This window comes from Accipiter gentilis, chromosome Z (assembly GCF_929443795.1).
Source record: "Accipiter gentilis chromosome Z, bAccGen1.1, whole genome shotgun sequence".
Taxonomy (NCBI): domain Eukaryota; kingdom Metazoa; phylum Chordata; class Aves; order Accipitriformes; family Accipitridae; genus Astur; species Astur gentilis.
In genome coordinates this window covers 13,173,317-13,317,495 of record NC_064919.1, presented here as the reverse complement: position 1 = coordinate 13,317,495, position 144,179 = coordinate 13,173,317, and the positions used below count along the sequence as shown (strand labels likewise).

At 42.8% G+C, this 144,179-nt stretch overlaps 1 protein-coding gene across 1 annotated transcript; it reads left to right on the top strand.

The window, feature by feature from the left end:
* Positions 1-67,382: 67,382 nt before the first annotated feature.
* On the top strand, positions 67,383-143,174 carry LPAR1 (lysophosphatidic acid receptor 1). Its single transcript, XM_049794917.1, has 4 exons — positions 67,383-67,446; positions 91,677-91,845; positions 103,728-104,475; positions 139,455-143,174. The coding sequence occupies exons 2-4, from the start codon at positions 91,786-91,788 to the stop codon at positions 139,754-139,756; spliced, it is 1,110 nt and encodes a 369-aa protein (XP_049650874.1). The 5' UTR covers positions 67,383-67,446; positions 91,677-91,785; the 3' UTR covers positions 139,757-143,174.
* The last annotated feature ends 1,005 nt before the right edge of the window (positions 143,175-144,179 follow it).

Genomic DNA, 144,179 nt, shown 5'->3' with positions numbered 1-144,179 from the left:
CATCTCCTCCCATCCCTTAGTCCAAGAGCCATGAGAGTTTAAGCCCCTGCCTGCAGACCACTGGCAAGGGCATCATTTGGGACCTGAGCCTGAGCCTGAGCCCGAGCACACACCCTCTTCTCATTCGAAGAACAGGGATTTTGCTTCACCAGAGCATCAGAACACACCACTTTCATCATATCTTCAAAAATTTCTTTAATATCTCTTCTTATTTTCTTATGTGTACTTGTGAAGTCTCCACCTGACAGCTTGCCAGAGACAGCCTGCTCTCCACTGCATTTTTGCAGGAGTCACTGCTACCTGGGAAGACCCACAAGACATCTAAGTCCTGACTGAATAAAAGCCACATTTAAAGTCAGAAGTGGCAAGGTACTCATGCATAGGTTTTATGCTAGCTCTTTAGGAATGTGTTTCTTCTCCCCAGGAAGGAAAAAAAAACAGCTTTGAGAATGAGGCAGGGTTTGCCAAGAAAGCAAGATTGATGGGGAATTATTCTGTACTTAAAATGAGCATTTTGAGAGCTCATTGGAACAACGGTCAGAAAGCTGATGGTGGTGTGTTTGTATGGCCTGTATAATAAATGGCAAAATTGACAAAAAGCAGATTAAAGGTCATGAATGCCAAAACACCAGTTCCAGTCCTCCCCCTCTGCTGCTTTGGGTCCAAAAGATTGTGTTTAGGGAAATAAGTAGCTGGTCCTCATGTTGCAAGACTAGCATCCAGGAAGCATCCCTCACCAAGCAGTGCCACCTCATCAGATGGGATTGCTTGGACATAGCCTCCAAATGGAGCAGCACATCTATTTCCAGCTGGATGGAATCTTTCCCCATGTTGAAAAACACTTACTTGTATTATAACAGCATTTTGTAATATATTATAGAAATATTTGGAGTCTCAGCCAACATAAGATCTTCACCGCATTGTTTGCATGGGTGGGAAGAGACTACCCTGTGGTGTTTAAAGCCTGCATACAAACAAGACAAAATGCATTGGTCAGAGATGAGCAATCTCTTCTCATAATACACTGATAGCAATGGTTTCACCTGATATTTTGGGCAGAATTATAAGGTGTAATAGCAATATGGATTCCTAATCCACATCATTAGTTTTCTGAATATTATCATCCACCAACACCGCAAGCTGACTGCAAACTTCTGATAAATTTCCTTGAGAAAAAACAACTGTAGAATGAAATGGAATTCTTTCTGGTTTTGTTTCTAAAAAAAACCAAAACCGCTTAAGTTTTGTTGCAAAACTGAAGTGCCCAAATCAAAAACTCTACTGGTTTACACTGTCAGGCATTTATTTCATTTTTGTCTTGTTTATGAAAGCAGAGGAGGAAGTCATTGCACAAAATTTTTACAAAAGTAAGAATTTTTTGAAAAGTTTTGGCTCTGTTCAGATTGTCTCTGTTAATTTTCAGAAAATACCCATCTGCAAGTAATGTATTCCCTAGCGGCACCTATGGCCTTTCCGTAGGGAAGAGACGGTGCAAACAGGAGCGATACGAGCAGACATACCCTCCTCCACCGCTCGGCCCTGTGTTTGCAGTCCTAGCACGCAGCACTCAGCCCTGCCGTCCTCAAACCTTGCCACGCGCTGGAGCACAGCTTCCAGACAGCCTCACAAAGGGCCCGCCGCAGCGTGTCCCCATCTGCTGTCGATTACTGCATGAGATGTGCCAGCCTCATGCTGTCAGGGGCCAGCACCCTGGTGCTTCTTCTGTTCAACAATAATACCGGCTGATCTCCAAAGCTGGCAGGCATCCAGCCTCCAAGAGGGCTGGGAGGCGTATTTCCTCTTTGAAGATACCCTAAATCTGATGATGGATCCTTGAGAATGGCACTGGAAAACTTGTTGGTTTCTGACGGGGAGTCATTACCCAGTGGAAGATCCCAGACTTTATGACGTTGTCAAACCATGTCACAACATTAGAAGAATGAAGATAAAAGGAGAGTTGGCCCCCATACCTGAAGTCTACCTAGAGCTTGGCAATGTATTTTGAAGAGCCCACGTACACCATGTGCAAGCCATTTAACATCGGCTGGACTGATTTGGCAGCAAGGAATGGAAGGAAGAGAAAAGGAATATTTCCAGCTTCAGAAAAATTACCTCTAATTACATGTTTTGAGCCAAGTGATCAAGGATAGGAAACATTAATATGGGGGAAAAAGTCTTAGAGAGTTGCTTAAACAGTTACATTTAATTGATGGGGGCTGGCAGTCATTCAAGGTTTGAGAAAATGTGTAGTAGTGGCTGATTCTGTTATCAGTTGAAAGAGAACCTGGAGCATGACTGATAATGGGCTCAACCTTTCTAATTTAAAAAACAGTCCATCTTGTTTGGGACACTGACCTGCCTGTGCCTCTCAGTCTTGTTTTTGTAGTTGATGAATTGCAAACAATGACTGACTTTGCATAAAGCAACTGGAAATTGCACGGAGCCAGATACAAGCAGATTACATTGACTTTGCTCCTTGAATTCCTGGCTCCCTGCAGTGACCACGGTAGCGCTTGTCAGCAGCACAGTTCTGAGGTTCTCCCTAGCTCTGTGGAGCTGCGACAAAATTAATACTGGAGAGGTCAGGTTACAATAACAAACGAACATTCAAATTCTGTTAAATAGAAGAAGCCAGATCATTAAGAAAGACAGGCTGCTGTATTTAATCCGAGGATGACAAAATTAGTCAGTGCAGCATCTCATCTGTTAAACGCTGCCTTCATTTACACTTATGCTACAATTTCCTTTTTTCACAGTAGGTATTGTAGTTTTGGTAGCATTACTGTTGGCAGAGGTCTGTCAAATTTAAATACAAAAGCTTCTGGTCACCCTAATTATTAGAGTTGCCACAGTCCAGCTGTTTATATATCATAAAGCAAGATGGGGACATCTCAAATGGAAATTGTCAATAGCCAAATTTTCAAGCCTTGGCCCTTGGAAGAATTTGACACTCTACTATATCAGCAGAGAGCTTCAAAATAAGAACAATTTCAAAACCTTGAGTACTGTAAGGGAAAGCCCAGCTGGTGAAGAAGCACACTTTTTGTGGTGTGATCTCCAGCAACTCATGCTGACCTAATTTTTAATATTTGTGTTTCCAGTCATGTACAACTTGTCTTAAGTTTTAACCTTCTGCTGTTACCAGGTGCAGAATCTACATTCTGAGGCAATGTGAAGCAAGTAGCTCATAAGCACTGGAGCTAATCTCTAGTAGCCTCCCTTTAAGGTGATTACTGTTTTGCACGTTTTGACTTTTTGCCTAAATCCTGTCAGAACTACTGTGCAGCTCATGCTGTATGAAATACTAACATCTACAATGAAGACAGGAATTTTGCGTGACTTGTCTGCAGGGAAGCCTAAATCTAAGCGTAAGCCTTGTTAGACACACAAGACTCCAGGTGACAGAGAACCCTTGACAAATACAATGTGACCTCTGCTTAGTTTTTCTGGGCATGTGGGTGCTCAGAACTACTGTTCACTGATGACTCCCCTCTGTCCAAGGGGTGGGGGAAGGGGGCAAACTGGGTTGCTCCTTTTCCTTTAAAAAGGGAATGAATAGAGGTTTTTTGCTTCTACATGCTGCATCTTTTCATCAAACCTGCAGGAATGGAAACACATCCTATATTTAACTCAGCTGAGGACGGATGACAGGCTTTAAAGCTGCTGGTGGAGAGAAGCGGTCATCTAGCTTCGCCCATCATGCACAGAGGGAAAGTACGCAATTGCATACACTCAAACAAACAGGATACTGTTTGTTGAGAATGCCTTTTACTTGTGCCAGGGTTTAAATCTTTGAAAACGGAATTGGGGTCCCCTCTGCCAGTGAGACCTGTACACTATGGAAACAGTATTGTTCCTGCCCACTTTTTAATAGAAATTAAGTGCACACAGGGAAACATTTCCTATTATACTTAATAGTACAACACTTAGCTCTTGGCCCCCATTATTCATGCCTGACATTGTGGTTTTCGGCAGCAGTAAGAGCTGAGGAGACAGTATAACAATGGTTCCTGAAACATTCAGAGCTTTAAACAAATTCGCTTTGACTGTCTCCAGCTCCCCATTGTATTAGTAAATATTTTAAGCCCAAATTTGGCAAAGGACTGAGGGACAAGCCTCAAGCAAAGAGTGTGTTTACTTCCTAGTATCCTCAGTGCTTTTTAAACCTAACATGTTTACCATTAAGTATAGGCATGAACTCTCCATGAACGAGGGGCTTAGAACTTGCTCCAAAGCCTTGTGGAGTCAACAGAAAGAGTTATGTTGACATACTTGGTTTCAAACCAGACCATTAAAGAGCAAGCCTTGCTACTTTAGTGTGGAAATTTGCCAGAAGGAGACTTCAAACTGCATAACAAGCAAATTGCAAGTGTCAAACAAATATTTTACTATGAGTGATTTGCCTGGGTCTAATCAGGGGTATGTTTCAATGAGCATAGTGGACCGATCCTCATCTGTTTTTTATCAGACGGACTCCATGAACTTGAGAGGAGCTATTCATAACCAGGATAGCCAAAGAACTAGATTACTATGTGTAATATTTCTGCTAGAATGAAGTATACTCCTAAGCCTCCTTAGCTGACTAATCAATGGAAAACTGTCTTTTTGTGTGTAAATATGGACAGCTATCTACACCTAATCCATCCCCTATGCACAGCCTAGGACACTAGAACAACCAAAATCTCTAAGGTTCTCTGGAGAACCTGGGGTTGGGGGTAGGGGTAAGACTTTATAAAGTACTTGTCTGCTTCACTTGGCTGTCCTCACAGTGCTGAAGAGGTGGAGCTAGACCAGAGCCCAGCATTTCTGGAAATCCAGTCTTTGTAGTGCATAAATCAATAAATAGATTACACTTTCCTATAGAGACAATCCACTAGAGTGCAGGCTTTATCCGCAACTAGAAGAAAAGAAACAATCAGGACCTATTCCTGCTCCTCTGTTGCATGTAGAGCAGCCAATAATTACTGAATGACCCTACCTCCACAGCAGAGAGGAGAGGACAGAGGTGCAGTGCACTTCTAGTTTCAGGGAGATGCTGCTGCTGGCAGGTCGGGCGGCTGCGCATATGGCTGCATGCCAGAGAAACAGACCTAGTACCCAGCCCACAGATCGGTATCCTTCTCCCACAGTGTCCTTTCTGATTCAAGCATGTAGTTGCATATTGTGCAATAGGGAGCAGTTTTTGCAAGGAGTCTGTCTCTGAGTCCAGCTCATTCATAATTCCCCTGCTCTTGTCCCCCTTGCCACAGCTCACATGGGAGAGACTGTTAGCTGTAGGTGTTGAAAGTTTGAATTACTATTAAAGCTTATGAATACTTCTTGTCCGAAAGCATCTTTGAGAAAAGCAGCTTTGCCAAAACTCTTTGTTTTATGAAAGCAATTCAAATTCAGGAAAACAGTCCTTTTTCCCATTTTAGAAAAAGACAATGTAACCTTTCATTTCTCTTAAAAAAAAAAAAAAAAGAAAGAAAGAAAAAAAGAAAAATCTGCTTTTCATCTTTGTTCTTGTTTTCCTTCCCCTTTTTTAATATAACCTTCTCAGAAATTGAGGAAAGAGCATTGAAAACCAAGAAGGAGAGGGACAGGGGTGAACAGAGAAAACCTCCCCCTCTCTCTTTTTACTTTCCTCTCCCCCTCGTTTTCCTGTGACCTCCATCCTCTCATGGGAAAAGTGGCACAGCCTCCTACATGTTTTTAATTTGAGTCGGCTTCAAAGAAGTGAGCGCAGGGCCCTCCACATCTCCCCTCCCAGATGCGCAGGAGCGGGCAGCGCAGCTGTGCAGCCCCCCTGCCAAACCCCTCCACCCGCCCTGGAGCAGGGACCTGGGAGTGCCAACACCCCCTACACCCCATGTACCTCCCAGGCACATCAGGATGTCACTTCCCCAAACTGGTCCTCAGCCACAGCTTGTTTGCTGCCCTGTTCTCACTCTTCCTCATCCGGGCAGAGGAAGGCTCCTGAAGTGAGCCCATCAAGCTTTATGTAATCCCATCAGGCACATATATAGGGTAACCTACTTGTGCTCTGAGAAAAGGATGAGTGGTTCTGAATTGTATGCTCATGAGAAGGACTTGCAGATCTGCTGGACTCTTGTGTCTGGCCATTAGTAACCCCAGAAAGAATATAATGTTCTGTGGAGCAAAATACCATGTTTCACCCACAATAGTTTCCTGCCATGGTAAAGTTCAAGGTGACCAGGGAGTCTGATTTAATGGAAGTCCCCAAGCTCATGTCAATGGAATCTCATTTCTCATACGACAATGAACTACGTACAAACAAACGTGGGTGAAGTACTTGCGCAGGGCACAGTGATATGACAAAGTTAACTCTATGCTTATGAAAGCAATAGATAACAGACTATCCTTATGGGCAGTTTATGAGCCTGTTATGTAATTACAAAGTGATTTCATTTGATAGCTATTTCTGAGAGCACAAAGGAAATTGAAAAAAAAAGGGATATGATCATCAGATCCAATTGGCAAAGATGTTGGTGACATGAAATCCTAGCCCCAAAAAGAGATGGTCTGTGAGAAGCCTATATCCACCCATTTGTGGGGTTTTTCTCCTTTATTTTCATGTACAGAATGTACACATCTGTTAACCATCAGTTAAGTTCTTGGATTTTCTGTATTTCCCTTTGTTTCTTTACATCCTAAGTGTTTGCAGACCTTTAAGTATCTGCAAGTGTCCTTGGAGCTCTGGATCCAAGAGGCCACACTGGTGAAGAAGGGGTTACTTTTCAAGAGGGAGACATGTGGTTGCAGATAGAGGGTTAATAAATTACTTGTGTCTACCTTGTTTGTATCATTAATTTCTCAACCCTTTTCCTGCTGCAACACTTTAGTGGATGCAGATGGTACCACTTACACCTCAGCCCACTGACCCATGTGAGTTTGAAGCTCAGTGGATGGTAGGGTAGCACTTAGACATGTAGCAGGCGGATTTGTGGGTGTGGAGCTGGCAGCTAGATGTAAAGTGCTACCATTTGGCAGTCATCTCATGGAAACCCCGTTATTAACAAGCATGAGTGCACATCTGTTGTGTTAGGAACCATTCTTGGAGCACTTTGCTAATTTCACACCTTGATTCTTTGAAATGATCAAGGTGGCATTCACATTTTGTAAAGTGCATTCTCTGTTTGGTGGTGCCACTGCTCATTTCAGTCCTGGTAGATAGATTTAAATAACTTCTTGGAAATGTGCCATTATTTTCAGTTTTGACAAAATCCATTCCCTCCACTAACATTCATTGACCACACCTGCTTGGTTTATTTCTCAATTTCCTCCTAGATTTCTGTCATCTGGTTTTCAAGACCATAGCTTTATGTTTGACTGTCAGTGATTCTTTTTTGTTTTCCTTCCACACAATTACTGGACTCACACAGCTCTTCTTTGCAGTAGTGGTCTAAACTGAAAACAAGAGTGTTTCTGTTTGGACTGACGACAGTGCTTGGCAACATTTTTTCTGAGGCTTACTTTGGGCTTGACTTCTCTGCTCAAATCTTCTTGCTTTGCAACTCCTTGATACCAGGCAGGGAGAAAAGCTTCTGCTGCTGATGGAAAGAGTGTCATAGGAGTGCACTTCGTCAAAATTTAATGATTTTCTGTTAGTCTCTGATATTTAAACTTCTGAGTACGAACAAATGTGACTTAAAGCTGTCTTCGGGCTGTTCTAAATAGCCCTGTGTCTGGTTTGGACCTCAGGTTCCCATAGTGTTAGAAAGAGACTATACTGAAAATTGCCTTTGAACACCTCTAACTTCACTTAGTGTTCTGGGATAGCTGAAGACCTGCAAAAAAAAGTATCTTAAAATTTACCTCAGACTCAAAGCCTACTGAAAATGACAATATTTTTGCCTGCTGTTTCTAGGGAAGTTCCCATGGTTACAATATGCATGAAGGTATTTCTTTGTATGTCTTTGTTCTCCATTTGGTCATGGGAAAAATATTTTAAAAGAATGAGCTATAAAGACTACACATTACTTCATTTTTTTCTTTTTTTTTTAACTGAAATTGCATTTCTGTTAAAGTCAATCTGTCTAGCAACCATTTAAACCAGGTATTTTTACTGTACCCTGTAACAAGGATTCCATACGATGCCTAGTAGTTGCTTCTTAAATTTGGACTTCCAGTGCCATTTTCTGTACTCCTGCTGTGCAGCTTTTTACTGGGGGTTCAGAAAAACTAGCGGTTTCATGTTTGCTGTGAACACAAAGTGGATAGATGGCTCTCCAGACCACCCTAGCTGAGTGCGGGTGACCGAGCAGAGAAGATGCCACCATCGAGGGACTTGCACTAGGCTGTGCTTGGATGTGTGGCTGCAACATGAGTCTGGATGGGAGCAAAGAGGCTGCCTGTCTCTCCCTGCCCCTCCTCACTGCCTGTCCCACCAAAAGTGCTGAGGGGTCTGGTGGTGGCACGTGCCAGCCAAGTCCAGCAGCCACGGCCAGAGCCCTCCCGCCTGCCAAACCTGCGGCAAATGCTGTGCACACACCTGCACTGGGCTGCAAAGAGCTGCAGCACCAGCAGAGACAGTCTTTGAGAGAAAAGGAAAAAATTGCAGGTTGTGGGAAGGGTGACAGAGAGGGTTGAGGAACAGAGGGAAAAGGCAGAGCAGGAAAGCAGCTGGATGCCTTTTTATTTTACTTTTTCAAATGGAGGACGTTTGTTCTGTGCTCCCTCCTGCAACATAAGAGGGGCTGCTGAGGTCCTGAAAGGAAAGAGGGAGGTATAAATAGAAAGGTGAAAGGGGCATTTGAAAAAGAAAATGCAGACCAAGGAGGGAAAACCTGGAACTGTTTCAAAGCAAACCTCCCCCTAACTATGAGGAGCAGTCCTGTGAGCCTAAACATGCTCTGTAATTTGCTGTAGCTCATATCCTCTAATTTAGCCACTAGGTGTGTTCATACAGAAATACAGAACTAAAAGCAACTCAGAGCATGTCAGGAAGTGAAGCTGAGTGCGTGTTTCTTGGGATTCTTTGTCCGGTTGAAGTACACTTAACTACCTGTTTGGGAATACAGGTTTGGCAAACAGCATAGCCCGAAAAAGGAAAAAAATATTATTTTTTCTTCAGAGCTCCTCAGTCATTAGCAAACTGTGCTGGAAGTGTTAATATATTGCTATTTCAGAAGTTGGTTCAGAAGCTGCCACCACAATGCAGCAATGGAACTGCTTGAAAAGCCACTTCTAAATTTAGGAATAGTCACAGGAGTATTGAAATATATATGTAGCTGCAAAATCTGTGTTTGTTTTATGATTTGCATTAATTCGCCTGGCTTTTATTTTTTTTTGCTTTTAAGCAGTAATTCATAGACATCCTCATTGATCCTAGTGTTTATGGTGGGGAGAGCATCCAGAGACCAGTGAGGCTAAAGGCCTGATTACCCTGCATCTCCTTCTGCAATTCAGAAAGAAACCATTGCAGAGGTGTGTGTTGGCATGAGCGCCAAGGGGTCCTGTGGCCTGACGCTGATTTTTTTAGGGCTTGGCAGCACTTTCAGTCAGCAGAGGTGTCAGTCTTCTGCAGACTTCTATATAAAGCCAGTGCCCCAGAGTCTCTTTCATGGGCTAGATCCACACTGTGTGCCATACTGGATGAAGCACATAGTAAAAATCAAGGTCAAGAGGTAAAAATGAAAGTAAGAGATAAGAAGCCACAAATGGGCACAACCAGGGAAAGACTGTGAAACAGCAAGACTGCATAAGCCAGGATAATAAGCTGTGCTTTTGGCACCCATGACCGAACTCCCTCTCAGTCCCCCAGTTTTACCCCTCTCAGTGCCATTTCCTCAAGAGGTCAAACTTTTCCACCTAAAACACCTCCTTCCCATGACACTTCACCCACAGGTGTTGCTGGTGCTTTCCACCTGGAAATGAGCATGCTGAGCCTTTAAAATAAGGTCACCCACACTAGTCATCGGAGGTGTGAATTACCAGGCGCTGTCAATGTGCTAAATGCACTCCATTAGAGCCCACACCTGGTTTAAAGAGATTACACCTGTATCAGATACAAACTTTGAATTGGCTTATTATTTGGGGGACAGTTTGTGCAGGAGTGCTGCAGAGGCTTTTCATGTATCTATGTACACAGGCATAGGATTTTTAATTTATAATAGCTGCAGGGGGTTGTTTTGTTATCTGTTCAGTGTATCAGATTAGACAGAAATCAATATATAATAGATAATTTTTAATATTGTTAATATATTAGTCTGAAGTTAATTGTTAATGTATTTTTCATAGACTGTAGTCTATACTTGGTGTGGTTGATATATTAGTCTATAGTTAATAAATTACTGTCATGGTTACAGTATCTGTTAATACCACAAGAACATCTGCAAATAATAAAGCAATTTATACAGTGTTTGTAAAAACTTTCATTTCCTTAATGTCTGGACCAAACATAGTCACGAGTCACCTAATGGTCTGGAATGGGGATATCCGTTGTACATCCAAACACACAAGCTTGTGAAGAGGACAGGTGAATAGAAAAATGATGTAGTTCCCCAAGAAACCCATTTCTGCCTGTTGTGTCTAATTGACAAAACCTCTCAACATGCTGAAAGGCAATTAGCTGCCATTAGCTGTCCTGAAAATCTGTTGCAACCTCCTGGCCATCAAAGCCACTAATTCATATTTAAGAGCATGGGATCACTGCTGGGGTCACTTCCCTGGGCTTTTGACAAGGTTTGTGGGTGGAGTGGAGATTGCTGCAATGTGATGGATGAACGTGGGCTCCCACAGTAGGGACAAACTCCGCAAACATTACAGTCAGGGTCTTATGGTCTGAGTGTGGTCATTAAAATGTAAAGTTATAAGTACTTGCATGCCAGCAGCAGAGACTAATAGCAAAAAATGTGACACTCTTAGCTTTGTTTCTGCCTCTGTGAAGGATGTGGAGTCACAAAGGGGAGAAAAAGGATTTATGCCCTGCTGAAGGCATAATCAGCACTAGTGCATCCAAGCAAACAGAAGTGAACAGCAGAATTACTGCTTTGGTTGTCATCTCCACACTTGTAAACAAGCTTCAGAGGGTCTGTTTGCTGAAGATCTCCTAATGACAAGATGATATTGTTACAGTAACAAGCACATATCCCAGCCTAAACCTGCACACCGATGGGAAACAGAGCGCTGTGTCTCCCATGCAATATGTGGAATACAGCCTGGGAGAAACAAATGGTCTCCCCCTCTGGTTAACTGCATGTCAGATGATCTGAGTAAGTACAGCTTCCCCACCAATGCTTTCTTTTTGTCATGTTGGTCTGAGACACTATTTTCTGGAAGGCTCCAGATCCCACACTCTGTTTTGCTTCACTGAGATTAGGGGACTTCGTGTTCTTCTATGAAACCAAGCTCCCTAAATGATCATGAGTTTTCTCAATTTAGGTCCCATCCTCATTAGAGGGAATGTTCTGATTTCCCTCCATTCTGGCTGAATTTCCCCTCTAACCTGTAGGCTTACAAAAGCAAGATGGTATGAAGTATTTATGAAGCAATTAGTCCTGGCTGACATGGAGCTAAGGTGTCTAGCCCATCTTTCAGTGTGTTTGGTGTTCGTCTTCACCTTCTCTGTATTCAATATTTGGAGGTGTGTACTCACACACTTGCTTCCCTGAAACTTGTCTCATCCAGCCAGCCCCTTTTCCTTCTCACATTTCACATCCCATGGGAAGTGAGATTCTGGCCAGTTCACACTAGGTCAACATGCCAAATAGCTGCTTGTTGCAGTTTTTCAAGGTAAACATGCTCCTGCTCTATGCACAATTCTTCAATGAAACACCTGCAGCCTGGGCAAGAACATCCTGGTACTCGGTTCAACCACCACGCTACTCTGGCTGTTAAAGGTCATTTAGAATAATGGTGGCTATGTCTAAGGCTTGATCTGGCAGACGATGGGAAGGAGCTGTCAACCTCAGCACTTCTGTCATCCCAGGGAAGACCACCTCACTAGGCGTGGTGAGGGGATAATTTTTGGCAAGTGTTAAAGTTAATTTGGATACATTCATGAGGAGGGTTCATAAGGGTGGCTAAGCTAGGGCTGGAGTTAGTCTGCCATTTCTGTTGAGAAAATGAAGTTCCCATTCCCAAGATACATCAGTCTTCTCAAAGCCCAGTTTTGGTGTCTCAGCTTTCCTTCAGGACTCCTGGCTCAAATACTGAAAGTTAAATCATACTGAGACCCTCTTATCAACATCATATCCACCCACCCAGAGCTGCAAAGGCCATTTCTCTATGCGTCCTGGTCTAGCAGCCGCTCTTCCCAAGGAGCCCACAAGGAACTTCCCACTGTTGGCACCTTCCCCATGTTTCCTGGGGTTGAAAGGGGACTTGATTTACATTGAGTTTCAAACTAAGCACATGGACATCAAAGCAACGGAAATCAGGCCCCAGTAAGTGGTTTATAAATGCAGCTGAAGTGTTTTGAATCAAAATAGTTCTTTCAGTAAAGTTGGAGGAGTACGTCTGTCGTCCTTATCATTGTTAGTTTCTGTTTCGAAAACACTGAAAAGTCACTGACATCGAATCCACTCTGGGGATCACTAGAAAAAAGTTTCCATTCCTGAATGAAAACCCTACCGGTAGGTTTTTCCCATTCTTTTTTGCATTATATTACTTGGAGAGGATAGTAATCTAAACGAGAGAGGTATGTATGAATTATCTCAGAGAAACCTCCTGTGGGTTGTGTTGTACGATGTCAGGGATAGGAACTTCAGCTTGTGCATGCTTTTCTCATCCCAGATGGAGAAGACAAGGCTTGCTCTGCACAGTCTTTACAAACAGCCTTGGGACCGTTTCGGCCCACTGAACAAAGAGCTTATGCAGAGGCATCCAGTGAGGACCAGATGTCTGACTCATAAAGTACTTAACTGAAATGACAAAGATATATGAGTTTGGTGGATGTTTCTTTTAGCAAATGTGCTCATATCTCCAAGCTGGCAGTGACTACATTTCCTTTCAAATCTGGAAGAACAGCGTCTTTTTGTAGTACTGGCGCATCTATTGGCTACATCAGATAGCATAAAACAAACACAATGTTAGAAGGAAGGAGGAAGGAAAATCCAATGGCTTTTGAAATAAGCCTTTTGTGTTACCAGGCACCTGAACTTCTTGGAGTGCATGTGTATAAACACAGCACAGAAAAAGAGAAATAAGGCTTGAATAAATATTTGGTATTACAATTCACCCAAACAGCAGAATTATTTACAACCCAGTCTTTATCCAGGTTTGACTTTTACAAATGGATCTTGGATATCTGATCAGCTGAACTAAAACCAGCACTGCTATAACACAGGTGCTGGCACACTGAGGTGTACAAGGGAAGCAATCTTATCTTCTGTCTTCATCTGCCTGAAATGGCTGTGTAGGTTCAGTGATGTCACCCTGTTGATGTGACCAGGAACAGTAGTAAAAAAATTCCCAAAGGAAAAGCTTAGACTCGTATAAACTGAGATAAAGAAAAAACTCCAAAACCATGGAGGTGCTTCTGCCTCTGTCTCCCCCTAAAACCCTTAGGAGCTGGACATCAAGGTTTGCTTGATGGATATGAGCCTAAATGCAGAAGGTCGTGCTTGCAGCAGTCACACTCCCAACCTAGAGGGAAGATGTCTGCTGAATATGTGCAACAAGGTGCTTCTTCCAGGGCTGCACAGAAACCAGACTGTCCATTTCACAGAAAGATGTGGGACAGCAATTGTCTTTATTTTACAGTCTTAACCAGAATAGAGACAGATTTTCCCACATGTTATGCCAACAGGACAAGACTCTTCCATTGAAGGACATTATTTTCATACCAAGCAGAAAGATGAGATCTACTCTTCCCCACGTTAATGAATGAGATGAGGGAAGTTTTGTTTCACTCTACCAAACAAGCTTATGTAGAGACTCACAACAGGAAATCTTTAGTTCTGATCCAAAATTAAATTTCCTATGTATCTGTTCTCAAAACTATACACTTGGTAAATTCTCCTATTCAGATTCAGCTTATCTTTTAAAAATGTAAAATTCAAACAGGCCTTTTTCCTTGAACTTGATTTACAAGAGAGCCTCCAAATGGAATAGAATTAAAGACTCAGTCATCATTGAAAATTTTCCTTTGAGCAATGTTGCTATAAAGAACCCACATTTTTTCAACAGCTCTAGGCAATACCACCACCTTTTCATAGTGGTTAAAAACAGTCAGTAAACTGTACCTCACTGATGAAGAAAGTGAAACTGTATAAATATTCTGTAAATTACTCTACACAATGAGACATCTGTCTAAGCAAAAGCTTATGTTATTGTCCAGACAATATAGAGAATTTTCTAGCACTGACCTTAGAGAAGACATATTGCATAGCCCAAATCCAAACATGAGCATGCTAAGTGTAGTAAATGCAAGTAAACCAGGGGTGCTTTCCTTTCATTAGACTTTCTCCCTGACCTCTGGATGACAAGGGCATAGGAAAAGGAAGCAATTTTTCTTCTGTCCTGGGGGAAGGAACATTTGAAAGAGATTTCCTGTGGCTGGACTACATCATCTCTCTGGTGCCTGATCTGAATATCTGGAAGACCACCTTTTCTTAGCATCCACCACAAATGCTTATATGCTTTTTCCCTATGAAGTAACTTGTGTCAAATTCACAAAAGCTTTAGGTAAGTATTGGATGTAGCTGGATGGGATCGGTCAAAATATTTCAGCATTTCAGAGAAATGAAACAGCTTACTGGATCAATTTTTCCAAAGTCAATCCTTCTGATCTCCTTAAGTTTTAAACTATTTCCCATCTTTCCCTTCCCAAGTACTGTAAAGGTCACTTACTACAGTTCAATACCATATCCTTCTTCAAGCATTTGGTTGAAAATTTGAGAAGAGGATGCCTTTTCTATTCTATGACAAATTTTAAAATATATTTAATACCTCAGTTTGTGTCACTTTGTCATATGCATCACAGAAATAACACTTCCTGTGTACTTCCAATCCTTTTGAGTTGTGGCCTGTTTATTTATGTTAAGGCCATACGTCAAACCCTTTGTTTTAAGAGTCACAGGCTCCAAGGGGGCAGTTGGCTATGGCCAGCAAGCCAGAAATCGGTGCTGGACCTTTCCAGACCTCTCTCTGTGGTGGTACCCGCCTAAAGGGCAATTTATATTTCCACATTTCTTACCAGAAGGCCTTCCTGATGTGCAGCAGAGATTTTCTTTTGTTCTACCTGGATGAATAGGATGCCTCAGCCTTCTTTCTTTGCCTTTCAATTTTGTGCAAGCACCTGTACTGTAAGGAAGCAACCACCAAGAGTATCACAGTTTACATAAATGGTTTTACACTGGTAACATAAACATTATCATGTTATGTAGAGGCCCCGCTGCATGAAAAGTGAGGCATTGAATGAGAATTGAAGGTACAAGTGTGAGAGAGCAATTGACTGCTGCACTAAGCAATTAACAAAAAACCCATTGCTGATCTCTTTTATATTTGGGGGTCTCAGATATTTTGAGATTTATTCTAAGGCTGGGGTTGAGAACCTGGTTAGTCATCCTTCTCAGAGAAAGAGACATGTCTTTCTTACATTTATAGGTGATGCTGGACTATGACTAGTATCAGGGTAGAATCTGGGACCAGCATTAGGATTTCAGAGGCAAACCAGTGAAGAAATAAAAGGTCATACGTTCACAGGGGTACTAATTTTTTTCCTTTGTGCAAACTGGGAATGTTAAGCCAAAAGTTTCACAGGGATCAGAGACCTAGCATTAAGACTAAAACTTGGACAGGGGTTGTAGCTCTGGTGAGGGATCAGTCTGCGAAATATGGATAGGATATATGGGAAGGAAGGACCTGAGGCCAGATTGAATTTGGGGCTGTTGCTTGAATGTGTCCAAAGAGAGTGTTACAATTTTGAGGTTTCATATTGTCACAAGTCCCTGGAGCTACTTTTAGCAGTTAGGGAGATGGGGAAAAACTAGCGGTATGGAGAAATGGGGAGTTCAGGAAGGATCAGCTGTGCTGTGCTGAGAGCTGGCATCAGCCTGGGTCCACATTTTCTTGTTCAGAATATCACTGGTGTTACAGGACAATGACCAAGCATCTGAATGTTCAGGACAAGTTTCCAAATGGAGCTGAGAGGAAATACACATCAGTTACAGGGATGGGTTTAGGTCTTCCACTTTTAGTGCTCCATAAGCTAATTCTGGGGGTTATAATTAGGATTCAGGCTTTGAGAAATTGAAGAACTGGGGTGACAGAGGTGTTTAGAGTAAACCCCCAGTTACTTTTTTGCCTTTCATGTATATACTGCTATCAGGGTAGAGAAAAACCACTAAAAAGTTAAAGCAAAAAGGGGTTTAAAATTGACAAATAATCTTGTTTTAGGACTGGTAGCAGTAACACTTGGTCCCACAATTACGTTTAAATCTGGGTTTCATGTCTATTCTATGACTTAGATTGAGAACAGTGTTAGGTGTTGGATCAGGTAAGTAATTGGATAGAGGAAGAAGTTCAAAAGAGGTCACCAGATACTTTGAAAGTTAGTATTATAATTATTCCCAAGCTATTTTGACCTGAGGTTCATAGGTATCAATGGCCTAGCAGTCAGATTTAGAGTATTGCTAGTGTTGGAATTAGCAGTATCATGGTACTTGAAGGAAGAAACCAGGGAGGAAGAGTTAGGTTCTGCTTTAATGTCATTGAACTAGAGTTTCAGTTTCTAAAAATCCTCAACACAGCATGGTGTTGAGGTTTGGGTTTCACAGAGGTCGCCAGACCACATCTAAAACTGTAGCTAGAACAAGGGCTGTGATTAAGGTTGAAATTCAGTCTGGGAGAAAAAAACCGGGGGGGGGGGGATGGGGGGAGGGGGGGAGGCTGAGAAAAGCCTAGTAGCCTAAGTTAGGACCTTGTGTGGCTTGCTGCATATTTTTAAATCTTCTTAAGTTTGTGGGGTGGGTGAGGCTGTGTCCTAGGTTATTGGTGATACTCTGTTCGGAAGAGGAAAGGGAGAAAGGGAAGGGCGACAAAAGCCAAAATCAGAAAACACAAAGAGACAAGGTCAAGTAGCTTGTCAATAGTGCTTAAACTTGGCCTGATGGGTTTTATTGCTGCATTCTCCTACTCTGAAGCCTAAGCCTGAGTACCCACCACCCTCCAAGTGGGCCTATGGCTCTTCCCAACTCCTTGCTGGTGCTAGTGGTGCAGGCAGGGATGGCCTTGCGCTCTGCTGAGGAGCAGGCACAGGGAAGCCAGGGAAGGGGAACTGGACTGGAGTCAGATGCCCTCCCAAGAGCAGGGATGAGTCTGGGTTCACGGTCAACATCAGCTCAAAGCATGCCTTGAGATGGGCCTCTGCTGTCCTAAAGTTGCTCTGACAGTACTGGCTCCTCCAGAGTTTCAGCTTACCCCAGTCCAAATCCTAGCCAGATTTCTAACTCCAGTTTCAGTAACAGCCATTGACTCCAATGACTAAAAGCAAGCTGGTGGTGTATGCTGGGACCAGCTGTGCTTTTAGGCTGTCTCTCTGTCCTGAATGTATTATTTACTAGTGCACTCCACAAGTCTGGACCTTGCTTCAAGCCCTGGGTCTTAAACATAACCAAGTTATCCCTACAAGCATCTGGCCTAAAAGCAATACATAAACCCACATTAGAAGTTAACCACAAGGTAGGATGGCATCCGTGCTGAACCTGCCTATAAACATAGCTTATAGTCTCTCTTGGCCCTGACTAATCCTCGGTTTAGCTCTGTCCTGCTGTGCCTGGAGACCCTCAGGAAGCCAGAGAGCTCGTCTTGCACCACAGCCTCATGTAGGTAGCAGGCTGCAGTGTATGTACTTTGTGATTCTCTTCACTCTTTTCCATAACCATATGGCCTTAACTGTAACCCAAATGCTAAATGAGCCTCTTGATCCCAAAATATTTGTGGACTGAAAGTAGTAAGGGGACTAGCTCTTGCACTACCCCTTGATTCAGCCTAATAGTGTATTTTCCGATTCTAACTCCAGCTCAATATTTTACTTTGATTATTGACCCTAGCTGTAAATTAGTTAGCCCAGCATTAATTTAAAGATATGTAAAAATACCCAAAGACAAGTGCTGAAGGAGCTTTTAATTTAATTAAATAGCCTTTAGGTGTGATACTGATGACACTTAGGATTTTTGTTCATCACGGTCTTAAAGCAACACATAACTCTCATACTACCCCTAGATACAACTTTAGTCTCAAGACAGCTGGGAATCTCAAGTCTAAAAATACAACAAAGAGCCATTTGGACTTCAGTCCTCAAATTCTCATTGTAGACCACTTACCACCTTTCATTGCCAGAGACTTTTAATAAGCAAAACAACATTCTGAACTCCAGAGTTAATTTAACATAAACAAAGAATTCAATATGTAAAAAGGGTTTAAAACGAATGGTGGGAAAAGCACGCCACTGTGCATGGTGGCACATTTCTCCTTATCAGAAACACACTTGAAACTGAAGGCTAGTTAGGGATTCAGGCTTTGCCAAATGAATGACAAATTTAAAACTGAGACCCATGTTGTGATTAGTCACAAACTTCCCTCTTTAACATCTTCATGCTTTATGGAAACATTAGCCCCTATCTGAGTCTCATAACATAAGAAAACAGAAGGTTAAAGTACTGCAAGCGCTCTTGTTGGAAACAGGTCCCAGGATATTATTAGTATTTCTTTGCAGTATAACAAATTCTGAAAAAACAGAACCCTAACCTAAGGCTTTTATAATTTCTTCCACATTCTAATGATATCTAGAAACTCTAAGTTTAAAAATTAATGCATACACCTGTTTTGCAAACAGTCACTAATTTTTTTATATGGCAGGTGTTGTACTACACAGGTAACATAATTTGGGGATTTCTAGTAAGGAGGACCTATTTCTCAGCCTGCATTTTGACATGAAACCTGAGACCTTGAAAATACTAAATATGTACCAAAGTCCATGCATGTGCAAGATCCTAAATTAATCTTTTTTATCCAACACTTACCAGAATTCAAATTTCCCATAGACTGAACCCCAACTTTAATATGAAGTTTAGCCTCCATAACACCAAACATCTAAAATCTTTTTTAAAAGAGAGAAAAAAGATTGGAGCCCATACTAAGATGACTCCTAAGCCTCAGCGTACTGCACTGGCAACACCAGCCAACATGGTAGACCCACCTAGTACAGTAGTAACATAACCACCTTACCAAAAATCAGGGGGCCAATGTGCCTGGCTGTAGTCAAAGAGCCACCATTTCTACCAGGACAGGGGCATGTTAAATGTCACCCTCACTTCTACCACAGCTGCTTAAGATGTCCAACATGGACAGAGAGTGAAAGGTGAGGAAAAGGGATATAGGATTGCTGTGGCCATGCTAAATTACAGACCATTTTTGTGACAATAGTCACAAAGTTGCTGGGCAACTAGGAGCAACAAGTCTGTATTAGAAAATAGTAAAGTAGAAAAATAGTAATTTTCAAGACACATGGGATAAGGCTTCAAGAAAGGTTAGCCCTCAGTCCTCAGTCTGGGACAGCACCCATGACCCACAGACAACTGCTGGTGACCGGAGAAAGGCTCCTCCACGTCCTGGAGAGCTCTGAGCTTCTGCAGGAATCGTGCAGGTCCTGCAGAAAAACAGGGTGGCTGAGAGCAGCTCCAAGGCATGGCTGGGTTTGGCAGCAAAAGAGGTCAGGGCACATGCCCCTTGGTGAGTTATCCGATGCTGTGTCCTCACAGCAGAAAACTAGTCAGTGTCTTTGGTGACAGCGAATAATAACACTATCTGGCCTTAACTTCTAAGAGGTTCACTCTAAAAACACATTGAAATATCTGTCTTTACTCATGTCCTCTGTGTGGCACTCAAAAAAGCTTGTACTAATGGACCACTACTGCCAAGATATTGCAGAGTAGTTTTGGGGTATTCTCGGTTATTCTCTTCCTGTAATGCTGCATTTCTGCAATCACCACATCTCTTCTTTGGTTTGGGTTTGTCTGCTTCTTAGAAGAGTGTAGTCCAAGCTACGCTGTCATTGAAATGACAGGCTGGATGCCAGTACCAAGCCTATCCAGGATAAAGTGCTTGTACAGTTGTAGAAAGCAAGAGAGGCAAGGCTGGGACTTGCAACATGACAGAAGTCTTCCCCGAGTGCAGAAAGGCTGTCCAGAGTGAGATTTGTTTTCATAACCAGTGGTACAAGGGGAGAATCACGGCTGATTGTGGATACCTGAGAACGGGGATGGGTAAGATGCCATTCTCGCTTCAATAAGCTTTGAAGGAAGCTTCTAAGCCCTGCGGCGTGGGGGGGAAGCACCTTGAAAAGCTGAGCCCACAAGGTGCCTCCCAGAAAGAGGTGCAGGAGATGAGGGGAAGGAGCAGGGCCTGGCAGTAGGCGGTCATTCGACCCCTGTGCTCCTTGCTGCCTTTCCCCTCCAACACAAACCAGTGTGTCTGCCCCAGGGACACAGCGTGACAGCCAGCTCACGTCCCCCCTCGGGAGGGGAGTCCCGAGCTGTTGGCTGCCACCATGGGTGATGCAGGCTGCGAACAGGCACTCTCTGCATCCCTGTAACAAACCGCATTCCCGGCTGGATTACTCATACTCCACTGGCTGCTGTTTTTCTTCATGTGCACTCATTTGCAAGCTGTTAAACAAGAGACACAAAGCTGTCTGTAAAATTAGGTCACGTGTGCTGCCCTGTCAAGCCATTGGGCTTGCCAAAACCAGGATTTTCCTACCATCACAATGGAGTTTTTAAAGCTCCATCCATGACAAAATAAAAAAAAATAAAAAAAAAAAAAAAAAAAAAAGAAAGAAAAAAATCAGAAAAGAGAAAAAGGGGAAAAAAGGAAAAAAATCAAAAAAAAGGAAATAAGGAAAACCTAAAAAAATTTAACCCACCTCCCCCACTCCAAAACTTGTGTTACCAAGTAATAAAGATGAAGTTAGTATCCTGTGACACTTCTGTGAAATACTGAAGTACTGTCCTTCAATGTGACATTTAATTTCCAACACAAGCAGATGTTTCTTACCATGCTTAACTTCCCTCTCTTCCAGCTAAGCTGCATGTGGAAGGACAACTCCATTTTATACAGAATATTGTTTTTGTCCAGCGGCGTCTCTCCCTTTCATCTTCTCGGCCAAACATGAACTGAACCCTGGGATCAGAGAGCAGATAAGTGTTGACTTAAAACAGATGCCAAACTGGCCAGCTGCTGACGTTCACCCAGGACTTCAGACTCAGGACATCCAGCACCTCTGCTTTTCCATGAACTGCGCATCCTTCCTGAGCTCAGGATTCTGTCTGCCTTTTGGAAAAAACATTTCAGGTTCAGCAGGGTGAGAAAGGGTGTGGAGTGAGGTATTCCCCAAGGCATGCTAATCTTAAAGGGAAGCCAGGGCATGCAAGCTTGCAAAAGGGTGTTGTTGGACTATTTCTGTTAAAAAGTGAAAGTTTACACCATGACAATCCCCTGATAACAGGGCAAAGCCAGGCGTTTAGTTTGTATGGTTGATGGTTGGACTTGATGATCTTGACTCAATGATCTTGGAGGACTTTTCCAAACTAACTAATTCTATGATTCTGTGATTCTATGATTTTGGCTGTTAGCACTGGTGGGAGAGTAGGGAAGTGCCTCACAGGGGGCAGAACAGGAGAAGTGGGGCCAGTCAGAGGTTGTCCTGAGCCACAGCCTGGGAGATTCCACTTTGGGTTGGAGGACCAACCTCAAGACAGGGGCAGTCCCACCATGCCTGTGTACAGATCTAGATTTCACTAGATTTTGTGAAGAAATCATATGTTAACCAAATAGAAGAGCTTAAAAAAAATAGAAAAGCTTTTGCTTTCCACTGTGGGTTGCTGTCATCCTGCACCAGGAGACTGTGAGACCAGCGGAGTGGTGGGAGCATTGGGTCAGGGCAGCAGGACCAGTGCTGGTTTTCCTGCCTAAGCCACGGTGAGGGCAGGCAGTGAAACTTCCAGTCTGCTTTCCTCTGCATTGTTATCTACAGCGTCTGTACTGACTGCGAATAACATACAAAATTACTTTTAAGGGCAGCAGTCCACAGCCTGTGTGACGTCAGATGTGTGCCTGTTGCATAACACTGAAGCCTCTCTTTTCTGCCTGGGTCTCATCTCTTCTGCAGCACAACTGGAACTGGAATACCAGCTAGAAACAGGCAAGGTCATGAGTGATTTATTCTTCCTTTCTGTGGCACTGCCACCTTAGCTGCTGGAACCAGCAACAGAGCACGCTGACAAGGTCTCCGCTCTGAGCAAGTTCTGGAGAGCTAGAGCTGGCTGTTTCACATGAACCTGGCCAGAGCACAACCACAGGTAGAATTCATCTGAAATTTGAGAGGATGTTTGCACGATTTCGATGGGAGATTCAGCTGCAGGAAAACTGAAGGTTTAGCTTGGATCCAAAGTGTGCATGTGAAAACGTTCATTGGCATTCTCCAATAACCAGACAAAAACTGCACCATCGGCTTAGTTTCACTCCTGCCAGAGGAGTGTGGGCTGGTGCTCCTTCGGTGAAGTTGCCATTGAGCAGGCATTTCAGCCTGAGCAGTGGAGTAATAGTCTGCTTTGAATGTCATTTTAATTAGCATTAATGTTTCTGGTCTTCACTCTATCTATCAGGTTTATTTGTTCTTTTATAAGGTAAGGACAGGAGTTCCAACTGCAAGATCCATGCAGTGCAACACTCTGTACACCTTATTAGCTCTGGGTTTTGGATATAATAAGTTAGTTTCAGCTACTGCAGCTCTGCCTCCATTGGTTGTGGTGAAGTTACACCAGGAATGAACTTGAATCAGTGTTTTTAGTAATATCTCTAATATTCCTGTATTATTTGGATGGCTGGTGCTGGAGAGATAATACTAGATGTTTCATTTGCTCATTGATAATTATTACATAGCTTTCCTTTTTGCTAGGCAGAAGTCTGCGGGTAAAGCCTGCAACAGGGCTGGCATACTCCCCGTTCTATCTCTCCGTGAGGAATTTTGGAGGGAGGAGCAAGCAGCTAGGCGATGCCACTGCGTGCCTGCAGTATCCCTGCTATTGTCCTGGTTCATCAGGCAGACCGTTTCTGTGGCTCTGCTGCAGATGTGTGCAAACTTGGGAGAATCATGCACTCCTTGCTGTTGCTACATAATTCCTGTTTTGCAAAACTGGGCTTTGGATAGCCTTGATGTTCATTACTAAAAGAGTTTAAAGATTCCTCTTGTTGGACGGACTGTCCCACAGCTACTCTTTCTCCCAAGATAAGTTTTTCCTTATCTCCAGTACTTATGACAGGGGTCATCTTCTCCTGCTGCCAAATAATAGACAACAATAACTTGTTTTCTAAGAACAGAGGAGCCTGGAGGAAGTGCTTGTGTATTTCTTAGAAATCTGATAATGGGATTACCTTCTGAGCCTGAAAATACATATGACCTTAAATATCATTGTGGAATATCTCACAGATATTATGCACAACTGCTGACCCCAGTGTGTAGGTATTCAAAGGGTTACATATGGAGCATGACCTTTCTTGGGAGCAGTTGTGCAGGTTGCCTTGTGGTTCCTGTGTTGCTTATTGAAAGTCTGGATGTGTAACAAAAATATAGCCATAGATTCTTGGAGAAAAGACTGTATTACCTTATATGAGACTAAAACAGCCTCATGAACATCACTAAAATACCTTGGCAAGGCAGAAGACCTGTGCCTGAATGTCTTACCATCATATACATCTTTTTTTTTGTTCAGAGCAAAAGCCTGACTACATGCATGCACACACACATACAGACATACAAACATTTAATGCTATTTTATCTTCAAATAATAGCAAATATGCTATTGATATCAATGGGAAGATGATCAAACCTGCTGTTAGGAAGAAGAAATGCCTTTTAAGTAGAAAATGTAAAATGTACTTCTCATTTTGGTTGTTTGTGAATATGATGTCTGAGGTAATGAGCTCTGTGCCACTGTAGAAGTGTCTATCACTTCAACTTAGAGATAAGTCCTGTAAGTCCAGGTGTATCTGAAATACGCAAATTTCCAGGCAGATTTTGCTGTCACAGAAAGCAGTAGTGAAACATCTTTTAAGAGGAACAGGAGCAGGATCAGACAGTGATGTCTTAGTATTTTGTGATTTACAATGTACAGGGTCTGAAAGAAAATAACTCTTCATTACCACTGTGAATCTGGACATCATGCAGGCAACGGGGGCTCAAAACTGCAGCCATCCTCTTGTGTTCAAACACTGGACAGCCACTGCAGACAAAATGCAGCCTTTTTAGGAGAAGATTGGAGAAAAATGGGTTTGTCTGAAGTTTGTCCTTTGGTGCCCAGAGGATGATTCTGAGAATGGTTATGAGCTTTAGGGTCTTCTTCCAAAACTGGTCCGGAAAAAGGCTGATCATCAGTTGTTTGGATCTGATAGCATTTGTCTGACATTGCGTAAATTCTTGGGAAGCTGACAAAATGCCATGGCTCAAAATAGAAATCAAATGGTCCGACGAGATGGTCTGTTCCCCATAACTTCTTTTACAGGGCAGTCAGTAGTAACCCCCAAGAAACCCAGTGAAACCAATTCATTGAACCACGTACCTCTCCTAGAGCCAGTTTATATTTAGGACTCTGCCCCATGTCTAGATTACACTTCTCTTAGTCAGACGGTTTACTTACAAAAAAACAGAAAAACTGTGTTTAGGGAGATTCAACGTGACTTTCCAAGCCAGGTTTCCTGAAGCTGCAGAATAATGATGATGCATAAAATATGCCTGTCCATTATTAAGCTCGTATGTGATCTCTGATCTCCCGCTCAGGTCTCTTATAAGGGAGAGCTGGATGTGGGTGTGCTTGCAGAGCTCAGACACTTGAGCCTGACCGATCCATGCCCTGGGGAGGCTGTCAGGAGCCTCCCAAGGCATCTGGAGCTTCCAGGGGGGAAAATACCAAAGTTTTGTAAAAACAGAAGAAAGGATTGTTATTTCTCAGCTGTTCTTTAGCTTATTTACCATCTGCAAGGGCAGAAAACTTCCTTTTTTTTCTTGTTTTTCTTAGCTTGCAAATTCTCCTGCTATTTTTTCCTCCTGTGTTACTTTTTCACTGTTAGACTCAGCAGGTTTTATGCCTGTGGACAATTAAAATTGGTGTGTACACTTCTGTTCTGAAAACTGCCTATTTCAAACATCAGAAATAATACAGGAAAAATGAACATGTAGACATAAAATACCCATTACATTTTTCCATTTTGAAAACAATGCTTAAGGGAACTTTTTAACTCATTCAGTTTTAAAAAAAGATTCTCCCATCCTCTACTGACTGTCCCTCTCCAAAGCCAAATTCAAGCTAGCCATCCGTAAAGTCTGTATCTTGTGTCTGAAAGATGTTCATTTTCATATGTGAGACAAAAGAAAATTAACATTCTTCCTTTTGACTATTCAGTACATTCCCATATATATTAAACATATGTGTGGCATGTCCCACCGGTCAGCTCTCTTTCACAAAATCATGTGTGTTGGGATCCACTGCTGTTATGTATCTGTTACCTCAGTGCATTTTGCTGATAATTAACAAAGCAAGGTTTACTGGGAGGGATGTTACCTTTTATTAGACAAACTGATCCAGTACTGACCAAAAACCAGACGAGGTGACAAGCACACAAGCCTTTCTGTATGTCTGAAACAGGAACAACAGACTGGAAGCTAAATGCATGTGGAAATGCATTTAATCATCCCATTTCTATAGTTATAGACATTTTGTGTCTGTGGCACAGGGCAATGTCAACAAGGTTATAGGACTCTGAACACCTGGGAGTGGACACAGAGGGAATTAGCTTTTGTCTCTAGACAGTAATTTCTGAAGTGGGGAAGACTGTATTTTGTCGATAATTTTAATAGAGCTTTAAGAAGAAAAATAGTGTAACACACATTCTCCCTGGGTCAGTCCAGTGGCTTCTGTGCTCTAAAACACATTTGTTTTAAAAGGGAAGCTGAAAAAACAGTCAATCAGATGTCTCCAGATAGATCATGTAGGTAGGAAATGGATCATTAGTCATCATTATTCAATGATCTTTGCAGGATACTCCTTTCCCTTCTTCATGCAGGCTGCAGGTTTCATACGGCATGTTCGCTTCTGCACTAGCCTGGGGACAGCATTCCTGCAGGCTGATCGGAACCAGCTGCTGCCTGCAAAAAAGGACAGCAGGAAGAGGTCATGAAAGTTACATTTTTGCAGTCAGAGGAGATAGCCCTTTAAAGATGGGGATGGCTTTGTGAGTGATATTTAACTCCCAAATAACGAGTGATATTTACCTTGTCAATAAAAATACTGCCTTTTCCCCCCCCCCCCCCCCCCCAGTGCAGCTACAAGGTCTAGTGGCCCTATTTCTGTGAAGAGTGAGTGCATTTAAGCCCTTTTTGGCAAACAGCAGTGGCTTTTTTCCCTTCCAGAAAAGCAAGCCCGTTAAACTGCACGGTCAGAGGCCTGCTTTTATGCCAGCATTTTTGGAAGAGTTTGAAGGAGGTGTTCATAATGAGAGAAGACACTTCAAACTAAACAGATTCAGTGGGGGGACACATCCCTCAAATTTCCTACCTGGAGCTCAGGAGGCCTTGCAGGAATGTGCATTGGCCTCTTCACTTTATGAAAGATGAAGCCGAACAAGAGCCACAAGATAATTAGAAAGTATTACCTCGGTTCTCCCGACTAGGGGTGCTTAGTTTAGAGAAGAGAATGTAGAATGGCACGTAAACCTTCAAACAGGTTACAAATAGTACAATGATCAGTCGTTTTGTGCATGTGGTAAGGTGTGAGATGGGAGGAAATAATTTTCATTTTCATCCAAAAACTCAAGATACAAAGCCCGCCCCAGGAGGTGGAGCGGGGTATCTAACATGGAGGGACTCTCGGAGGCAGTAGGAAGGAAACTGTGGTTTCACGGCTTTTCAGGAAAGGAGCTGCGGTGCTGCTGTGGTATCTTCCTGCACTGATGTCTTGGGGCTTGCAGAGGGTGGTACAAAGGGCCAGGGCTTTTAGAGCAAGTGAAGGTGCAGTTGCTTGGGCTGAAAACCCACAGCTCGGAATGGTGGGGAGAGACCCAGGGTCTGAGGGGAGTGGGGAGAAATGCCCAAGGGTGGAGGCAGCTTGAGCTGCAGCTGGGAAGCAGGAGGAGGGAGAGGTGGCCAAGATTGCCTTGCCTGTACAGACGAGCACAGTGAGCCTCAAGCAGCTTTTGAACACCAGGTTGGGTCCCTGCTGGTCAGGACTGGGCTAGGAACCTGTAGACTGTCTCAGAGCTGGAGAGTGAGTGCTTGTCTGCCTCTGCAGCTAGAGAGTTGTGGTTAGCATCATGAAACGCTTGCATCTGCCCGCGGTATAGACCGTGAGGTTTTCCAGAGTTGGGCTGTTGCTGGGTTGCATCCTGCCAGGCACTCTGTGAAGGTGACTGGTCACTTCAATCAGTAGCTCACTATGGTGGCCTCCTTGGGTTTTTAGCTGCTTACCTTGTCTCCTTACAAGCAGTTCTGGGTGTTAATGAAGAAGCATCACTAGCGTGCAGATTTCTTTAAAACTATACTGTATTATCAGAGTCCTTGATGTTACATTCAGAAATCTCAGGAAACTCCTAGATAAAACTTTCAGTGATGTGGAATTATAACTGAATTGAACGTTGCTAATAGCTTCAAAAACCTCTATTGTTGGCATTTTCAGCAAGTTGTAATCAGCGATTACTTCAGCCTTATGTCTTATGACTCCTACCTGGCCAGGGTTCCTATGAGTTTCACCTCAAATTCAGCTTTAGACAAGCACAAAATCCCACGGGAAAGCTTTTTAAACATCAAACCACACCTTTTTTTTTTTTTTTTTAATCTCAGCAATGCTATAAAAAGAGCATGAACTACATCCCTGACAACAGGCCTGAGTTTGACCCAAGTCAGATGCCGCTTCTAAACTTCAGCAAAAGTATTCATCAATTTTAGATTCCATGGCAGCTCAAAGTCAGGATATTTTTGTACTGTCTCTAGTTTTCCCTTAGACTTTTCTTACTTACCTAAATTGCACAGTTTTATATCACTCCGTAAATGAACTGTATAACATTTTAGAACTTCTGTGTTGCCTTTGTGTGTTTCACATGTAGGATGGGGGGTGGTTAGCAGAGATGAAAACTGTGCATGTCTTGGATATAATAATTTCCTACCTATTAAAAAGGCAAAAGGTGATTTAGGTATAGAAAGGCAGAGACCTGTAAATATTATCTGCAATCTAAGCAAGGAGTGAATCAAATCAATGATGGCCCAAATATCTTTTCAATATCATTGGGGTCTGTCCGTAGTTTCCCTGCAACAAATCATGAAACCACAGACAATGATATCAAACTGGAGTATAGGGGTTTGCAAAGTCCTTACAGCCAGAAGTGGGTTATGGGAAACAGTGGTCAAAGAGCCAGGAGATGCTGACATCGGCCTTACACATTATTACTGAATTAATGATATTGCCAAGAAATGGGAGACTGGACATGAGTAATGCCCAATGAAATCATTGAAAGTGTCTGCCAGGCTGACTGACTTAGGCTATATAGGTATACTGTCTGTGCCTTGCAGCATGTCTCTTCCTTTGAAGAAATTATGGAGACTGCTATCTTTGCTGACCTAAAATATCTATGTCACCAGCATTTTGATGCTGAATACGTGTGTTAGTGAGAGAAAATGGTCTCACCTCTGTGACATGTCCTATCATAGGAGATCCCTTGGGTACATTTTGATGTTGCAGGTGTGCTCCACCACAATGGCAGAATGATCATGATAACATGCAGTCCTCCCCTGAGAGACACAAATAAGTCTTATCTGCACTAACCTCAAACTTGAAAAGTCTGCCTGATAGCTCTCGAGGAAGGAAACAATGAAGGAAATAGAGCAAAATATTCAAGAGGGAAAGCACTAGACAGGAATTTCAGAACTGACTCAAATCATGTTCCAACTACAATGGAAGTTTTAGAAAGAAGTGAATTAAAATTACTGCTCTAGCATTCTTTAGAGAGTCTGCATTATTTGAGGTAGGATGCATTGAAGCTATTTATTTTAATTAAAAATAATAAGATTCCAGGGAAAGAAAACCAAAACTTATAGCATCAGCAAAAAATGGAAAAATATAGCCAGGAAGCAGTAAGCCCAGCTTAAGTTTAACATACAGCATAGCCTAGGGCTTGATAGCATTCATGGAAGACTGAACATAAGATAATATAAAGTGTGTAATAACTGTTCAAGGGTTTCATAAAATAGTGGGTTTAGAATAAAAAATAATGTAAGTGTAGAAGTACAATAAAAACTTGGACATCACTTATCTATGTGCTTGAACTGCTGAATGCAATTAATTCTTTTTCAAATTTGGGCCCCACTGTACCTAAAGTGCCCAGAAGTATTTGCTGTATTTTATTCCTTATTACCAGTTTAATCCCTGCTTATGCCTTGTGCTTTTGTGTCCCTCAGATGTTTGAACTGTTGCTGCTGATTTCCTTCTGACCAGCAGGGAGGTGACACTTCCAGATTCACATGTGACAGTTCCCACTCATCCTGCTCCATACCATTTTGGATGCATCATTTCATAAACGGATAATGGGGTGATGGTCATCTCAGGGCTGGCTCATGAGTTTTCTGAAGCCAACAGATGTTATACCACTTACCTGGATAGGAGGGATGTGAGTTTGGGCTGTGTCTGTTCAGTTAAAACATCTGCCAGTGTTTTTTACAAGGGTATTGGTAAATCCAGTGGAACGGAGAGAGACTTTTTTTTCTCCACCTCACACAGAAGCGTTTGGAGTGTCTGAGGTTACTGTTTATCTTTCTAGTGAGGAATAGTCCCAGTCATGGGATCAGACCCTCCTGTGCTCGATGGTAATTTCCCACTCAAACAAAGGCATTTTTGGCACTGTGACCAAAGGAAAATCCCAGCCCGAGAGTACCTGCAACTTGAGGCAGACATGGAACAAGCGCTTGGCAAAGTATGTTGCTCATCGTGATGCAGAACCCAGGGCGGGGAGGTGTAAAAAATTGCAATTAAGATTTGCAACAAATTCACAGAAGCTGGTGCCTCATGACTGGAGCCCAGTGCTGGATGATGGGGTTGTCATTACATACCTTTTCCCGCAAAAGCCGCTGGCTGCCAACAAGGCGTGCTACCTCTCCTGGTGGCAGCGTGGTCTCAGCCTCACCCTTCCCTCTCCTTTTCTCTCATTAATGCTCAAGTGACATGGGGTAAATTGTGCAACAGGCTGCTCCCTTGGCAGGGAGCCCGCACCTCACGTCACTTAACGGAGGCTTTTGTAGGCGGGTACCTTTCTGGCCATTTCTGCACTGAAAAGGAGAGGAGCCAACTCTTACCTCACACCAGGAGTCTGGAAAACATCTCTTCCCTCCTCCCCATTAGTTACTTGGAAGGAGACGTGCTGCAGCTAATAGCTTGAGGTAATTTGCCTAATTCACAGCTGGCCTGGAGGCATTGTGATTGTGGGGGCTGGAAGATCTGTGTTTGAACCCAAAAGAAGTAAAGGAATCTTTAATGGCATGATTTATGTAGAAGGCTGCATTGATACTTTATGGTGCAGAATGACCCCAGATCATGACATCAGTAACCCCTCAAAATTGAAGGAAGAAATCCAGGCTTCAGGCTGGGTGACCCAAATTAAAGCATCTTTGCAGACTGACCCTACTAAATGCATATTGTGCAGAGTGAGCCATGTAGGAATGTGCTGTAGCCTCATGGAAAGGATCCTCTTAACTGTGAGTGACTACAGGCAGGGACAGTAGAAGGCAGGTAAAACAGGTATCAGCTGATGTGTTCCTTTGGTCTCCCCAGATTTTTCAGGTGTCACTCCATCTGACTTGCTGCAGTAGTCATCATTCCAAAACACCCCAAAATTCTGAGTGCCTCAGGATGGCTGGATTCAGCTTAGGAGAAAACACCCTGAACAACTTTTGGTACTATGTAGTGACTTCCCTTGTCTGTATTTTACTGTTACTAACCCTGTAGCAATCACTTTATTTGCATTTTTAAGCTTTTTTGCACCACTGTGAACAGTAGAAACTCTGGAAAAATGCATTTCCTGGAGCTTCATTCATGTTCATTCATTCAGTGTAGCCTCAAGCAAACAGCTGAATGAAACACAGGATGAGCAAGAGAAATAAAACTATTTGATGGAAAAAAAAAATACAGAAAAAAACCCAACATTAATGTCAAATTGATATTTCTCTTTCCACTTTTCCATTTTCAATCTAAATTTCGGAGAAAATTTATTAACCACCTTTGCCCGCCACTACATGTCATTATGAAGGCTACGATGGCAGTAGCAATACATGGTCTTGTGCTACAGCTGTCTGTGGAGTTCAAGAAACAACTTATGAGCAGAGAGGAATTGACAGTTGAGTGTCGTGCTCCACAAAGTTGGCAAACTTGCCTTTTGTGATGATGGGCAGTCAGCTCAGGGTCATAGTGCCACAGTGTACTTCTGGTGAAATTATATCAATTTAACCAAATCCATTTCTTATTGTGTTAAAACAGGTATAACACCTTTGTGAGATATTTAACTTTTCTTAAGAGTGGTTCAAATGCATTTGGATCTGAAATAATCCCTAAAAAGGATGTAGTCTTTGCTGGGATTCTTTTTTAGGATGTGATCTGGGAACAGCTGAATTTTCTGAAAAGACTTCTTACTGACTGTCTTGAGTTTTGAACAAATAGTTGCAGGACTGGCATGAAACTGATGTCTCCTGATTTTGGGGGCCCCTATTAGTTGTATTCAGCATGAGATAGGCTATGAAATTGATGAAGTGCTCTAGTTGCACATGCAAAATTAAAGAACACTTTTTGGAATGTTGAATTTGGTGGTAAATTCCTCTGAAAGCTTTGGCTTACACAAGGACTATCATGATTATTTTATTACTCAATGCCAGGTTTGCTATTCCCTTAGCCCATTTGATCTTAATGAGATCCACATTGCAAAAACCCCATGCCGTCTGTAGGGAATATATACAACCTTGCATGTTTATTTAATGTTGCTTACTTCAAGACCACTTAGGATGAGGAGAGAGAAGGCGGCTTGGTTCCTGCATGTGCAAAAGTAAAGGCAGATACAAGCTGTGTCAGGAAATTAGGGGCACACTTGGAATTAATTAGTTTCTGTATTGCTTTGAGAATATTATATGCTGGGCTTGAGGAGTGCTGCTGATGTCATCTGCCGTGAAAGCACAGCTGGAGCGCAGCGTGAAGGCAGCAAATCCCTGAGACAGACTCACACTCTTGGTATTTCAGCCACAGCCACGTGCAGTTTTCTGGGAGCTGATGCTGCCTCACAGACAAGGAAGTCAGTCTGGAAGCAAAGACATAGATCCATCCCCATAGGCAGGAGGAATTCCTGTCCAAAGGCAGGGTGGCCTTCAGGGCCGGTGTGACGTGGCCATCCACTAGCTCCTGCACACTTGGCCAAGCTGTGGTCATTTGGGTTTGCCTGCACTTGCACACTGACCTCTGCATAAAAAATGATGAATGCTTCTTGCATCAGGGTTAGGGAGATGTCTCTGTACCTGAGCAGTCCAGAGATCCCTACAAAGCACCTGGAACAATAGGATGAGATTGGCAAAAGGCAAGAAGGTGAGGAATGACAGTCCCAGTTTAGGGACAGAAAGGGAAGGCTTTGACGGAAATGTTATCACTCCAAGTCCTGCAGATTGCCTTTAACCACAGACTGGGAACTGAGCTCCAAGTGGTGGTCAAATCCCCGCTCAGCATGTAATTCCTGAGCCAAGCACCCTCTCTTTTAGGGTAGATCCTAATCAAGGAGTAGAGAGAAAGGCCTGGTTGAAATGAAGGCTGGCTCTACTCTGATTTTCCTGATGCTGTCATAGTTTAAAACTTGGAAAAAGAGAAAAAGGGACCGGTTTTATGTCAGGCAGATCTCAGTATAAAACAGAATTAAATAGGCTCTACATTCGTCCAGGGCAAAATTACAACTGTAAGTGCTGATCAGTTTTCCCCAGTGTGCCTCACATCTTGTTGATGAACAGCATACACCTCTCCACTATCTTCCTTCTGTTGTGAGACTGCTGTTTGCTGTGTCGGTGTCATGTGAATCCCATCTGTGTAAGACTGGATTTCTTCTAACCCCAATGCAAACAAGAAGCTCTTGCCCAGGATTCTACCCAGAATGAATTGTTCTTTGCAGAAGTGGGGGCAATTTTGTGCTGCTTCAGCCCCTTCATCTTCTGGATCTTGGGCTAAGCATTCTCCGTACTAAAATGCAAAATGCTGTTAAATTCATTATATTGCAGCTGTCTTTACTCATATGGACAAAGTTAAGCTTTCCCTTTCCTCATTCCTTAGTAAAAGAGCAGCATTTCATTTGCATTTACAGCTTAGTAATGCAATGTCATCTTTCAGTTGAAATTTGGCTGCACTGTGAATTGTTTTCCTCTTTTTTGTTCCCTGCACAGCTGGAAATGAGTCCCTCCCAGCCCTTTTTTGGATGGGGTGAAGAGGGGAGAAAGAGAAAAAAAAAATCTGGCAAGGAAAATTTTTGTTCCAGATAAAGTGAAAAAAAGTTGAACAAGGAAGTGTCATCTCTTCAGGGATAAGCTGACACTTGCGTCAACACTGGACTGGTGGAGCAGCAGCTAAAGTGGCAGGAGCACAAGCTAGATGTGTTCAGCAGTTTGGGGACAAGGGGAGCAACTGCTGACCAATGGTTTGGGCACAGGTCTGTGAAACTCGCACATGCTCTCAGTGCCCTAAAGTGGGGCGACAGAGAGAAAGTGCCTTGGTGTTTCACACATACTATGGAGGACCCCTTGTTTGCATCCATTAGAGGTGGTGAAGCTGTGTCTGGGTGTAGTAGTGCAGTCACTTTCTTCCCTCCCTGGGAACAGGGAAAAAATTACAGCTCTTACAAGGCATTTGACACAACTGCAAATGATGAGAGCACACCACTTGAAGTGAAGCTGTGCTGCCCAAGGCTCCTCCTGAACCACAGCTTGATACTGCCAACAACTCAGAGCGTGACTCAGACCCATGTCTCCTCCCCATCACCACCATTAGGGCTGCAGGACAGCTCTGCAGGCAGTGGTAGACAGAGGCACCTTCTCCCCTGCACTTCATGGTGCTTGCAGAGGAAGAAAGGTCAGAATGTGAAGACAGTGAGGTTTTGCTGGGGTTTTGCTTTTGGAAAGTATGCTGTGGGTTTCTGTCGGGCTTGAAGTTTTTACACAAGTCATCTCAACAGCCTGCCTGCTGCCTGTTTCCACCAGGCTAATCGTTGCAGACATCAGCTTGAACACTTATTCTGCTACCAGCTCAGGAAACCTAAAGCTTCCTACAAATATTTTAAACCTACAAGCAGCAGAAGTCAAACCAGAAAGCCAGAAGCACTGGCCTAATTATGCTGAAGCTGTTTTAGAGTAATGCTAAGTGACACCAGTTGTGAAGCTTCATGAAGATTAACCACACACCTCCTAATTGCTTTGAAATTCTCCCTGCAAGAGAATTCACCTCTGCAAGGGCTGATAGAAAGAAGGGTGAGGGGTGAGGAGCCACAAAAAAGGAAAGGAAGGCTGAGTAAAGTTTATTTTTAAAGAAGAAAACGGGGAAAACCTGTAGTTTGTGCAAGACATGATACAGTAATGAAGAGGAAATCCCTAAGGCTCTAGAGACCCCAAAGAATAAAAACTCAGACTTTTAGGTACAAAACCATGCTATTTTCTCCCGTTAGGCAGCATACTACATTCTTATCAGGACAAACAGTATCATATGTGTAAATAGACATAAGTTGATTTGAAGCTAAATAGGAAAGTATATTACAGCTGTTTGCTCATACAGCAGCTCTTTAGACTGGGACAGTTTTCCTTGCAGTGAATACTTGCTCCTGGATCATATACTCTTGCTCTGAGTGTATGATGCTCCCTAAGCCTCTTGGGGGGCAATGGCACAATAAGAAAAGAAAAGCAAAAGAGCAGAGTATGAGCAAGAGTCAAACACAAAAGCTCAGTCTAGAAGTGCTGAGTTTTGCCCTCTCTCTCCTGTTGCAGCCATTCCAAGCAGTGAAGGAAGAATTAGAAAGTTTATAAGTCAGAGGCTCTCCATCCTTCTTATTTAGACATTCACAAAGGATGTAAATTGATTTAACACTGTTTACTTAAAAATGCCCACCAGGCAATACTGGCACAGCTCTCTATGTGGACCAGTAAGACCTATAAAAGGAGGGGGGAAGAACATAAGTTGTAAATATTAGTCCTTAATTAGATTTCCCACAATACAAAATCCTTTAATGATCAAAGAGGAGGGGGAATCAGGGAGATCATGAAGGGGACTGAGATTCTCACTTCAGTTGACTAGGCTACCAGGATGTATCTCACCACAGAATACTTTCTTGTCTTTTGTCAGACAATATGCCTCACTCTATCCCATTGTACTTTTTAATATCCCCAAATGAGCCATCTACCACTGTCATAGCATTTTAGTAGCTTACCTCACCTGCTTCAAAACTCCTGTGCCCAATTCTGCCTGCGCACCTTGACGTGAGTGGAGTGAGAAAACCCTCACAAATAGGACAAGGCAAGGGAGAGAGTTGCAGACAGATCCCAACACTTTGCATCTATAGATGATCTCTTCACCCTGGGGTGGTGGTGCTCCCGAAAGACTTTGCTAGAAGTTTCTTCTCTTTGCAACATCCTCATTCACTCATGTTGTCTAACTTTATAGTGTCATTCATAATTTCATCTACATTCTCACAGTTAATTTTTCCTGAACAGATTTACTTCCATTTTTCCCAGAGGTTTAAAACAAACCACTGTCTCCCATTCACAAGCAGACTGATGTACCCACAAGCCGGTATAGTCATATAATGATAATCATAACTTAGAAGAAATCTGGCAGTCACTGGCAAGCCTGTGATAGCCGTCTCCCGAATGTCACCCCAGTAGGAAAGGATAGGTACTTGCTTCAATGACCCATGTGCGACTGCCACACCTCTTACGTAGGTCCAGAAGAAACAAATGTACACTGCACTGCAGAATTTTAAAATGGCACTGTGTGATTTATTTTTTTTTTTTTAATTCTTTCCCCATGGTCTTAAAATCCTCACTGTATTTGCAAGAGTGCTTCAAACTTACAATTTCACAGACTATTTCATTTCCTGTATTGTCACCCAAAACAGTGGTTTTACAGGTGAAACTGTTCAGCAGTCACAAAAACAGAAAATAAGTGGTGTCACCTATGTGTGTTTGCAAGGAAATATTTTTCTGGCAGCAACTGCATTTCCAGTTTGCTGTCACTGTATGAGTGCCACCAGCTTCGTTTCCAGTAGAGGGCAGAAATCAACACGAAGTTCACCAAGCGCAAATTTGATGTACTTGGGATTTGCCAGAGCTGCTCAACAGAGATGGACCCAGACCAAGATTTTGCATCCAAAGGAGATTTAAAGAGAGTTCAGTACTGTATATGCAGCTAAATTCAGAGTTCGCTGCAGTAGCAATGCTTTAATGGAAAATTCTGCATCCAAACACTACCACTCTTTGGGGTTATTGCAGTCTCAGTTTGAACTTGACCCCGTCATTCAAGCCCCTCTCAGCTGTACAGTTTCTTGTTTTCAGAGATGTGAAAAGCCATTATTTTTTAAAAGCACATTTCTCATTATGCTTAACATACTTCTAATTTATTAGACTTAATGCCATTATGTGGTCTTCATAGCATACTGTTCAATGCCAGCTTTGAGAGCTACGGTACTGGTAGTATGGCAAGACTCAGGAAATGAAGATGGAATTATATTTTGGAAAATAACATCTGCGCAAAGCAAGTGATACGGGGGCACAAGCATTTTTCATGCAAACAACACCTCGCAGAACATGAAGTTAGAAAACACAGGAGAAACTCCAGTCTGGGAATAAGCTGTATTTTGAAACCTCTCTTTTTCCTTTCCTTTCCCCATGGGATCTTTTTCCCATGTATCTTTGCTACCATCTCCTGCCTACTGGTGGTGACCTCCACCACTGGTGGTGGTCTTGCACCAGAAGGATAAAAAAAACACTGAAGATGCTATTCCTACCTCCCAGGACTAGGTGATGCCTCAGAGAGGCCCAAGATCCTCATAAAGTAGCTAATTCTGTCACCCTGTTCTCTGAAGAACATTTCTGTTATAGTGTGGTTGAAAAATACGTGCAAAGGGGAACATGTAACTTGTAAATACTACCTCAAGAAGCATGATTCCATAAGTCATTTATATTCCTAAACATTATCATAATTTTCTAAAAGTTTGTTTGTTGTTCTTAATATTGTGTATAATCTAGAGTTCCTGTGGCCCTTGGTTTTACCTTCCCTGTGACCTCAGCCTTGCAGGCTTTCTTTCAGAAGAGCACTTTCTTGTTTAGGCTTGGCAAAACATGGGATGAAAGACTAACCAATGCATTTTCTTTGCAACTTAAATTTGGTGAAAGTCTTAACTGCATCCATTTAGCTGTGTTAATGGTGGCTAATGAGAAAATCATTAGCTGAATACTTTTAGCAGCTGAGGCAAGAAAATGCCTTCAGCCAGGAAGAAGACAAAACCCCTAAAATGTAGATTAGTGGAAAGGAAAATTTTTCTGTTCCAGAATACACACTGGATTCCTTGGGGAAAATGAGGAGGAAGCGTCACACCCGCCAATAAAAATTCTTATTTCTTTATATTTATAATAGCTTTTTGTTACTTGCACACACACAACTACTTACTGAGTATCAATAGCAGACATTACCCTCACATATAAAAAGGGGAACCGTGGTTCAACAAGACACGTCAGAAGGAAGACTGGGCCAGAGATTGTCCTTCAGTTGTGTTTCTACAGGCAAAAGCTTATTACTGACAAGCTTGATTGGCAGTGTGGTGCAGGCTGAGGACTGCCTCTTCTGAAATATTTTGCAGACCTGTGGCACTGGGGACAGCTGCCTTTTGGAGAGGGCCATGCATGGAGGGGCAGGGAAGGCACAACTCCCTCACACCACACACCCTCCATCCTTACCCACAGCTTATAGCTCTCAGCGACTGCAGCCTGCAGCTTTACCAGCCAAACTGCTTCCCTTCCCACCAGGTCAAGCAGTCAGGAGTGAGTGGGGAGGAACACTTTGCCCACATTGTCTAACCTTTTTTATTCTACTGGTCCACACGGTTGAGAGCAATGGTTCAAGGTTGCAGCTGCAAGTGTGCCTACCCTGAGAGGAGAGACCGCAGAAGCAAAACTGATACAGGAACCAATAACTAACGGGACCTGAACCCTTGAGGGCTCAGAGGCACAAAGCTGCCTTGTGTGGTGCAAAGTCTCACGCTGCAGCACAGCTCTGTGTGTGGGAACGCCACAGTAGCCTTGCAATAACCATAAGCAATTGCTTGGTCATACCTCATTTTGCAAATGAAAGCCATTTTTGTTCTCTGGTGTTAGTAATCAAATGAGATGCCAGGTAATTTACCAAATGATGATAGCACACTTGGAAAATTGAAATAGCTTATAGAGTCTGAAAAAAATGTACAACATTCACGGGATGTGCCTAAAGGAGAGAGTTGCATGACATTATGTATCTCTATCTACTGGACTTAAAGCCTTACTTCCTTCCTCTTGTGGAAGGTTATATACGCTTAATATCTTATGCATACTTACTTCTGTGGTTCACATCGTGTGCCGAACTTGTCTGTCCACAATTCGTACTTGAGTTCTGCTGCCTTCTCTCCTTGCTTCTCTGTCCTTGCTGATGTATTTCATTCATCCTCTGGGCTTTCTCCTGAACACGGGTCTGAGTCCATGGCAGCCTGCACTCAAGCAGGGAGTCCACCGGGGTTTGCTCCTATGCCCATGGGCTGTGTACCTGGCTCTAGGAGTCTGCCAGCACAGGTTATTTACAGGAGAGCAGCCTGTTGTTTCAGGCTTGCAGGAGCAAGAGAGAGTGCTTGCTTTTGTTGTGACTGCCCACCTCCTAGGACAACTGGTACTGCAGTAATGACAATTGTAAGGGTGAGCTTCTTACAGCGCTGGAGTGACCCTAAGTAGGGACAGGCTTGATGACAGCAGCCTCAAGATGTCTGAAATACCACTCTAATGGGATTCAGGAATGCCTTTATCCTCATTTACTGGCTACAACTGGAAAGACATATGATTTTAATTTGAGCTAGCTCTCCATGATTTCAGAGAGATATTTACAAGAGTATAAACTGACAGAACTGTTCTGCAGAACAACAGCTCATTGAAGTACCCACAGCACAAAAAAACCCAAATGGCACAATGTAGGACCTACCAAATAACACCTGATGGAATAGGCAAAAACAACCACAGAATGGTTTCGTGCTTAATACATGTGCTTTTGTGTATTTTTTTCTGGCTAAGTGGATTTGTCCCTCTCCAGCAAACAGCCAGTGCAAGATAACTGCTGGCCTAGGCATCTCCAAATCTCTATTTAAAAAAAACACATCAACTGCTTTTCCTCTGATCATTTTGTTGTATCCTATAACAGATTTTTAAAATTTATTTATTTATTTATTTATTTATTCATTTATTTATTATTAGCTTTCCTTTTCTTTTTCTGTTTTAACAGGTGTTTTTGTAGGGTTGCCATGGGATTTGAGCAGCATTTGTTATATTGAAGGAGACAGATTAAATAATATTCACGTTTCATGTGGCCAAAGAAATGATAGGATATATGGAAGAAAGTGGCCCTACTACTGCAAAACTAAAGGTGCTGAGTACAGTAATGACAAGAAGAGAAGTAGAAAGTAAATTAGTAGGATTAAGAGGAGGAACAAATTAGGCTTATTGCATTAGCAGAACAACTATGGTGATGTGTCAGGAGGCCTAGAGAAACACCCAGGGACAGTTTGGCATTGGAATATCTCAGTGTCCAGAGCAGCAAGGATACCAAATGCTTTGTGAGTTAGTCCTGTTAGACAGGAGTAAGGCATGGAAGGGGAAGAGCCTAAGCCCCATTAGACATTTTGCAGATTTTATTTAATTTTATTTTTTTAACTGGATGTGTTTTTTCTATGTAGCCAAAAGCTACAAAGCCAACAAAGACTGTTTTTAAATAACGTGTTGAAAGCACCGATCAGGTCCCTTGCTGTAAGGGTTTCCAGCCTTTCAGTCATGGCTGTTGCATCTGACTGTGTAAATATGGTATGGCTTACTTGTTAGGGGCTAAGCTCTCTTGTTTTTTAAATAAACTCTGGATGCTCCAAACCTGACACTGGAGGAACCCAGAGCTTAAGGAATAAGAGGAGGCTCAGTCTGAAAGCTCTCACTGGAGCTGGACAATAAGGGACTTTGCCTCTGTCTACTATCTTGTTGTTTGGAAAGACATTTAGCTGTCCTTAAGCATTTTATTGTGAAGAATATCTAGAAACTGTGATGGGAGAAAAAGAACATAGCAGGAGGAAACTTGGTTCATGCATCCTTTCAGTAGCCTAGTGTTTTGTAAAAAACAAGAAAGCAAACGGGGATAAGGGGTCTTGAATTGCAAAGCGCTCCTCTTCTGTTGCCAAAGCCAGCCTTGCCAGCACACAGTTCTTCCTTACCTCATGCACATACCTGAAAAGACGAGAAAAAGAAGTATCTATCAACCCTTTGACACTTTTTCAACAAAGTACAACCCCATCCCATCCCAGGTTTGGCCACTGCAGCAAAACCTGAGCTGATGCATGCTCAGTCGCTGCATGCTGTTGCAGTGATCCTGAGTCTCAATGCAGTACCTGGAGAATATGACATGTGGGTTGTACATGGACAAGGTGCTTGCGTACATTGTGGACTTCTCAGGCACAGATTTTATCCCCCAGCACTCCCCCTCTTGCCTGTGTGAGAGGGGCAGTGGTACTGCTCCGATGCATGAGGGGTTGTGAGATGAGTGACATTACAGGCATAAAAGCACTCAACCCCTGTGGAGAGAGAGTTCACTGTGCTTCAGATGGGTCAGCTGAGCTGAAAATCTTAAGGGAGATCTTGCCTCGTAGAGACTGATATAGATAAATACATGAACAGCTGCAATTTACATAGGTATGTGGAGTACCTAAAGTCTCATCCCTACCTAAAAAGCAGGGGACAAAGCAAAAAAATGCGATGTGTGACATCATTTCTTAGCTCAGAGTTGCAACTCTGCAGAAGGTTCACTGTGTGAGCATTGGTTATGCTTTTGTTTTGTTTGAATGTGGAAGTTGTGAATGTCCTGCCTTGTGCACACAGGTACATATATGTGCATTCAGTAATACACTTGTGTTCCTAGAAACACTGTGACTTGTCCAGCAGGGCTGGGGGGGTCCCAGCCCATTCCCAGTAACGCCGTTCAGCAGGGAGCACGCAAGTATAGCAGTGATAATCGAAGATTTGCTTCCTGGAAGTACTGAGTTACTTTCACTTCACATTTAGGCAAATTTGTCTTCCCAAAGTGCTACTGGAAAAGTCAACAGAGATGTCAGGGGTTGTGTTAGCTTATGCTCTTTCAAAGCATTATTTGGCGCAGCACAGCACTGAGCAAGACAGTTGCCTCCCTGAGCCCTATAGTACTGAATGTCAAACAGGAAAAGATAACTGAGGTTGACTGCATACAGTTTTCTATTTGCCATATTGGTAATGCTTCAGTCAAGATAATGCTCTATCTCAGCAGTTAAATTGCTGTGTTAATTGAACACTAACCACTGCTAAAAAACCCAAAGACAAATTCACTTAGAGCTTTCACCACTCAAAAGTGTTGATTTTAGCCATAGCAATCTGGTACCAAGTGAGACCATCAAATGAAAGCATAATCATCAGCAGCTCCAGACATATCTTGGCAGTGCTCATGATAACGGTTCACTGGGTGCAGGACCTGACTGCAGAACAGGCTCCTGCAGCAGTCAATGGGTAGATGCCAACAGAGAGCATGGGGTAAAGAGCAACAAATTTACATGGAGAAGTTGCTCCTTTAGGGTCCTTCCTCCCTGCCTGGTCACAAACCTGCAGGGCACAGTACTAGCAGCGTCCCTTCTGATGGCTGTCCCTCAAAGTCACTCAAAGGATTTCATTTGTTCAAGACAGGAGGCACCTAGATCTAGAAGATAAGAAACAATTACTTGTGCTGGCACAGATTTCCTTTGTAACACAGGAAAGTGACTCAAGTCTCAGTGCAGCAGTGTAGGATCTCATAAAAGTGTAGGAGAATAAATCCACTAGATGCTCAGGTGCTGCAGCAGTGGAAATGCAAAGAAGTACAAGTCACAACAGGAATGATCATCACCCATGAGAACAACGCCAGCAAAGTATGGCAGGTCTGGATCAAAGTAAGGGGGCAGCTGGAAAGCAAATCCCATTGTAGTTTGAGGCATAGTAGTCCCTGGAGATGTTGACAAAAAATTTAGAAAACCTGTTCCATATGTTACCTTCACAAGAGCAGTCTTTATTGATAAAGCAATATGTTTACAGCTTAGTAAAGTAGAAGCTCTACAGTGAGAATTAGACTGCAATTGGACAATGGACCTCAGGTGTACTGAGGACTGTATCCATGAGGTTTCTCGGGGAGAAAATGAGGATTATTGTTCCACAGGTTATGTAGATAGCACCCAGCAGGCTGAGTCTTGGAGACAGAAGAACAAGAATAGCTGCCCAGCTACAACTGACCACAGAACAAAATGACATTGGTGAAGATAAGCACAAAACACAAAAATTGGGGTAAACATAGATCCATCCTTCCTAGGAAAAAAAAGAGTAACAAATTAAGTACAGCCACTTGTGATAACACAAAACAATAATAGTGATTAGACAATGAAAAACCTCTTCTCATCTGGAAAAAAAGTTCTTCTGTCCTCAGGCTCACTGTATGCTGAGCTTCTCACCAACAGGTACACTGAGACCCCTGTTTCCTTTCAGCAAAAGGGAAAGATACAGCTGTAGAAGGACTAGTGATCTTTCTTAATATTTAAAACCTTCTGGGAATTTAATTACTAAGCTTATTTTCCTTCTGTATATAAAAATATATTTCCTGGTTATTTTTTCATTAAATATCAGTATTCAGTAACTGTATTCATTCTGTTGAGTTGCCCAATTATTTTTGTCAGTAAAGATCTGTCAAAATCAATTCTTTAGAAGCAAATCACAGAGTATTTTGGGGACAAGCAACATTAGGTTTCTCAGCTAAAGAGTGAGAGTGTCCTTACTTAGCGTATGGCTGGAATTAACATTAGTTCGTAGCTTGCGAACGTCAGGGCTGTAGAGCAACAATAACTGTGCCACTGCAAAGCAGATCCACATTAAGTTTATGAAAGCAGCCACTAGATTTTGCAATGAAAAAATTACAATTTTTTTTCCATACTGTATCTCTGGCTCTAGAAGAAGCATAAATTTAGGAAGAGAGTTCAGGAAGCAGCAATCAGCATGCCAGTCAGAAGACTGCACAGGATGAGCTCAGGAGGGTAACTTTTAGGTCTTACAATAACAAGATCAGGAACTACAGTAGGAACTCCATTTGAGAGTTTCAGCATTAAGTTTAAAGTTATAGCAGAAGAGAGTGTGCCAAATAAGTGTAGTGTGAAACTGCTCAATTTCAAGAAAGCAGCTGCAGAAAATGAAGCAAACTGTAAAGCAAATGAAAACATCTAAGACAGAAAAAAAAAAAAAAGAAGCCTACAAGCAGCCAGGCAGCATTTAAGAAAGACTGTGTTAGAATCCAAAGTAAATTGTGTGCCACAACTCAAAAAGAAAACAAAGCAAACCAAGCCCTTCATAGTTCACAGTCTATAGAAGTTAAGGAGCTTTCAAAAGGAAAACATAGACATTTAAAAAATTGGAAAGTTCCTTAAATGAGAAAAACAGGAAATTTTCAAAAAGGGATTGGGGCAAATTCACAGATGACAGGTCTGTCAGTGGGCTCTGTAAGGCATAGGAAGTGCTCTCGAACATCCCTGACACAAGTGGATATGCTGGGGGAGTAGTACAAGGGGAACAAGCTGCAAGGTGGGGCCAGGCTTGCATGCTTTCCTCAGTTACGCCACTCTTCAACACCTAACTGGGTTAGGTGAACCACTGGCCTAAGCTGGTAGCATATTCCTCAAATGCTTATCTTAACCCTAGTTTAGGTTTAAGTTTTCACTGTATTAAAACCTACTGAATGTAACTGAAAAACCAATGGCAAATAAGTAGAGATATTTTTCCATGGTGGAAATGGGTCCCTAGGAATAATGCTAAGTCTCACTCTAGTAACTAGTAAGGTTGGGGTGAGAAAACTTGTTACTTAAAGAAGTTAAAGATAAATAGTAACAATGGCACTTTGAGATGCCCCCAAGCCCAACCCCCAAAAATTTAGGACAGTAGATTTCTTTTCTAGAGTTTCTGAGTAACTTCTCATAGTTTTTTGTCTGTGAATAGGGACAAGCATTAAGATAAGGGTTATTCAGTGAAGCTGAAGCAAGGGGGTGTATTCACTGTGGCATTTGTGCTGCCCTGAGTAAATTTAGGTCAACAGCTGTTTGCTTTGTCGGTGATAAAATTGGGAATGTCATTTTATGGGTGTCACTGAGGCAAGTCTGAGGCTAAACAAAGTGATGGGGTTTGAGTTCAAGTTTGAGAAATGTTTGCCAGGGGAAAGCAGGCTCCAGATTAATTTAGGAAAGGGACAATAGCCACAGGACTTCTCACTGGCAAAATTAGGAAAGCCTTTCCCACAAAGTTCCTAAATCTACTCTTGAGGATAGGGTTGGAGTGAGAGTGCAGTAAAACGGAAGTCTAAACTCTACAGGTAAATTATGCATTTGCAAGAGTAGCATTTGCAAGTGTAGGCCACAGTAAACATAGACCTCTGACCTAAAGGTCCTTCATGTGGGACAGTTAGAAACTTCATCCTGCAGGGTACCACTTCAATCCGTGCAATGCTGAGCTTGGGATTAATATTTTTTATCTAGTACAGTGGGATCTAAAGAGCTTGTGGCAGCAATGAGGAGCAAGCAGTGAATTCGGGACAGTAGGTTTTAGCTTCCAAGAGACAGACATACAAATTCCACTGGGTATCACTGAGCTAAGTCTAAGTCTAGGGTTAGTTCAGGTACATTAAAGGAGAAGCAGAACAACAACAGTAAGGATGTCATGGGAAGGCAAACCCCTAGGTTAAGGGTTTGGGATGAGAGATAAAAGTAATCTATAGAGAAGAAATTACTCTGCCAAACTCATTTTGTTGACTAGTCCTCAAGCTACATTTAGAGTAAGTTGTTTCTTGGTATCGTAGGTTTGAATTTGAATTATAAAAAATTAAAGAATGTGTTCTAAGAAGGCGACAAGGTTAAGCTGTGGCAGCTTCCAGAATGATGTTTTTATGTCTGAGAATGAGCTATTTGCCATGAGGGCTCCAGGAAAGTGAAAAATCACAAAGTGGCAAAATTTTCTTTTTACAAACATGTCTGGGACACATGGATAGGTGTGGAGCACCCCATGGACACACTATGTACTCCCCATGAAGAACTGCCCACATGGTTTCTTTAGGACTTGAAGCAGTACTTTTAAACTGCAGTCAGAGGAATAGCAGAGCCTAACTCCACAAGGACAAAACTTGCCTTTAGTGAAGTACATCCTCAAGAGTGGAAAATGCTACACAGCTTCCTAATGGAAAAAAAATGGCAAAATTCCCAAAAGACCTGGCTCTAGTATTTGCTTTATGTTTTCTAAAGCTGTCCTCCCGCTCCAAAGCAAACATGATTAAGATGGTTATGAAGTGTCTGGATGCAATTTGCGGAGCAAAATGCTTTCAGTTACTTCTTTGCCAAACTGTGACTGCAAAACGCTACCTTACTTTTACATTTAGCTAAGACACGGAAGCTCTGTTGCACGTCTCTGAAAGTCAACCTTCTTATTTTTATAAGTGAAATGAAAGGAAAACTGAAATATCTGTAATATTCAGTATAGATGTAGGTATACTAGAGGACAGCAATGCTTAGAGATTCACCATTTACCTTTATGGTTTGTGTGAGTGGAGATTACTGGTATGTTCCTCTTTAAATAGAGGGAAGCCTGGACAGGCAACAGATTCCACCATGCCATCTTTCATGCAGCCTTCTATTTTGACCCAAAAGTTTTGGTGTAGGCTTTGCATTTCTTCTGTACTTGTTTCTCAACCTGTTCATTGTAATGTGATTGTAACAACTTAGTGAGATCCTTCTTGAAAGCACTGGTATCAATCATGTAAAGACCTTAACTTTCTACTGGATTTACATACTCTAAACAACTCCGCAAGCAATTACGTTCTTTACCATGTGACACAGCAGGTTAAAACCCCGGATTTTTTCAATCCCTGAGGCCCTTGTTTTCTCTCATTGTTTCACTCCAGCAAAAAGTGGAAGTTTTAACCCCTTATCAACATCAGCATCATGAAACTGACCCATTCTCTTTAACTAATGCCTTTATTTGGCACAATTCAATTTTTTTTGTTGAAAATTATTCTCCTCTTGACTGCATGGAGAATGTGAATTGGATCTTCAGAGTAATTTTTTCTTGGTATTGAGGGAACACTTCCATCTACAGATTAGGATAGAGGGGCCATATCTCCAATTTAAGGAAGAGTTTCCCTGACAGTTTGCGCCCAGTATCCACTTGAGTCCAGACTAGTCCAAAGAGGGGTTGATTTTGTAGAAGCTGTTTCTATTGAAAAGGTTTGTGCCATACACACAGGGCAAGAGAATTTGAATGGAACAGATTGTTATTCTCTAAAAGAAACCTCCTGGGTTTTGCAAGGGTTTTAGCAAAAGCTTCTGATGTGATTAGAACTCTGGCTATAAACTTTTAGGGCTAAATGGGGAGCAAAGAAAGATTCTAGAGTATACTAGTCATGAAGCTGCTCAGTTGCAGATTGGGAGTGGGTATATTGGTGAGGTTGTTATTTTCATACTAACAGTTTTCTCAGCTCGCTCTCTGAAGAATTTCTTATATAGAGGCTGCAATTACATGCTTCTAGCAAGCTCAGGCTCTGCAAGACTTTAAATTAATTTTGGAGGAAGAGGATCCAGGGAAGTAAAGAGGGAATTGGACTTCTAATAGGACAAAGAAACTAAATGTACTCAAAGGAGAGACCTCCCATTGGAGGAAATCTGGAATTCTCCCAGGGCTTTCTGAATCTTTTGAGCAACTTCAAGATGAGGATATGAAGACAGAGATGGGAGTTGTTTTCATTAGACAGGAGCAATTTGTTCTTCCAGCCAAATTAGCCGTATAGAAAAGCCTGACAAGGAAGGATTTGTATGCATCATCCCTAACCCAATTCCTCAGACTTAAAGGATCCATTAAGCATCTGGATGCCTTAGTGCTTTTTCAAATACAACTCAAATGTGTTGAGGCTGCCGATTACTCCAGGCCATACATAAATCTGTGCTGAAGTCAGAGGAAAACCTGCTATATTCACCTGTTGTGCAATTGCTCCATGTCCTCAGTGAACTACGCAGCAGTGGGACGTTAAATGGCATGAAAAGCATTTGTAGAACTGTGATTTGTTACACTTGTTACCTCTGACCTGCTGGTAATTCAGTGCTGAAGGCATACTGCTCACTCTTACTCATGACCCTCCCGGGTGTCACAAGTCTTCCCTGCTCTGTTTTACTTGCATGCATCTCTGATTTTCCCAGTACTTGAGAAGTGTTGTTGACCAGCTGCAAAATACCAGAATATCACAGTTCCTACAAGACATCTCACCTCCCACCCAGGAATCAGATTCTGAAGTCTATCCTATGCTTGCTTTTCTTCGAGTGTGGCTTTACCCTGAACATGAAAAGTGTGTCACCCCCATTCCTCCCTGTTCTGTGCCTGGTCTAAACTTAATGTCTTCATGCTTTAGCAACAAAATTACTATTTTTTGCTGGCTTTCATTCTAGCCAGAACTCAAGAGTCACCCCGGGGTAAATAAGAAGGAGCCATCTTCAATTATTTTCTCTACTTTGCTGCACAATAGAAGTAGTGTACATTAGCCAACATTTTGTTACTTTGCTCATGAAAGCCATCAGATTCATACCAAAGTGACTGCATCATTGAGGCAAACAATATCCAGAGAAACAGACTTATAACTTTTTTGTGCATGAAAAAATTTGGCCTTGTTTTCCTCTTCTCACTTCTGAGAATACTGAGACAATTTTGGCTAACGCACATGCGTTTTAAAATACTATCCTTCTTAGCTGATGAAAGGAAGAAAAAGAGATGGCTTCTTTGCTGGAGGAAAATGACACATGTCATAAAGAAGGACGTGCAGCACTCTGCTGGGTACAACAGTTCTTCATGATAACAACTGGTAGCCTCTTCCTAAGCTTCCCCGTTTTTGACTGAGTATAGAAAATATTGCTAAGGCACTTGCACAGTTTTCACATTTTCCTGGTGTCTTGGAATCCTGTTTAAATTCAGCCATGGCACGAAGTTTCCTGTGAAACTGTGTTGTGCAGAAGCAGCTCGGCTCATGTGAGTACGTAAGAAATAGTTCTGTATGCATGCAATAGGCAAAGCTTTGCTCCTTGAGCTGAAGATTAAGGAAGAAAGAAAGGAACAGCTTGCTTCTTCAAGCACGGGATGAGCCAGAGACATAAAATAATTCTGGGTACACATTATGTTCAGTGCAGAGTCACGAATGGCAAAGTGTGGACTCCTGTGGTGTTGTTTGCAGGAAGGACAAGCAGAAGGGATCTTTACATGACTTCTGCTGACAAACTGGAAGGAGTTTTTCCTTTAAGACCCTGGGTATCGGAAGATACAAGGAGACGCTGAGCAATTCAGAGCATACTCTGTTCTAAACAAGAGTTTTCTTCTGCTACTGACTGATTAAATACAATGGTTAAATATGGCAACCCAACTCCTTGGGGTTCTAAGGATTGCAAGGATTTAATTAACTTTGGGATAATCAGTTATACAACTGCAATGTGTAAGTGATAATTAGCCCTTGGCAAAAAACAGTGAAGCAAAGCAGGGGGACTTCCTTTTGTTTCTCCCTCTGCTGCATAAGCTTCCACAAAGTGACAAAACTCAAGGCCAAGGAAATGTTCATTGGAAAACTTGCTTACCTTTCCTTGTGATACCATGTTTGTGCTACTAAAGCCAATCTGTGGCTTATAGCTGTTGGCAATGCAAATGGTTGCAATGGCATCTTTGCCTGTTGCTTCAGTGCAATTGGAGCTTACACTCCTAGGCAAGGCTCCACTATTCCCTCGGGGTCTGCTGCCTGTATCACAACAAGCTGACGGAGGAAAAATATCCATCACAGCAGAACCACCCTCCACCCAAGTCCACACATTCACCACATGTTTTCCTGTCTCACCCTTTGAAGACCCTGCTGGGAGCAGCTGTAAATATTTCCTGTCCATATTGCAGAAGGCAATGGAGTCTCACATCCCTGAGTCAAGCTCTGCAAGAATCTCAACCTGCTGCTAACTTAGACCTCCAGTGGTAACCAGCACCAGCAGAAGGGTTGAGATAATCTTTCCCCAAAACTATGGACCTTGTTACAAATGCCAGTGTGTTGGTAAGAAGTTAACTACCCTGGTGCACTGGAGTGCAATATAAATATGAAAAGCTGAGCATCACATCCCAAATCTGCTATGGGGAATTACCAAAAAGACAGAATACCACCTTGAAGAATGGATGGGAAAAGGAGTGGGATGGATGCAAAAGGAGTGCATCCATGTCAATAGTGCTCTGTAGCCTAGCAAGCTGAGAGGCAGTGAAGGCGAGGCTGAAGACCCACCATGAAGGTATGGCAGCTCACCTGTCAGTTGCTTGCGGTAAGGAAATCAGGGAGGTGTGCTTATGAGAGTGTTCTCCAGGAGAAGCAGCTGACTCCCATTGCTCCTGATGGAGCAAAGCAGACAACACAATCAACTAACAATAGCTGCAATTTAAGTCTCATTTGGATCTGGTAATACTTTATAACAAGACAGTGAGTCTGCTATGTGAATAAGGAGGAGTTACAGTACTCCCTGCAAAGGTAGCAATGTGGAGTGTGCTGCTGCCACAAGATAAATACATCTAGCCTGCTGTCAGGTGCACAGAGAAAAAGAGGACAGCAAGGACTAACTTGCATTTGTTATTCTGGTGGTGGTCTGCCCCCAGCTTTTACCAGAGGACTTTCAAAACATTCAGGAATTTAGTTCCACACATGTGTGGTGCAGTGAACTTGAGGTTGTATAGTGGCTTACACCCTTCAGGGAACTACTAGATGTGTTGAGCAAACAAAACGGGTGTGATCACAGGTCACAGACATGGTATAACACTGTGTCCCCCCACCTTGCCAGGAAGGCTGGAAATTTTAGTGTGGTTATTTTTACATCTTCCAAAGAACAGTCTATCTAGGGTGCTTGTAGTCTAAGCAGCCATGCAAACACCTAGCTTTTTTTCCTTTTCTCAGAACTCCTGAGAACTTGGACACCATGACATGTTGTGGCAATGAGCTGTGTGCCTAGGGACATTTGTGCTGTCAAAAGTGGAGAGGCAGTGTCCCCTCGTAAATGACGTTGCTGCTGAATGTGGAAACTTGTCTCTTGAGCTTTGCTTTCTCCTTAACCACTGACTCTGTCTCCTCTTGAAGATGAGGTCAGATACCTGTCCTCCCTCGGAAAAATTCTTCTTAAAGGTTTCTCCTACACACCTTCCCTTCCTTGTGCCTCTGGGAGACTGCTATGTTAAGCTGAGTGAATACTGCAGATATCTTTCTGTTCTTAATTTCATATCTTTCTTGTGGTTTCTGTTAGCTGCTACTGTACTACTCAGGTAAAATTTTTATCTTCTTGATGTTGTCTTCTGAGAAACCAGTATTTAAGGAGAATCTCTTTGGCATAATTGAATCTGAGCTTGGCTTGACCTGTTTTTAATTTTCCAGGCGTTCTGCTTTTATTCATCACTCCTTGGAGGTGTTGATCAGTAGCATGTCAGCAATGAAGTCTCGGTCATCTCAGCACCTATTGCCAATCCACACTTAGTAGGATTTGTATTGTCAGCCCACATGCTCATGGTCCATCCATGGCCAAGTCCTAATATCAATGGAAGGGAAATGCAGACATGTTTTGTAGGAGTGTTCATGCCAAATCACGGTTTACTCTTTCTCCAATACAGCACTTCACTCTTGTCTTCCCTAGTGTTATTAATAACAGCAGGGGAGCTTCTCTAGGATCAAAAGACACTCTATAGCAAAGATTTCTTCAAGTTATTGTGGGAGCTTTGAAAGCCAGCGATTTGTTTTGCATACATCTACAGTGGTCCTGTACCTGGTCTATACAGGGCTAAGCCTATATCCAGACTGCTCCCCAAACTTTCCATCCACTGCTCCTTTTACCCCATGGGGTGCAGCACTTGCTGAAAACTTTTCAGATTAAATACAGCTCATAACTCGTTTCTAGACATCATGGTTCCTGCAATCCCATTTTTGGGCATTTTGACAACAGTTTTGTGTTTCTAGTGTGCTAGAGGGATCTCTCTTCTTTCTCAGGCATTGCTGTCTTGGTCTGCCTCGGTTTCTTTTAAGTGGTGGATGTCACATATCCTCAGCATTACTGCTAGGATTTTTTTGACAGCTGCTCTATTGTTTTTCATCTTCTCAACTGCAACTTGTATCTCTAACATTTTTATGGGAGTGATATTAACAATATTTTGGCTAAGTTCCCATATTTCATCAGATGGTGTATTAAGGTGGAACTAACTCTGTTTGGAAATCCTGTGCCTTTAACTTTTTTTTATGTTTTCTGTGATGTTCTACCCAAATCTGAGGATGTTTTCCATCTTTGCTTTCGATTGGACCATTTCTTCTTTTGCAGATTGTCACTTGGCAGAAGGCTCTGCATTTTCCCACTTTACTGCAGTTTCTGCTTCAATCATTAGGTCTTCACTTTCCTTTTTTTGCATTGTTTTTCCCTGCTCTGACTGCTTCCTTTGACACTTCCCCCCCACCTCCAGTTTTCAGTGAGTTTTGCTGGAGTTTTCATTGCGGTTCTTTTCTTTCCTGAGAAGTTTTCCACATCTCTCAGCTTCTCCAGTTCTTGCTCACTGGATAGATATCCAGTTGTTCCGCATGCAGCTTCAATTGTGTTGTCTCTGGATAATATCAACTATTCTTCCAGTGTGCCTTTTCTCCTTCCTCTCAAATCCATTCCTCAGAAAAGTAGGAGCTTCTCTCAGCACTGTCTTTCTTTTTCAGTACATGCTCTGCCTTATGTTACTGTATCTACTCTGCATTTTCCATGGTGTTTTCCCCTCATCTCTAAAGGTTTAGATCCTGTTTCAGAAGAAAAGTTGGGGTCATAAAGGTGTGTCCCTACATTCAGTCTAAGAAGGTGGTTAGCATGGCACAGATCTCCTAGAACCTGCTTTGTCATTGTACCAAGCAGGTTAAGTTAGTGCCCTTTATATTGTAGGAACAAGAAGGTGTAACTTAGAATAAATCTGAATGTTGATGCTTGAAGCATCTGATCAAGCATTTTCCATGGCTACGTCCTGTGGAGACATTTTTGGAGGTTAATTTCAGAGTGACCTGTGCAGGTGCAAACCTCATGCAGTCATGTCTGGCTGGTGTGCTACTCCCAGCCCCCTCCAACTGTATTTTTAAGGGCCAAAATAGGCAAGAGGATCTGACTCTCAAGGTTTTTTTCTAATTTTTCTTTGCAGGACCCTAGCTGCAATATTAGCTCAGCTCTCTCTACCATGCAAAACTGCTTAAAATAAAATCACATATTTCTGAGAACTGACTGTTCCTCTTATTGTGACTGTAGGAACAACAGTGCAACATGATCTTCTTTGTCACAGAAATTATAATGCCTTCTGGCTGAAGGACAGGAGTTCTGTTTCTGCTTAACAGCTCCTCCTGCCAACTTTACTTGTGCTGAGTAGTGTCTTGCTCGGCAGATTCTGGTCTTGAAATCAAAAGAGGAACCTCAGAATGAGGAAGGGCAAAAGGATTGGTCCCACTGTTATATATTTAGTCCTAAAGCTTTTGCTCAAAGTGCTGGACAATCTGTGCAAACCTTAAAAAAAAAAGACAAACCAACCACACCAGAAACCAGAAACCAGAGCATTAAGAATCTGTTCCATTAGGAACTCAGCAGGAAGGTGAAAAGTTTAAACAACTGAAAAACAGAGTAATAGACAACAGTTGGAGATTGTGGTGCAGATGCATATGTACAAAAATATTAATGGCGTACATTGTCAAAGACATAGTACCTCTAGTTCAGCCCTATGTAAACAGGCACAGCTCCAGGGGAATAACCCACACTTCACCCACTTAAAATCTGAATTCATCTTCATGTGTCTGTACACAGAATCTGGGTTTCAGAAAGGAGGGATTTTACTTGTGCATGTTTTGATACATATCAAACTTAAAACCTTTGGTTTTCTTTTTTAAGGTATATTTTTATATCCTTTAACCAGAGCTGAGCAAATTTTGCACAAGCCCAGTTCCTTCATTCTGGCACTTGGGAGCTCCAGAGTCCTGTTTTCAATTCTTAGCTCTGACAGCAATTACATGCACAACTTTGAGCAAATCACTAAATCTCTCATTTCTTAATGGGGAATATAACTCCTCCTTCCCTCCTGCTCTCTGCAGGTCTTGCTTATTTAGATTGCAAGCTATAGACACTATGAATTTCTGTTCTAGCATATACATATCTGAAACAACACAGTCCTGATCCCCGAGGGTGGAGCCTGGGAGGCAGGAGAGAGAATAGGAGGTGCTGCTGCAGTAGAAATAATTTCCAGATCCACCAGTAAAGGACTAGGATGCAGTGAAGGGTAAGCAAGCAGGTGAGCAAGAGGCAAGCACTTGAGTAGCCAGGAGCCACAAGAGCTTTCATACAACTTATTGCTCACTTCAGTACAAGGCAAGTGCTACACACTTTAAGATTAAACAAAAGAGCAGAGATGCGTTTTTTCAACCTAGACACAAACCCTGTAACACTGCTATGACTTGTTTTTATTTATGTATTTATTTGTTATAAAGGAATAACGGCTTTCCCACTGTCCTGATGATGCTCAATTCTGGCAAGGTGAGTAGTAGTTGCTTCTGTCCTGTGCACATCTCTCAAAGCCACAAGAAGTTGGTGATGTCTGTAAACCACCCTGAAGAACTTACTACAGGCAATATTCAGGATGAGAGAGATGTTCATCAGACTTAGCTTAGAAATCTTTTACACAGCCTAAACTGACTGGCATTTTTAAGTAGACACAGATAAAGAGACAAAGGACATCAGTGACTATATGTACTTTGAAAAGAAGAGACCCAAATGAGGAGGAGGAATGTGTGTCCTTGTGTGAGTACATTACTGCTTCAAGCAGTCACCTCAACCTTTGAATGCCAGCCTGCCTTTTTTTCACTGAAATGCTCAGATACGCTAGTAATGTGTTGATCACATCTTAACATGAAATCTAAAATCAGTAATGGCCATAGGGCAAAACATGTCTTCTAATGCTGGCAGGAGAGATGGAGGGTTCTTTTCCAAATTTATTACATCACTCATAACTCTAGTCTTCACAAAAAATGAAAGAGAACTATGCTTGCTTTTAAAACATTCATCTTAGGGGAGGTTTCCAGGTACAGGGAAAACTTTTTTTTTAATAAATACAACTCATCTGTGCTGCCCCCTTATTCCTGTAGCATATAGATGACTGTAAGATGGAGACAGCCACAGTCCTTTGACTAAACGGAAATTTTGTCTGTTCTCCAGATAATGTTGTTTGCAAGAGGAAACAATGAAACCCATGGGATGATATTGCAGACAAAAGGGGGTTTATTATTCATGCTACTTTTTTTTTTTTTTTTTCAAAATCCAGTTTTCTTCCTGTCTTTTTATCAATTTCTGCTTTATAATCTCAAAAAAATTATACAGCCTTCCAAGATTTCTGGTCTATGCCCAGACTTTTCACTCTCTGTAATTCAATCAAGTGCATCGCCTTAGCACAGTTTTTCTGAATGGCGGCAGCCAAACTAACAATGGTGGAGTTAGAAAAGGGTTTGATAACCATGTCTGCATCTTTGGTGTTCCTAGTCACCAGTCCCAAGCTATCGATATCTCACGTGCTTTGTGGACAAGAGGAGGAGGGATGTTTAAAGTTAGACTGTTTTCAGATTTGCTGCAGGGTAGAAGGGGGACTTTATGGGTTACAGCTGTGCTTATTTGATGGTTTCCTGGCTTTTTACAGTTCTGCCACCCACAAGCCGTCAAGTCTGCCATTGCACAGCGGTGGGTGGAGCTTTTACAGAGTGGTTCCAAGCTGTGACATGATTGTTTTAAAATGCCGGCATGGGCTTCGTTTTGTTGTTGGAGATTGGCCTCCTTTTGTCCCAGAGGCCCCTATTTCACCCCCTTGTTCTGTGCCCCTGCACTGCATGTACTGTCTTCTGCATCACTGAAAGTCAAGCATGACATTTCCACTGCCAGTTAGCAAAGCTAGGTGAGTCTCGTGGCTATGATGTCATCAAGGAGCTCTAATTCATGTCTGTGACATTTTGGCAGTGAAATGCAAGTTTACATAGAGCTTAAGTGAAACCGGGACAATGTCTGCATCAATAAGAGTTGGTGGCAAGATATGTGGTTAGTGGTAGTGATACTCGATGCCAATGTACTTTTTATGTCATTTGAAACTCAAACCCAGGAGTCACATGCTTCCAACAGCCCAAGATGTATGGGGTGGCAGTGTATCAACTGCATTTTGAGTTGGTTTTTTTAACTGCAACACTGGTGGGTTCTACTCAAAACGGATGTTTCACTCTGCTAGAGACTGTCAAAACCCAGCCTCTGCCCCAAAGAGTTTACAGTCCCTGCTGTTGCTTTCACCAAGTTCTGCACTGATGCTTTTAAATGGAGCATTTGAAATGAGAGTAAAAGGCATTATATCTTTTTTTTGACTGCAGAGATTAATTTCAGAGCTAATTTTCAAAGCTCCCCACTGCACCCTATACCCTGAGGGACTCTGTTCTCAGTTTTACCCTCCTTGAAACCTCTGACCCTGAGCTCCTCCAGAAATCCTGGGAGCTGGTCTGCATTCCAGCAGGTGCCCAGCTCACTGACGGACTACAGAGCTGCACGTGCCACTCTCCTCCCCCACTTCTCCCCGCTCCAGCCTTATGTCCATCACTCCTAGTTGATAGGAGTTTCTAAGGATGGTGGTATTTTAGAAGACAGATGCTTTTTTTACAGGTGACCCCTCATTATCTGCCTGAAGATAACCCTCCTCCAGACGAAATCTATGTGTGGGTAGAAGAGAAGCAGATTTATTGTTCAGGCAGAGTGGAAACTAGAACGGGATGGGAGACAGAGAGGCATATTCTCATCACGCCAAGGATGCTCAAAAGGAGTTCTTCCTGCTCTGTACAGGGAGCATCCTTACTCCAAGAGAAGATCTGCTATTTCTTGTACCCAGAGTCTTCTTGTACTTCCAGCAACGTAAAGCCAATAAATCTTTAGCGTAACAAAGCCCAAGCTCCTGACTCAGTAAGAAGCAGAACGGGGAAATCCTGCTGCCTTTTATTCTTAAACTTCATTCCAGGGAGCACGGGTATTTGTTCTGCTGAATGAGCAGCGTGAGGAGGGTTGCAATTTGAAGAGCAGCACTGCGCGCAATCCCTGCTTGACTGACTGACCAAAAGAGTACCTGGAAACCACCCGCTCCAAGTCACAAGGAGTGCATTGCTCTGGGCTTCCCGGGAACGTGCTAAAATACGAGGGTGTATTCCCATTCTGAAGATGAGGGATTTTGTTGTGTTGCACTCCTTTCAAGTGCTAATGAGAGTCACAGGCCAAGCTACCTAGGCATGCATACAGTGGTGTGGACCACTTCAGCTAAAGCTGCTTCACTTATGTCAGCCCTTTCCTGACACTGAGAACTTGATTTTGACCTCAACCTTCAACTCATCATTGTCCACATGACCTGTATATTTTGGGGCAGTAACTGATTTCTGGAGTTCATAGAAGTTATGTGTGTTACTATTTGAATTACTTTATCAACGTCTTCTTGTTAGGTATTAGGCCTCCGCAAAATGTAATCTTTCACTTACTGCAGTAAATAAAAGCTTGGCTGAATCGCACGAGGGACAAAGAATGGGTCACAGTTCAAAAGGCAAAAGAGAATAATAGGGTCCAGAAGTGTTTGGCTGAGAATATATTCTTTAATGCAACAAATTTAAAAGCTATCCCAGCAAAGTTCATGAAGGTGTAATAAATCACGGTATTTGAAAAGCTTACTTAGTACATTATACAGATTGTTATTTAAAATGTAGAGACTATACATGGCACTAGTCTTCTCATAAATAGGTTTTTTAAGCATTTTGCCTCAGGATTTTTCAGATTTCTCACACCATAGGTAACTTACCTTACTCAGTGCTTACAGGACCATGTAAATTCACCTTGCCTGAATTGCAGGAATATTTGCTGCCATGCACCTGTGTTTACCCTAGCCTGGAAGGACCCAGGGTGAGGAGTGGATTTCACTTGGCTCATCCACCTGTTCATAATCCTCAAATGTGCCTTGAAGAAGAAAGATTGATTCTTGGCTTTCACATAAAGGGAATCCTTCTTACTTGTCCTTACAATCTGGTATTTTCAAACACCTATATTTTTTACTGTGTGTCAGAAAGTAAGATACACTGCTGGGATGACAGATCTGTGACCATAAAGCAAGTGCCCCAAAATGGTACCCGTAAGAATTTTTCTGAAAAGGAGGTGAATTTCTGGTCTTTTTCAGGCTATGAACCTTGTCCTGTAGACACCAGCTGAATGGAAAGAGGCACAGTGACACTTCTGTTTCCAGTGATTCAAGCATTATGCCACCTGAGTCAGGAGTCATTTCTATGACGAAGAGGTTCTGTCAAACTCCTGGCTTAAGAAGTTCTTCCTGACTAGCAACAACGCCATGGGCTTCAGCAGAAAACGGTCCAGACAGGCCAGATTATTAAAGCCTCTACTTTAAGTAGCTTAAGAACATAGCAGCAAGCGTGTGCAATTTAGCAGTAAGGCTCCCAGTATATAAAGTTGAACAGCATTGCACCCTGACGTACTTCTTCCTGCTCAACCTTAATGTTTTACAACTTTTCATGACAGTTTTTGCTGAGAAAGAAAAAAAACCAAATAATTTCAATGGATCCATGTAGGCTGTAGGTGCTAAAGACCAAACTTCTGGTCCAGTATTTTAATAATGTGTTTCTTCTATCTCCACCTTCCTGTAGGGCAAATGCTTCTGCACTTCCCCTTAACCTTCACAGGGTGTATGGACCTACCTCAAAGAAAGAAAAAGTCTTTGTTTTCAGCCTTCATGCACAGCTCATGAGATGGATACTGAATTTTGGCTCAAGGTCTCTGTGAATATGTTCCAGGACAATTCCAATAGATCGGTCTCAGGCGGTACACTTATAGTTTTCCTATTGCCTCTTATTGCTGCATCCACCTAATGGTATATTTGAATCATGTATGTTCCTCTTCATTACCTATACTATCAAATAATTTTAAAAATCACATTTTTAAAAAATTACCATTATTCAACTGATTTTAAATTCACACACTCAATTGCAGGTCTGTCTCCTAACTCCTGTGGGGAAAAAATAAGTGCCTATTTTAATCACTCACTGTAAAATTTCCAGTTGTTAATTCAGTCCCCAAACTAGTGGGTACCTTCCTCTATTCTACTGTCTTGAATAGTAGTAGTAGGCAAAGCCATACAGCATGGTCTGTTTCTAATTACACTATCCTGTTTCCTCCTAATGAACAAAAAATCTCCATTTTGTGCATTGCCTGTTAACCTCTGGAAAGGTCAGTGCTTTGCTCCTGTAAAGCAGCACACTTTTTTTCCCTTCCATTTAACACAGTTATTGCTTTCTGGAAGGCAGGATGTTTCTTGCCCAGGCTAATGCAGAATCAGGCTGGCCCTTTTCATTCAACTTACACATCTGAAGGCTCAGGGAAAAGTAATTAAGTCTGACCTTAAGTGTAATAGCTGCCACAGACATTGCCTTGGCTACTCTGTGTGCAAAATTGATGACTGATAAAGCATGTTTTCTATAAAAACATCTACATATTCTTGGCTTGAAGATCTTAAGCCATGGTAGAGCAAGGACTTGAACTCAGGTATAGCTAGTCCTGCAAAACCTGACATCCACTATTTCCTTCAACAAAACTACAGGAATCAGCAACCCATGTCTTTCTGCCTACCAGACAGCTTCTTTCTGTCCCGGGCCAAAACCCCCAGTTTTGTGTCAGGAAATTTCAACCAGTTTAATTTATTGCCAATTAACAAGCTTCCAGTGACTGTTTCTGGTACTGAGCAATAAAAACAAGTAAACAAACACTTAGAGAAACATCTCAGCTTTGCTCCTGACACCTATCCTCCTCCTTTTTTACTCTCTTTGCTGCACTCAGCCCCTTCGGTGATGTGGCAGGTAGCACAGGGGACTGGGTTGATGCACTGTTGTTCCTTTACTTTTGCTCTTCTCGTTTCTGATTCCACTGCCCCAGCATGGGGTCCTCCATAGGCTGGTGTCCCCTCAGAGCTTTATGCCCTCCTGAGACTCCTCCCTGCCCCTCCTCAGGTGACTCTTTGCTCTGCCCTGCCTGGGAGGCTTTTTGCTCCTGAAATCAAAAATTAAAAATTAAAATCTGATGTGGCCCCATGTTTGTTTCATGGCACAGCTCAAAAGCCAGAAGTGGAGCTATTTCTGGTTTCTCTTGGTACTGAGGAGGTCACCATCAGGGCAAACACATCTCCAAAGAGTTACCATGGAAATTACCAGACCGCCTTCTGCACTTTGAACACCTTCTTCCTACTAAAAGAAATGAGAAGTGGGCATTCAGAAACATTTGAAAACCATGGTCCAAGCCAGCCAACTTCTGGCAACGGCTCAAAAAAGCAGATGTGACGTCAAGGAAGGTGTGCTCATCTGTTAAAAATATAGGCTTAGACTTTTATCAGGTTTAAAGCAGCTTTAGCTGATGAGGTCAAGGGGTCTGTTCCTCCACTCCACTAGCATTAAACAAATAGCTTTCTCTTCTTTTTCATTGTAGGCCTTACTCTGCCCACCCTGTGAAGGCAGCACAAAGGAACTACAAGAACATTTGCAAACAAATGCTGCAAATATTATGTGTGGGTTTGTAAACACAAGCAGTGATTCAACCCTAAACGGCAGCAGATAGTAGCAGGCAACCAGGCCTTCAATTATTAACTAACAAGGCTGAGCTGACCCCAAGTCTTTCCTCTGTGCTTATGTGAGTGGGAGAGGGGGCATTTCACTAAGTGTGCAGCATCAGCCTGATCGAAAAGCGGTGTTGTGGCCGCCGGCCAGCAGAGCACTTGTAAGGGTGCAGCAGCTGCGTTTCGGGATTACGTGGGCTTTGCTCGGGGGACCGTGGGCAAAGCCTCGAGATATCTCCATCACCCTGGCTCACTCTTCCTTGGTGGGGAACTGGATCCGAACCTACATGTCTGTTTCCATCTGGGATGCCCCAGAGCGTCCTCTCCCTCTATTCCAGAAAGACACAGGAGGGTTTCCCACAGCTCCCCTGTGCACTCAACACCTGGGGGCCAGGTCTTAGATACCCCACAGGGTCTCTGGTGGAACGAGGAATGAGATGGTGGGGTGAATCCCATCCTTACAACATGGTTTCCAGGCTGGATGTCAGCCCCTGCCTTTAATATCTCTGAGATACAATGCTGAAGTTCAAGAGGAGCAAACTGCACAGAGCACCCCAGGAAAAAAACCTGTGTTCTGCTGAGGGAAAAGGGGTGCCTAGGGAAAACGTGTGCCAGCTCTGATACCTGGTATCCCTAGCTCTCCCCATCCCAGCTTGCCTTTGTACTCCTGCATTCATGCTAAGAAGGGTGGACACCAAAATCTCCCTCTGCCACCTGACACCCACTTCTTTCTTGGTGTAGCCTTGCCACAAAAAGCTGTACCAGAGATAACTAATCCCTACCAACACCAGGGGAGGTTTGTGGGAGCTAGGTGAAAAAGGGGGCACAGCGGCCCCAGGGAACAGAAGAAGAGCATGTCTCCAAGGGACTTGAGAGCAGTCTGCATCCACACTCCTCTACTTTCCTTCTTTTTCCCCATTTTCTTTATTTTATTTTACTTTATTTTTAGCTTGCTTAATAAGTACAACCTTAAAAGTAGAGAAATGGAAGTAAAAACCTGGCTTGACTCCTGGCACTAGGGATTGGAGCCCCTTCCGCATCTGAAAGTTAGGTGTACAGCAGAAGTCCAGCTTTAGCTGGAAGCCTTTGCTCACTGATGACCTAATATTTTGGATTTAATTTTTTTTTTCTTTTTCCAGGCTCCCTGTCTATAAGCTCTGTTCAGACATGGGGATCAGAGATGAGGCACAGAGGACAGAGATGTTTGGCACCTAACTACACCAGGTCTGCCTGTGACAAAGGGTGGCTCCAGAGCCACAGTGGAGATGCAGCCAGTGTTGGAGTTGAGTGTTGGAGCTGAAAGCAAGCTTACTAAGGACGTGTGTAAGCCTGAAAAATGCGTGTGCTTGTGGTAACATACACAAGAACTGGATTCCTAGACTGCTTATTAATTAAACCTGGAGACCAGGAAGATTATTGTAATAGGAGTTATGTTTAATGAAGGAGGTGCGTACTCTGGGTGAAGAGTGTACCTCTCAGTGCCTGACATCGTTCCTGTATTTTCACATAACTGGAAGGAACTTCTCCCTATAAATACACACCTATGATTTTTTTTGTCCTGCATATTCATCACCGGATAACCTCATTGACTCTAAAGGAGTGTCACCTGGAATGAATTTTCCTGTGCCTTAGAAGACTATATTGTGCGTGTGCGTACATTATTTAAATGGCAGCACTAAGAAAACAGCATGAAATGTATTCATCAGCCTGACTGCCAGAGGTGTTGCACACCTGCAGGTCCCATTTAAGGCCAGTGGAAAGTGGAGACTGAGAGGCATCTCCGCTTTTGCATTCTGAGGACTGAATAATTTATTGGGATGTTATTGAAGGTTTTTAATGGTGCAATCAAATCATTATAAGCAAAAAGCTACAAAATCAAATTCAGAACAATGAAAGCATCAGTTCATTAATGGAACAGTTCCAGCCATCTGGCATTCATATGTTCTGCATTGGGGCTGTTATTGTGCAGACATAAATGACCCAATCTTACCTTCAAGCAAGAGCTTTCATTAACTAAATATATCCAAATTCTTTACTGTTCAGCTAATATTACAGGTCCTATCCTGCGTTTTGGAATGGGCTTTTTTTCAGTTTTGTTTGGTTAAATCTTCAGTCTCACATCACTTCTCTTTTGGGGACATGCGTGTTCCCCATCCCACTGTGGACACAGCACCTCTTGGAAAAGTTTTAGTGGTTTGTGGTGCCGAAGCTGTGGAAGAGAGAGGAGGGGCAAATTATATTTCAGGGAAAATAACAACACTTAGACACTAGTGATAAATACTGTCACTCAAATGAAATGCAATGCTAATGTAGGACTGAGTTTTTCACTTGCCATTATTTAATTTTTTTAAATGGTAGCTCCAGCAACTCTTCAAATATCTGACATTTAAACAGACCAAACTGATGTGCAAAGTTATACACAGTACAGAGGCATCCATCAGACTTCTTCCGAGCAATTATTTTTTTTTTTAAAACCTGTAAATGAGTAAGGCATTCAATGTATTGGTGGGAAAATATAATTCAGTTCCAGGTGAAAGGGCACAGATAGGATAAATTATCTATTTTAGATGCTTTCTGTTAGCTAATGATCTCTGTTGGGGCAGGATTTTACATTTGCTGGACCTTGCAGCCACAGCCAGAGGAGCAGGTGCTAGAGAGGTGTGTTAAAGAAGCGTGCCCACCCGCTGCTGCTGCACTTGCTGGGGTAAAGTTTTCCCTTGTCTCCCTGTATCCTCATGAGAAGGGGGTTTTCACTCCTTTCGTGGCAGACTGGGGCCCTGCGCTTGATGAAGAGACAAATCAGAGCAACGCTGACCTTCCAGTCTTCCCTCAACACCCTACAAACAAGGGCCGTTTCTTAGAGAACCTGGAAAACAAAATGTCCAGGCGGCTACTTGAGCTTCTAGGCATTTTGTGTAAATGCACAGCTTCCCCAAAAGAGTGGCGGTGACCCAGCCGCACCTCGGAGCCGAAGGACAGATGCCACATGGGGCTGTTCAGCGCTGCTGCCCTCCCATGGGAGATGCACGTTCTCAGCCTCCCTCCCCCGCTTTCCCCACGTGGAACCTGCAGCCATCCTCATCTCTGTCCTTACCCCAAAATTCATAGTTCCCCCTGGCTGTCTCACATCCCCCACTGTGGTGAAGCTGCGACAGTCAGCTTCCCGGCCTCCCCCCCTAAAAGGCAGCCTCCTGCCCCCATGACCCCCCCACCAAGCACCATACGCTCCACACAGCCATCAACTCTTGTGTGCTCCAGCACCTGATACTACGTGGGTCCTAAGATTATTAAGAGTAAAGCTGAGGCTTATGGTCCTGTATGAGTTATTACTGGATTTGTCACTCATGCAATGAACTCCTTTGCACCTCTAACAATAATTTGCCCAAAGCATCTTACAAACCCTGCCACAACCATCTCAGGGCAACTTGGATGGTGCAAGTACCAGGACAAACCCAAAGCCCCTTTCACAAAATGCCGATGCACTGGTCACTTGGACAGATGCTGCTCTTGTTTCTGGCTTTAGACTACTGTAAATAGCCTGATTTGACCCAGATCTTGCCACAGAGACTATGGGGAACAACCATCTCCTCTGCTTTTGTGGGTACATCCCTAACACTCAATATGTTCAGGCACCCATGGACACCCGCTTTGCCTTCAGCCATAGCCCTGCAGTCCTGCTGTTAGGGGCTGGGCACAGGCAGAAAGCCATGAAAAGTCAAAGCTTAGCTTGCAGGAGCAGTATGGTCTTGTTAGCTTTTCAGCAACCAGCTATGCCGCAGAAGGATTAGGATGAGCTCAGGTCCGAGCAGCATGAGGCCAAGACAGGCAGAGAGAGACTGCATGGAAAAAGCTACTTTCTGCCTTGAGAGCTTTCCAGGTTTTGGAGGAGTTCATGGTTCATAGGACGTTGTGCACTGCTGCTGTACATACATAGCAGGAGGCCAGAGGAGACTGAACAAGGGCAGAAGCACTTGCAATGGAACAAAGATGTCGTGGCTTTACGGACAGGCCTGCTTTCTTTCTGTGGGAATTCTGATGTGTCTGAAGTTGCTCTGGAGAACAGCATGTTTTCCGACTGTGGGTACTGTTGTCGTTTGCTCAAATTCCTCTGCATCCTGTTCTGAACAGATCCTTATACGTGAGCACTGGGCTTAGGATAGTCCGTATGTAACAAATGAGCAAAAAGTCAAACTCCACAGAGTACTTTATTCTGCGTGCGTTGCTGGAGCTGTTCTTCATAACATAACACATGCTTTACCAATCCACTATGGACAGTGGTGTTTTAGGAAATTGGAACATACTTAAAAGCTGATCAATAAAAATTGTACACTGAAAATCTTTTTCAAGTTCTCCGATTATTCCTATCTCAGATAATGCTGAACCTTGCCTCCCCCCCCCCCCCCCGTCCCCAACTAAGGTACTATTAATTGTGGTCTCATCTAACACTTCCTTCAAAGCATCCGCTGCACTGAAAGATTCGGCACCTTTCCAACCTGAAATGAAATTATCCATTGTTAAAAGAACACAACAGTATGCTGCATAGAGCAATGACAGAGTGAAGAGACATCTTAACTGTAAATTCCTGAAATTTTATTTTTTAATTAAAAATACCAGAGGTACTTTCGAGGCCCAGACTGAAGAGGAATTAGATGTCTAACTTTTCTGGGTCTGTATGACTAATCTTGCAGACGCTCAGTTGAAACTGTATGAATGCTGAGAATTAAACATAAATATATCAATATGTGTACATGTTAAGCATACTTATGATTTGAATCAATTCACAAAATTGAGCACATGGTTTGTTCTGGAAACAGGCATTTTTTCCAGACTGAAGGATGTGAAAACTACTTCCCTATCTAATACGATTCAGTACATCTGCGTGTGATTACATAAACACATTTCAGACCGCGAAGCAGCACAGCCAAGTCTCACAGAAGTTACATTCATTAAACTTTGTTGGACCACGTGATCTCCCCTGGACCTTCAATATTTGGCTGTTTCTAAGATTTGCTGAAGATTCCCTATACTTTCTAGTTATAGCAAGAGTGGAGGACTGAGAATTAATTATATTAGCCTTGAATAAATAACAAGTCACTGTTTCAGGGCTGAGCAAGCATGTCTGAAATCACTAACAGAAACCAAAGCAACTGAAAAAACATTGCTGCTCTAACTACATCAGGTCACTGAAGGTGGACTCAGAAATCCTTTTTTTTAATGCGTGTCATCATTTTGCCTTCATACAATTCCATCTCGTGCACAGATAGATCAGCCTTTCCCCATGAGCACAGGACTGCTATTTTCCTTCAAGTGTCACTAGCTAGAGTCACTACTGAGAAGGTCCTAACCAGCAAATCTGAGTAACCACACTAGGTGAGACATTTTTATGGAGGCTAGGTGGTGGTAATTCCCAATTTGCAGAGGCAATAGCTCTTCCCACCAAGCATCTTCATACCTACACCATCCCACTGAAACACGCTCCTGCATGCTTGGGGTGATAGGTCTCACCACAGAGATAGATGTAAGTCCTGTCAGGTCAACCTTCGCTTGAAACTTTGATTATCTTAAAGTTAATTTTGGTTCTTATAGTGGTATCTGGGTAACTGGCTAAGCAAAGGACAGGCACTGTAGACACGTGCAGGCAGTTGCTATCCCCAAAAAGCTGGGTAAAACCTGGTTTATAATGAAGCTACAGAAGAATAACATATTGCCATAGCACTGGAGGAATCATTTTTACATTCTGAAGTGCTGATTTTCAACCAGTGAGTCATGCAGGTCATCCCATTTCTACCAGCAGGGAAGGACACGTGTGTGGTTTGACCACACTGTTTCAAGCCTGCAGTTGTCCAACCTGGATGCAGCCTGCGCATAGGTGGGAATATTAAGACCTCTCACAGTACTTAGTGTATGGATGCTAAACCGAGGATTAAAGCTTGTAACAGAACATGCTTCTTGGTCACCCCTTGCAAACACTTGGTAGCTTGCTTTGGAAACAGGTAGAAGATGAAATCAAGCATTTTGTGAAGTTAATGGCCTGCTGCGTACTTTACAAGACTTTTCAGCACTTTGAAGCCTAGTCTCTGTGTGAAATCACAGTGCTGAGTACAAAAACAAGGTCCGGTGCCGTGTGGGGACAAAACATCTGTCTTCTTGAAATATATATACATACACATACATAATGATTTTTGATACACACACACAAAAAAAAGCCTTTGACTGCTTCCTAAAGGAAAGAGCTCCTAACCAGCCATGACAGCAAGAAATCTGCTCACATGGATGCTGAAAACCTTTCTAATAACAATACCTGTGATACAGGAGATATTGTCGGTAGCTATGGAAGCCAGTGTCATCACTGTGTTGATGGCAGACAAGCGAAGATCTGACGTGAAGGGAACAACCTCTGCTGCTTTCTGGTTCCTTGGGAAACACGAGTACTCGAAATGGGCTTGCTCTTTCATTACGGGCTTTTGCACTGCTGGAGGCATTGCTGGCTTGTATAGCTATAAGTAATCTCTCCAGAAGTCTCTCCGCGGGGGTTAGAAATGCCTAGCCATTTCAGCCACTGAACAGTAAGTGCTGTGCACTGTCTTTTCACTCGATGCATGCACATGCAAAAGCGGCCTCTAGATGCTACTGCAATCCAACTAAACCATACGATTTCACAGTAAAAACTGATTGGGGGGGGGGGGGGGGGGGGGCGAAGGAGAATTTGAACCTGTTTTCGTAGAGTAACATAAGTCTTCCAAGTCTGGAAACGTACCCGCTGTGCAACCCTGCCCCTTTCCAACTATAAGGGTTTGGTGAACCTCCGGATGGATTCCTCCTGTAACCGGGGCTCCCAAACGGTTTTGCCACCGGCGGCAGGAGGCCCGAACGCTTTTGCAGGCGGGGAAAATTCGGTTGCTCCAGAAGCGTCTGCATGCCGCCGCCGAGCAGCCTTTGCCCGGAAGCCCCCCAGCCTTTACCCTAGGTAACCTCCTCCGCGGCCGGCCGAGCTCTGCAGCGAAGAGCGCGCAGCGGCCAAGCCCCGCGGCCGGCAGGGGAGCGGGGACGCTGCCGCTCCCCTGCCCGCCGCCCCGCTCCCCGCCTTCCTTCCCCGCCGGTTCCCCCCGCCGGGGGCCGCCGCCGGGGCAGGAGCGGGGTCCGGCGGCGGCGGAGGGGGGGCGGGGGGGGCGGGCGGCGGCGCGGGGGCGCACCTGGGCCCCCGCCCGGCGGAGGCGGGCGGAGCGGGGGCGGGGGGAGCCCGTCCTTCCCTCCCCGTCCCTCCTTCCCTCCCTCCCTCCTTCCCTCCCATCCCTCCCTCTGTGCGCGCCGGCGGCGGCGCCGCGCTCCCTCCAGCCGCGCCCGCGCAGCCCCCGCAGGTAAGCGCCCCGCCGAGCGGAGCCGAGCGGAGCGGAGCCGAGCGGGGGGTCCCGCCGTCCCCGCCCGCCCGGGAGACGGTGCCCGCTCCTCTTTCCCCGGGGGCCCCGCGTCCGTGGGGCCTCTTTTCCTCTGCTTTTGGGGTGTTTTCTTCAGCATTTCTTCAGACTAGCGCTAACTGTCGCGGGTGTGCAGGAGCGTAAGGGGGAGGCACGGTTCGGAAGCGGCAGGGTCCGGCGAAGGAGACGCGTTGGGGATGGGCTCTAAGGGGCTGTTGGCGTCGGGTCAGGCTGCTGTTCCTGCTGGACTAACATCCCTGAGGTCGGCCTGGAACAAGTAATGGACACTTGTTTGATCAGGGGGCACTGACAGTACTGCCACTGTTCACTTACTTAGGGCCTGTCCTGATTTTTTTTTTGCTTCTTCTTCTGCCTCCCCCCCCCCCCCCCCCCCCCCCCCCCCCCCCGCTACTTTTCCGTCAAGTCTCTTTTGGATTTATTTATACCAGATTAAGGCAGTGGAAAAAGTCCTAGCTAAAAAAATGGTCGCCACCTCTCTCTCCTGACTTCTTCAGTCCTTCGGACGAAGAACCTTCTAAAGTCGGAGGGGAGCTGTGGCCGTGTATCCGTGGTGTTTACAAAGGTAAAGAACAGGAGAGGATGAATGACAAGCACAAGGGTACGGAGTACTGGAGAAAGACCGGGAGGGTGGGGAGCGGGAGGGAAGCTTTAGGACAAAAGCCGTTAGCAAACTGAAGTGAGAAGAGAGAGGTGGAACCAGAGGGACCAAGTTTCTTCCTCCCGCTCCTTTCTGCATGTTCTTTTTAAATAGCTCCACCGTGGCACCCCCAACCCCCCACCATCCCCAAAAAGCTTCTCCCTACAGAAATGTGTGAAAAGTTTTCTGTATAGCCCTTTATCAGAAAAATGTTGGAATGTCTGAACCTTTTTTCTTGTGGATTTCTCTGTGAAACAAGCTCACACCTTTCTGATTTCAGTTGGGTGTGAATAAATTAGAAGCTGCTCAAATCCCCCCTTCCGTTTTGTTTTGTTTTGTTTTTTTTTCTTCTTTGCTGCAAGCTGTTTGAAGATTCAGGATAGCTTGTGGGAGCCTCTGTAGGCAACCTGTGTTCCCAAAGTGTTGGGGAATTGGGGTAGCTTCAGTCTTTTACTACTAAAAACTGCTGCGACTCTCTCTTTTCAAAGAAAGTCTATTGCATGCTAAGTCAGGTTTCGTGTGGTTTACCATTTGGTCTAAAATGAGTCACTCTCAGGTCTAAGAATCATGTTTCTCTTTGGCAGCCAGGACTGTGTGCTGTGCAGCCTGCTACTCTTGTGCGAGGATGGGGTATACTGTAGTGCTAAAATAGTATGTTCTGACAATTTCAGCAGTGGACTGAAGTGGTACTCTTGCATGCACAGGCATTAAAGTGAAGTTCTGACCTACAACTCGCTAATACTGGCTGCAGGCGTGCCATATGTTTCTCCTTAACTGATATGTGCTCGGACTTACAAAGCAGCTTGATAGGCCTGTGGTTTACTGTTCTTTTTATTAAATATTAACTACACAAATCAAATGCTGTCTTTCTCCAGGAAAGATTGACACTGTCTCATCCTGTGCAGTTGTACCTGAACTGTGGTTGTTCTGGCTTTTAGGCTGCTAATAACTGAGGAAATGCTATTTAGGAATACTGGGAAATACTGTTCCATGCTCATATGTTGTTGTCCTTATTACTCCCTATTGCAGGTCACACTCGTTAGACCCTTGGTTGCTATAAACCTTGTTCTGAGAAGTTACCAGTAATGGTGCTGGTTGGAGACAGGAAAATACTCACTGGTGTCTGCTTTCTTCTCCTCCCCTCTTCAAAACAAATATTGAGGGTGGAAAGGTTAAACAGCTTTTGAGACAAAACACATGGGAAATGCAAAATTGAAGTAACACTACACTGTGTACCCAGCTTTAATATGTGAACTTAACATGTGTGTAACAGACAATCTTATCACTGTGTGCAAAGATACTTAGGGACGCATGGTTTTCATCAGTATCTCTGGAAGATTGTAACTAAAATATAATTCCTTCTCTGCTAAGAAATGGGAGAAAGTAAAAATCTGTCTTTAACTTGGTCTTGTAGTCAGTGTCACACAGTGAAACCTTGTGGAGTATCCAGGAGGGGGTGTTGAAGAAAGTGTTTTGCTCCGGAGCTGAAACTTAGGAAAGGACTTACATAGGGTTGGCTTTTACATTGCTGTGATGAGCCATTAGTAACACCTTAATGAACAGCTGATTGTTTCTCAGTAGCCTCTTCACATTGAGCTTGTTTTGTCTGATATTCAGAGGTTTAATCCAAAAGGCAAGTATTTCTTCAGAGTAGCCTTTGTTGTTGGGAGACCACCACCATCTTACCTCTGAGTACCCAGCAGTTTTGTGCATTTGCTCTCGGAGGTAAGCTGCCTCCTCCAGATGCCTGAAGAGGTGGCTTTGAGCACCTCTAGGTGGTGACCTGCCAGCGCTTGCTGAGCACTGTTACCGTGTCATTTGCTGTGTAGGTGGCTTCTCTATTGCATGGGCTCAGGGGAAAAATGAGTGCAGCCCTGTTGCCAACAAGGCTGGATGGGGAGCTCTCACAGCTGTTACTCATGGTCTTGGTGATGGTCCCAGGACACCTAGAAGAATTTGAGAACAGGAACAGGTTGTACTGTGAGGCTGTTGTGCTTTTCGTTATCATTCCCCCCACCAAACTGGAATTTGCTACATTCTTGGGATTTCAACCCTTTCATAAGTAAAAGTGCTTATAATTTAAGGGATGCTTAAATTCAGTTTAAATCCATCTTAATGGGTTATCTGAACTGCAACTGCTGTGAGTAGTGCAAGGGAAAAGAAGCATAGAGCTGTTTTACTGAAAGGATGGTAAAGCAAACAATATTTGATCCCTTCAGGATCTTTAGTTTGTGGATTAGTTCTTTATATGTAGTGTATTTCACTGCTTCTTCCTTCACAATGGGTTATATTCTTCTTTTTTTTTTTAACAGTTTAGTAGTATGAAAAGGAGACAAACTTTTAAAAAAGTAACCAGTATGGCTGTTAAAATATAAACAAAAACACAGGAGTTATCAAAAGGCAATGCTAATACCTGAAAAAAATATTTGCACTCTTTTTCCTTCCTCTGTCCTTTTCTTTAAGGTTGCTTTCTCCTCAGGTAAGGTCCCCATTTGAATTCTTAGGATTTAATGATAATTTGGAGGGAGAACACTGCCCACTGCTCTCCTGAAGGATCTGATCATGAGGGACTTGAGGTGGTAATGGTTTGAACTAGTAGTGATTATGTTGCATCTGATGTATGCTTTTGACTTTGCTTTTCCATGCGTCTCGAGGTGATACTGTAGAAATGTGACACTCCTCAGTCGTGCAGCATTAGGGCTGAACTTACACATTTTGTTTTTTCCCTGAGTTTCCTTCATAGCTAACTCAGAAGCTTAAGACTTCATCCATGGCCCATAGATGTCTATGGTGAAAGCTGTATCGGCATTGAACAGCTTTGGATCAGGCGCAGGGCTGATGTGTTGCTTTGACAGAAATGCAAAATTATTCCCAGGGCAGAGGAAAGCTCCATTGAGGGAATAAGAGGTGCCGTTCTGCTTACATTTCAGGGGACCTGAATTTTGGTTTTCTTCATTTACCTTTCAAGCTTAGTTGCTTTAAAACAAGTAGAAGCATTGCTTGTGCATTCTTGCATCTTCATACCTGTACTCAAGCAAATGACGGTGAACACCTGAAGCAGGTCTGGTGCCTCGTTTTGATTTTTATTGAAGCTAGAGGAGAATTCTGAGAAGTGCCAGACTTTGTATATCCAGACCTCTCCTTCACTCATCCATTGCTGTTTCTTGACTGCCTGACACTCTTCCCCCACCCCCAAGCTGATTAAAACCACACCTGGCTTGCAAAGGCTTGACCATTGTTTGGCTGAAGGTTGCACTCTAGGATCAGTTTTCATTTTTTTAATGACTGGTGCCCTTATTCTTGAAAATGTAGTTTCTATTTGCACAGCATTTAGCACTGGTAAGGAAAAGAGCCTGTTTAGTCCCAGTCTGGGTAGTATATGTGCGTCCCTATCCCACATGGCAGCTCCATGATCGTTGCAGTTCTCTAACGAGCCCTTGAAAAAGACCTTTTGAGGTGGTTAAGGCATTGCATTTCTGTATAGAGGAACAATAGCTTTGCTCGGATCAGTGCAAAGTCTCCAGAATTTCCTGACAGGCACAGCCTGAAGTAGTTTGTTAAACACATTTTTCTCAGTCCTGCATCTACTTCCTACTGATCTGCCTGCTTCTTGACTCATATCACGTAGGCATTTATGTTAGTGCACATAAACGGGTGAGCGCTGGCACATTTACCCCAGGGTAAAGAAGCATTGCTTCTTAAAAGAAAGTGAACCTTCTTCCTCTGCTTCTGGCAGGCAAAACCAGACAGAGACTCGCGTGGCTGCTGTGGTTCAAGGAGTCTGGGTAGGTAAGGCATGCGTGCCCCTGCCAGCAGCACTGCAGGGGGGGACGGACCACGTCCTTCCTCCTCAGGCCACTCCTGGGATGAATAGCCTGGACCGTGTCCTGGGCTGGGGCGTGTGGAGAGTGTTTTGCTTTCCAAAGACCTTGAAGGTTATTGCTGGTGGAGTTGGATGATGACCTGGCTGTCATTCCTGCTGGGGAAATGGGAGGTAAGTGTTGCCCCTCACCATTCCTCGCTCGCGGATCGCAGCGTGGTCTGCTGCTGAGGTGGTGGTAAATAGCACGGATCAGTGGCACAAGGAATGCTTCTAGTTGCAGAAGTGGGAAGGCTGCACCTCCTTTAGGAGGAAACATTGTTTTGAGGGCACAGGTACTGTATAGGTGAGAACTGTGTTACAGTTCTCTGCCAGCTGGATTATTTTTACTTTAAATTACTTTAACTTGAGAGGCATTGGAACGGCTTATTTTTTTTGGCTTCCGTGTGGCATACTCTAGATAAAATTCAGAGATGCTTTCACCTTCTATTTAAAAATACAAAGGTGCCAAGTATGTGAGCCTAATACTATCTTTCTGCTTTTGCTTCTGGCTGTAAGTAACAGGCAAGTATCTCCTGAAGTGGATTTTTGAAACTGCTGGAAAAAGTGCTGATGAGTTTGATAGTTGTGTATGATGAACTTCAACACACTGTAATACGCCAGCGTGAGGCCTGCACACCATTTAGCCTTTTCTTTAGGAATTTACGTGCCACAATGACCTCCTGAGTAGGGTGAATTTTACAGGCACTCTCTAGACAGCACATCCGTTTCTTTGCCAGCTAGAAAATGTATTGCATACTGCAGTGCTTGCAGGAGCAAGCAAAAAAGCATTGGATTGACATCAAAGGCAAGATCTTTCTGTACAAAATGCTGGAGACTTTAAGAGTGGTAAAAATCTGGCAAAAGAAACGCATACTGTTTTTCATTGTGAGCCCCTTTCCCTCCCTCCTCCCCCTCTTTAGGGCGTGTATGTCAAATACGACATGGTGCCAGTACATTATTTAAGGGAGCAGTTTGCAGAGACTTTTCTTAGATGTTCTTTGACCATTTGGGGATGATTGTTTTCAGCCTGGGTGGAAAAATGTATGTATAACTAGAGCAGTATATTTTATTTTTTTTTTATTGTGAAGAAGTTAGCTGCAGCTCTGTTTAAATTGAAAAAAAATAATTGTTGGGTGAGTATTGCATGTTTACTGCACAGAGAAATTTATATCTTCTTTGGATGGGTGGGTGAATATTTAAGAGCACTGAGCTTAACAAGAACTCCAGCAAAGACTTACTGGTATCTGAGAAGTCAAGGGAGATGCTGTACAGGTCACATTTATTTGTTAGGTAGTTATACTTCAGGTTGGTGTTTGCAGGAAAGGAGAAAGACTGCTAACCTCTCAAGAGGAAATAGCTATGTACCTTGCAGGCATGGCAAGTGTTGTTTTGTCTGTTGCAATGGGGCATTGGTAGAGGGTCTGTAGCCACTGGATTTCACTAAATGTTTAGTCACAGATAGTGCAATCTGCTTGTGACCTGTTGTGGACATCAGACCTGCAGGATGATGTCCCGAAGCCTTGAGCAGGTGATGGAGCAAGGGAACCAGGGTGTTGCATAGCTGCAGCGTGTGAAGGGCAATGCACCTTTGCCTTCCCTTCCCGTCCCCAGCCAGGCTACATGTGTCACTGGTGTGCTGGTGCAGAAGGAAGCCCAGGTTTCTTTCCTGCTTGTTTCCAAATCAGCTTTGCTGGCAGTGAGCAAGGCGGAAGGGCTGAACTTGCCCCGGGGATGCTGCTGGCGCGGCGGTCACTGTCCCTTGAGCTCGCAGTGCGGCAGCCCTGGGGAGTGGTGAGCACCTCTGCTCTCCTGCTGTTTTGGGGCCAGGAGAAGCAAATTGTCAAGCAGCGGTGCCAGCTACAGCTGCTGGCAGTCAACTGGCTGGCTGAAGGCAGGAGACCTTGGTGGAGGATGGTGGGTTAATATCTCAAGCCAACAGCTGTGTTGGGAGGAGGTCACCTTGACCCTAGAAGAAGTTGTCTTGGACTGGGACGGACTGTGATGATAGTTATTGTGGTCTAGATACAGTGTTCCTTTGGTTCCCAGTGTTTTTTCCAATCCTGTACTGTGCAGCTGTGATATCACTTCTTGGGCCCTAGCATCTTTAAGATTTCATTGTTATTTTATTAACTATTTTTGCAGTTCATCTAACCAAAGAAGAAGTAGCAGCAAAGGCTGGCAGGGGTGCGCGTGTGTGTTTGCTTTTCTATCCAGACATGTCTGTGCACTTTCATTGACAACCCAGCTAGTAGGAGCAAATTACACACTTCTTGTGTAGTTGCTGTCTGCATGCTTATTGTGACAGGTATGTTTTCAGTGATTCCCTATAGAGATTGGGTCAGTAGTTTTGCAGTCCTGAGACAAGCTGCGGTGGTAAGGTGTTGCTTGGTGTGGTAATGAAGCTGTAATGTAGGATGTAAAGGCGCAATTTGGCTACTTTGCCTCAGGCTGTGCTTGCAGGATTAAACTTTGAAGTACATTTCCATAGACTTGAACATATAAAACTAATTACTGAAGTACAAAAGCGTTTGGGAAATTGGTAGGGCAATGTGCGATAGACCAGAATAGATTCAGACTGGTGACAATAAGCCTGTAAATCCCAAAGGAGAGTGCTGCACAGTAAATTCTCTATTAATACTGCATTGCATGTCATTTACTATTGCACTTGGAAGATGTCTTTGCAAATGTGTACACTGCTGAAGTGTCTGATTGGCAAGTGACTGGTACAGGAGAATAACTTAAATGTTCCCTGTGTCTGTGCCAAGAATGTCCCTGGGCTCTCCTGTCTTGTCAGGAGGAATCAGCCAAGGTACTAAGAGCGTGTTGTCCTATATGCGATGGTAATGCCTAGAATGTGCTAGGAGTCACATTTGAGCATGTGTTTACCATCCGCATAATTGTTAGATTCGGTCGAGGAGCACAGCCTTGGCTTTCGGTGAAGGATTCTTTTGGGTGTTCAGCTGTTTCTATCCATGTGTCCCCCCCACTTACTGCTACAATCTTGCAGACACAAGGCCAGTGCTCCGACAGGGTCACTGCTCCCTCATTCCTCTTTGTCAAGGAAATGGGATTCACTGATTGTTTTCCTGAGCTGTTGCAGTGGGGTAAACAACTTCAGGCAAATTGATGTCTGGATAGGTAACCAATGTGCAAGGAATACCGTCTTGAATGTGACATGTTGTACTTGAAAGTTACCATTATAAATGCCTGTCAAGTTTAGTTGTCTTTCCTTTTGCTGGCTGTCCCTCCCAAAATGTGGCAGACATGGAGAGCAGAGCTGTGGAGATGAGCCAGGGTGCCTTTGACCAGCCCTGAGCATGACTTCTGCGCAGGGCTTTGAGAGTCGTCCTGATGTGGCTGGCGAGACGTCAGGTTCATTTTGCTCCTCCTAAAGCTTTGGATGGAACTGATGAAAATTTCACCTCAGAGCAGTGCATTTCCCAGTACAGAAACCTTGCAAACTAGAGAAGACTTTTCCAAATTAATCTGTTTGCTCCCCTAGTCTTTCAGCTTCTTTTTTACAGCAGTTGCAGTGTCCTATTTCAAATAGCCTATGCAAGTGAGACTGGAAGCTGACTGAGACTTCACGGTATTACTGTGATCAGAACAATTCTGGTAATTAGTGAAGAGACTTAAAACAGGTCTCTAGAATTATTGCAATTTTGCAAGCAGTTGATAGGAATAGCATAGCTTAGTGCCTGGTTCTCCAAGAAGTACGTACAGTATGTTTCTGTTCCCTGCCTGGGGTTGCTTAAGTTTCACACAGAAAAGCATCCTAAGAGGTTCAGCCTAGAGAAAAAAATGCAGGGAGAGGCGTGCAAGCTGATGACAACCTAATGACAGGAGGGAATTACATGATTGTAGAACACATAAATGCCTTAAAACTAATATGCCTGAACAAACGCTTCTGCCGTGGTCCTGCATATTTCCGTCCTCAGCATCTTCTCAGCACAAAGTCTCTTATGAACCGAAGCCTGTTGCCCAGATTTTAATGACAACATTGTGGTTGAGAGACTTGTTTACCGCTTTTTCAGTTCTCCTCTCTAAATTTTTCTTAATATGCCAGGAAGATCTGTGAAGGGACCCTTGGTATGATTATTGTGGGAAAGCAGTTGCTTTTTCCTTCAGGAGAGTGGCACAAAACTGCAAGATTGAAGGCACGCTCAGCTCCTTTGTGCTACAGCATTGACAGGCATGTGGAGGAGAGAAAGAAAATACGGACTTTCCTTGGAGCTACCAAGATGAGGTTTCTCAATCGGTAACAAACTCGAACACGAAGGTTCTGCGCATCCACATGCCGTAACTGTGCTGAAGTCATCGTGTGCCCCGCATCTCCCCCTGGCCATTCTGACTGTGGTTTGATGAACACCCCCCCCACCCAGACCCTGCAGTGGGGACTCTTGCTGGTGTAAGCTGCGTCTCCACTAGAGGGGGATGCCAGTATGGCTATACTGGGAAACTTTGAGGATTTGGTTGGTTATATTGCTTTACTCTTTCCGGCTGGCAGTGTTGCCTGTTGGGTTAAGTGGAGCATCCTTGGAAGGCGGCTGCTGTGGGACCGAAGGCAGATGGGACCCAGCAGTGGCCTTACACAGCAGCTGACCCAGTAGCAGGCACTGGGTTTCTCCAAAACGGTGTCAGTTCTGTCGGTGCGCCATGATGCGTGTTTGTGTAAGGGTGGCCGACCTAGGAGAGGCTGCTCAGCAGTGGGAGAGACCAAAAATCAGACCCAGCATGCCTAAGTGGTCTTTGTCAGGGGTCAGAGGAGCTCTGCATGGGCCTTTAGCTTTGGTGTTGTAGACATAGCTGGTAGGTTGCAATTGTGGGATGCCTAAAAAATCTGGTTTGTGGGTGGGTTTCCATACGTTCTCCTTTTGTGGCCTGGATCCCTTGGACTTCTTAGTTTGTTTGTGTAGTCACAAAAAAAAGTCTTAGTGGTTCCCACGTAATGCTTTATGGCTTATGCTTTTGTTACGAACTGTCTTAAGGAGGCTTTGAAGTGTGTGTGCATTTAATGTTCGTGCCTATGCTAATGTGCACTGAGTTCCAAGGGGAGAGTTTGAGGCAAACTACTATTTAGTTTTGGTTTTCTTTTTTCCTTAAGGATATTCAATCCATTGCTATTCAGTTGCACTTTTCTCCAATAGGATTGCTTTTTCCTTCTTTCTTGCTCTTTAAAAGATGTGTGAAAGGAGTGTATCTGAAAAGTGGTGAGACAGACTAGACAGTGCTTAGACACCAACCTTTGTGTCATCGTATGTGTTAGAGGATTTTTTTGTTATTGTTGTGTTTTTACACTGATTGCATTCTGCCTCCTGGCTTTTCGTTTTCCACTTGAATTCTCGGCATGTCCTAAATATTTTGATTGAAATATTTGTTGTTTCTGTTGGGTAGTACGGATGCTGAGGACCTAGTCAGAGAAGTTGAGCAATCACTGAAGTATGGTGTGAATTTACAACACCCTACTTGATTCATTTCAGTATGCACTAAAAGCTTGTCTGCTAAACTAACTCAGAGTTAATCCAAGTCAATTCTTAAAGTGAATTAGTCAAGCTGCGTGCTAATCCTCTGTGTTTACCTGTTTATTCAGATAGGCAGCAGCCTAAGTTGCCTTAGACTTCACTCGATAATTGAAAGGGGAAGGGTTGGAGAGAAAGGTGATGAAATCTTGGTGTTTTCATCTGTCTCCTTTCAGGGCACATTTCAGAACTGCTTTGCATTTATAAATCTTGAATTCATGGAATGATCAGCATGAGCTACCTGAGGCCAAAACGCAGTACTCTGCTGCAGCTCTCTACTAAGCATCCCTGACAGCTGCTGCTGCTGCTCCCAGGGTATTTTGGGGAGTGTGTTACTTCCTGATCATCCCTAAAAGTTGTTCCTCAAAAACCTCAACTGGTTGGGTTGGGATGCTGTAGGCAGTGAGGAATATGGTGCAGATTTTCAAGCCCTTTCAACCTCTGCCAAGAAACTAGTAACCAGCCCTGATTTTACAGCACGGAGTCACAAATTCTGCTGTATTGTCCTGAGCACACCAGAGACTTGCATGGTGGGCAAGAAGTAATTACCTTTCATTTGTCAACATTAGGATTTTTGTTGTCTTGAGCTACTGGGTTTGCTCCCCCTCCATCGTGGCAAGATCAAAGGTAAGATCTTACTTCTGGGTCACCGCTGTCCATCAGATAAGTTTATTTGTGGCCTTGGGAAAAAGCAGTGACGTGAGAATAGGGAATTTAAACCCTGTCATTAAGATAATTCTTTCTAATTGTCAATTCTAAATTCTTTCAAACTTCATTCAGCTTAACTATGCAAAATACAGCACTGCAGAAATTGCCTGGAGAACAATCAGTTGAACTAATGCAGATGTTACAAAAATATTTCTGAAGCAGCATGACTGTTATTTCTAGTTTGAGGGGTTGATAAACAGTTACTGTGTCTGCCTTGGTGCTGGCCTGAACCATGTTAAGCTGATGCCTTGCAGTTTTTAATGTACTTTTTTGTGGGGGGTGGTTGGCAAATTTCTATTTCAGATAAACTTAATTAAACTCCTGGTGGCACACCATTGGTCAAGACCCATGTAGATCTATATTAGGATGGTACATCTGTAATTTGGGGTTTGGGGTTTGGCATGCTTAATTGTGGACTTCCTTGGCTTCAGCATTTCCAGATTATTGTTATTTTGTGGTGGTTCATTCGGCCTGAAGATTGAACATCTGTTTTGTGGATGAAGGGGGGGAAAAAGAAGTATTTGCTTTAATTCTGGCCCCCCTCAAAGCTGTTTAGAGAATTGTGACATTTTGTTACCATCCAGATGTTTTTTATCTAGTGAAAAGGATATTGCCTGAATGTTTGAATACAAACTTGTTTCAGAAGAATGCCAGCATACTACTACAATTCTGAGTTTTAAACAAAAGGTGGAGCATGTCAGGTAGTGTTAGCAAATGGAGTCTCTTTTGCTGATCCATGGAAGTGTTGAATTGTATCACTTCGTTTTTTCTCCTTGGAAATAAATATTAAATGTCTGTTTGTAAGTTGTTGAGAAGATAAATTCTTGCTGCTTTTCCTGCTGAGGAGCAATAGCTGCAGAAAAGCATCCTGATATCTTACACGGTGATTTACACCTTGATACAAGTGACTTTGCCTACTATTGTCTTCTTTAATGATACTGATTGGTAAGCAAAATAGTGATGAGAATGCACTAGGAGTTAAATTCTGTCAACTACCAATGTGAGGCAATGCCTCCATCTTGGCTCTGTGTTGTGAAAACTGCTTCTTGCAATCCTAAGATTAAGAATAATTTTAATAAGCAGCTCCTTGCTTGTGTTTTTATTTGTTTATAGTAGAGGAGGACAAAAGCATGCACCATACTTGCTCCTTTTACACACACACATGCACGCATAATGCTAGCAACAGTTAACGATGCATCTTAAGTGATGAGCTATCCATGGTGACTTTGAACTTTTCTCCCTGTTAGTTAACTTCTTCAAATTTAACATCTGTCAGTAGAAATAAACCATTTTAAAAGAGTTCAGAAACTGTTTTGAAATTACTTACTTTAGAAGTATTTGGTACTTTAGAAGTCATTACGATGAAAGTGCAGATTATGAAAATGTTGTCACATGACAGCAGCTTCCTTGTCGTTGTGCTATGAGAGACCATCCTCGTTGTAGTTACTTGTTTATGTAAGCCTAAGCAAATTGGCGTTATTTTCCAGCAGTTGGTGTCTAGCCATACTTTTCCTCTTTTTATTCTGGTGATTCTTTCTTGAAGTTTAAAGTACTAATATAATGTTGAAATTAGGTGATGGCATGAATTATTACCCTGGAGTCTTCCTAGTTCACGTTGCTCTTACTTGAAACAGAGAAACTAGAAATTCACTTTAAGGGATATCTTATTGTTCCAGCACTCATTAATTCAAAAAACCCCTTGGAGCTGCTGGTACAGTTGTTTTTTGAAGCTGGTGCTGTGGTTAGTACAGATGCTTTAAAGCAATTCTTGTGTGTGTTTGGTTTGGTTATTTTATCTTATGCTGACCTGATCAATCTGTTGAAGAAGGTCCTAATGCATCTGAAGAAACATGCATGTACCAGCCAGCATCCCTTGCATTAAAGCAGATGCCCACTCATTCCCCCAGGTGAGAGTGGGAAGAGGTTCTCCAGCCTTGCTGAGTGGCAAAGCAACAATCATCTCTAAGCAATCACTAACAAGCAAGCATTAATGGAGGTCATTAGGAGAAGCTACATTCGTGATAGGTAATGACTGAAATAAGTCTAGAGGTTCTGGATGATAATGGGAAGGCAGCCTGACGTGTTGGCTTTAAAGGGGGAACTGCAGAAAAATGAGAAAACTGAGGAAGCTATACAGATTTTTTTGGACTTTTCAGACAAAGCTCAGAAGAAGCTTTTCAGAGGAGTAGGAAGCTTCAAGAGAAGACAGAGTATCATTTTGAATTTTAAAACAGCAAGAAAATGCTGCCCAAGAGATGGGTGTGGAATAGATGCAATATGGAAATAATCAGGAAAGGAGGTTGAGCAAGTGAGAGAATTGCACTGGATGGTGCAAACTGACCTAGGTCAGGGAAGTACAGAAAGGATTCTTAAAAAAGACAACTACACAAACTAAATGGAAGTTTTGTCCAATGTTGAAGTCCCTCAGTGTGTAGCAGAGAGAGAAAAAAGTATCCTGTGTTGAAAGGGGAAAAGGAGCATGATTCAGTTGTGGATAGCATGATGGTGGTACTTGCAGCAAAAATGTTGAGATTTAAATAGAAAATGATGAGTGCCTCTTGTTTTGTTTTTTTTTTTAAATTTTTTTTTTTAATCCCATCTGAGCAGTATGCAGAGAAACCTGGTGTGCTGCCGCATGCCTTGTGGATTAGCCTGCTGCTGATGTTGAGTCCGGTTTGTACCATAATTGACATGACTTAGGGTGAGTGTGTTCATGATTTCACATGTTACAATGCCAAATGCTATGGGTTTGTCCTTTCAAAATGTGTTTTATGTTTATTAGTAAAATGTGGCATTTTCTTCTGATAGCAGAAGTCAGAGTAGTAAAAATACAAATCCCCTAGAATATCTTGAGAGAAAGGAGTTAAGTGTTTTGTACACAGAAGACGAGAAAGGCCAAGAAAAATCTTTTTTCTTTTTAATCAGATGCAGCAATGTTTAGTTTCCTGCCTTCATGATGGGACGTTTATGTGTCTTAGAAAAGAGCTTTTAAGTGAACATCTTGCTACCACTGACACAGAAGAGGGAAGATATTTGTTATTTTCCCTTCAAGATGTTCTTGGTCATTTCCATTAATCTGAAAATAAGTGTCATGATGGGCCAAATGAGAATCTGTTCTGCTTCTACCAATGCTGTAACGTCATGTCCTCAGATACCTTTTGCCATGAGTAACCAACAACAGAAAATCGCATGGGTACGTATTGCAGAAAAAATGGTGATGGGGCTCTCTGACTTCAGCAGGGCTGAACTTGTAGCAAATGCTTGGGGAAGTGGGAGTCCTCCTGCCTCCCTTGCCTGCCATGGAGGTCATCAATGAAATGCATTTGAACTTCATGGGCACAGGATCAGACTCTTGGTTTGCCAGAGTAAACAAACAAACAAAAGAAACCCAAAACAAAACCCCAAACCAATCCAACCAAAAAAATCCCACACCCAAAAAAAACAAAACAACAAAAACCAGAACCCCAAGACACAAAACAATTCCTGAAAGAATGAACAGTTTCTAATTTGGGGAATAATCTACTCACCGAAGAGCCTTCACGGTGGCCACAGTAAAACATCTGAAGTTCCCTTCTGGGGATAAACATCAGAGGAGGTAAAGGAGAAAGGCAGACATGCATAGGTTAATTACAGATGCTTGAACCGTGTGCCCTTTGGTGGAACCCAGTGCATAACTGTGGTGAGCCTGCTTTTGTCATGCTTGAAAGGAGTATGAGGCATGGTGACAGGCAAACTGGAGTGGCATATGGAAAAGATTTCCCTGCAAGATAAATGCTTCAGGGTAGTGTACTATCTACTGAATTTTTTGCATTGAAAATCTGTGTATGGGGATTTTTTTTCTTTTATACATTCAGATTGATCTGCTTTTTTGGGGGGATGGGCAGGGGCTCTGATCTTGTCCCAGTGGGATGATTGGGAAGATGTCTCTCCTGACCCATGTGTTCTCTGTGAGAGCAGGTGATTTCTTGGGGGGAGTGCCACTGCACAGTGGTACTATTTTATTGATGTAAATTAGTTCAGTGTGTGGTAGACTAATAAAGTGACAGATTGTCGTCTTAACCTTGCAGTGGGGAAGAAGGCACAGTTTCACACCACGCTGCCTCTGCAGAGGTCTTGAAAATGTTTAGCGTGGGTAAGGAGGCTCCGCCTGACACATTGTTGCTGAGCTCCTTGCAGGATGTATTCTGTCATGGGAAGATTTAGCAGCGGTCTTGTAGTACTCATATTATTAATTACTGATACCAGAACAATGATCTTTCCCTGATTAGCCACAGAGCTCCTATTCAAAAAGGTTTGACTGATGTAATTTTTATATTTTTTTTGAAGCACAGGCTGCGCTGTGAATGCAAATGGCGTTGATTCAAGATCCTCTGTTGATTATTGTGTTGTGGAAGAGTCCTACTGAATGCAATTTTTAAGTTTGTGTTGAAATAATTTTCTTTCTAGCCTTGGATTACCACTGAAAAATTCATCCTTTTTCTTTATACAAGCAAAGCTAACAGCTGTATTGCACTCCTTAGAGTGAAGACTGAGGCAGTGGAAATTGTAAGTCTCTTATAGCTTCAGGAAGTTGCAAACTTCCCTGGAGCACCTTTTAAAAACTCCTTGAGGTGTACAGGTGTGAGCTGGCTGAAGGCAGAAGGGAAAGTAGGAAAGATGAGTTCCTTTTTTTTTTTTTTTTTTTTGTTTTGGGGTGGGTTTTTTTGCTTTTGTAATATGCTTTTGGACTTCTGCATTTTGTAAGTTACTTTTCAGGTGACTGGGCAGGTTGAGGTTAAATTTCCCAAGGTGTTGTTTGTTGTTACTTTGTTTTGGTTTGGCTTAAGTAAAAGCTGAATGCTCTGGCCAGCTGTTGCTGTTCAGTAAAGCAATCTGCAAGGCGATACACCGCTAAACATGCTGCTGTCCTGCTTTTGATGCTCTTAGTGGCTCAGAGGTGGTTGTGCTATATATTATGTGGAATGTACGCTTTGGCTGACAAAGTGCAATCAAAGCAGGTGTCATACAAACATAGAAGCAGATGTATTACTTACGTGGGACCAGAGCAATAATAAAACGCCTGATTCTGTGGTGTATCTTTGTGACACTGAATCACTTCCAAGACAATTGTTTAGGACATTGTCGCTCTGAAGTTGGAGCAGCACTGGTGTAGACAGTATCTGCTTTGACATGTTCAGTGGCTCCATTAGATCTGAACTTGGGAAAGTTTTTGTCCTTCTGCTTTTTTGGTTGTCAAAGCCACAAGTGCTCAGATTAAAAAAAAAAACACCAAAAACAAAAGAAACAAAAAAAACCCCCATACTTGAGAAAAGCCAGAAAGCAGATGATGTTTTCAACAGCCAGAAGAGGGGATCTCCACAGCACTTGCTGTCCAGAGGTCTTGCTGGAGGCTGTTCTCCTGGTCTCTCTCAGCACTTAGGCAGGAGGCTGTCTTAGCCTACCTTGCTGCCAACCCTTTTGCAGATGTTTGTAAGCCTTCACCGTCACACGGGACATCCTGTAAGTGCAGCTCTGCTAGCGCTCCTGCAGCTCTGCTAGCGCTCCTGCAGCTCTGCTAGCGCTCCTGCAGCTCCAGGCATTGGGATGCAGCCCCCAGCTTGATGGATGGAATATTACAAAATCTTATTGTGCTACCGTATAGCCAGTGATGGCAGGAGAGAGGGGTTAGTACCAACCGATTCTGGGGTTTTGGGCCAACCAGCTCAATTGTCCATTGTAGTTGCCAGTTTATTTATTATTAACAAGTCATTTGTTGATGACAGTGAAACATTTAAAGTACTGTATTATTCTTGTTGCATGTGTCCCTCCCTCCTTCCTCCTTCCCTCCCTTTTAAGCCTTAATGATATTTTGTCCAGACAGTTTCTTTGTTGTTGTTCATCTGTTGTGTCAGGTTGGAAAATTTCCCCTTTTTGATTTTCTTTCTTTTTTTTTTTTTTTTTTTTTTTTTAATAATTGCTCTGGAAATGTTTGTGCACAAACAGTGCATTACTTCACCAATAACGGAAGTTCTGTGAGCAGAAATTATCTGGATAGAGGTTGATGCTGTTGGATTAACTCACTCAGCCTGCGAAAGAAAAGGTCTGATCTCTTAAACAATACATGCAAAGAACTGACAATTTAATAGCAAAGTGAATTAACCATTGATTACTGCAAAGAAATTACTAAGTCATTTCTCCACAGGAAAAGGGATTTGATGGAAAAATGTTTCTGGATATGGATTGATTTCCAGTTGCAGTTTGGGCAAACTTGTGTGCTGTGTTTTGGGGATGAGGTATTACTTACATAAGCATCTTTTACTCTGTATAGTTATTGCCTGTCTTGGTGCATGTGAAAAATCATGGTTTGCCCCTGTGTGATGTACTAGCATAACCTCAGCATGGAAAATTCACCTCGTTTCCTGTGAGGATCTCAATTTGTTCTGCAGAAGTGAATGAGTAGCTCGGTTTCATTGCATCTTCAGCCTGTCATTGGTCTTTCTTCTCAGACTGAAGAACCTGGCCAGTTTCTTGGGGCTGGTTGTAACTTCTGTGATACTCACTTTTGCTAGTGGGAAAGGGCAGAGACCATCAAGTATGTTTTACTGTGGGTTTGGGGGTTGAGTTTTTCTGCAATATTTGCAAGGTAGACATTTCCTATTGTTGTGTCTGAACCTTTCCATATGTTAGCAAATTCCAGTAAAATCTATTTTTCTAGACAGTGAAGTTGGACTCAAGAAATGTCTGGCTTTACCAGCAGAGGCTGTTTCCAGGGGGGTGATGGTACAGCCAGCATGGGAAACAGAGCGAGATTGTCCCTTTCCTCTGGCACTCCTCTTCCAGACTTCCACAGCCCTCAATAAAACCTCACAAATCTATTTTCACAGTGAATTTATTCACTCTTATGAAAAGCTTCCAAATAGGTGAGATACTATAGCTCCATAGCTCTTTAAAGCAGTCTTTCCAATGGCTAGAAGCAACAGATGGGAAGGTGGCATGTTTGCATAACTGGTCCTCACTGGACAACGGAGGGTAATGTTGCATGTGCTGTAATAACAGGTATAACTTGTGCAATTTGTTGGTTGCTGGTCTGAAGGCATGCTGAATAGTTGCATCCATTTCCTTCTCTGAGGACGTATATGAAAAGTGGTACAACCCAGTCAGTGCTCACATCAGTCCCTGTGACATTAGAAATAGATAATTGTGTTCCATGCTATTACTGACAAAATAATTTCCAACTCCAACAGTGTAATTTCAGATTCACTGCTATTTAACCTGTTTAATCAGCACCATTTACTACATATATTCCGATACTTATTGCTATAGTAATAGATGGTAGATGCAATGACAGACTTTTTTCCTGCTTTTGGGAGAGGGGTGTCAGGTGAAAGAGCCAGGCTGATACCAACCAAGCTGCAGAGTTTGTACAGTAAAAACATGTGTATTCAAATACACACACTGTTAACAAAGTTTGACAGGGTGTCCTGGTTTCAGCTGGGATAGAGTTAACTGTCTTCCTAGTAGCTGGTACAGTGCTGTGTTTTGAGTTCAGTATGAGAAGAATGTTGATAACACTGATGTTTTCAGTTGGTGCTCAGTAGTGTTTAGACTATAGTCAAGGATTTTTCAGCTTCTCAAGCCCAGCCAGCCAGAAAGCTGGAGGGGCACAAGAAGTTGGCACAGGACAGAGACAGGGCAGCTGACCCAAACTGGCCAAAGGGGTATTCCATACTGTGTGACGTCCCATCTAGTGCAGGAACTGGGGAGTGGGGGTGGGGATTGCTGCTGGGTGACTAACTGGGTGTCGATCACTGGCTGGGTTTAAACCACGACACAGGGACAGTTAATTTTGTGTTATTCTCTAAACTGTATTGATGCATCTTCTGAGGCAATAGACGGGAACGTCAGTTTTCTGAGACATCAGAAATTTGATGGGGAGTCAGTAGGGAAAGAGTCTTACTAAGTGGGAAAAGACTTGTTGTGGTTGTTCAGAAGGACTTATAAGGCAAGAGTGCAACAATGGGCCACACCATCTGTCTGGAAATCTCTTTTATTTCTTTTCTGCTTCTTTTGCCCAATACTGAATCACAGCTATTAACTTATTGCACCTCTCTTAATTGCTGAGCAAGTTAACACAGGGCACAGAAGGTTATCTTCATTTCAGGCAGAACATACCCTGGAACAAATAGAGAGGGTAGCACTGAGAGGAAATATGCATTGTAGAGGTCATAACCACTTCAATTAGTTCAGCTTGTTCTTATGCTTTGGCAGGTCAACCAGTAAAGTTTCATGAGCCTTATGCAGCTCATTCTGCACATCTATTTGTTATAGTACACCACGTACCAAACTCACTTCAAGATTCAGCAGCCTGGTCCTTGATACAAAACAAGTCTTTTGCAGAAACAGCACTCCAGACATGCCATGCGAGGAAAGAGGAGGAAAGTCCTGAGGTGACAGGACAGGGAACTGGCATGTGGCTTTTCCCCTCATTTTAACTAGTAGTAAACTAATGAATGCAAAAAAAAAAAAAAAAAAAAAAAAAAGAGTGCTGTGTTTATGCAAAGGCTTGCTGAAACTAACTGAAAGAGGTCAATACTGACATCAGGGTTTGAATCATCCTGCAATTTCAGGGAGACCAGGAGCTTCTTACGTGCATTTCTGTGGTGTGGTTTGCCTTTTGCCAGTCTGCTGAGACTATCGTTTCACAGTTGCAGGTACCTCTGCTCACGTACGAAATCATGTTGACATATCCTGAGGGGTTTTAGGGTTTTTTTATCAATTGCTTTAAAGTATATGTCAAGAGAAGTTTCAATGTTTGAAGAATCACTATTAAATAACTTTTTCAGACCACTTTTAAGCTAGTGAATTGCATTTGTGTAAGTGAATCTGTACATCTACTGTTCAAAGTGACAACATCAGAGGTGGTGAAGGCTTTACTTAAAATAATGTAAGGACTCAGAATAGTTAATATCTTTCTGTTGGGAAGAAGATCTAGCGCTCTGTAACTTGCAAAAGCAAATCCAAATTATTGCAATAGTTCCTAGCAGTCTCTATAGTAAAGGAAGGAGTAATAGGAAGGCCTCTTCTTTTTTCTTAGCAGTGTGAAATTGAAACAAGTTTTTCTGCCTTTCATGTTTATTTTCTTATATGCCAGAAAGTTTATCTGTAGTTGTTCATTTATTAACCAAGAGGTTACTGGAGAGCAGAAAAACACCTCTGAGTCCATAGTAGGTACCTGAAAATTCATATTATCATCATCACTTTAACAAGTGGTAAAATGAAGTGGTAGGCAGGTCAGGTCATTGCTGTTGCTCTTCCCTGGATGGTGATCGCTTGCCTTTTTGCTTCGTAAGGCTGCCATGGTGGGGTCATGCTTTTATTTGTGTGTTGAACAAACTAATGCTTACAGGCAGCAGTTGTTTAGCGAAGGAGGCTGCCAGAGGTGAGTAATGCCAAATGATTACTTTTGGATGGCAGGATTTCAGATGCCACATGAAATCTGGAATGTCTCTGAAGTGACCTCTGGAAGTGGGACGCTTATGTGAGATCTTTTTATTACTCTTTCACCTTTTTACATGTTGTTCGAATGTTTTATTTCCCTTGATGGGTTTATGGGTTCTATCCATCTGGGATCAATTAGGACTTAAAACTGTCCTCTGAGAAACCGTAAGTTAGGCCTTTATTCACTACAGGTGTGCAGGGAGCTTTGTTTAGCTAAGTCACATTTAACAGCTTCAAGGTCATACCAAATCAGCATCTTCAGTCATGTAATACAGAAACTTGAAGCCTGTGAAGTCAAGCTGTGTTACCAAAAGATGCTCTGGTAGGGGTGCAGGAAACCAAAGCTGAAAGGTGGTAACAATGCAGGACACCTGAAATTGTCTGATACAGGAGACAGCCACAGATTGTGAAAACCCAATTAGCCTGTCAGTCTCAGCACCTTACTCTAGTGGAGGCATTGTATATTTGTTGGCCCAGATGAGATACACAGTGATGCAGAAGTTGTTGGTATTGCCATATTACTCCTATATTGCAGGTCATGATGTACTGTGCAAGAAACTGGGGAGGAATAAGGGTAATAATCTTTGTCATTGTAGTGCATTTTCCGGAAGCAGTTCCTTCAAGATGGATGTTTTTGTGATACATGATTGCATTTCTCCTAATTACTCCAAGTAATGACAAAACTGCATGGTTCCTCTTTTCTGTGGTCTCGGACAGCTGATCCAGAAATCATGATGCTTAATCATAGCATGTCGGAGAGCAGTATGTGTTGTTTGGTGAGGATGCATTCCTGCTCAGTGTGTTAGATACATGCTACTCTGCTGAGCATTACCTGACTATTATTTTTCCTCCGTTAACCAAAAACTCAATGTGTTACCATAAATTACTATCTAAACGTTGTAGTTTATGGTGAAACATCGTTTCTTCAAGATGAGTCACCTTCACAGAGGATAAGAAATTCTATGATCTTCATTTTACAATTTTTAAAAACAGATCCAATGTGTTTCCCCACTTTGCAGTTCTGTAGATGCAGTCTGTAAAGACAACAGTGTCTATTAAAAGAAGAGTACGTAGAGTGGTATTCGCTCATGACACCTGCGGTTCCAGTGTTTGGGAATTATATGTATGAATCTATTTCCAAATCTGGGTCTTTTTTTCAACACTTTGTAGTTCAGCAAGCCATCAAAATCTCATTAGTAAGAAGCCACTCCTGTGCTTTGTGTTTCAGACTTTCTTTTTAGTAGAGATTACATTTTCTGTCATAGTGCCCTTTAGCGAAGTTCATTTGAGGATCCTGTTCCCTTTATTTGCAGTTCTTGAAGAACATGGGGCTGCACCCTGAACTCACACGGATATCAAGTTAGGAGCCACCTTTGTTTGCTTGGATGCAGTCAGCCTGTTTTTGCACTGCCGTGAAAGCACAGTCCCCTCTGTGATTCATTATTGCTGAAGAAGACGAGATGGGTTGGGATCAGGGGGGAGAGTCCTTTTGTAAAGTCTAACCTGTTTTCAGCTGGAATGCTTTTAGGAGCCTAATTGGCAGAAAGTCTTAATCATTGTGTGTATGCTGTGCTCAGGAGGTTGAGAAGCAAGGTGTGTGAAGAAGAGCCTTCCTTTTCCTAGCCAAACTGAGGGATCAGCGCAATATAAGCAATGAAAATGCAGCTAGGTGCAGAAGGGGAAATGTGAAATGGTCGTAGGCTTAGGAATTTCTTACTAATCCTGCATTTTCTATTTCTTGGAAGGTGGTGAAAAATTACTACAGGCATATTTCTCTCATCTGTGTTGAAGTGCTCATTGGATTTTATGGGGTTAAGCTTTCTCTGACATTTATGTTCTACCCGGAGTACACAGAGCTAGCTAAAGGCTGAACAGACTTAATTATTTTTTTTTCCTTTAGTTTTTCTCTTCTGTTCTGTGATGCTCCCTAGTAAAAATGATCGTTTTCTCTCCTTTTTATATGTGGAAAACAGGATTCTAAGCATACCTCTGGTTTTGGTCTAGATAGTGTTCCCTAAAGCCTGCTTCATCTGTTCCCCATCTTCATTATCCAAAAGCGGCAGCATTTCAGGATTAAGAGAAGAGAAAGAATTTTAAAAGAAACTAATAATGAGCTGCTGTACTTAAGCGTGTTTTGAGAAGAACAGAAACAAAGGTCTTCTGAGGTCTTACTTAAGTTACGTTTGTGACAGCTCACAAGACAGTGATGAAATGTGCTGGTTGAGGATCTTGAGGCTGTTGATGGAGTTTTACGGAAATTCAATCTCTTCTTGGTCAAATAGCAAAGCTTCCCTAAATCAGAAGAGCAGTAGTTTCAAGTTGATGCTATTTGTTTCCTTCATCTGTCACACACAGTGGAAAAATTAGTGAATTTCAGAAAACAGACAAAACTCTGTTTTTGAAAAGAAAACAGGAAGCCTGAAGGTTGTGTATCTAGGTTCTTTGACTTCGGTGAAGGCTTTCTTGGAGGAAAGCTAATCTACATTTTCTGCCCTCTCCATGAGTATAGTAGTAGAAATTTGGAGCAAGGAGTGGAAAGAATGAAAGGTTACTAGCAAGAAATGAGTAGGAAAGAATAGGGGTCACTGGAAAGCTATATAAAAATGGAAAAAGTGATCCTAGGGCTTGGAAGATGAGACAGCTACATGTGACGTAAGGCATGTGGGGATGTGTTGAAATGTGAAGCAGGCATTTCAGGATGATGCTTTTTAAGAAGGAGGAATAGTTTCCACAGTGGTGTGCAAAGACTGAGTCTAAATGAACAAGACAAAAAAAAAAAAAAAAAAGGCAGCATAACTGACTCAGGAAAGCATCTGGAGTACAAGTTTCCTACAGCACTTATCTGTTCTTTCTTGGCTTGGTAAGTAAGTGTTGCCTTTGAAAAAATGAACCAGTGGCCAGGAAAGTTACTAGTATTGTCTGTATGATGACACCATGGTCTCAGTTTGAAAAATACCAGTTAGGTTTGGGGTCATTTTTGGTATGTTTGTTGGATCCTGAATACACTTAGTATGAGTGGTTTTCCGCTGTGACTTAGAGAATAGGAAGTGGTAGATACAGAGAGCGGTAGGTGTCTCTCCAAAATCCTTTCTCTGGTGGCTAATTTGTGGGTTGTGTGGTATATGTCTGAGCTGATTGAGGGAAAAAAAACTGAAGTAGCTTTAGTCCAGAATTTGTAAATGGGATTAATTTCTTGGCCATTTATAGTTTTCTCCCCTTTTGTTCGATTTTTCTTTGCACAAAAGAATAGGAGCATATGCAGAAGCTGATCTAACCTTGCTAAACATGGTAGTTATGGAAATAAGTTCATTCTGTTGGATCATCTGATCAAACTTTACACAAGAATTCAGTATATTCACTGACAAATCTGTGCCTATATGGCAAAAATAGTAAATATGGTTAAAATAAATTAAGGCTAAGGATGTCATAATATTTAAGTTATTTTTTGTAACACAGAAGAAAAGTTCATGTGATCATGGAACTGTAAACAATAGATGTTGAGGAATTAAATGTATCCTAAATTCCAGCAAGTAATTCTATGAGTAATCCTCCTGTGAGGTCTTTTTTTGTTGTTTTGGTGGTTTTTTTTAATTTCAGGGGTGGGGGACAAAAACAAAAAAACCCCTGAAACGTTAACATGATTCCAGTGCTCTGTAGGTGACCATCTTTCCTTGCAAATGTGTGCATGGTCTGTGCATTAGCCTTCTGACTGTATTCAGTTTGTGTGAATTCTGGTTTCTGTGGTCAAGTGAATTGTTTTGCTGTTCTGGACCAAATTCCAACGTGCCCATTGAAACTTCTCCTGCAAATCTGTTGTGAATGGTCATGTAAGCAAGTTGTGTTGTGCAAACTCACAGGATGGGTTTGCAGCAGCCAAAGGGCTTGGGTGTTGACTGCATACCCAGTTCTCTTGTGTATTCTCAACAATATTTTTTTTCCTTCCTATTAGGAGCAAACGACAGCATGACTAGGGTCTGAGGAGGTGCTTCTGTGTTCCTACCAAGGGTCTGTGGTTGCAGAGGAAGGGTGCAAGGACAGCAGGGACATTTTGAGCTACCATGGATATCCCCACTGATTTGGTGCCGTCCTCCATGATGTCCCAACCTGAAGTGATTGAGGTGAGTGGATCACGATGGAAATCTGACAGCTGAACCGACCGAACCTCTTTCTTACTTATTGAATCCTAGCTTTTTCTCCTGTCTCACTTCTGAGTCATCAAGGGAACTGTTCCTGAAGTATTGTATTAAAGACTCTCATAATTTGCTAAGAGTGTTGTTATACTTTGACACATGATACTCCTGTGTTATACTACTACTTGTAGAAGAAAATACATGGCAAAATACAATCTTTATTGACTCCATGTAGGTGATCCCTGCGCTATGGTTTGATTTTTACTGTGCGTAATGAATACAAAGTAGAAGAAGGTCATAATGTGGTTCAATTGGAATAATACTGCAGGAAATTTCAGGCTCAGTGTTCTTATCAGAAAAGCTAAAGTTTTAAGCCAAAAGCAGCAATAAAATTGATAACATACTTAAAATTACTAACACACTAATCTTGCTTTCATGAATCAAAGAGCATGTTTCAGACTTGATATTTATAAATACCTAAGTGATTTCTTCAGCTCTATGTACTGAACACCAAGTACTTGTGTTTTCTGGTGAAGTAAATACTACAAACAGAAAAGTAGGTGTTATTAACAGTCAAGATTTCATCTCAGAAAAGCATTTTTGAAGTCCCTTTGACTTCATAGAGACCCAAGTGTCTGTTACAACTTAAAACTTCTAAGGATGTGTATTTTGCTGAAGAGGGCACCACAACTGGTTAAAGGCGATGTCAGAAAATTTGAGATCTAATTTTTATTTTGTTTTTTTGTTGTTGTTGTTTGCTGGAGATTCTTTGGCTCAGGAGACTACACCTCTTGGCAATATGCACTGAGAAGTGCAGTAGTTCAGAGATCCCTGGACCCTGTGAAGTTACAAAAAAACTTGTCCACTAATGGGTGGTGATGTGAAATGAGCTGAATCCAAAATCTGCTTTGAAGAAACTTCTTTGTGCTTCTCTTCCTCCTGTGTTTCAAATGGAGAACTAGTATATTTTAGAAGTATTTTTGTTGTTTTTCAAGTCTCTGTCCCTGTTAGGGTCAGAGAAGGATTTTGTGTCTTTACAGCAGGATAGAATACCTGCTAGGAGTTGGATGTTGTATGGTTGTGTCCCAGGCTGCCTGTCTGCTGCCAGACTGTTCTCCCTTTCTAGAGAAAGGCTTCCCCAGGCCATTTGCCCACATGTTCTGAAAGGCATTTGTACCTCTTCCTCCATGGTTTCTCTCTTCAGAGCCTTCTTTATGTATAAAAAAATTTGTGTATCTAAGGATTGCTCTTCAGGATAAATGCCTTCTCAAAGGGAAAATAAGGTCAACTGTGGTGCAAGAATGGGTGGAAGAAAAGCTATCGCTTGTCAAGGACTTGATGATCAGCATAGTCACCATTCTGTTGTACTTAACACACAAACAAATACACATGTCCTGTGTCTGCAGGGACTTTCTGCTGAATAAATCCTGCCCTGGACTTGCATCACTAGACCAAAGACCAGAGATAAATGGATGATTCTGGTCATTGACTGGTAATCCAGACAGTTCTTCCTCCACGCTTGGGTTTTAGAGACTGTGCTTCAATGAGATTTGACTTGGGAGCCAAAAAGAAGTGGCAACAGGAAGCAAAGGAAAGACTGGTATCTCAGTGTGGGAGATGATGGTAGAAAAATATCATGGTCTCAACCTCATGTTGTAAAAATGGACTCAGATTTGATATCCATGGGCAGACTTACATGCATGCATGAATTCTCACAGATTTCATTAAACCATTGTGGGTCTGATGGTTAATATAAGTCTTGAATCCTATGTAAAGGAGTAACATCTCCAAACAGTCAGCTGGGAGCCATGTGTATGTTTCTGAGGTCAAGAAAGAGCCTTTTAACAGGCAAGAACATAGTGAGACACGTAGTTAAAGAGACAACTCGTTAGATGGAAGTATTGAAGTAAAGCACTTTTCAGACTGGGACTGCATGGGCTTCCCTTTAACATTTGTGTTGACATACAAATGAATTTTGGATATAGTTTAGAAAACTATATTCATTAAAATACTTTTTTTTTATGGAGGACATTATTTTGCCTTTTAAAACCGAGCAGATGCCACAGTGTGCTGCAGAAGACATTTAGAGACTGATGTTTTAAGGAAGCGATTTTTTTAAACTTGGAAGTAACCTTGCATGCCTTCTGCATGAGCTACATGGCATCTCGGTTACAAAAGGAAGTGTTTTGCTACCTTACTTCAAACTTTCTTTATCTTTAATCTTTTTTTATCATTTAGCTTTCCTTTAGCATTGCCAAGATAGTTGGTTTCCTTCATATTTCGTCAAAGTAGTCTTAGAATTATCTATTTTGTATACACATGTATGTGTATGTACATATGTGTATACATCTGTGATAAATATTCCTCTGCCTATCATCAGTCCTTTAACTGCACATGGCAAAAAAGAATAGACCCTTATTTACCACAGGGGATAATCCCAGAGACCTCAGCAGGATCTTCTGCAATCTGAAGCCCACCCTGTCAGGCTTTTGCTTGGGCTTGAATCCTACAGATGCTTGTGGTAGCACCACAATGAGGGAAGTTCCTGCTAATTTAATTGCAAATGGTATCTTTCTCAAGATTTGTCTTCTGAGTCAGGTAACAAAAGATTCACATTTTGAAAAAGTTTTTGAAAGTCACTTCTTCATACCAGGTATGAAATTGTTTTTCCTGTTTCAAAATATTCTTACTGCTAGTGTGTCAACATAGAAGCTGATTTTGGTGCTCTCTGCAACCCTCTGCTGAAGCAACACATTTTCCACAGTCATGTCTTTTCATACCCTCCCTGTACACGGACCTGTCCAAGGCTCTCTGCTCCCGTCTTCTTTCCCCCTCAGCATCCTGTTACCAGATGTAAGAAGTGGTGATGAAGAGCACAGACTTAAGGCATCTTGGTCATGTTTAAATGTGAAGGATAAGTAAAGTTTCAGGGTAGTTTAGCTATCCATAGCTCAAATCTAGAATAGAAAATAGTTCTGGAACACCATTCACAATATGTCAAAGTAGCCAGTGAAATTAAAAAAAATTCCAGAATATGCTTTGAGTTTTTGGCAATGGGGTTTTACTGTAGCGCAGAATCTAGTGATTTCAGATTAGATAAGCCATTCTGCTCTTAAAGAGAGAGAAACAAAATGTAACAGAACTTTTTGACTTTTAAATTGGGGATATTTTGTGGTACATGTTACGACTTCATACCTCAGCTATAAGCAAAATTATATAATAGAAACCTGATTAGTCTGATAATGCAGTAAGCAGAAAGTTAAATAATTCTGTAAGAAGCATTTACTGTCCCAGGGGGCTTTACGGTTTGCAAAAAGGAACCATAACAAGTGGTGATCTAAACTGATTAATGTACTCTGTGGAGTGATTAGTATCTTCTCTCTTTGTGAATGGCAAGAGATGAATTCTTCAGTAAAAGCTTTGAAGAAGAAATGATTTGAGCTCCAGTTGCTTAATGAACCAGGGACTTCCAGCAGTGCTTCAGAAATGCTTAAAACAAGAAAACAACAAAAATTCATCATTCTCTTTCACTTTTGCCAGCAGTGGATCCTACCAGCCAAATACTAGAAGTAAATGAGTACATTTAAGTAACTGCCTTGCAGCTGTTCCAAAGAGAAATCCAGAGCAGTTTCCATTATAGTGGCCTTTCATGGCCATGTGGTTACCAGAGCCAAAAAACACTTCTCCCTGTCCATGCCAGTGAATACTTCTCTATTTTCCCTTCTTTTTGTTTGAATTAGCGTGGAAGAGATTTAAACTATTCTTGCCACAGAATGGTCATCCTCAGTACCTTTTTCCTCTTTATAATCATGCTTCAGAACAGACTCCTGTGGGGTGGCACAGCTGTTGTAACCCTTTTCCCCAACAAAGCCCAATACGATTTGCATTTTGGATTTGGTGCCCAAATTTCTGCAGCCATCAAATGTGTGGATTTTTTTTTCCCCATTCTAGGTGAGTAAACAAATTAACCTCTTTACCAAAACAGACCTCTGGTGGTGGTAAATAAGGTAAACAAGAGAACAAAAGGAAATGGTGAGACTGGAAGAAACAGTTTGTGATTAGCAGTATATCCAGGCATCACAGGGGAAGCTTAAATACCAGTGTGCTTATTTTTAAATTCTTATACTAGATGAGATTCCCAGGAGTTCAAAATAACATCTCTGTTTTGTTCAAAGTAGACCAATACTGCCTTATAGGCAGCTGCTCTACTGTAGGAACAAATTACTGATAGAGGTCCCATTGTTGCCAGGCCCCTGAAAGATTTTTCTGTATTCTGTTTATATATTTCAAAAGCAGTGCATCAAAGCAAAAGAAACCCAAACTGTCTGATGTATATTTTGAGAAAAAAAATGTACTTGCCATGGTAAACACAGGATAGTCTTCTTATTACCATTTGGAAATCTCTATTTCCAGTCCAAAATGAACTTTGCTACTCTCATTAACATAGTTTTGCATAAGCTTTTTGCTTGTAGACTAAACTCTCCCAAGTGCTCACTTTGCTGGTTTTCTTGGTGAGGAGTGGTGGAAGGTGTGCCCTGGAGGTGGAAGTAGCCCCAATAGCCTACAGCATTTTTTCAGCATAAAAGTCCAGTCTTTCAGCTGCTGGGGCCAAGAATTAATTCCCAGCTTGGCTCACTGAGCACCAAACTGAGCCCAAAGGATGCATGTTGTAATTATTTACACATGGAAACTCACTTGGGATGTTAGAGGTGCAGATTATTTCTTTTCCTCTTGTTTCTTCCACTCTGATGACTTCTAAAGTGACACAGATAGGGGACTGCATGCTACATTTGTCTCCAGGAAGCTCTTCCCGGGGCTGACGTCTTTGGGGAAGGTCTGTCCTGCACTGCACTCATCCTGCACAGCAGCCTTCAGGGACTCACAGCAGGTCAGGTGTCAGGTTGAGGATAAGGCAGGTAGGCAACTGGGGACAAAACTGGGCGAGGTAGTGGAGAAGCCTAGTCTGCATCATGACACAGATTTTTACTTTTTTTTTTTTTTTTTTGAAGGCTTAAGAGGTGGCATATTGCAATCACTAAATTAGATGATAGAATAAAATTGCCTTCCTGTCTCCCACAAAGCCAGGAGGTGTTGAGCCTATACCTGCGTTTGACTAACGTTTGTGAAGCTTAGCTTGTTGTGAAAGCTCCCCCAGAAAAAAAATGAATTTTGAAGAGCTTTGCAGAAACCCTTTCTGTACTCTGTATGGGACATTTGGGCTCAGCTACCCAATTTGGGCTCAATATGCCTGATCATGTCTCTCCTAGTGGCAAAGCCAATTAGCTTATTTTTGCAATACCTCTATGTTGCAGTTGTGGCCTCTGTTTAAGAGGAGCTTGGAAGCCAGAGATGGGGCAGCAGAGAAGTGTTGTGTGGTCTAGGAACAAATCTTTAGCAATCAAAGTGTCTAAGCCATCCTAGCGATGTAAGGACAGGGGAGGGAGGGGGGGATGTGATGATGTAGAACTATGCCCTGATTCAAACAGTCTTCGTTTCCTTCTCAACTGGAAAACATTCATCGGAACATGTAGGCAGTGCTTGCGAGAGATGCAGCTCATCTGAAAATGTTGGATCTGTAGAAAAACAGCAACACTACAGCAGTGTCTGAATTATTGGGTAGGTTGCTGGAGGGATGAGTTCACTCTCTGTCTTTTGGATGTGTTTTTCCAATTCCTCTAGCTTTTTAATTTCCTAAATCTCTTTTGCTTGCAGAATTGTGCAGTGAAAGAGATTTCACATGTGTGTGCATGTGTGTGTGCACCCTTCCTTTCTGCAGCAGTAGAAAGTGCAAGAAGTTGAAACCACAGACCTGGCAATCTGGGCCCCTGTTGGCCTGCTTAGTATTCTCCTGACCATCACTGCTCTTCACTAATGCTCTTGTATTTCAGTAGTGAATTGCATGGCTGCTGATTTATCTATCCTGAAAAGCTGTAGGGCCAAGTCAGGGTATTTCAGACCTGACAGTTAGGAACCCTGGCATCTTCCAGAAGAAAGGCATTTTTAGAGTTAGCTGGACTTTCTGCTCTCACCCGTTCCTTTTTTAGCCCACAGAAGTTATTTTTGAACTTGCTTTTGTAGTAGTTGACAGTGAATAAGCACTAAGGAAGGTCGACACCCTCCCTGGTTTTACAGTCAGTCTGTGGAGGTCATAATCATAGTTTCCAACAGGATCTGTATCACTTGTGGATTATACCTTCCAGGAGTGAAATTGCTTCTTTTTCCAGGGTTGCTGGTGACTGGGTCTCTTTGGTACACTGAGTAGGTATGTTGGGTTACCCTTTTCAGGTATAAACTGTAGGATACAGAGAGCTTCTCAGTTCAGTTTCTAGTAGCTGGGACATTTGTTAGCTCTGAGACTCCTTAGTAATACAGTCTACTACAAAAGCATCCTAAAAATTACTGGATATGCTAGCTATTGCCTCATGATCCATGAGTAACTTTATGCCTTATCATATCATAGCAGAGTTAAAGGGATCCCCTTGCAAAGAGATTAATTTCCTCCTGTCTTTTCAGCTAAGTGAAGGGAAAAATGAGTATAGTGAAATGAAGAACTAGCCTGCTGTGATTGAACCACCCCATCTTATCATACAAGTTTAAGTCCATTGAACGATTACTTTGGGAGGTGCAGTTCTGAAAAGGGTATGTGAGGAGCTGTTGTATCATGGTGGTAGGGTTTCATATTGCCATTGTGCAGATGAAATTATATCCGTACGTAAGGCACAGTAGACATAAGGCTATAATGAATCAGGATCCTAGTCTGGAGACTTTTTGATTTTTTGACTTAAATTTGGGGTAACTGGCTTCTTAACTTCTACTTTCATCTTTAAAGGAAACACTGTCTTTTCCCCTTTATTTTTAAACCTCTTGTGCCTTTTGAATTCTGCAGTTTGAACAATAGTTTGTGCTTTTCATTTGGTAATGGAGAAATTTTTGTTGCAAATTGGAATTTTTTTCTCATCTGTTACAACTTTACTTTCATAAAACCCCATGGTTTTGCAGCTGTGGGTTGAGAAAGTATTCACATGTTGATTCAATTATTCTTATACTTACTTGCTTATGCTTATTTTCAAGATATTCTTAATTGATACCCTTATGTGGGGATTGTGAAGTTGGAAGTTCCCCAAAGTTTTTCAGCTGTAGCCTTCCTGATATGTTGGTAAACTTCAGAGTATTTTACCTAAACTGAAAGCAGTGCTACTGGTTTTCCACTCACTGCTGCACTAAATGTAAAGCTGTAAGACACCTACTGCTGTTTTGGAGTCCTATTCTACCATTCCCAATTTTGCATTTCCTCTGAAATGTTTTCTGGATTTCTAGGCAGCACTGAGAATGCGAAACATTATTTTTGGGATCCAAGGGTAGCTACCTCAGAATTAAAAGCTCATCCTGTATAGAATGAGTCTCTTCAGAGTCTCTCAAACTTCAAGTAGACTGCATGCAAGTTGCATGACTTCTGCAAAATTGAGGTCTCTGGCTTGTACTTCACATTTCATTGTATGCAAAATTGTCATCTTCCTCAGACTTCCTTGCCAAATAAATTGCTTTTCATCTCCTCTCTGTTCTGGGTAAGAAAACAGCAGCATGTTGAGGTTAATTCAGTGAAGGGAAAAAAGAGAGGAGCAGACTGCGTTTGGAAAGCTTAGGGTTAAAATATTTTTAAGAGTTTTCTTGGGTATGGAATCATTTTTGTGGCTTCCAAGTTTTAAAAGCTCTGTAAAAGTCAGACCTTAGTATTCTAAGAATGTTCAGCTCTGTTTCTCTCAGCAAGAAATAAATGCACCCATGCATGCTGGGGTGGGGGTGGCTGTCCTCTTTTTTTTTTTTTTCTCTTTTTCATTTTTTTTTTGTTAGGTGAACTGAAGAACTCTGCAAACTCTCGGGTTGCAGTGGGGTTTGTAAACTGGTCATTTGCCCCTCAGGCACCTTGTGCTAACTAATGCTTCGTTTAGACAGTATCAATCAGCACTGTTTGAAAACTTCTTGGTGTTTGATTTCTACCCTAAGCATCTCTTCATGCACAGCCCTCACCAGGTGGGCTGTCACTCACCACTGAGCTGGCAGGATCCAGAGATCCCCTCTCACCTTCCTGCTCCGGGCAGCCAGTGCCTGCTCTGCTCCGGTATCTTCCCCGAGAGTGGAAGGGGGTAACAGTCTTCTCACGCAAGGACATCCCATGAGCAATCTGCTGCATGCCTTGGATCCAAATCCTCGTGCCACTCTTTAAGCTGCGATGGCGAGGTGGGGCAGCAGCAAGATGAATCAAACAGAAGGCACTGGAAAGTTGCTGACATGGGCTCTTCTTCCCAGTCTCCCCACTGCCACCCCAGTGGCGTGGTGCCGTACCACCAGAGGGGAGGGCCCGAGAGGACCAACTGTAGCAGATAGTGACTGCAAGGCCAGTGCCAAGGTGGTGTTCTGGCCACGGGACACCTAGGTGTTGACTGTAGAAGCAGAGTGAGTTTTACTTATTAAGTCCTGGTGCCAAATTTCCTGGTCTGTGTGTGCTGTGTTGTGGTTCTATCTACGTCTCCTGATATTAAGAGATTTAACTCCATGTACTCAGGATTTTCTTGTTCTCTGGTTTGGGACAACTGTGTCTTGAGTATTAGACCAACCTCACACGATTAGGGGAGGCTTTGCTTTTAGTCTGCTATTACTCTGTTTTGCTTTATCTCTCTTTATGGTTTATAATTGAGATGTTTTCTTTTTCTACACAGATATGTCCTAGAAGTTTAGTTAACATGGGCAATTTGCAGCTCAGTTTGTTTTAAACTTCTGTTGAGATATACTAAATGCATGAGGTAAATCTCAGGGCACTGCACATCTGGCTTACCCGGGCAATGAAACACACTGAGTGAAACTTCAGGAAATTAAAATATAAACTTCCCTGCCCCTTTTCCTGCAGGGGCAGGAGAGGGGATGGATCTGCCTGCTTGCATGTGCCATTATGGTATGTTAACACTTTCATTACTCAGCGGTACGTTGCATTTCCCTCCTGCTTGAGCCTTTCCAGTCAGATACCAGCGTCACGGGTAAATGCAATGCCTTGGGATTTGTATATTCATGACCTTGGAGGTCAAAGCCTTCCTGGAAGATAGGCACCAGCATCTGAAAAAGCTGATCATCTGGAGTCCCCTGTTTCAACTTTTGTCATCAAACTGTCACTTCTTCTGCTCTTCTTTCTTTAGGGACTGAAAAGATTGCTTTTAAAGGAGATCCCAAGTTTTAGATTACCACGCTCTAAAAACAAAACTTCTCCAAAATCCCATCTGTGAATAGAGCATTTTGTTCCTGTGTCTTCAAAATGAGAGAAGAAGCCAGTGACCCTCATGCTACTCCTCCGAGATTGCTCAAGTTCTTTCATGCTTTTAAATTTAACAAGTCTGACTCTGTAGCGTTTTACATACTCTTATGTGTGTTGCATACGTTCAGCCCTGGCTTGGCATTTTGTGAATAAGACAGATTTTTTTATCATATCTTGTTTCAGATTTCATGTGAAAACAAAGCCACAAAAAAAAAAAAAAAAGGTGACATTTACCACATTTTAAATATCTGAGTCAAAAATATGTGTTCTGCCAGGTGTAGCTGGCCTCTCTTCACAGACACAACAGTAGAGGAGGAATCGTTACCTATGGGCAGCAGCCATCTGAAAGAAAAATTTAGATTTACAAATATATAGACAAAGAGAGAATTTAGTCAGGATCGCAGAAGTCCCCTAGATCCTGGAGTCCTGACCTCCTCTGTAATTCAGACTGTAAGACTGCATCCAGATATTCCTACAGAGAGAAAAAAAACAGGGCATTCACATAATTAATGCAGATGTTGGCAAGCTTTTATAAGGGCCACTAATTCATTTGTATGACTTCCTCTCTGCCTCAAGGGTTCCTATACTTGACCTGTTATTACCACATGGTCTTTAACCAAAGAATTAAAGCCAGATGTCTTGTACCTAGGTCTCCCTTTGTTAAGTATTCCTTATAAACTCGGGGGCGGGGGGGGGGGGGGGTATGCAACAGAGAGATCCTACGTGAGAACTTTTAAAATTCTTAAATAATTAAGGCTGAAAGGTTTCTAACCTAAGAGTTGATGTATCCTAGAGGAACAATAAAAATTTTATAGTCACTGTGCTGAGAAATACTATTTACTCTAGCATTTTATTATCCTGGGTCTGCAAATGTTTCTGATCGATGTTTAGGTTGGAGGTAAAATCATTCCAAAAAGACATTTTTCTTTAACATAAATCTAAATGTCATGTAAAGCATTTGGGATATAGGTGGAAAGTTTTGTGTATTGCTTTACTGGAATTAGCTTAATCGTGTTGACAAACAAAGGGAAACAAAAGGAAACAGAAATAGCTTTGGGTAATTCTAAGGAAATCTTTATCAGATACGATTTTTACTTGAGTCCAATTACTAATTCTTTTTCCCAATTCTGTATATTTTTGGTTTCAATTTGAAGAATACGTTAGCTGCAGCATTTCCTGCAGAATGGCTGGAGCTGTCCAAAACATAGGGTTTTGTTTGCCTGTTTTAATGGGAAGAAATTCTCATCTTGTAGTGTTGTTGATCTGTTCTTTGATAGGGCTTATTACCCAGTTTCTTCCTAAAAATGCTCCTCTTTTTGTAAAAATTCAAGTTTAGTCAGTAGAGTTTCACAGCCACAAGAGCAGGGTGTCAGAGCTGGGCCTCTTTAGGAAGAGACTTTTTTGGCATGACTTTCTTGGTTTGTTTTTTTTTTAATCACTATTTTTACATCCTTGTTTTTAAGCCATGCTAAACAAGGAACCAGGATGTTATTCAGAGGGGTTTCTTTTTCTAAGATTTGCCTTTTGGGAATTGCACCTTGAGTAATTGATTATAACTGAGGAAGGAAATTCATTAGGCATTTTCTTGTTAGCTGACAGTTTTATCCAAAAGTTCTACATTCTGGTGGAGTATGGGGCTTGTTTGTTGCCCCCATAGCTGTGCTCAGCTGAGTACTCTGCAGGGAAATTAATCATGTATTCCCTGACATAGCCATAACAATACTTAAAGCAAGAAAGAAGGTTTGAGGCTTTTAGCACTAGTTAAGTCAAATACTGCTTTTCTGATTTCTTGCCTCACTCCTTCTACTTCAAATTGGAATAAGCCAGTTCAGATGAGTTATACTTAAAAGCATGATGTATTTCAAACCCTGTTTAGAAATGTGACTGATGGAAAAAGAAGAATGCTTATAGAAATACAGTGGCCTGCTTCTTTTAGTCTTTATAAATGCACTTCATGCTTCATGGAAAGACATAGCCCGTGGCCCTGGAAATTCAGTCTCAGAGCATATTGATGAGCTTAATTTAGGGTCTTCTTCCCAGTTTAAGACAGGACAAGAAGGAATGCTCCTGATGGAGACCTGAATGAGTCAAAATGTGCTGGGAAATGTAATCCACTTTTCCTCCTCTTTGAGGAGCTCTTCTTGTAACACTGCTACAGCCAAACAACAGTTTTATGCACTAGTAACATAAATAAGGTGTCCTGTAACAGACTTGACTTTTCTTAATTACAAATTGCATGCCCTTCTTTTTAAGTGAATTTTTCAGCAGGTCTGCTTGGCTCATTTGCTATGCAATTTACAACTGCGTCAGAAATCATGCTAGCTCCCAGAGCAGATGGAATAATTTCTGATTGTTTCTAATCTGGTTGCTGTTACTAGACTCCTCAGAGAAATTGTTTGCAAGTTGTGGAATGCCATTTAGTCTGAAAAAATAAATTTGTTCTGAAGCATGTTCCCTTCCTGTCCCCCTCCCTGCTCTCTGTGCATGTCTTGTCCATGGAGGCAATCATATGTTTTCAGTTCTGATATTCTTTTTTTTTTCTCTTTTTTTTCCCCTCTTCTTTCAGTCCACAGCCATGAGCGAACAACAGTGCTACTACAATGAAACCATTGCCTTCTTTTATAACCGAAGTGGAAAATATCTAGCCACTGAATGGAACACTGTCAGCAAGCTTGTAATGGGACTGGGGATTACCGTCTGCATCTTCATAATGCTGGCCAACCTCTTGGTTATGGTGGCTATTTATGTCAACCGCCGATTCCACTTCCCTATTTATTACTTAATGGCCAACTTAGCCGCTGCGGACTTTTTTGCAGGGCTGGCCTACTTTTACTTAATGTTCAACACAGGACCCAACACTAGAAGATTGACTGTAAGCACCTGGCTTCTCCGTCAGGGTCTCATTGACACTAGCCTGACAGCCTCTGTAGCCAATTTGTTGGCCATTGCTATTGAGCGGCACATTACAGTTTTCCGAATGCAGCTACATACTCGGATGAGCAACCGGCGAGTAGTGGTTGTAATTGTGGTTATCTGGACTATGGCCATTGTCATGGGTGCCATACCAAGTGTCGGATGGAACTGTATTTGTGATATCACTCACTGCTCCAACATGGCACCGCTCTACAGTGACTCCTACCTGGTCTTCTGGGCTATTTTCAACCTGGTCACTTTTGTAGTCATGGTGGTCCTATATGCTCATATCTTTGGGTATGTCCGCCAAAGGACTATGAGAATGTCCAGACACAGTTCTGGACCCCGCAGGAATCGGGACACCATGATGAGCCTCCTGAAGACTGTGGTCATTGTGCTTGGTAAGTACTTACTTTGCCTCCCCTGTTCTCCCCCTCTGTTTCTTATCAGGTGATTTCAGTAATGCAGATCCAGCTTCTGGGAGGTCAGCAGCATTTGGAAGACACTAGAAGAGGTAGGGGCAATAAGAACCCCCTAGCATTCGTTACTGTGTTGAGACTATCATCAAGCTTGTTTATGGAAGTGGGTATAAGAGACTTGGTCACTCAGCCCTGTAATATGAAACTGATGAAATTCCAGGACCTTTAGATGTCAGATGGTGGTTTTTTGCAGCTATGCATGTTTAAAGCTTGTTGTAGCAGCCTATCCTGTGCAATGTTCGCCCTTTCGCCTTTGAAGATGCCAAATGGCTGCAACCTTAAAATAGTACAGGGAAGGCTCAATCTTCCATTGAAGTACCTCTTGTCTCCTTTTTGCCACCCAAAAGGTGTTGTGTTTATTCAGGCAGTAGTCCCATGTCTAGAGAACAGTGAGGGGCTACAGGCTATTGATGAAAAGATTTTGCATGTTAAGCAGGACTGCATGTACAGTTCACCCAGGTCTACAATGTTTTGCACATCGAGTATCTGCCAATTTGCTAATAGAGAAAAGTAGCACATAAGGCACTGGTGGGCTTCAGCACGCTGCTCAGGAGATGCATAAGCTTCAGGGCTTGGAAAACAGGAAAACATGAGGCAAATATCATGACACGTGTTGGAGTCAGAATGTTCTTGTCTTTTTGTGAATGGCTGTATTTGGCTTTTGTCTGGGGCTCTCACTTTCCTTATGGAAAAGCACAGCCTGGATGCTGGGTACCATTCCCTGGTGAGAGTTCTGCTCTTTGTTGCTGCAGTTGATAGCGAGCTGCAGGCAGGCAGGGATAGTGCTGGTTGTCTCCTTGTCCCAACCTGTGTTCCTACCCATGAAGTCCTCCAGCACAGTACACAGATCTCTTGGGATCCTAATAGCCTGTTGCATCGTGAAGTTCCCTTAGTAGTCTATAAATGCTACTGTACACAGTCTACAAAGCCCAAAACTTAGCCCCAGTTCTGGCTTTGACATCCTGATTTCCATGGCTTTGTGCCATGACTTGTGTTTTCTAGCACTTACTACCTGCACAAACGCAGCAGAATAGTTGCAGAGATTTGTTGCGAATCACTGTGTCTACTCATATGTTAGTTTAAGAATGTACGTGTTGCTCTCTGATATAGTTATTAGCTTTGTAACCAGAATATGAACTGTGTAGTTGACTAACCTGTTCAGCCATTGATAAGTTGTGTTCCTACGTGTCCTGCTCTTCTCTTCAGGCAAAGACTCTCTTTTGTGAGGGAGGCTGTAGTGGTGGGTGAAACCTCTCCTGACTGCCTGGTGGTTCCAAACTCTGTCCCACTCCATCTCCGTGATCATCCTCGCAGAAGGCAAGATGAGGTTAAGAACAGAAAGAAAATTTAGGTTTTGCAGTCGTCTTTTTAGGAAATAGATCCTTGTTTTCCCTCCTGAAGGAATTGCTGTTCATACAGCAGTGGAGTATTTCCTGTGAGGTGAAAGCCTGGCTGAGACTTTTAAAAAAATTTAAAAAAAGGGGGGGGGGGAGGAGGGGGGCGGTCCACGGGTAGTAAGTGCTTATACCAGTGCAATGCAGAGTTGTAGGAATAAATAAACAGTCACTGAATAAATAGCACATGGCAGCTAATCCCAGGCATTTATGGGACTAGAGATATGTATGCAGTTGGAAGGCTTAGTAGTGACTGCACCCTTCTCCATTCTCCTCTAAGCAGAGGTCACAGGGAAGATGTACAGGCCACGACAGTAGAGATTTACAAGGAACAGAAAGCAGCCCTTTCTTTTCCCTAATAAGTACCTTATTTTTTTCAGGTATTGTTCTGGAAACAGTGGAACAACCTCAGAGGTTAAGCAGCATTAGCCAAACTGAAGGCAACTCAAGTTTAGCGCTCATGTAGTTCAGTAGTATCTCTGATTCCTCATTGGGGCTATTTGGAGTACGATTTTTCAGGGCTGCAGGTGGTACATGTTGAAGCTTCTTCAAAATTCAAACAGGACCTTATTTCTTATTACTGGTGCAGTTAAATTCATTCGGTGTTGTACACACTCTGCTTTAGCAGCTCTTCTGAGCTGCATAAAACACCATTTGCAGAGAGAGGTAACATATTATTTTATTAAATCTGCTTGAAGAAACAAAGGCACTCCCAGGCTGTGACACTCTTGATCCTGTATTTGGATCTCCCACTTTGGTATTATTTTGAAAAGGGGTGGGTTGGTTGGTTGGTTTGTTTGTTTGTTTTTCAAAGCAGTGTGGTTTATTTGGTTGGAGGAGGTCAGTCATAGGGCTACAGTGCAAAGCAGCAGCAATGCTTTCACCTCCTTACCACCTGTGAGACACGGTTGCAAGATAAAGATGGCTGGGAAACAGCTGTGGGATTGTTGGTTTGTTTTGTTGTTTTGTTTTTTTAAAATGAATTTTAAAAAATAGCCTGAAGCCAAGAGTCACGCCTGGGGGCAACCACAGAGACTTTTGGAGGCTAAATGTTTGTGCATCAGGGTGTTAAGCAGACTGTTAGATGAACCATAAGAAACGTTCATTAGTTGCCATGAGTTGGCAAGTGCCGCCCCCTATTATTGAATTTGCATTTCCAATGTTTTTTGGTTCTGAAGAAAAAAAGCTAAGCATCGCTTCGAAGTGCTGGTTTGGCGGTATCTCACTTTGGAGTAGGAATTCGGACAGCCTGTTGATCAGGCGGGTGTCCTGGTGCTCTGGCATTGCTTGCAGTCTGCTTGCATGTCTGGCTTAAAATTTTCACAAGCAGAAGATTTAATTTTGAGTGTCATATTTCCTGAGTGCCGTCTTCAAAGGTAGTCAGTGCATAGCGCTGCGAGTTCATCTGTTTGAGCTTTGGGAAATGCAGAGAAGGTGGGTGTCTTAGGCTGCTTGGAGCAACTTGCTGAACGTTTATCTTGTGTGATCTGGCTTTTTTCTGCATCAGTGAACCTCAATAACACAGAGGAAAAGACCCCCTGCCTTTCTTAATGGTGCAGATCAGGGTAATACATTGCTGTTCGAGGTAGAAACCAAATTGTTGCTGGAGGTGGAGAGGGGAAGGGAAGCGTTTCAGTTTATTCTTAAGAACTCTCTCCCTCCTCTCCTGCCCCACAGCTGAGTGGGGTAGGGAGCTGGTTGGTGTGTGTCAGCCCACTTACCCAGAAGGGGGCAATTCATTTTGGAGGAGAGGGAGGGTGCCTTGGGAACCAAGGAAAAACAGGGCGGAGAGTCTGAGTAAACCTATGAGCGCTGGCAGAGGGAGGCAAACCAGTCCTCGTCTTAGGATCTTTGTTAAAATGCTGCTCAGCCGTAAGTAACCCCCTTGTGATTTGGGCAGCAATGAACTGGTCGTTTGACTTCTAAACTTCCATAAACGGGTCTTCCTGAAGTCGTCGTGCTGGCTGTACTCCCAGGCAAAGCCTCGCTGCTGCAAGCAGAAGATCGTCTTTTCCTCTGTCCCCATCCACGCTACGTTTCGGGGGGCAGGAGGGGGGGCAGAATTAACACAAGAGCTTCTTGTTCGTTAGCTGCCTAACACGGCCTGCCCGCCTCACGCCTTGCTGCCTTGCTCCAAGAGGCGAAGAGCCGCCCCGAAGCGGGCGCAGTCCTCCGATGCTGTCAGCATGTGCGGGGCGGACGCCAGCCGCCTCCGACAAGAGGGTGATTGTGCGGGGAGGGCTGCGGCCGCTTGACGCGCTGGCTGGAGCGGTCGGGATCTGGCACACGGCGTCATCCCACAGAGCGGGTGGGATGCTGAATCCCAGGAACAAGTCAAAAGCAGAGAACAGATTTTTTCTTTTTTTTTCTTCATGCCCTTTTGTTTTTTTTTCCTTGAGTAAAATATTTTAAACAGAAGGAAGTGATTTCATAGTTGAGCCCTTTTTTCTTTTAACAAGGCTGCTTTTGAAATCTTTCGAAAGTAACAAGGAACATAAAGCTCTTTCTCTAGAGCATGCTTTTCCTTTGCACTGGGGCTAAGGAAGGACTGATCTGTGTACTGCACACAGCCATAAAATTGGGTCTGGTTTGGCTTGCAGTTCAATGACACTTTGCCTTTCACCACCACCATGTGTTACGTTTAAATGAGCAGTTGAGGGAACAGGCAGAAACCTAGCAGATATGACAGATGGAAGTTGGCATCCTCTCTTCTATCCTCCATGGTTTCTTATCGTATGTTTAAGGGCAAAGCTAAACTGTTTTTCTGGTGGGGTCATAGTTAGACTCTGAATGCATTTGGCTGGGCCAAAGGCAGGTTTGGCCCCAAAATGGATGACAATATCTAACTACTGTTTTAAGAAGCAGTGAAAGCACTGAAAAAGGATTTCAGAGGTCAGGGGTGGAAAAAACTAGCTCTGCTCTGGATTTCCATGGCCTGGAATAAGTCATGAAAGGCTAGGGTCTTTTAGGGGTTCTTATATACCCTCATTTGTAGATAACTACCAGCTTAGATTGTTATTGTTGGAAAGTTAGCCTGTATGTTCGCCTGCCTAAATGCTGATTGAAGACCCTTCCTTAACTTGTCAGCTCTTGTTTTTACAATGTGGATAAGTGTTCCCTATACCTCCATACACATATTTAGGCATCCTTCTCTATTTAGAAGTTAAGACTGTGAGAGTACAATGTTAAGGTTTTATAACTGAATTTTAAATAACAGTGATAGCAACAAACTTTCATATGTATGTTTTACCAATCCTGCCAATTAGCCTCCTGTGTTGGGTGAGGTCTCAGTGGTGTTTGGCCAAAATTAGGCATGCCGTTGAGCCCAGAACCACAGCTAGCCCCCAGGATGTAGGCAGAGCAAACAATGAATTCATGATTGCTTACCCTTTATGTTCCTGGGAACTAAAACGACACTTCGGCTTTTCCTGCCTGTAAGACCATCCACTTTGTTTGGAGCAATGTGGTTTATTCTGTAAGATTTGGAAACTAATGTGGGCACAGATTAAAGAAAAAGTGAAGGTTCTTTTTGTATAAACTATTTTAATTTAAAGGAGTCTCACTGTTTTTGAAGACAGTCTCTTATTATAACAAAGCAATAAATGCAAGGAAAACATCTGGAAGTTTAGTATAACATCTGGAAGGGTGGAACTGCCCAGCAACCATTTTTTTCCTGCCCTCTCTTTCTGCCACAGTTGTGAATTGCATGGGAGACTTATTTTTGTACCTTAGTAGCTTTTCTTTCACAATGAGGTACCAAATGGGGATGGAAAGCAGCAAATGACTATGGTAATGCACGTGAGTGTCAACATATGCTGTAGCCAGACAGTTAAAGCAAATAAAGTGCATTATTGATAACTTTAACCTTTCTGGGTGATTGATTGTTAAATAGCATTTCATTCCAAGGTCAAAAACATGAAGTTCTGTAGAGGCACATTTTTTAAAAGATGTTTTCAATATCTCTGCTGTCTCTTCTTGCATGCAGTCTGCATCTTTTCCTGCTTTCTCCCCTCATGCAGTAGGATCACTTGATTTTCAGTAGAAAATAAGACCACGAAATAGTGCTACAATCTGAATGACAGTACCCTGCGTTTTGCCAGAGGCATGTCTTTATTTCCATACCCCTCATGCAGTGTCAGGTGGTTAACTGGGGTGGCCTATCTTCATCGGCCTCCGAATCATAAAGCTTTGACCTACCTAAGCCTTATTAACTACACTTCACTAGTTACCAAGTAAATGATCCTGGGCCAAGATGAAGATGATCTTGCCTTGACAAAGCTTGGTTATGGCATCCCTTGAACTTCAGCAGACCTTCCCTGCCCATGGAAAGCTATTCTGGTGGGCCAAAGCAAACATCAGCCCTGCTGGTGCAATGCAACTGATAAGAGGATCTTTTGGAGAAGCCAGGGTTTAAATCTGAGCCCCATGGCTGGAAGAAGACAACTTCACCTATTCATCTCTTCCCTGAGGAGTCCTGATGGCATAAAGAGAGATGAGTTTTCCAGCAGCGTTTTCTCTGAGATGACTGAAAATAAGGATGTCATCTTAGCTTGGAGATGTCCTTTCACCAGGTAGCGGTGGCCCCATTTGGGGGCCCAGTTGGTTTTTTTCCTTGACATTATTACATTTTCCTTAGAGAGCTGGGCTGGGCAATGAGATCAAGCTGGAGTTGAGATGAGAGCAGAACATTTCACAGCTTATTCTCTGGAAGTGGGGGAGTGTGAAGCCATAAATACCGGGTTAGCCTGTGGCCAGCATGGGGGACTTGTTCAGAGTCACCAACCCTGCCTGACCCCTGCGTAACAGTAATGTCACTTGTGTATTGATTTAGTCCTGACAGAAAAACAGGGCAATAAACTCTGGAACTGGCACTGGCAATACAAGTCTGAGCATCAATGACTTTCTGTTCTAGCACACAGGGTGCAGTTATGTGCAGTCCCAGTGTTTCTAGGTAAGTATATTTTAAAAGTGCATCAACTGTGAATTTAACCCACAGTCGAGTAAACTGGGAAATTGTGGCTGATTACTGTAGTCTGAATGGAGCACAGCTCATAGTTTATAAAATTAATTCTTATTGCCATTGTATGGAGAGGGAAGGTTTATAATAAGTGCTTTCAGAGCTGCAGTGTGATGGCAGTATTTTCAAGCTGTATCATCATATATTTGCATGAAGAACTGAAATCTTTATTAAAACTATTCTATAAGATTATTTTTTTAATAGCATAACTTATCCTACAGGATTTCTGATGGCTTGGATTTCTTTCTCTTTTTCTTAGTGGAAGTCCTTAAGAGTAATTGTGATTGCTCCTTGGAGGAAAATAACACATACAGGTTGGGGCTGGGATGGCTTCCAGGGCTTGCTGTTACTACTTATAATGTATTATCTTTTTTTTTTCCTTTTTTTTTTTTTTTTTTTGCATGAATCTTAATGACATTTTGGTATTGACTTAAAAAAACAGCATACATTCATCTTGCAAGTAGGTGAAGCAGAATGGAAGTCTTCGAATTACTGCTTATATTTGTTAGAAGATTTCATTGGGAAATCATTCAGATGTAATAATAAAAAATAGAATTTTCATGGTCTGTTATCCATAATGAGTGGACTAATATTTTTATCTTTGTACATGTAAATGTCCATATTCTTATTTTCTTTATTACTATATTAGACAGATCTAGCACTGTTTTATGAAAGGAAGACAACTTTTCTCAAAGAACTATTAAAAATCAGTGAGTTATATTTCATCAGCAAAATGGGTTTCTGCTGTCAGTTAAAATAATGGAGGCATGAAAACTTGCTAAGGATCTAAGCTGTAATCTGTACATAATTATTCAGTGATTGGAGTGTGTCTTAAATTTAAGACCCTTTGGACTTGCGTAGGATGTTTCATGCTTGCTTGTTTTTTTCATGCTGGTAGTCAAAGCAATGCTATGTGTGCTCTGTGACAATTAATCTATCTCTCTAAATCTCACTCACTGATCATTTTTATTGTAATTTATAATCCTACAAATGAATTCCAGTTGATCTTTTTGAATTTTGTCTAGTGGCCCCAAACCAAATCTCTTCCCAATACTGATTGGATGGTGAAGATATTGAAAGGAAAAAGAATAAGGAAGCACAGCATCTGGAAATTACACTGTGGTCAGTTCGTTTGTGTGATAAAGTTCATAACTAGCTTTCTTTTTCAAAACAAGCCCATACAAGCTCTCCTTGCTGAAGCAGAAGTTATTGGTGCCTTGGATCCAGGCAGCTCTTTCTCTGAACCTGGAGCATGGTGGGGTGTGTTGGGAGTCTAATTCTAAATGTTTTGCTTAATTTTTTCACTGAGTCTCCCAATTAAATTTATTGCATCCCCAGCTAAAGCTGATAAGTCCCTGGTAACTGTCTTTTCTCTAAAGTATTCCAGGTATCCTTGTGTAATTCATTGCTTCACCCTGGGGAAACCATTTGGAAGTTTCCCCCTTCTCTCCCCCTTCAGTTAAGAATAAGTATTATTTATTTTCATTTGGAATCCTTTGAAACTGTACTTTGAGGAACTTCCATCATTTCCCAAGGCAGGAATGTGGTTTTATTTTATTTTGTTTTTGAAGGGGGAAAGTCACTCTAGTAAACCCATTCCTTTACATACGATGGAAATGAGGCCTTGTTTAATAAAAGTCTTTCCCCTGATTTCAGTATAATTTATTACCTTTTCAGGGAAGAAATAAATTTAAAGGGCGAAAGAAAGCTCTCTGCATTCCTCCAAGAATGGCCAGAGAGGGACAAACCTTGAGTAGTTCTTGGTCTGTACTCAAGTTCAGCTTTTGATTAAAAAAAAAAATAAAATAAATAAAACTGTAATTGCTTGCATACATTGTCTCTTGTTTCCAAAAGGCTTCTAAAAATGAATTCAAATGGCAGAAGTAGGTATTCTTCTCAGCAAGGCAAAGGGAATTGATTTTTATTTTTCTTTATAAATAATAGGATTTGGAAATCTCACCCTTACCCTCAAGCAATAGAATCCAACCTTTTCTGTCAGATCCAGGTGAAATAACAAACTGCTGGCCAAGGAGTGAAATTCACTTAGTGAAAATCCATGCTAAACCAAAATGAATTAGTACCATATCTCACTCTGCCATCTGACTCCGCTTAGCAGTGCTACATCCATGAGTGAGTACTCATTAACCTGGGCTTCTCCAAAATACAGGAGATGGGGATGTGTTGTGGGACATTTGCTCTAACACAGAGGTCTTGGTAAACTTTGAGAAAAGCTGAAGGCCCAGGGTAGAAGTAGTTACCAAAGAAAAAAATTGAAAATCAGCATGTGCAGGAAGACTTACATGTAAAATGTCAACATATGACCAAGACCTACTGATCTCAGGCTTTTTGAGCTGAATTTTTTAGAACAGAAGATGGGAATCCATCCTTTAGAGGAGGCAACAATAATGCTTTTACAAAATGGCTTCTTGCAAGATAACATTTTTTTCCCTCTAGAAAGCGCATAGTTGCATGGGGAGTTCCGTTTTAAAAGTTTTGCTTAATTTCTTCACTGACACTGGGTTAAATTTCTTGCATCCTTAGTTAAAACTGATACATCTTTGATAACTGTTAAAGCAAAGAATTTGCAGTCTGGAAGATCAGAGGTGATGTCCATGTCCAGCCACTGTCTTGTGTTTTCATCTTTGGGATACCATTTGTCCTTCCCATGTTCCAGCGAGAACTGCTCAAATGCTAAGCCAGACTTAGAGCTAGACCTCAGCTTGAGGAACTACGTGAACAAAAATGCCAGCTGTTAACTTGTTGCATTATAAAACTGCATTCAATGAGGCATTGAACAATCATTTGTTTCCACCAGTGGAAAACACTGAGAACAAGAGACTGTTTTGTGGGAGAGGAGAAGTGGTGCTCCTTCTTGTGCGTTGCTTCATTGCACATGAGCAGTGTGAGTAAGTATTGTGGGTTGTCTGTTTTTCTGGGGTAAGAGTACAATTTTAAAGCCCAAATTATTTTTCCCTTTTATAGTTTCAATGAAACTATGGCTCTTAACATCAAAACACAAAATTATTGCTGGTGGAAAGGCTTGCTAAGACATCTGAGGTACAGCAGACGGTCAGTGGAGTGGGAAATGGTCAGCAGTGAGTGATAGATAGCCTTCAGACAACAGCCTTTGTGCCTCCCTCCTAGTCTCAGCATGAAAAGTGTGTTCAAGGAAACAGCTTACTTTATGCATGTTTAATAAATGTATTTTGAACCCAAATGTGAAAGAAAAATGTGATTCGGAGCTCTTCTGGTTTTAGCTTTATTAGCAGAACAGCTTCCTATTTTCTTATTTCTTACAGCTGGGGATGCTGTTGCTGAGCTCACAGGTGTCCTGCTTTTTTTCTTTTTTCTTTCAGACAAAGGTCTTTCCCCCCACTCCCACCCCCAGCCCTTCCATGACTTAAGTTTCTGTCCCACACTTACACATTTGATGCCCTTCTTTAAAGCTGAAAAGCAACAACAGCAGCAGAAAAGCCCCATGCTTTCTGCAGTTCTCTTTTGGGAAACCTTCATTCCACCTTTCCTCTTTGCCGAGCCTAAAAAAGTCTCTGAAGTTCATTTTCCTTATATCCACATGGAGAAACGCTGATATTACATTCAAGTGTGCTTCTTGTATATGTGGCAGGTCCACTGGCAGACACGTACCCTTTCCCATCAGTGCCTGGAGAGCAGGTAAAAGGACTCAGAGCTTGTATGGAAGGTCATGAGACTTCAGAATCTATGACATCATTTGTTAAGTCTGAAGCATTTGTTTTCCATGCTCAAGTATTGTCCATCAGTCTGTGCTGCTTAATGAAGTACTGGAGCAAGGGGGACTACCATACATTAAAATACTTGGTTTCCAGGCCCACCGGCGAACAGGAGGTGTTCAAAGGCCCAGGGATGAGTGCTTTGAAGTTTGTGGGCAGGGTGACCTTAAGTTCTGCAACTGGGGAAGTGAGAATTTAGTCTGTTGAACTGTCCCGGTCATACCTGCCACAGGGCTGGACATCTGCTGCTGTGGGCTGATGTTAGGCGAGCAGCCTCTGTGTGTTGCGGTAGGTTGAAATAGTAATTTCTTGATGTTAGTGCTAAAAGCCTATGAGGGTACTTTGAAAAAAAAAAAAAAACAAAAAGGTTCCGATAAGTTTGAGTGGAGTGAGAGAGTGCAATTCTGTTGCATTTCTTTGTGTTGGAGTAAGAACTGTCTGGCTTGGGTCTTCCTGCTTCAGTAAAGTACTTGGTATCTGAGTACAAGTTTGCTAATGTAACCATATGCAAGGACAGTTAAGATTTTTGAACTATCTTCCTTCATGAAAGAAGTCATCGTCTCCTGAAGAAGAGGGAGGGAATTTAGCTGTTACAAGCAGGAAAAGCTGCCAAGCTCCTACATTTATCTTCTTTTCATGGAAATCGTTTCCTCTGACCTTGGACTCACTACCTGCCTTGTTCTCCTAAAAGCAGTTTGGGGAGCTGTTTCCCATCTTCTGATATTGATGTAACCTCAGAAAGAACTTGTTCTGACATATGGCATTGATAATTCTCGTCTTCCCTTGTTTGAAGTTGCTATTAAGTGCCTACTTTTTACTTTTCTAGAAGTACAAGGCGTCTTCCCTTGTTTGAAGTTGCTATTAAGTGCCTACTTTTTACTTTTCTAGAAGTACAAGGCGTAATGTAGAATGAATTTTCCAAGCAGAAGCTGTGTGTATAGTGAGAAAGAAAAAAAGCTGTTTAAAACTATTGCACATCTGTAGATTTGTTGCCACTTTCTTCCATTAAAGAAACTGAAATTGAAAACCGTAGTTCATAAAAGGAATATTGAAGGAATTTTTAAAAAATATATTAAGTTACTTTAGATACGTAACTGGATTTCCTTGATGATGTGTTGGATTTTCTTAAACTTCAGTTACCTTCATTAACTATCACAATAAACATATTTAATGACATATTTTCTACCATAACTGCATGTGCTTATACAAGAGAAAAGGCTGCAGTGGAAACTGTGCTCACTCTTCCCAACTTGGAGCGGTTGTACTAACACCCCAAAACAGGCCAGGGTGCCACAGCAGGGACCCAGCCTCGCCTGCCACTCTCCCCTGTGACGCTGCCCCTCACAGCCCAACTGCTTCTGTGCCGATGCTACTGCACATGTATTTCGGTTAGCTCCCATGAACTGGGAGGAAAAACTTCTACATAATTACAAAAAAACCTGCATGTCATTTCAAACCTTAAACATAGGCAGAACAGACTGGTTTTCCTTTATCTCTTCAGCTGGCGTGCAGAGTGAGGAATGAAGAGTCTGGTGAGTAACAGTATTAAGAAGAAGGCAGTTACATTGTGCCTGTTAATCAGCTACAAGGTGTTACAAGATCTACTTTTGACATAGGTGGCTTACAATTAAAAATTTACTAGCATAGCCATGAGTTTGGGTATGTACTTTTAAGCAGTGAGGTGTGTACCTTCAGGTTACAACTATTTAATGGGAAATATATTTTTTTCAATACATACTAAGAAACTGTCAACTTTTAAAACAGCCCCCTGCTCTCAGTTAATTGCCAAAGGGGCTACAAAGAGTCACTTAACTCCAGGCTGTGAGGAACCTCATGGATGGGGAAGGGCACAGGCTGGAGGAGTAAAGTCATGTCTTCCATGCAAATAGAAATGCATAACAACTCCTGTCTGCTTGTACCACGCTGTAGAAAGCAGGGTGGGAATGACATGTGGGTTTCTAACACCTGCTTGCACAGGTCGAAACAGAAATTCATGATAGAAAAATTGCTTTTCTTGTGATGGCAGACCTGCAAAGGGTGTCTGCTGGTTTTTGATGTTCAAAGTCATGTCAGCAGGGCGCACCATGTTCTGGTTCCTCCTCTGGAGGCAGATAGTGAAATGGGGTTCAGTGCTGACCAGTTCATTTCCCGGGAGATCCCTTGCCTTTGCCATGCATGTGCCCAACCAAAAGAAAATGTAAGGATTGCATGGCAGCCAAAGAACATGAAGGGGACTGCCCTACCACCATGTAAAATGTAGTGTATTTTTAATTTACAGTGGGTGATTTCTGAAAGAATGTCAACGCAGAGAGATACTTGGCTCTTAAATTTCTGAATCACAAGCCTTTGCTCTGTCTAGGTTTCCTACTGACGTTATCCAGTCTCCCCTCCCCAGTAGCGCTCTCGTTTACATGCCCCTGCACACAAAAGCAACTGCTGTGTATTCTCAGAGTTCTCGTTTGAACGACCTTTTGAGCTTTCCAAACACATATTAACAGTTTGCAACTTTAAAACTTTACCCTCCCTGCTCCCTGGAGGAGTGGCGGAGTGCATCTAAGGATACCACAAGCTATTCTTCTACCTTAAGGCAAGAGGTGAACATAGTATCTTGTGGTCCTGCTGACATGCTCAGGTGTTCCAGTCTCATCTTCCACATGAGACTGAGAAATTTCTCTCATCTTTTCTACCTGTGAAGGAGATGGAGAGGTCATGGACCACATTTTAGATATTTCGGGGTCAAGCCTCCATTTTTGTATCTATTGCTTCACTTCAAGCATATGGTTCATCAGCTGGAAATGGAGGGTTTCTATATCATTTCAGAACAGTAAAAGGCTTGCTTGGTCAGTTACTCTTCTGCTGTAGACTCTTGAGCATGTGCCATATTAAAGGCACAGTTTCCATTTGGTAACTGCACTGGCCGCAAATGAAACTTTTAAGTTACCTCAGTTGCAGGTGTGAGTGTTGAAAACAGAAAGAGGTTTGCATTGAGATGGATGTACCTTTCAGGGCCATGGAAGATACTTGTTGAAGGTCTTCAACCTGACTTGCCAGAAATCACCTGAAATGCAGGCTGTGCTGCTAGAAGCCACATGGATGCTAGTGCGTTACTGAGTTTCCCACCTTAAAGTGCAGAATGGATGTGGTGGGGTGGTGCACAAGCTTTAAAGGCTAAAAAAAAAAAAAAAACCTATAAGGTAACAGGAAGGAGATTCTTATATTCAGTCAAGATGAATAGGTAAATTTGTTGAATTTTAATTTGCGTTGTCTTTTGTTTCAGCGGTTGACTATCCATAAGGTTAATTTGAAGCATGCAGTTGCAAAGTGTTTAGTTTGGGTTTTTTTTCCCTTGCATGCCAGTTCATACCAAGCAGCATTTAGGAAACTGAAGAATCATTTCCCAAGAAAATGTGCTGCCTAAAGTTCTTGTTCTGAAGCTGACAAGTCAATAATTCATATTAGAGAAAAGGAGATACCCCTCACTGTTAGGTGAGATTGGAATAGACACAGTACCTTGGTAACAGGAGCTGATACGTTGTGTACGTTGTGAAATACAGGAAAAAATTGCATTTCTGATAATGCTTGGCATAGTTTCTGGACCTTGTGTGAGCTGCATGAAGATTTATGAATTTATTTCAACAATGCATCTTTTTAAAGTGTCTTTTGTAGTATACAGCAGTGGAATGGGTTCATTGTTCTTTAAATAGGTTACAGGTTTTTTTATTACTATTTCAATATACGTGCTTGTTAGGTAACATGGCGAAATGTGAAATGAAGCAAATTGGCTTTTCACTTGGTCTGCTTTTGTTCTAGTGCTAAGAATATAGGGTGATCCGCAGGATTTAGCTCTGAAGACATGAAGATCTGGGGGTTTCTTCCTTTTTCTTTCTCAGGCGCACTACGGCCTTAATGAGATCTCTGTTGAAAAAGCCTGTCAGCCCCCAGTGAGGAGAGAAGATAGAGACTCCCCGGGAGAGCTGTTAATCCGGCAGCTGGCCCTGGCCCCTCCTCCCTAGGTTTTGGTGGGGGGTCCTGCCCGCACTGTCCCCATCCCCAGGGAGGCTGCTCACCTCTGCGCGGCAGGGACGGGAGGTGCACGAAACAGCCACCTGCAAAAAATCCCTCTCCGGCTCGTCCCCTTGACCTCGCTCTGTATGTCCCTGTTGTGCATTTTTGCATTTTGCAGCCTGTTTCCCCAAAAGCCCTTGCCCTGGGTAGAAGCAGTGTTGTGGGACATAGGTGCAGGGGTGCTGGGTGCAGAGGGATCATTGCTTGCTGCTTGCTTGCTGCCTGATGCTCAGCCTTGTGGACGGGCTTTGCCTTCCAGTTGCATTTTGGATTTACTGTCCTTCAACAAGGAGAGAGTACTATCAGAGCGTGTTATAGCTTAACATCCCTCTTATTGTTGTCACCCCCCCCCAAAAAAAAGGTAAAGGAAATGCATATTCATTAATAGGCTTATACGGCTTCTGTAGACCATGGGGATTAAAAATGGTCCTTCACTGAGGATAATCAGCATCTAATCCTTGGCAGTTCAGCCACTGTTCTGCATGACATGAGTTGTGCTGGTTTCTGTCTTTGCAGCAGAAGAGCTTGGCTCAGTTCAGTCTAGAGTGAGGAGGGGCCAATTTAAATAAACAAAGCGAACTAATTAACTGGAAATTATTAACGTAGCATTCTTTAGATGAGCACTTAAACTTTCAGTCTATTAGTCCATCAAACACCCGAGTGCTGCATTTACCGTGTGCTGCTGTGTGGTGGTGTTAAAGAGCAGAAGGCTTTCAGACACGCAGCGCTGGCCTTGCTTGCCACACCAAGTAAGCATGAGAGGTGTGTATAAAGCTGCATGCACTCAAGAAATGTGACCTTTTAAGCACATTCCAGAGAACGCACTAGTGATTGATGCTGTTTCCCATGAGATTTTTCTTTTATTTAAATTTTTTTGATTCTTCGCCCACCCTCCCTCTCCCCTCCCTCTGTTCCCGTCTCTCCACTCCCTTTCTTTATTTATAACTTTATCTCTGGGCCTTGCCGCCGTTCCACTGGCAGGCAGGAGCAGCACCTCGGAGAGGCAGCCCAGCCACCAGGATGGTACGTGGATGCTGTGGGAGGGTGTGGGGGGGCCATCGCAGCCTGGACCACCCTGTCCCGCAGCAGCGGTGGCCCCATCTCAGGTGCCTCTGAGCCGGACTGGGCAGCTGGGCTCTCCTGGCTTGCGGCATGGCAGAGAAAAGCAATTCCAGGCCGATTTCCAGAAAGCAAAGTGTAGCGACCTTCCTGCAAACCGTTGTCATAAGCATAAATATCCAGTGTATTAGAGATTTACTCCTGGAACAAGAGCAAATCACTTTTTTTTCCTGACTTTTTGGAACCAGGCTGTGAAATGGAAGAAGAATTTCTTGCAATTTTACCCTGCCACTGGCAATACCATGGTTTTTCCAGTGTGCATTAAAAATAGGTGTATTTAAACCGTAAGACTAGATCTAATCAAACTGTTTATTATTGGTAACATGCATTGAGGATTTAACCTCTTACATTTCTTTTATGAATATGGATGTTGGTTTTACAAGCAAATACGGTTTAATTAACAGGGAGCTCTTAATTCACTGTGCCTTTGCTGAACTGTTTAAATTTTTTTTCTAGATTTTGAAATGTTTTAGGTTTTTTGGGGGTTGCTGAAATTGCCTGTTTCATACCCTGAAGCCCATCTGCAAGTTGCCTACATTCAGAAGAAATTCTGAATTCCTTGGAAACTTTGAGTTGCTAAGAATTAAAAATAAATAAATAGATAGATAGATAAAAATCCCCCATTAATTTTGGATATGGAACTTTAAATTTTTTCCCTTGGAAGGTTTAGAAGATAATACAGTTAAATATTCACCATTGAGCCCTCTTGTTGATTTATCTCGCTGACTGAAGGAGAGAACTACCTCAGCAGGAGGAGTATTGAGTACCTTGCCTGCAGAGCTGGGCAGGCAGGCGTTTGCTTCCCAGCTTCCCTGGCTGGGCAGGTACAAGGGAGCGGGGCACAGGGGTGCGACAGAGCCCGCTGCCCTTGGCCACTGGCCAGCACAGGTCATTTTACTGTTGCTGCTAAGATTCTAGGGGGCTTGGGGAGCTTCTTGCCTTGAGTAGCTCCTTCAGGGTACAGCGGAGCCCAGCAGATACTGAGCAGGGCTGGGACAGGTCCTCCGCAGCAGTGGTTAAAGGTGCAGAGGATACATTTTTTTCCAGGCTCCCCAAATTTTTGCTTTTTCTAGGAAGACTATAATGCCTCCTCTGGGAAACTCAACACCAAAAAGATACTTTTTTTTTAATTGTTTTATTTTATTTTAACCTGGTTGCCACGTACTTCCAGTTCTAAGCTCAGGACCTGATTGAGCATCAGTAATTGAAAAAGTAGATTGCACAGAGATAATGACCGGTCAAGGCTTGATCCAGAAAGAAATTGAGTATTTCCCTTCAGGGGGGATGTTCAGCCACAGACATAGCAATTTTCCAGGAGAGAGTGCATACGACAGTGCCTCAAATATCTTACATCTCCTTCTCCATTTAACACGAATGGAGGGAGCTGGATACAGAGCTGACTGAAGCATAAGTTCTGCATTTGGCTGTGTTAACACCAGGATTTCACTGCAAATGTTGGTGAAAGCAGAGACATGAACCAGATTTTAAAACCCAGTCCTGACCTTAAAAAATGGCGATGAAATGCATTAAAACTCTGAACGTGGTCCATTCGTAAGCTTTATACTTTATGCACTTCACTTCGAAACAGCATGCTCTTCTCCCAAAAGTTTTGAGTGGTCACCTGCATCAACACGCTGGCTATCAAGATTTACCCTTGACTCATACAGCAGAGGGAATCTTGCAAAGATACCTCCATTACATATTGCACTGTTGAGTGCAGATCTCCCAAAAAAATAAAAAAAATTACTAAAAAAAAGTTATACTTGCCAGAGGTTTTATTAGAGAAGCTTTGATATCCTTCTTCTCATTTGAAGTTTAAGTTCACTGCCTCCTTTTGCTGCTGTTGCTGTCAAACAGGGAAGAAAAATGTCTGTTGGATGCAGCAACTTCATTGAGCATCTCTTCAGATGTGCGTAAGAAAGCAGAAATCACAGCCAACAAAAAAAAATGCAAGCAGAAGGCTTCTGATGCTGTTTTAAAGAGTTAAGTTTTATTGTTGTTAAGAAAGTAGTCTTATTACAGTGCATAGAAAAGGCACTAGTGTTCTGATATAATTGCCTGTAAAGCTGCACGTATGCTATTTTGCAATAGAGTGATATGGTGGAGTTCTGCATGTGCTGAAATCTGTGATAATAAGAGATGTATGTCACCACATCTTGAAACCATCTCCTCCACTTCCATGACATGGACTGACCACTTTCAAAAAACAAAAAAAAAAGTCCACATGCTTGGAAGCTTGGAAGTATATTTTCTTTGTTTAAATACCTCTATCATTCATGCCCCAGGAAAATAAAATGCAAAGTGCTTCGAAAAGGCAGGCACGTTGCCAGCATTTTAAAGAGCTGTGAGAGAAAAGTTGCTAGGCTAGTGATAGATTCAGAAACTTCCTGAACCAGCATGAGCGGTATCAGTAACAGAAGCATCTGGAAGTATTTAATTTTTGGTAGCTCACTTCATGTATGAATTATTCTTTAATTTAGATGGAGAGGACTTGTATTAGATTATTTTCATCATTTGAGATTAAAGGGTGTGTATGCATATTGCAATTTTTGCCCTTGGTGTGAGGTTTTTCCAGGAGATCCCTCATTGCTGTGACCACAGCTGCCCTCTTTGTGGCAGTATCAGCTCTGGCTCCAGGACCTGCTTAGAGGTCACGAGTGCTCAAGAGCTGATAAATGTGCCTTTGGTCTGCACGTGATGCGTTGGCAGGAGTTGCCTCCAGTTGTGTCCTGTCCCTGAGTCATTACAAACACTTGAGAAAAAAAAAACATTAGCGCGGGTGGTGGGTCTGCACTGGGAAGATGAGCCCTCAAGTTCTGGTCGTAGCAGTTGCCTCTGAACCCCAACAGATGGCTGGGGTAGAGACTTTGGCTTGGGGCTTGGGTCTGCCTCCGATGAGCAAGGTTTTTCACTCCCTGGCAATGCCATGATGCCAGGCAGCGTTATGGAAGGTGACCATGACTCTCCCTGGGGGAGCGCTGTGAACTGCTTGGCCTTTTTCAGAGGAACCCACAAGTGGAGGCTGCTCTGGCTCCTCCTGGTCCCTCCAGGGCATCTTCCAGCAAGGACTACCACAGAGTCCCATCACTTCCCTTGGCATGGAGGCGTGCTGGTGTTTTTGCTTTCACCACTCCTCAAAACAAACAAACACCCAAAAACACAAAAGCAGTTAGATGTCCTGGAAGCAAGGCAACACAAACACAATGCCACAGTGGCATTAAATAATTTCTAGCCCTGTGATAACAGCATGCTTTTGAAAAGCCATGCAGTCCTGAGAGAGCCGTCAGTACTATTCCTTAATTCACACTCCTTTCCTTCTCCCTGCTTAGCGTGTTGCAGATTGCTTTAAGTATGAATGTTCCCAGAAAAATTACCTAAGAATTGTGGCAAGGAGGGTTTTGTCAGCAAGTTTGTGCTGCTGGTTATTCCATACAGGAAGGAGACAGCTCATGCTCTTGTGATGCTGGCTTAACGGGACAACTTTCCACAGTGTCACGAAATTCAGAAAGCACAGCTAGGGAGAAGGATGGAGAGGTGGCAGGTCACGTATGGCCCTCTTCTGCTGTAAACAACGTCTGGGGTTGTCTCTTTTCATCTGTTTTACACATGTCTCAGTAGAACATTTCAGGGGGAAAGATTAAGTTTTAAATTGCATCTGCAAATGTTTGCATGCATCTGTTGCAGTGATGTGCAACACTCTTTCAGGCACTGGTATGCTTATCTCAAAGCCTCCTGACAGTGTGTACTGCATTTTGCAGACAAATTCATTTCCTTGCTTTTTGATGTATTTGCTCTTGCCTGCACCTTGCACCATCGACTGTGAACGACTGAATTTTCTACTCAAAATACTTGCATTGCAGCAACATTGAAGCTCAGACCTGCTGCTTGCAGCAGTGTTTGCCAGCTGTGACTGAACCCTAGGAGATCTCTGCATTCAACCCTCTCCCATCAACCCTGAACTCCTACCCAAAGTGACCCTGATGAATATAGGTATTATTCTGTGATGCAGAACAGGGAGAAGGAGATGAGGAACACCCAGGCTGTGGATCAGTTGCAGGCACCTGTTTTTTCTTCTTTTTTTTTTCTTTTACGAATGTAATATATGGCCGATTGCAGTAACATACAGAGCATCGATGCCAGATGACAGTCACAGCGACAGGCAACAGTAGCAGCCTTTAATCTCAAGGGAGCTTCCCTTGTTCCCAGTTCAAAGAAAAAGCAAGAGCCAGCACTGTCTGAGAGAGATTGATGCTGTTTATGACTTGCTGGGGCAAAACTTTCCTAGTTCTGGGAGGGTAGGAGTGGAAGCGGGGTCCAGTGGTGCTCCTGTGCCTCTCTGTTCTCATGCATTCCCTTCCCCAGGCATGCACGGCTCGGGTTTTGCAAAACCCCCGTGGTCCAGGCACTGATGTGGGCTTCTCCAGCTGTGGGTCAGGTGGGAGGAGAGCAAACTCCTCACGTAAGCCATGTCAATAAGGGAGGAGAGCAGCTGAATCGCAACTGGGAACAACGTCCCACACACTGGAGCACAGGGCTCGCTAACCCAAGCGGCTCAGATGGGATCCCAATGCTGCAGGCTTTGCAAAATGGCTTCAGACGCAAGATCAGCCAAACGCTGATGAAATTGGCAGGGAGTGAAGACTGTCCTGCCCAGACCACGTTACCTGCCCCGCACCTCTAGCTGTGTTCAGCCTTGTTGCATACACCAACGCTGCATCCTTAAAACCATTAGAGCTGGTGAAACTTGCATGTGCCTTCTCTGATAAATGCTGTTTAAGGCAGGAGTGTAGTCAATGATAAATATAAACAGTGAGTGTTTTCAGAAAAATATGTGCTGGAAATACCACATACTCATCAAACTTGCAGTAGGTCACTCTGGAAAACCTGCCTGGTCATTACCCTGTTCCCACCCACGTATTCTTGTGCACAGATAGAGCATTAATGGACACAGTTACAATATCAGTATTCAGATGGCAGGACAGCAGAGAGAGCACTGGTGCCAGTAAAAATGTTTGTGGCATCACCAGGCAACTAAGAAGTCTGAATGCTGGTTAATTTTGAAGGAGTAACAGGTGGACTCATCCCTTGTTGCTTGCCTCTCCAGCAAGGTACCAGAGACAGAAAAATCTGTCCCCTCTCCTCCCCTCCCCTAGTTTGCAGAACAGCTAAGATAGTAAGAACCTACAGATCTGAAGCTTGTTGTGCTAGTTGGTTTGTGTCTTTATTACTTGAGACACAGCTGTGATCAATCCCCAGGCTACAAAGCCTGCCTATTAAAGACAAGCAGCTAGAGGCATGGTGTTTTCCTACAGCACTGGGATGGTCTCTCTGCCTTGCTGTATTCATCCCTAATTTTGCTAGCTTGGTTTTGCTACAGCTACTGCTCAGAGCTCTGCAGAAAAATGGTGAGAAGCTAGCAAGTATCACCAGGAGCTTTAAATGAATTCCAGTAAAGGCTGATGTGACTTTGTATTAGGGCTCCTCCTTTATACGTCTCCCCTACATGCTGCTGCTGTGTTGGAGCTTACCTCAATGTTGTCTCAATACTCCTTTCATGGTTAAAAGAAAATGAGGTCAGCTCTGATTGGCTTCCTTCAGTGTGTTGCTGAATGATTAGCGGGTTTTGTTCTTTTCTGAACACTTGAGCTTGGGCAGCAGAGGTATTTCTTGGAAGCAATTACTTTGCTGAGTAGAAGGATTTTGCAAGCAATTTGCTTACAATGTACTAATTGTTTTTTTGACTTTTTTTGTAAATCCAAACATTCCCCAGTGGAGGGCCTTTTGCCTCAAAGGTCTCAGTTTATCTCATGCAGCTTCCTGTTTGCTTTAGGTGCAAGCCCACAAATGTCTGCTAAAAAAAACAACTTTAGAAATCTTGTGAATTCATATACCAGTGTGTCTGTCCCAAAATAATCTGACTTAAACTACTGTGACCAGTGCCGAATTAAAATATCTGAATGATGCTGCAGGTACTGTTTTGGGTGTGTGCTGGAGGAGGAGTACTCAGTGTAATGCTTTAATTAGCTGGCACTGCAATAAAACTTCTTTCCTATGTCTCCAGGTTCCACCTCCTGGACACATGCCGGTACCATTGTCCAATGTTGGTGGGCACAGCCTGTCTGCTTGGTGCTGTAGGTGTTTTTTTAACATGGAGCAATTCAGAAGATGGCAGCAGGAATTTGAAGACATGTTGGTTTTTAAATATCATGGCCCGGTTTCACCCCTTCTGCTAGTCTGCCCATTCGCTGCCTCCTCAGCACCATAGATAAGCTGCAGACCTGTGCAGCTACTGAAGGTAATCCAGCTGGAAGTTGCCTTTATGGTTTGGTAGCAGTCTTAGTCTTTCAGTTCCTTTTTCACTGGGGAGCAACAGCTGGTGTTATGCTAGGTAGGTTTTCTATTTTGCAACCTGTACCCATGATTGCAACCCTGTGTTTTTTTCAAGCAGAAGGATGCAATACAGTAGATGGCCTCGAAGTTCCAAGACCTTCTTTTGAGGACTGATAACCTTCCAGAAACTTCTTGTGGTTTTCCACAGAAAGAGTATGGAGGAGCATTTTGTTTTTCTTCTAGAGGCCTGCTTTCAATGCAGCTGTACCATTTGTGACTGTTTTTACAACTGGTTCTGGAAGTCAGTGGAGTTACAATTTCTTTGACGGCTGGCTACCTGCTTATACGTTGTCCCCTTTCTTTGAGCAGACAGCTCAACCCTGCATCTAGAACCTGTTCCCGTGGAGTGATCAAAGCAGTGTGCTATGCAGATTTGGCCGGTGGGCATAGCATGCAGGATCAATCGGAAGGGATTAGACAGATCTAAGGGCCGTTCAGAGCATGCAGAACAAATTAGGCTTGCTTTTTGGATGCCACTGCTTTGTCATTCTCTGCATGCAGTCTCAGGCTTTCCAAGTGTGAAGCAAATGCTTTCACAGGTATCTTCTACCTCTGGCAGCCATTGGTGTGGCCTGCACTGTATGTAGCTGATCTCCCACATCTGATTGAACTGTTGTTAGTGGTTATTTTAAAAAATAAAGTGCTGCCCTGCCGTACGTAATGGTGAGGTGAACTGTTACCAGATCGGCTTGGTCAGCATCTCAGAGAACAGTTTAAAATGTCTTTTGTATTTTGAAAACTTCTAGAGGGTTTCATTTTCAACTGCCAAAGATTTTACATTGAATGGCATTTAGATCCCATATCCCTTGAGGACTGAAGTCTCTGGCAAGCAGAGAGTGCTAAAAGGGAAAAATTTTCAAGTTCTTGCCCTGCAGAAGCAGTGCGCTCCCCAGCACGTCCCTTGGGAGCACTTGCCCGAGCACAGCCACGAGCCCTGCCCTCGCAGCAGCTTGCCTTCTCTGTGTCACTGTGAGAGACGAGTTGGCTTCACCTTTAGTCTGAAGGCAGGTGACAGTAGAAAATAATTACTGTTGTCTTTGGCAGTCTCATTAGAGAAGCCAGGAGTTCAGTGGGAACAGAGACGGCTCTTTCATGCCCAGTGGTAGAAGACCAAGGACAAAGCCAAACTGCAGTCGAGGCATGCTACAGAGAAAGCAGCAATGTTATCGCCTCTTCCTTCCTTGCTTGGTAGATAGGGTCTAGATTTAAATGACCTTTGTCTGGCACTTCTCATGAACACCCCTGAAAGAGATGAAGGTGGCTGGGAATCAGCCCTGTTTTGGCATTGAAAGTATTTAAGTATTCTGCTGCAATACAATTGCTCTTTCATGAGTAGGTGGGAGTAAGTAAGTGAACTGAAAGAGAAGACTTAGTGCTGCTTTTCTTTTTCTTCATTATTATTGTTCTCTTTTATCATAGCCAAAATCTACAGTCTTTTATGGGGACGCTGGAGCAAACTGTGTGCCAGAGGTCAAAGGAGTCACATCCTCAGAAACACGCAGATTGAGCAACCTTCAAAATAGTATGATAGTGCTCTTTTTTGTGGTTTCAGAGGCTATTTATGTAGAAATCTTTAAGCCACAGTGACACAGGATGTGGTGCTAACACAGTAGCTGAAAGGCAAGCACTATTCTTGGACACTTGTAGGTGCCATGCTTTGCTTAGCAGGGGTTAAATTTAGAATGGGAGAGCAGACTGCCAAAGGTAGAGCACTGTTCCCGAAAACCAGCTGAAAAACCAGGGTCAGTTCAGTATGCCAAATCACACTCACATCTCCGACAAATGCACAAAATGTGGGGTAACTCAGTCATAGTGAGAGGCCACATAACTCATCTAACCGAGAAGCAGTTTTAATGGCTAACCCTTTAAGTAGATGAGACTGGGGTTCCCTTGTTTGTAGTGATGAGGGTGTCTAATGCATTCTGATTTTTTCTCTTGCTTTGTTTTTTGCCTGCTTGTCCTGACCTAATGACATAAAACAGAACTGTGCAAAGCATCACCCCCCCATTAGCTGCGTTCCCAGGGGTTTCCACAGCTGTGTATTGGTGAAAGGGCTAGCTGAAGACACACCACACCTTTTTTCCCCCCAGTGTAATGCATGTCTTGGTAATGTGATTCTTGAAGCTCTGAGTTGAAATAAAGGCTAAATTTTATCAATGCTGTCTTTTGTGTTTGCCTGAAGACTTTAAATCAATGTAGATTCTGTGATGGTAAATACAAAGGAAATCACAGAGAAGCTGCCACTGGGATCCAGATATTTACCACCAGCAATAAAACATTGCCAGACTTGTTCACTGTATTTCCCATTCTAAGTATGGAAATACTGTCATCACCGCAGTAATATTATATGCTGCAGGACGGCAAACACACTTTTGACAGGGAAAAAAGTACCTACTGTACACTGCTGCAATGCTTCTTTCTGCATGATAGTATTTTTAATGAATACAGAGACTGGCTTTGTAGAAGTTGATAAGATACTAATCTTTCGTTCTCCCTGACACCTAAGACATAAGTTTACGGTATGATGGCATCTTGTCCAGACAGGGAAAATTAGATATTCCAAGGAAATTCAGAGTCATCTGTGAGAATCAAGAGGTAGCTGCATCCCTTTAAACCATATCTCATCTTCAGCGTAGAAATATAGACCAAAAGCCATATTTTCCGCGCAAGTTATCAGCCTCATCTATACAGGTTTAAAAGAGTAGATCTAGAATTACGTGCTAAAACCTGGAATTTACCCTTCTGATAAGCTGTCAGTATATACTTACCATGAGCAAAATTTGGGTGCTTCTTCACTCAGTGCTTCTCTTGTGAAGTGCATTGCCATGTCTGCTGCTATCCCTCTGTTTCTGTCATTGCTATTTGTAGATGCCTCACTGGTAGTCTGATAGCCCGAGCAACATCCATACAGCCTTGACACTGCTTGGGTGGTGAGGTGTACAGGTGACTTACCATAGTGCTGCTGTTTGTGTACAGTCTGTCCAAGGCTGCTTCTGCTTTAAGGCAGTATTTTGATTTGTTAACATTCAGATGTGGAGTAGAAGGTCTTTTGGGGGAGGGGGCTATCCTAACACATCCAAAAGACGGACTGATTTTCCAGGAAGATTTATTCTGGAGTGACATCCCGTTAAGCAAGAGGGCTTTTTCCCTGTTGTCCACTTCACTCCAGAGCTCATGCTCTTAGTTTTCCCGGAGGAGCACAGCTGTCACACTGGATTCTGCTTCTTAAAACTGTTTTGTGTAACTGGTCTTAATGCAGTTCCCTTGAGGGGTGTCTACCACAGCTCAAACAGCTATCTATAATCAGATAATTGCAGTATGGCTATATAAAAACAAAAGCACACACAGTTTTCTTGCAGCTGAGGTAGAGCTGGTATTTAATAAAGCCATTTTAAGTATCTCTACCTTTTTGTAACACTTTCTCCTAATCACACTCTGGTACTAGCATGGGAGAAACAAATTTTATTCCTATTAAGGAAGCAGATACAGGCTGGTATTTTCCTTCTAATATTACTAGTTTCATCTTATGTAAGAATCAAAGCAGTCCTTTACATATTAAATTGCATCCACCCATGATTCATTTGGAAACTTGTGTTGCAACTGGAGCTTATCCAAACATAATACCAGTAACACTTAATGACCTTAACAACAAAAGAAAATACAATTAAACAATCTTGTGTACCAAAGTTGTTTGAAATCTGCTAAACAAACTGTGTTGTTTGAGTGTAGCATTGTGACCATCCTTGGGAAAGTACCAGAGTACCACAGGGGGTATATGGATTTCCAAAGGAAAAGCGGGCAAAACAGAGTTTTTTCAACATGGCCGTGAACGATTTTTCTGTGACTGAAAACTGCAGGTACTAGAAAAGCAGTGAAGCACCCAAGTCCCAAGCATGCTAAATAGACCTTGCAGAGGCAGGCAGAACAATGTTGGGTTTGTGAGCCCTGCCTGCGGGGCGCCAGCTGCCCCGCTCCTACCTCAGATGACCTCTTGTCTTTTCCTAGGCACCTTCATGTTGCCACCAGACCTGGTCACCTCCAGCTGCTGCATGTCTGGGACCTGAAATCCTCACCCAGACCCCTAGGACAGGGCCTTCTTGCCATTCAGGGATGGGTCTGTCCCCCACCCGGCACCCCAATTCATGACCGTAAGCAATCGGTGCCCTTCAAGAGGATCCTGGCTGAGTTTGGACTAGGAGATGCAAGTAGGTTGCCAGATATGGACTGAAAGGCAGTTTCTTGCTTCTGATTTTCCCCAGACATCTGTTGCCTGCTTTTCTTTGTTCTGTGTCGCCATGACCCAGGGAGACCAGTACCACAAGCCTCAGGAGCCTCTTACCAGCTGGGGTTTTGTGCTCGTTTTCCAGCTAAGCTACCGCCAATGATCTGGGACTGTAGGAGCGTTTGTGTCCACAGTAGAGCATGAAGGCTCATCTCAAATGCCTGAAAGTTGAAAAAGACAGCAGAATTTCCTCTGTGTGTCAGGTTTTTGGCAACAGCGAAACTCCATGGGGACTACTGTTTGTCTTTCTTTACACAGAGATAAATACTCGGATTGCTTTGGCAACAGCCAGGCTTTTCTTCAGAGATTAGCTTCACATATCTTTATGAATTTAGAAATCAGTTGGAATCCTGACCATTGGCGTTTATGACTTCCTGTTTTTGTCTAAAGCGCTTTTTATAGATAAAAGGCTTACTTTCTTCTTTTGCAGGGGGCAGTGGGGGGAGCACTGTCTCTCTCCTGCAGTCACTAGATCAGTGGTGAATTCTGTTTTTCCTTAGCAACCTTTGATTTGAGGAATTCAAATGGATGCAGATAAATTGCCATGGGTTCCAGCTTTTGCTTTTCTTTTTGGAAAGCAATTTGCACGTGCCACCTTTGCAAAGTATTCTTTAAAACCACAACAAGCATACGTTTGAAAAAAGGACGTATTCGAACACCTTTGGTTTGCAGGGGTCAATTGAAAAACAGTCCTATTCTCCTCCATTTGCATTAGCACTTGACTTCTTGTTCAGAGATGTCAGCCAAGGAGTACTTGAGGGTGGTTGCATCAGCTGGCCAGAGACTGCGAGCAGCAAGCAGAGAATGACACCAAGCAAGTGTTAACTTGGGCTAGAGTTTAACGAGCACCCATGAAATAAACAGGTCAGTTCTGATGGCTTGCTTCTGCCCACATCTCATTTTCTCTTCAGTTTGGTTTGTTTTGTTATCGGTTCTCCTCAGGCTTTTCTGTCTGTCACTGTTTCAGACTTCAAAAGCTTCAGATACTACAGAGATACGCAAAGGCGTGGAGACCCACATGGTATCTCAAACATCCACTCTGTGGAAAGGCCACCCAGGGTCCAGGTAGAACAACACCCAGCAGTTAGGACCTCCAGAAGGAAAGCCAGGAGGCTGAGTGTCAGCGTACCCTGCCTCCAGCACTTGGCAGCAAGCACTCGGGTGGTAAGCACAAAGTGCTGCAGAGAGCGACCTCATGAGGACTCCCACAGCTGCCATTTACAAATCCTGCTGAGGGAGACCTGCTCTTTATTAATCTCTGGTCTGGGCTTGCGAACTGAAGCAGGAAGAGAAGACCAAAGGTGTCAGCCACCCCAAGAAAAAAGAAGGCGTGGTGGCTGTAGACATAGCCCCACTGACTGCAGGCGTTTCCTGTCTGAGCATCTCCATCCTCAGAGACAGCGGTCTTGTGGCTAGTGGTGCCAATGGGGTTGTTGGCTAATGGTTGTTGTCAGCACCCTGTGAAATGCCACAGTGGGTCAGGTGTATCTTCAGTTGGCCCTACATGCAGCAGGTGTAGATGTAGAATCGTGTCTGGCTTAAAAAGAGGGTTTTGACCTAAATATTTTAATGATGAATTGGTAAGAGTGAGTATTTAAATGATGAATTGTCAGGAACAATGTGCTGATGTGAGCATTGGAAGATAACAGGAAAAGCAGAAGCCAGCCTGTAGCAAAGGAGTCTATATGCTGGAAGGACTACCAGTTGTGGTCAAGACTGTATGTCCATTTAGGAAGAGTGTTTTACTTTTATTTTATTTTTTCTGAAAGGAAAGATGAGGAGGAGGATTAAAGGGATGAACAGACACAGGTGAAATACAAAATATTGAGGCCCAGAATGAGGTGATGCTAACATACACTGGAACTTCACTCTTTGTGGGCAAGGCTTGCTGCTCCTCCCAGCCCAGCTACAGTGCAGGCAGAGTGCCAAGGAAGCTCTCATGTTAAGTTGTTAGCATGTTTTAAAACAGATAAATGGTTCAAGAGGGAAGCAGCCAGGTTCCTCAGAAAGGGGGTGATTTGTTGACAAAGATAGCCATGCCTTAAACAGCAAATAAATTCTGTGCACAGGAGTTCAAAGGTGAAGACAGATGTTTGAAGCAGACACATAACTGTATTCCTGCTGGGAAGGGAAATACGTTTTGGAGCAAGACATGATTTCTGTGTTCCTACATGATCCAGGCGTTATTTTGTGCAAAGTCTGACCAAACTCAATAGCTCAAAATCCCAGAACAGGATTCAGGAAGAGGTTGGAGTGCGCATGTGCGTATAGCTGTGGAAAAGGTAGGAAATCAGGGAATGGATGCAGTAGTAGCAGAAACAGTTTGTTTAAGGATCCCTTTGCAAAACATGGGTGCAATAGACTGAAAAATCTGGCAAACCTGTCAGCTTTTCATGAGGAGCTCAGACACTTGGAAGAGCTGAGGTCAGGATTTTATCTATAACCTGCACATTCAGAGCTATTCAGCTCAGGGGAGACTTGGATGGAGGTACCCAGGGATGGGGCACTTGCAGTGTTGTGAAAGACAGGCTGATAGCTCATACCACCCAGATCCTCCCATATGCCCCCCTACTTGTGTATATTCTCATATTTGCTTAGGACCTCTTGCTTCAAATCATATTACGAGAAGTACATGTAAGATACTGTTGCATAAATATGAATGTAGATTTTATTTAGCTTTGCTTTGTTTCTTATTTCCTATTTTACACTGCTGGAGATATGCCCCCTTCCTTTCATACACGGTCCCACCAGAGAAATGTTTGGCTTGAAACTCAAAGGGGCTGTTGCATCAAAGTCTCCCAGACACACGTCAGAGAAAGCAGCGTTTTGCACTCAATCAAAAACTGCAGGAGGAGTGTGCTACGAAACTCTCACTCATTCAAAATTCATACAGCTTCCTTAAATAAAGTCACCTTAAATAAATTAAGGGGTTTGATAACAGCCTTTTCAACAAGACCATTCTTACTGGCACACTGCATGTTGCTCTCCCCCACCTGGGGTATTTTTCAAGGACTCTTTGGCTGTCGTCTTCCCTGAGCCTTTTGGAGTCTGTGGATGGAGAGTCAAGCCTTTCATATCTGAAGTTCTGAGAATTTACCAAATTTAGCATAGGATTATTTTACGTTTGTTCATGTGGTCCATATGTGGTAGTCACATTTTATTTTTTCACATAAAAATTCCATGGATGGAAGCAAACTTTACCCCAATATTGACTATTTCCAGCAGAAACTACAAAAAACAGCAACAACTGTGTTTTCATCCACCAAGAACTATAGGCTATATTGTAGTAGTGTTGTGGCAAAATTGGGGAAAATGATGTCAGACTAGAATTAGAAGAATTACTCCTGCACTATGTTTACAGCGTGATAAATGATCCTTGTGGATCTTTTGCATATATAATAATTCAGCATTCATTTTAGATTTCGTTCTCTAATACTTCTATCTGGGGAAAACAATACATAGCTATAAGTAAGCACTATTTCATGCAGTACTTATCTCTATTCATGCTATGCACAAGATAATACGTAGTGTGATAAGGAGGGTTATTGATACAGCTTACAGATGGCTAGGGCATGAAGAAGTGCAGTTGTGTTGCAGCTGCTGAGTTTGCTCCTCAGCTAGCATAGCAAGTGGCTTTCCCTGCTGAGGGTGGGATTGTATCAGGATGTGGAAAATGCCAGGCATTTCTGTAGCCCTTTTTGGCTATGGTTTTGTTAAATAAAACAAATCTTCTCCCCATAGCATTGCTTTCAGCCTGCAAAAAGTACAGCAAGACCCTGCTCCCTGTTGGTAGCTGGCAGTGATGCTCAGTGTCCTTTCCTCTCTCAGTCACTGTTGTCCCAGTGGAAAAGGTGGTGTAGCCACCCATCCCAAGTGTCACTCTGAGAACAGGAGGGGACTTTGGAGCGGACAGCAGGTGAACAAGGGGAGATGGGCAACAGCGGCAGAATGTAAATGTCCCTGCAGTTCAGCTGGAGTGGGTCTTCTCTGCCTTATCCTATTTCTGTAATCTTAACAAAACTGCAAACACAAGCAAGATCTTTTTTCCCCTTTTCTCTTCTCTCACTCCTAAAAGAGGCCCTTTCCATATTTTACCCCTCCATACAGACTTCTCCATATGAGAAATTTGCAGGGTGAGTGTAAGGCCATGCTAGTGGCCTTACTAAAGTAAGTAAAGCCGGGGTCAACACCCAAGATGGGTGGAAGACGACACACAAAAGGGACACCATATGGTTAAGCAGGAGAAAAGGGGTGTTTCAGAATAGGTGTCCATTGACAAAAGCCGCATCACACTGCAGCCTCTGAGGGACAGAGGTGTGTGACTTGGCAGGAGCACAAGCGCTTCTTTTATGTTGCTGTTGTGAGTTAGAGGAAAATAAACATTCATGGAATAAAAGCAGACTTACCCTGTCCAAGGCAAAAGGCCAAAAAAAAACCCCCACCAGTGCTGCTTCACCTGCTAACCTGAGAAATTTTATGAGTAGCCATCCAGTCTGGGGTCCTAGTAATCAATGACTGGTTCATCAGTGTTTATTCGCATGTAGCTTGTTTCTTTTCTGCTGCTGGTTTTTGCAGTTGTTTCCTCTTTTGTTTTTCTAGTCACTCATTTTTGTGTCATTTATCATGGTTGGTTTCATATGCCTACTGCCCACGACAGTTTTTACTCTCTTGCAATCAAATCTTGCTGTGAGGCCATGCCATGCTTACGCAGGAGTTTCCAAGCATCCAGCTACCACGGAAATACAATTTGCACTGATACGCTAGATGAGGGTTCAGGACAGATGTGATGTAGTCATATTGTGGTCGTTGGAAAGCCCCCAGTGGATTTCTGCCACAGTGCAGCAAGACAGGCTATGCCTGAGGAGTTGGAGTTTCAGCCCTGGGTGAGAGGTATCACACAGCAACAGAAAGTGATATTAGTGTCACAACTGCTTTGTTGTAACTCAGATTTCCTACTGTAAAACATGCTTCTCAGTCTATAGAGACCCTTCCCATCTTGTCTCCTTAAATCTTTTTAAAAGATGCAGTGCCATTTCTCCAGTTCCCTCAAGCTTTCCTGTCTCATGGCTAGTCATTCGCCCCTCAGTCTGATAGGCATTCTTCCTCACCTGGCCCTCTCTTGCCAGAACTGCAGGGCAGACTTTGGCTGTGCACCACAGGGATGTTCCTTCTGCTGCAATTGAACAGCTTGGTCAGCTTTGTGTGGTGCCAGCACCTCTGAGGACAGCCAGGATTGGAGGTGTCACCCCTCTATCTGTCCAGGCAACAGTGCTCTTCAGCCACCAAGGGACATACCATCTGTGATTTTATTTGTGCATGTTGGGCTCTTCTAGTACCATGGCATGACAATGACACATCCACAAAGATGACGAGATTTGATTCAATTAATGCACTAGGTCTGCTTTGTATGCCATTGTAACATGGACAACATTGACCAAGTTTGTAAAATGTTAAGATGCACCTGGAAATTACTCACACTGTACTTTGGACTGCTCTCAATTTTGTTCCTGAGCAGAAAAATAGATCAAGATTTTGGTGTATGCTTAAGGTTTTTCAGTATATAGCAGCAGGAAGCTTTTGGATTTAATTATTCTGTTAGACATGATATTTTTAGATCTTTATTCTTGGTGAAATCAACACACAACAGATTTCTGGAAAGGGAAGAACTTAACCTCACTTTTAGCTTAGTATCACTTTACTTTGACAAATGTTCCAAGTAAGAACAGAAAAAATAAATTTCAAGCTTTTTTTTCCTCCCAGGGAAAGAGTTCCATGTTTAACAGATGATGTTTCCTAAATCTGAAGTAACAGGAGTCTGACATTTTCATGTTCCTTGCATTGTAGCTAACTCAAACATGCCCTTACCATGAGTGATGCTTTCCAGTATTTTCCAGGGTACTCACAGTTAAATCAGTTAAATAACAAGTGAGAAAACCTGAGGCATTGTTTGTGTCACCCTTTGCAAGCACTTAACTTAATAAGCCACAGGAGCCATTAGCATGGTGGGAAATTTTGCTAGGAAAATCCCAGCAGCTAAAGTAAAACAAAACCCACCAGACTGAAGGGGACTGGCTTCAATGGCTTTTACTTCCCAATAACAAGTGAGCCATCTGTTCAGAAGCTGGAAGCTAGCCCTGTTTGCAACAAAGGTGCAGTCCTGGATGCTGTGTGCTGGACTGTCACGTGGAGGACACAGGCTGGAAAGTCAGCCTGGCCTGTGGCTGGGGGTCAGGGCAGCCGAAAGCCCACGTTACCGAAGCAGGTCTGCAGCATGGGTTTCTTCTCCTTTCGACACCCGGGCTGCCAGCACGTCTTTGACCCAGCTCCAGGCCTGTCATGAACAGCAGAGTGACAACTTGCAGAATAATGACTTCCATTCTCTTCCAGAGCTGGGTGAGAAGACAAGCCTTTGTTTTTTATCTTTTTTCAGTGTAGCACAAGCTACACAGAGCATTTAGGTGCTTGCTCAACCACCATCCACTTTTTCTTGAGTGCAACCACATCAAGCCTCAGCCTATAGGTTATTGGACCTAAATGAGATACTGACGAGCTCAGAGAGGCTCAGAAACTCCAACTGTGACCAGTATTCAGTGCAGTGGCCTGCATGTGGACTGTTGTCAAAGGCTTTGGGGCTTTCTTAGGGGTAAATGCCTACCTGCCTCACCGTGCTGCTTCTTGTTGTTGCTGCTTTTAACATACCCAAAAACAATAGCAACAGAACGGTCTGTTTGGCATATTTAGCTTCTCAACAACAGATTTGAAAAAAAAAAACCAACCAAAAAAATTGTTGGAAAATTGGAAGCTTTCAATTGCAGCTTTGAACAACACTAGGAGAGCTTTCCTGTCAGCTCCATTGTTCCCACATTGGACTTTTCTGCTACAGGCCTGGTGAGGATGCTGTCATCATCTTTTGTCCTTGACTGTAGATCCCATGACTTGCAGTGTTCCCGTCTCTGATGTTGTTCTCCCGAGGCAGCCTGTAATGAAGAAAATACATGCTCAAGCTGGAACAAAGTCCACTGCTGCCTCGCTAGCTAGGAGGTTGAACACAACACGCACAGTTTCAGCAGTGAGTGGTTGAATTTGAAAGATCAGCTTTGTTTCTGCAGAAACCATCCCAGCAGAGCTGCTCTGTGCAGAGGGCAGCCTCTGTATCAACGTGGACAATCCTGCAAATAAAGAGATGCAGTTTGCTATTCTTCTGGGAACAGGTACAAGGAAGGGACAAAAGACCGTAGTCCTTTGCATGGGTTTCAAGTATTCTTTTCTAGGACTGCTGGAATCTGAAAGAGCTGCAGACAAAAGCTATGAAGTGGATTCGCATGTTTGATGCCACCTCAGCGTGGGAGAGTTTCATCCCTATGCTGTAAAATTGCTTGCCATACCCTAACAAAGTCTTTTGGCCTAACACGTTGGTGCTTTGTACTGGCAGCTGGCAGTTTGCCTCCCAGCTTCCTTCCCTTTGTGAGCTTTGTTGGTTGGCAAAGTGATAGGCATTGAGTGGCACTGAGGCACCATCAGTTGCAAGCAAGCTCAGTTTAGGGGTGCTTTTGGGTACGTAGAAAGCTTGTGTGTGGTTGCCTGGTTGGCAACCAGTGTCTGTAGCCCAGCACACCCTGCGTGTTTGCAAAGCCCTTTGGAAAATGTTCCTCTGCTTGATCTAGGCAGGTTTGGTATCCAAACAGACAGGCGTCTGCACAGGTTACAGTCACCACTGCCCAAGCTGGAAATAGCTGGCACCTTCTTGGCAGGCACAGCAAAAAGTCTGTGTGCCATGGAAACTGACTGTAGTCAGCTGCTAGACCTGCAGAGAGCATCACTGCAGAAAAAAACAGAGGCAGCATGTTAACAAATAAATACCACAGTGACAGGAGAACCTGTCTGAAAACAGCACTCACTGGGTAGTGCTGGGAAGCCCTTATTGTTGCTGCCTGCACTTAGCCTGCCCACTGATGATAAGACCTTGGTTTCCACCACAGTCAAGCATGTCAGCCTGGAAAATCTCAGGAGCACTGTCTTCATTCTGGCATGATTGGTGGGTGTGTAAGGGCTTCCCCAGCCGTGCTTATATTTAAAACCTCTTTAACCTTGCAAGGAGTTATCATCTTCATTTAACTCAGTACTCCAAATAGAGTGCAAGGCATTTGATTTCATTTCTGCATTTAACTCTGAATTTTGTTCTGGGCTTTATTCCCCTCAGAGCTTTGAAAAGCAGAGAAAGGAGGGGGAAGCATTTTAATCAGGGTAAGGCTCTTTGGCATTTACACTATTGAAGCCTGAGGAGCCTCTGAATTTCTATTGAATAGAGCCCTAAGAAAAGAAGTAGATCTGTTGAAGGATGGCATTTCAGTGCAAGAAGGATGTGTGTTTAGGACTTTCCATTACATAATGGGGCTGAAATGGATTAACAAGACCCAGGCTTTCTTTTTCTTGAGAATTGCTGCCTGCACCACTCTTTTTCTATTACTGATGCTTCAGTCACAGCACTCACAGAAAGGTTTTCTTTGTTGTTATTAGTTTGAGAATTGCAGCATTGTTTCTCCTGATCAAGAGATTGATTAGTCAGAGGTCTCTAGCTGAAGGGAAAAAATGTTCCTCATTATCAACTTTAAATGCAAATGTATTTGCCAAGCAGAGTTTCACATGGCGAGTGTGGGGGGGAATGCCTTGCTCTTCTGATGTGCTGCCCATAACCATTTACAGATCTTTAAAAAGGGTCCTTCTCATCAGGTTGGTGAAGAAATAGTGTGGGAACGATATTCTTGAAAGAGAAAATTAGCAATTGTCACTTCCAGTTGGGTGGTTCTCATAGTGCTTTGATGAGTAATGGTGCATTAGTATATTTGTGGGTTTTGTTGTGTTTTGTCCGCTCTTTCTCTTCATAGGTGCTTTCATAATCTGCTGGACCCCGGGATTAGTCTTGCTACTCCTTGATGTGTGCTGTCCCCAGTGCAACGTCCTGGCCTATGAAAAATTTTTCCTGCTCCTGGCAGAGTTCAACTCTGCCATGAACCCCATCATCTACTCCTACCGGGACAAGGAGATGAGCGCAACCTTCAAGCAGATCCTCTGCTGCCAGCGCAGCGAGAGTGCCAACGGCCCCACCGAAGGCTCGGACCGGTCAGCATCCTCGCTCAACCACACCATCCTGGCTGGCGTCCACAGCAATGACCACTCAGTGGTGTAAAACCACAGCCAGCCGCGTGGCCGACAAAGAGCAGCAGGCTACGCTGTGGAGTGGGGTGGGTGCACGGCCCCGGGGAAGGTAACCCACTCACAAGGTTTTCTCAAACACTAATGGACTACAGGTGCTTCTTTTCCAGGGAGCCCGACACACCGGAGAAGTCCATCCCGTCCACAGGACTGGCCGTGCTGCAAGGCCTTTGATTCTACTTTCAAAAAGTAGAAGGCAGATGCCTTGTGGCAGAGGTCATCGATAGCCCATGGAAAGCCTTGCTGAGACTTTGTCAGACTTCGCTGCATCTTGGTGCCAGTCTGAATCAACTCTGATTAATTAAGCTTATACCTGCTTCACTGCATTTACATGTAGCCACTTAGTCTTTTTAAAAAGGGAGTAAAGGGGATAAAAGTATGCCTATCATTTAATAGACAAGTAATATTTATCACCATCAGCATGCTTGTGATGAACATTTTCTGTGCAGGGAGTAAAACTGTGCTCTAGTCTTCGTATCCTTAGCCACACTGCCATAACTACAGTAAAAACAAAAGTATTTTTTTCTAATACAGGCAACAAGAAGATGATGGAAACTGACTCTTCTTACCTTCATTACTGCTGTTAGAGAGCATGCATGTTCTGTGTGTATGCAGATTGTTTTAATTATGAAAAAAAAAAAAAAAGCTCGTTGTAAAGTCTGCAGGAAAGTAGAAAAGCATAGACTGTATTCCAGTGTTTGTTTAGATTATGAAATAAACAGTACTCTAGTTACAAGGTATTTAACGTTCTTCTTTGAAGTGCGGTATGAAATGTGTAACATGTGAGGGGTCCCAAGTTTTTCATGGACAAGTTCTTAAAGTAGGACAAATCCCTAATGCTCTTAAAGGGCTACAGTCAGGTTGATAGATCTAAAAAAAAAAAAAAAAAGTATTTATGGCATTGGAATGCTTTTCTTGTTCATGGTGGAAAGCAAAGGGATTTTTAATGTGAAAAAAATGTATGCGGTTTTATGGAACCTTTCTTGTAACTGAAAACAAAACATCTTCTGCATTTTTGCACTGAGAAATATTTGTAAGGTATCTTTTAAATGATGTACCCTTCATTTCAAAAGCAGTGGGCTACTAAGAACTACTAAGGGACAATTTTATTTTGTAAAGTCAAGACAACATAGGTAGTTGTCTATTGCAAATGACTGGACCGTGCTAAATATAACAGCCACATGTTATCAATAGCTAAGCTAAGAGATGGATTTTTTCATATATGGCTGTTTTGAGGAGGAATGCCACTCATGTGAATCTCGGTTACCAAGAAGCAGTGACATTAATCAAAACTCCTTGATAGGGGTAAATATGAGCAAAGATGGGATCTTGCTGATAAAAAACTTGGGACCTTTCTCTGGGAAACTGCGTGTTCTCCTAACAATGTAAAATATATCAACAGTAAATTCCTGGGGCCATTTTCCTCATTGTAATTTGCCTCTATAACAAAGAAAAACAAACAAAACAAAACAAAAATCAGAGGTGTATCCTTCAATGTACCATACTGGAATGTAACACAAGGGACAATATTCTCCTATTTGGGCAGGGAAGAAATGGAGGGGGTAGGGTCAGCCCAGCAAAAAGCAGAGTTTTTAGCATCTCTTGCTTGTAAGAGGTGCCTGGATTTTACACTTTCAAGCATAAAATTGCTTGGAAAAGACAGTTCCTTGCTGAGGGAGGGAAGAGCAGCAAGTCAGCAAAACCTGTCTCCACTGAATAAAGTGAGAGTTTTGCCACTGCTTTCGGTAAAACTGAAATTCACCTGTACTGTCAAGCCAAATTTGTGTGGACAATGTGGAAGAGGGAGTAAGCAGAGAGGATAAACACAGTAATATCTGCCAGTTGACCAAGGTATTGAATGTTGCACTTGCTTTGGGCAAACAGCTCTTTTTTCTGACTGCGTTTGAGAGCAAGTGAATGTACGTTGATTCATTTTATATCCACATAACTACTGAGAAAGAGAAGAACATGCTGTATGAACTTTTTCATTTAAAAGCATCTGCTTGCTAAGCCACTCCTAAATTTTTTAGTGCCTGCGTGATGTTTGAGCTGGCACAGGTAAGCAGAAGAAAGGAGAGGGTAAGAGTGCCTCCAAAGACAGGGGACATCTGACTGAAAAACAATTTCTTTTTCTCCAGAGTGCTCGGAGTTGCTTTCTTCCCTGGATCCATGGAGAGCACTTGTTCCTCTCCCAAATTTCCCCACAAAAGAAGGACATCATCGACACTTTTTGGTGGGGAGAGGGTTGCCCTTTCCAAGTGACCTTATTGCTGCTGTTTGCATGCTCTTTATCAAATCTCTCCTGAATAGGGTGGGAAGATGATGTTAAGAAATAGCAGCAAATCATTCACGCTCGTATAGTGTGGTGATTTTGGAGAAGCTGTGGGTGAATAATTTTAAACCAGCCTGTGATTGTTCATGACACATGGGTGGGTGCAGAGGGTGAATGAAGATGGATGTCCAAGGAGGCTTTTCTCATTGTAATTGCGACAGGTGGGAGTTGCTGCCCAGGTACACCGATCAGCCCTTCTCCAGGGAGGCACTCAACAATTCAAGAAGCTGGACCTTTTGAATGCTTAAGAGCAGTTAAATTTCCGTTGTGGGGTAGATTAATCCAGGAGCGCTTCTGGCAGCAGGTGGCTTTTTCTTTTCTAAAAGGTGAAGTGCAATGCTTTCAATCAAAGGCAACAGGATGTGAATGTTGCTTGTACAATTCCACTAGAGGAACTCACTGAGCATGTGGCTGCTGTTTAAAAATTTAATTAGTGCTTTGTTTTGTTGACATGATCTCCCTATATCCTTGAGAAATCTGATCTGTGGATTGAGTGTTTCTTTGCAAGCTAATGAAATTAAAGCTGCTGTGAGCAAAGAGAATAAAAACCAGAGCTGGGAATAGAAGGATTCATTTGCTCTCTTCTTTAGTGTGGTTCCCAAACCACTTGGTTTCGTCTCAGATTTTTTTTTAACTTTTGCTTCTCCGTTCAGATTTTCCAGCTTCATTGTGCAGTTCTAGAACTCAGTTTGCTATGTGAAAACATGGTGGAAAGTACTTAGGGGAAAAAAGCCTGCTCCACTTATTTTTACTTATCTCAAATCTTTCAAAAGGTTTTAGAAGCTTCTTAAAATACCAACGATCCTCCCACAGTCATTAAAATTCTTCTGTTGCTGGCTGCCTCTGGTCCAAGTAAATCCTCTTGAAGTTCAAATGTAATGGTGTTTGTTTCAACATTTGTAGAGTTGGGGAGTTGTGTATTAAAAGATATGGTTGATTAAATCATTCGCAGGTCAAAAAAAATGTTGTTTTCCTACTTTGTTTTTTTCAGTGGAAGCACAAGTCTGAAAACTAATTGAAAAGATTGTCTTTCAATAAAGGATTATTAAGTAGAATTTTAACTCCCTGTTGTGATCACATTTAGGGAGGCTGGGTGACCCACTGGTCCACAGAGCTGTTAATCACAGCATTTACATGAAAAGTTGAAAATATATTCTGTGTTTGACACACATTGCATTTCTTGTCAACCCTTTTTTTGCTCCATGTTCTCTGAGATCTCCTGGTAGCTTCACGCTGGCTGCTAGCTGGGATGCTCAAAGCTGGGCAGATAGCTGGCACAGGGAGAAAGGGGAGACCAATTAAGAGCTTTTTCAATGATTCCTAAAACCAAGCACACCTGTTTGCCCATAGTGCATCAGTAACAGCGTTTTTTAAATAGTTGCCCCAATATCCGCCATTGGTTTTTTAACTATGTCTTTCCCAACTAGTCACAGCTGTGGCACTGCTTGAACAAGCTGGCAGCAAAGGCTTGACATAGGTCACTTGGTGAAAAAGAAAGTGGAGGCATGCTATGTTCATGGTGCAAACTAAGCCTGGGTAACTTGGGTGTCAAAGAGGAAAGGATATATTTTTATGTCCAGTATCTTAGTTCTGCTCCCCCTCCAAAGTAACTTTTCAATATCAGCATAAATTTGTCCCAGTATGGCATTGCACTGAGATAAAACTTTTCGGGTCCCTCTGAGGAGTATGTCTTCTGGTCTGTACCTCTGTGGTGGTTGGGGGGGATTGGCCATGGCCAGTCTGGGTCCCAGAAGGAATCTGTCATGGGAAACTCAAGTGGGCTCTGCTTTTGAAGCAGGTTTTGTAGCTTCTGACCTGCACGTTGCCCCAGAAGAATGCTACCAGACACCAGGCTTAACTACTGTAAAGCCAGCTGGGGTTGCTCTCTGTGACGCTGCCACCACCAGCTCTGTCTGTTCTCACTGCAGCAGGTTCCCATGGACTAAAACCATGCTGCTTTTTCTGTGAAAGAAATAAAAGCCAACCCAGCAGATTGTTCTCCCCAGGTGGGATTAAAGAAGACACCACCCGACGGAGAGGCTTTGGTGCAAACACCCATAGCCTG

What these genes read in the sequence shown, in the direction of transcription:
- LPAR1 (XM_049794917.1), top strand. Translation starts at nt 91,786, where the DNA reads ATGGATATCCCCACTGATTTGGTGCCGTCCTCCATGATGTCCCAACCT. An exon ending in CCCAACCTGAAGTGATTGAG is followed by an intron (nt 91,846 to 103,727) that starts GTGAGTGGATCA and finishes CTCTTCTTTCAG; the next exon opens with TCCACAGCCATGAGCGAACA. An exon ending in GACTGTGGTCATTGTGCTTG is followed by an intron (nt 104,476 to 139,454) that starts GTAAGTACTTAC and finishes TTCTCTTCATAG; the next exon opens with GTGCTTTCATAATCTGCTGG.